At 40.0% G+C, this 126,425-nt stretch overlaps 4 protein-coding genes across 6 annotated transcripts; 2 read left to right on the forward strand and 2 right to left on the reverse strand.

Moving 5' to 3' along the window:
• Window positions 1-3,604: 3,604 nt before the first annotated feature.
• Window positions 3,605-92,823, forward strand: AFF4 (ALF transcription elongation factor 4). The gene is made up of 21 exons (XM_080803367.1): window positions 3,605-3,974; window positions 36,776-36,902; window positions 39,337-40,131; window positions 41,663-41,707; window positions 45,332-45,418; window positions 65,552-65,588; window positions 68,526-68,574; window positions 70,721-70,775; window positions 71,622-71,659; window positions 72,080-72,242; window positions 73,328-74,245; window positions 77,937-78,025; window positions 78,862-79,102; window positions 83,584-83,678; window positions 84,295-84,358; window positions 84,475-84,611; window positions 84,873-84,944; window positions 86,110-86,203; window positions 86,942-86,985; window positions 88,178-88,398; window positions 92,097-92,823. The coding sequence occupies exons 2-21, from the start codon at window positions 36,780-36,782 to the stop codon at window positions 92,222-92,224; spliced, it is 3,495 nt and encodes a 1,164-aa protein (XP_080659493.1). The 5' UTR covers window positions 3,605-3,974; window positions 36,776-36,779; the 3' UTR covers window positions 92,225-92,823.
• Window positions 92,824-98,476: 5,653 nt separating this feature from the next.
• Window positions 98,477-99,685, reverse strand: LEAP2 (liver enriched antimicrobial peptide 2). Its single transcript, XM_080803382.1, has 3 exons — window positions 99,375-99,685; window positions 99,057-99,196; window positions 98,477-98,761 (listed from the first exon to the last, which is right to left on the reverse strand). Exons 1-3 carry the CDS (start codon window positions 99,429-99,431, stop codon window positions 98,725-98,727), a joined length of 234 nt encoding a protein of 77 aa, XP_080659508.1. The 5' UTR covers window positions 99,432-99,685; the 3' UTR covers window positions 98,477-98,724.
• Window positions 99,686-104,841: 5,156 nt separating this feature from the next.
• Window positions 104,842-106,116, reverse strand: UQCRQ (ubiquinol-cytochrome c reductase complex III subunit VII). Of its 2 annotated transcripts, none has more exons than XM_080803381.1 (3): window positions 106,001-106,116; window positions 105,682-105,849; window positions 104,842-105,041 (listed from the first exon to the last, which is right to left on the reverse strand). In XM_080803381.1, exons 2-3 carry the CDS (start codon window positions 105,833-105,835, stop codon window positions 104,947-104,949), a joined length of 249 nt encoding a protein of 82 aa, XP_080659507.1. In that variant the 5' UTR covers window positions 105,836-105,849; window positions 106,001-106,116; the 3' UTR covers window positions 104,842-104,946. The 2 variants fall into 2 exon arrangements, with proteins under 2 accessions (XP_080659507.1, XP_080659506.1); XM_080803380.1 differs by having other exon boundaries at window positions 105,996-106,116.
• A 276-nt stretch (window positions 106,117-106,392) lies between these two features.
• GDF9 (growth differentiation factor 9) lies at window positions 106,393-111,395 on the forward strand. Of its 2 annotated transcripts, XM_080803379.1 has the most exons (3): window positions 106,393-106,478; window positions 108,476-108,671; window positions 110,052-111,395. In XM_080803379.1, the coding sequence occupies exons 2-3, from the start codon at window positions 108,539-108,541 to the stop codon at window positions 111,014-111,016; spliced, it is 1,098 nt and encodes a 365-aa protein (XP_080659505.1). In that variant the 5' UTR covers window positions 106,393-106,478; window positions 108,476-108,538; the 3' UTR covers window positions 111,017-111,395. The 2 variants fall into 2 exon arrangements, with proteins under 2 accessions (XP_080659505.1, XP_080659504.1); XM_080803378.1 differs by lacking the exon at window positions 106,393-106,478 and having other exon boundaries at window positions 108,152-108,671.
• Window positions 111,396-126,425: the final 15,030 nt, after the last annotated feature.

Raw genomic sequence — 126,425 nt, forward strand, 5'->3', positions numbered from 1 at the left:
CAGAACTCATTAAGAAGGATCCATTTTATTGTATGTGAATTATATCTAAAAAAAAGACTTAAAAAAAACAGAACTCCGGGTGCCTGGGCAGCTCAGTTGATTGTCTGACTCTTGATTTTAGCTCAGGTCATGATCTCAGGGTCGTGAGATGGAGCCCCGAGTTGGGCTCTGCGCTGGGGTTGGAGCCTGCTTAAGATTCTCTCTTCCTTTCTCTCTGCCTCTCCCCCTTCTTTCTCCCTTTGCCCCTCCCCCTTCCCTCTTCCTCTGCCCACCCCTCTGAAAGTTTTTAAAAAATAAAAATCTTAAAAACCAGAACTCTACTCAGAACTGCTACAGAACAATACATATTGAATACTTTGTTAAAATCTTATATGTAAATAAAGCAATCATCTATTTCTTTGAGGTTTTTTTCCTCTTACAGCTCTGGTAGGTATTTTCTACTATTTCTCCATTCTGTGAAGTTGACTTACATTCTGGGACATAAAAATAGAGAAAATTCACTGTTAAAATGGATGCATCTGGGGGTGCCTGGGTGGCTCAGTGCGTTAAAGCCTCTGCCTTTGGCTCAGGTCATGATCCCAGGGTCCTGGGATAGAGCCCCACATAGGGCTCTCTGCTCGGCAGGGAGCCTGCTTCCCTTCCTCTCTCTGCCCGCCTCTCTGCCTACTTGTGGTCTGTCTGTCAAATAAATAAATAAAATCTTTTAAAAAATGGATGCATCTGATCAAATAAAATGATAAGAGTTTTAAAATGTTATGTATTGGGGCGCCTGGGTGGCTCAGTGGGTTAAAGCCTCTGCCTTCGGCTCAGGTCATGATTTCAGGGTCCTGGGATCGAGCCCCGCATCAGGCGCTCTGCTCAGCGGGGAGCCTGCTTCCCTCTCTCTCTCTGCCTGCCTCTCTGCCTACTTGTGATCTCTGTCTGTCAAATAAATAAATAAAATTTTTTAAAAAAATAAAATGTTATGTATTGAGAAACAATTCTAGGAATTTTTCTTTCATTGCTGATAGGGAAGAAATTCTTATTTGCAGAATAATGCCAAAGAAAAGCCTCCATTTTTTTTTAAGCCTCCAGTTTTTAAAAAAGATTTTATTTATGTATTTGAGAGAGAGATCGAGAGAACTAGTGGGGGGAGGGGCAGAAGGAGAAGCAGACTCCCCACTGAGCAGGGAGCCAGACATGGGACTCCATCCCAGGACGCTAGGATCATGACCTGAGCCTAAGGCAGACACTTAACTGACTGAGCCACCCAGGCACCGAAAAGTCTTCATTTTCTACTCTCAATCCCTCTTTTCTGTTTTTTAAGTAAGTTGCTCACTTTATAGTGAAAGGTTATCATGATCCTTTATAGGACAAAAAGCATCTCATCATTTGGTTAGCCAATTTATTCCAAAATAAGTAAAGGAACCTTCTTGTAAAGTTTGTTTGATATCAATTTGCATCTTAATACTTAATTATGGTATAAAGTGATAAATAATCTTTCTCTTACCTCTTATCATCCCTACTCCCTCCCAATATAGCCTTGTAAATCTTCCCAGGCAAAATTTGAAAGAAAGCAAATAAAATTGGCACAACTTCTATGGAGAATAATTTTGCAATATCTACCAAAATTAAAAATACCTTTTGATCTAAAGGTTCCAGTCTAAGGATTTATTGGTATAGTTGCCCTTTGTGTGGTGTAATTAGTTATCAGTTGCTGCTTAGTTTGTGATAATATTGGCTTGGCAACAATCTAAATGTCCACCCACAGGGGATTGATTAAATATGATATTTGCATACAATGGAAAATTATACTGCCATATAATGGCAGTTCTTTATGAATGAATGAAGCAGTTCTTTATGCAGTGATATGTGATGATGTATAGATGCAGAAAAATGTTCACCTTTAGCCCAGAAAGGTGACCTATAGCCTCCACAGTTTAGATAAGGATCAAACATGGGCTGATTGCTACATTCTTAAAGGGTCTCATGACTGCCTGTAAAGTTCACTGATAGTTAATATCAGGCTGAACCATAAGCACCAGAGAAATCTTCCAAAACTAGTTTTACCAGTAGAATTTTGAGGAAGACATTTATGATCTAATACTTGCTGCACATCCCCTCCCCCTTGAGCTCTAAGCAGATCACCACTGGCTTCATTCAACAAAAGTGCAGCTCCTTCTGCCCACAGCTCCTGTTCTCATGCTATAATGTAAGCACCTTTTTGCACCAAAAATGTCTCAAGAATTCTGGACCATTTGCTTGTGGCCCCACATCAATAGGGAAGAATATCCAGGCTATTTTAAGAGAAAAAAGGAAGGAACTTAACAGTATATATAGTACATTATCTTTCCTGTAAAAAGAAGTATAACTATTATCATGTTTATTTATAACATCTCTTGGGAGGGATACATTAGGAAATGCTAAATGATTGCCTCCAGGACTATGGTAGTTGAAGGGCAAGGATGGGAGCGGGAATTATTTTTCATTCTATTTCATCATAGTCCTTTTTTGATTTTGAATTAATACACTTGCTCATTTTATAGACATATAGATAAAATCTATACAGATATATACAGTGAAGCTTAAAAAATAATAGGTGGTCAGTTCAAAATTTTTTAAAAAATTATACTTCTATGGATGCTGGTGAATTACCATTTTTTAGGGCTGATAAAAACATTTTCATACGCACATTCCTTCCTCAAAAACCTCGAACCTTATCAAAAGCAATCTTTAAAACGCTTTTCTTAAAGTTAGTAGAAAGTAAACAAAACAACACAGCTTCCTGAGGCTTCTTCACAGAGGGGGAAAAAAAAACAGGTAAGAGGCAGGAGATTATAAAGTGTTTTTCAAATGATGAGCCAGAGGTTGTTTCTCTGAACAGTTACCAAACTGGATTCTGTAAGACCCTTCGAAAATCCTGTCTGGTCTGTAACCATTATTTTACTCTCAATTAAATTACAGCTTGCTCAGACTGGCAGGATGTTAAGAGATGAAGGAAAGTGTTGAAAATTATATTCTGAAGAACAGTATTAGTGGCAGAAAACAGTATTAGTGGCAGAACAAAAAAGGGCTGGTGAGGCTTCACGGGAGAAGTTCAAGGGAGGTTCCTAGCATCCTCCCGCGTGAGTCCTCGGAGACTTCCTTTCTCTGCCGACCTGTTGAGGGCTGCTGGACTCGGGGCATCGACGTCAGCACCGGGAAGCCGGTCTAGGGGGCTCAGGGTTCGGTCAGACCCTGGCCAGGGGCGGACAGCCTGAGCCCCGTCACCTGAGCCCCAGAACCGGTAGATCCGGCTAGGCCCGTCCCCGCCCTTCGGAACCTCGGTAGCGGCTACGTGCACAGGAGGGTGTGATCTGCAGGCCGGGTCCTGCCCGACCGCCCTGCGCCGCGCGGCCACGGGGCCCAGAAACTCGGGCCTAGGCCACCCGGGCCGGTGCTTCTGCCTGTCCTGGGTCGTCCGACCCGACAGCCGCGCAAGTCACCGCCCCGTGTCGCCTCCCGTCACTGCAGGTCCCGCGGCCCCGCAGCCCCCAGCTTTTCTGGCGGGGAGGGGCGCGGCGTCGCCACGTGACGCCTCGCCCCCGCCCGGCCCTGGTCACATGGGTGGCACGGCCGCTGCGTCAGTCACAGTCCTGGCTGCGGGAGCCGAGTCGCCTTCGCCGCCGCCGCCTCCAGCGGACGGGGCGGGGATCCCGGTGCCAGGTCCTCGTCGACCCGCCCCTGCCGCCTCAGTCGGCCGTCCCGGGCTGGGCCCGACCGTCATGGAGCGGGGCGGGACCTCCGCCTGTTCCGTGTGAGGCGCGTCGCCGCCGCCCCCGCCTGCTCCTTTCCAGACCTCCCGAACCTTTGCTGCCGCCCGAAGCCCCTCGCCCTTGGCATCCTGTCGCCGCCCCCCGGGCGGGCTCGAATGCGCGTCCGGTGAAGGTGCAGGCCGGGTGCCGCCGCTGCCGCAGCTAGGAGATGGTTCGGGCCTAGCGGAGCAGGGATTGGAGGTGAGAGGGGCCGACGGAACTGACTGAGGGCCGGGCCTGGTTTGGCCGCCGGGTGGGGGTGGGGAGACGGAGAACCGGGTCCGCCTGGGGGCTCGGGGAGATCTTCCAGGCCCGGGCAGCTCGACCCGGCTTCGCCTCTCTTTTTCCCGTTTCACCGCCCCCCCACCCCCGCCCTCGGACAAAAAAAAATACAAGGCTAACCCATCCTAACAGAAATTCCCAGAAATCCATCTTTTCGCCGTTTCTCCTCTACGCTTTCGTTTCTGAATCCATTCCTTCCCTCAGAAATTCCAGCGACTGATTTGTTACTTTTTAATACCCTCTTCAATGGGAAGTTATTTCTAGTTAAAGAGAAAATAGGCCCAGATTCTAGCTATCATTACCCAACTAGTTCTCGCTTTCCTTCTCGCGATCCTGCGCACGTCTCCCCCCACCCCCACCTTCTCTGCAAAAAAAAAAAAAAAAAGGAAAAAATTTTCCACCTTCGCCTAGGGAAGGGCATTGACTAGAAATGGGAATGTGGGGGGTGTAATACTTGAATACCCCCCATAACTTCGCAGTCTGTCTGTTAGCTAGTTATCCCGATAGCCTGTATTTGGATATTGATGTTTAGGCCTTTCCTCCAGCTGCCTGTGCCCGGGGTTAATCTCGTAATTGACGTCAGTGCTTTGTTCCTTCCACTTTGCTGTTCCTTCCACTCTTTGAGGATGGATCATGGGGTATAGGACTTTGAGGAGTATCTTTATTGCTTTTTCTCTCACAATGGATATCATTTATAGGAAGTTGAAAGTACAAATCTGAAATGCTCGTGTATGGAGTTCAAGTGAGACGAAGAGTTCGATTTAGGGTTCTCGCAGTCAGTTGCAATTCAGAATTGTACGATCTGTTTCCTGATGGCCTTATGGAAATTTTAACCTAAGGCCAGCCCCTTTTCCAGTGACCGGTATTTGTGTTGACGGCATCTAAGCTCCAAGTGTCTGTGAATAAGATGTTTGTAAATGTGACGTCTAAAATACGTGTTGATTTTTAGGACTCAGGTGTTAAAAGCTCAGAGCTTTGTTTCCATATTGATTCTGCAAAGCTTTGTAAAGTGCTTTTTTATTTAACTGTACTTTGACTTATCAAAATTGAAATATTTATGAGAATTTTCTTAATTTGGCATTTGATAAAGAGCCTTTGTGGCCTGCGAATCTGCTTGGAATCATCTTTGGTCCTATGTGCATAAAAAAGTGTTGGCAAGTGGCCACTTGGTTTTTAACAAAGCTGGCTTCTCTAAATTTCTCAGGTTTATTTTCCTTATTCATCACTGCATCCTTAATTCTCTAAATATTAAAAAAAAAAAACCTCAAGAAGTTATTTTTACTTGTCTTTTAGAGTCACTTTACTTGGACGCAATATATATACATATGTATTTTTTAATATCAGCAGTTTCATTCAGTTTGTGGTGGCTTGCATGCTGATAACTTTGGCTTTTTTGTTAGCTATGCAGGAACTGTAGGCAAATTCTACTTTAAGTCAAATTTTGAGTCAAGTGGGGACAAGATAGCAGGTCTGTGAATGACCCAACCTTTACTGCCTGGCTAAAAAAAAAAAAGAGCTTAACTGTGTTAATTGGAAAGTGCTCGACAGTTTTGGGGTGTAAAGATGATTGTACAGTGCTTTGGTGAAACTCTGTTATTAAGAATTACTAAAGATAGAATATTTTCATTTGATTCACTTTTTGCTTGTCAGATGACATAGATTATCTGTGTTCTTGAGTTATTGTATGGCTTTTATAACAGTTGGTATGTTCTCCTTTTGTTTGTTTTTTTTTTTAAAGATTTTATTTATTTATTTGACAGAGATCACAAGTAGGCAGAGAGGCAGGCAGAGGGAGAGGAGGAAGCAGGCTCCCTGTTGAGCAGAGAGCGGGGTGCAGGACTCGATCCCAGGACCCTAGGATCATGACCTGAGCCGAAAACAGAGGCTTTAACCCACTGAGCCACCCAGGTTCCCTATGTTCTCCTTTTGTATTGTAATTTTCTTATAGGTCTTTTGTAGTGTGCTTAGAACAAGAACTATATTTATATTTCTCCTGTCCTCCCCAGTATTTTACACAACTATTAGATTGAATTTGAATATGATACCCAACCTAAGATTTCACAAAAGTGTAATCTAAAGAAAACTGTATGAATAAGTGATCAGTATTTGAAGGGGAAAATGTGACTGTCAGCTGCAGAAGATGACAGAAGATGAAGCCTTCTAAAAGTTCTTTATCTTACCTTTTTGAAGAGTTGAGGTAAATGTCATGGCTTTATGTGTACCTGAGAGGAACAAAGAAAACAGGTATTTCTTCTTTTGTGGCCATCTACTGGTTTGGAATGGAGTCCAAAATGTATAAGGCCTTCTCTTCAAAGTATTTTACATAAAATCAAAGAGGTGTTCTTATAGGTATTGAAGACACACCTGAATAATGATCCAGAAGTGCCATGTGTGTTATAAAAGTTGAAGTTTTATTTTTTATTTTAGCTCTATGCTCTGGGTAGCTTACTATTAAAACTTTCCTTGTGTCAAATATACTAAAAAAATTTTTTTTTTAACTTTCCTATATAATATACAGGTTTCCCAGCTTTTGAACTCCCAGTCCTCATTATATTTACTCATTTTCTTTTTCATTTCCTCTGATAAGTTGAAATGATTATGCTTGATTTCTGGGAGGGTGTGTGCCAGTCTCCATTATTGTGAAATAAGGTGTAGTCAGTGATTAAAGACTGCTTAAAGGCCAACCTCACTTTGCTGCTTTTTCCTTTGCTTTAAGAAAAGCACCTCTACTTGTAGTAAGTTTTTATATTCATCTTGGTTGTTTGAAGTGATACTCTAGTACATGAGGAGGATGTAATAAACATGACAGTTACTGAGTTTTGGCTGATCATCTGCATTCCTGTTTGTCTTGATGTTCGTTTTCACTGGCATCAGATCTGAAGAATTTTAATCGTATTGGCATACAGAAAATATTAGAACCACTGAATTCATTTCCAAAATATTCCAGAAGCATTTTAACATTGAGACTATTTATTGTTTTCTTTTATAGATTTTATTTATTTATTTGACAGAGAGAGAGATCACAAGTAGACAGGCAGGCAGAGAGAGAGGGGGACTCAGGCTCCCCACGGAGCAGGGAGCCTAATGTGGGGCTGGATCCCAGGACCCTGAGATCATGACCTGAGCTGAAGGCAGAGACTTAACCAGGCGCCCCATTAATTCTGGTTTTGAAGGAAAAAGATTTACTTAAAGTCTATCTTCTTCATGTGGCTGAAATTCAAAAGTCAAGTGTTGGTGAGGATGTGGAGAAGGATGAACCCTTGTGTGCTGTTGGTGGGAATGCCAACTGGTACAGCCAGTTAAAAGTAGAACTATCCTACAATCCGGTAATCACACTACTAGGTATTTACCCAAAGAATATGAAAACACTGATTCAAAGAGATACATATACCCCTTTGTTTATTGCAGCATTATTTGCAATAGCCAAACTATGGAAGCAGCCCAAGTATCCATTGATATTCACACACACACACACACACACACACACACACACACGAGTATTACTTGGTCATAAAAAGGAATAAAATCTTGTCATTTGCAACATGGATGGAGCTAGAGAGGATAATGCTAAGCGAAATAAGTCAGAAAAAGACAAACACCATCTGATTTCACTCGTGTGGAAATTAAGAAACGAAACAAAACAAATGTACAAAAGGAAAGGGAAAAAAAAACCAAACCAAAATACAGACTTTTAACTCTGGAGAATAAATAGATGATTACCAGAGGTGGGTTTCAGGAATGGGTAAAATAGGTGAAGGGGATTAGGAATGCGCTTATTTTTGTAAAACATTTTTATTTTAATTCCAGTATAGTTAACATATAGTGCACTTGCACAGTGCACTCTGCAAGAGATGTGCACTTGTCTTGATGAACACCTGAGTGATATATAGAACTGTTTGATCACTTACTGTATACCTGAAACTAATATAACATTGTATATTAACTGCAGTAGAATTAAAAAAAGAAAAAGAACTAGTTGATACAATCAAAAAATTTTAAAAAAAATGAAATCTACCTGCTTCATCAGTTATACTTTATTTAAAAATCTGTAACCTGAGGAATGTTCTGAGGGAAGGCATTTCATGTAACTTTATCTGTGTTGGAGTGCCAAATAGACCATGGTGATGGCTTTTAGGCCAGTAGACAAAGCTTATTATTGGGTATCATTTTAAACTAATTTTTTCAATTATTTCTTAGGATGGGTTAAAGAACCTTATGCAGGGCGCCTGGGTGGCTCAGTCGTTAAGTGTCTGCCTTTGGCTCCAGTCATGATCCCAGTGTCCTGGAATCAAGCCCTGCTTCCAACTTCCTGCTCTGAGGGAAGCCTGCTTCTCCCCCTCCCATTTCTCCTGCCTGATCTCCCCTCTCAATGTCTCTCTCTGTCAAATAAATAAATAAAATCTTAAAAAAAAAAAAAAAAGAAATTGTGCATTGTTTTTCCAAAGTTATGTGTATGTGGCAGGAGAAATCAGTGATTGACATGAATAGAGTGCCCTGGAAAGCCACTATGGTTTCGCTACCAGTTACTGTCATGATCTATCCTGGGACTGTGTTCCTTGTGGCTACTTAAGGGCTGAATGGCTGTCATCATTTTCTTAAGTTAGAGATGCCCAGTGGGTTATGATTTTTCACTTTGACTTTTCCATTTCTTGTCATTTTATGGTAGCACCAGTTTTATGGAGTGGTGAGTGCTCTGTATTGACAGGCCTTCCCACCTCTTTGCAGTTGCTTTCATTTCTTCAATCTGGAATATCACTTTTCCTTTCTTGTTACCTACCTGTTAAAATTTCACTGTTTTTTAAGGCCTAGTGCAGGTACTGTTGCCTTCCTAAAGTTTTGCTTGACTCCTCTTGCTACTCCATTTGGCACCTACCCTCTTTGAATCTCTGCATCACTTTTGTCATCTCTCTTGCTTGTTTTGTTAACTATGGGATTATATAGCCTGCTGGGTGACAGTCAGCACAGTGTCTCAGGGAAAACATCTTAGACTTTTTAATACTACTTCAAAATGTAGTTCTAAAGAATAAGGATTAAAATAATAATCCCACCTTTCACTGAAGAGATTTACACTAATTCCTTAGTCTCATCATGTATCTAGTCAGTGTGCAGATTTCCCTGATTACAGTTTTTGTTTTAAAAGTTTGTGTGAATTAGGATCCAAATGCGATTATATCTTTTTGTTCTTATTCTTGTTTCTATACAATTTGTTTAAGAAGCCACATCTTTGCCCTATGAGAATTCTCACAGTCCAGATTGTGCTGATTGCATCCCTGTAGTTTCATGTAATATGTTCCTCAGTCCCTTTTTTCCTATATATTAGTAGTTACATACAGAAGCTTGATCCGATTGAGGCTTGCATTTTTATTTATTTATTTATTTTAATTTTTATTTTTTTAAAGATATTTATTTATTTGACAGAGGTCACAAGTAGGTAGAGAGGCAGGCAAAGAGAGAGGGGGAAGCAGCCTCTGTGCTGAGCAGAGCCCAATGCAGGGCTCGATCCCAGGACCCTGAGATCATGACCTGAGCCGAAGGCAGAGGCTTAACCCACAGAGCCACCCAGGCGCCCCTGGATTTTTATTTTTAAGTAAACTCTGTGCCCAACCTGGGACTCAACTTCACGACCCTGTTATCAAGAGTCACATGCACTACTAACTGAACCAGCCAGGCTTGAATTTTTTTTTAATGGCAAGAATACTTCATGGGTAGTGTTGTGTACTTCCTCTATACTCTTAAGCCTTCACCCTGGCTTCTCATCCTGCCAGTGAAGTTGCTTATTAAGGCCACCTGTGACTTCTGTGTTTCCAAATTTTATAATCATCACCTACTCCTTTACCTCTTCTCTACTTGCTTTTGTTTTGTTGTAAAGATTTTATTATTTGAGAGAGAGAGAGAAAGAGAGGAGAGAGCACAAGTGGGGGGAGGGGCAGAGGGGGCAGAGAGAGAAGCAGACCCCCACTGAGCAGGGAGCCGGACGATGACGACATGGGTCCTGATCCCCCAGAATCCCAGGATCATGACCTGAGCTAAAGGTAGAAGCTTAACTGACTGAGCCACCCAGGTGCCCTCTACTTGCTTTTGTTAACCATTTTCTCCTTGATACCGTTTTCTTCCTTGACTTTTATGACTCTGTCCCTTTTCTTTCTGCCTACCAGTTGCTTTTTTACAGACTGTTGATTCTGCTAATCCCTTGATAGATCTGGCTTTTAGCCTTGGCATTCTTGTTTTCACTCTTGCGGATGATCTCATCCATTTGTATTGCTTCAGGTACCATCTCTGAGTGTTGTTGTCTTTTTAAAGATTTTATTTATTTATTTGACAGAGATCACAAGTAGGCAGAGAGGCAGGTAGAGAAAGAGAGGGGGAAGCAGGCTCCCCGCTGAGCATGACCTGAGCCGAAGGCAGAGGCTTTACCCACTGAGCCACCCAGGTGCCCCATCTCTTTTTTTTAAAGATTTTATTTATTTGACAGAGAGAGATCACAAATAGGCAGAGAGGCAGGCAGAGAAAGAGGGAGGAAGCAGGCTCCCCACTGAGCAGAGAACCCGATGCGGGGCTCGATCCCAGGACCCTGGGATCATGACCTGAGCCGAAGGCAGAGGCTTAACCCACTGAGCCACCCAGGTGCCCCCAGGTCCCCCATCTCTTAAGTGTTTTGTGGGAACCAGAATGCTTTCATTCAACTGAATACCTCCCTTTAGGTTGCTTAGTAGGGACTTTGTTTTAGTTAGGAGAGTGACATATATAAGTTAAACAGAAAAGAATTTGTTGAGAACATAATCAGATATCCAATGAATTCTAAGAAAGGCAATCAACGCAAAGGAGGACAGCTAGAACTCAGGAACAGGTGGATCCAGGGGCTGCAGAGGTGGTTAGGAATATCTCTTTATTGTTCATTAGATGCTCTTTGTGTGTTCAGTTTTCCCTTGCTACAGACCAGCTTTGACACTTAATGTCTTTTTTGAGTTGTAAATTTTACATCTTCTGCTATCAGAGAATAATTGACTCTCAATCCCAGTTCCAGGAGAAGAACTCATTTGGTTATATGTCCTCCTCTGGAGCATTACTTTGGCTAGGGGGCTACATGGTAGTAACATGCTCTAACGGTAGCATTCCAGAGATGTGTAATAAAAAGCACTCTAAAGCATAGTTGTCATCCTCATTTATTCCATGGCTATTTAGTACACACACAGTCCTACTTTTTCTTATATTTAGTATTTTTATTTTTTATTTTACTTATTTTTAATTTTAAATTTTTTTAAAGATTTCATTTATTTATTTGACAGACAGAGATCACAAGTAGGCAGAGAGGCAGGCAGAGAGAGAGGGGGAAGCAGGCTCCCCGCGGAGCAGAGAGCCTGATGTGGGGCTCGATCTTTGGACCCTGGGATCATGACCTGAGCCGAAGGCCGAGGCTTTAACCCACTGAGCCACCCAGGCGCCCCTATTTAGTATTTTTTTTTTAAAGGTTTTATTTATGTATTTGACAGACAGAGATCACAGGCAGGCAGAGAGGCAGGCAGAAAGAGAGAGGGAGAAGCAGGCTCCCTGCTGAGTAGGGAGCCCGATGCGGGGCTCAATCCCAGGACGCCAAGACCATGACCCGAGCCTAAGGCAGAGGCTTTAACCCACTGAGCCACCCAGGTGCCCCAAGTATTTTTAAAACATAGTTTAACTATCTTTATATACTAGTAAATACACCTAATTTTTCAGTGGAGACAACCCAAATTCTATTTGGCTGACACGTCCAGAGATCATTGTTCTCTGGGTCCAGATTTGAAAGGTGATGTCCTTTATTAGTTGGTTCTAGATATGCCTTGTCAGTGGCTGAAAATTATGGGCTAAATACTAAATTTAATCATCCCTGACATAGCTGATACACAGTTGTGGAAGAAACAACAACAGCAACAACAACAACAAAAGTAAAAATCTTAAGAGGGGATGGGAGGGAAGAGGAAAGTATCATTTTCCCAAAACTTGTACCATATCTTGCTGGGTAGGTACAGTGTAAGGTAAATGATGGCAAAAGCAGCCTGTTACATGGGCCTTCATTTGTTGACCTACTTCCTTCAAATGGAGTGAGTTCTTTGGTAAGCCAAATGAAGATTTTCAGTTCTGTCAACTAGGATTATTTTCCTTGTGTATTGTCTTGAGTTATAACACTGAGGACATCTGGAAGGAGTTTTTTGGGAAGGCAGTTCTGTGTTACCTTAGTGTAAGGATTAGTAAACTATGGTTAGTAGGCCCCGTACACCCTTTTGTATGGCCTGTGAGGTGAAAATGGTTTTTACATTTTTAAATGGTGAGAAAAAATCTCAATATTTTGTGGCCTGTGAAAATTACAGGAAAGTAAGATTTCAGTGTCCATAAATAAAGTTTTATTGGGACACAGGTACCCATTTGTTTCTATATTGTTTGTAGCTCATTTTGTTGCTACCATGACAGAGTGTGGTGACTGTAGGGCCTACAAAGCCTAAAATATTTATAGTGTCGCTTTAAAAAAGTTTGTCAACTCCTGTTTTAGCAGATCTGTGGTGGATACATGGGTTTGAGGACTGTTTTAGGATTGAACATTGAGTTACACAGTCCTTGTTTACCATGGTGGTAGTTAGGGTTTTTTGATTGTAGAGAGAGAGAGAGAGAGTGTGTGTGTGTGTGTGTCTGAAGAGATACAAATAAATTAAATATATACAGAGGGGTGTCTTGGTGGCCCAGTATATTAAGCATCTAACTGTTGATTTCAGCTCAGGTTGTGATCTCAGGATTAGAGGTCGGGCCACATCAGGGTCCTTACTCAGTGGGGTGTCTGTGTGGGATTCTCTCTCTCTCTCTCCCTATGCGCTTTCCCTCTACCCCATGCACTCTGTCTCTCTCAAATAAATAAATAAATCTTTAAAAAATATATATATCTATATGTATAAAGCAGGTGTGGTCTGGGCATTGGCTTAGCTTTAGTTAGGGATTCAGACTTCATTAAATCCTTCAACTGTACCCTGAAGGTAGGGCAAATGGGAAGCAAGAATTTCCAGAAAAGCTGGGGAAGAGGTAAGGCTAGAAGCTGATCAGGTCGTTTCTATATGTGTTCATCATGTACAAATTAACTTTAGTTCTACTATTTCTCAATCCCCTAACCCTCAAATCCACTGCTTCTCCTGCCTTGGGGAACATAGCACTGTCATTGCTTTTTCCGGAAACCTGCAAATTGTCCTTGAATCCTCTGTTTTACTTCTCACATCTGGCTGGCTCCAAGATTCTACTACCTTAACATCTTTGAATCTAAACCCTTTCTCTACAATAACTGCATTCCTAGTATTACTACCTTAATCCAGGCTTTCATTTCTCACCAGGATTGATTATTCCAACAGCCCTCTCGTTTGCTTCCTTACTTCTAGTAAAATAATCTACTCCACCCTGTATCATAGTAGTTTTTTCCTCTAAAATATGAATCTGATTTTGTCACTTGTTTTCTTAAAACTCCTTAGTAGTGTTTGATTTTCTGTAGTCTTCTTCTAACTAGGGATTCTTCCAACATTAATGAGTTTTATGTAACTTCTGAAGCAGTGCTTTGTAGCCAGCTACTCCCTTAGGAGTTTGTTGCTGTGTTTAGATTTTGTTTATGATTGTGTTTGTGCCAAGTTATAATGCATTGTACTGATGATTTTGCAGTGGCTCAGACAAGAAAAGATGGTAAGTGAAACTGGATTATGTCATAGTAGGTTGTTAATACAGGCAGGCCAAACCCAAAAGAACCCTGGCATGTACTTAGCCTCATGTTTTCAGTGTGAAATGTATCTGCTGGATCCCATCTATGTAATTAACCAATCTGAAACAGTCTGTTTCCAGTGTCAGTGTTTTGTTCCAAACCTCAGCAGTGATCATATTAGACACACACTTACTGTAGATTTTAATAAGGTGCTAAACTACAAAAGGATAAGTTTGCCAGAGTTAACAAGTGAAGCTTCTTTAAAATTGATGTTTATGGACTGCAAGCTGGTATGGTAGTATATGGTTGTATTTCCCTAAACTAGGAAATAAACATTTGCAGTTCTTAAATCCATTTAGTATAACATATTTATAAGCATTTTCGGCACTAGTATTATTGAAGTCATGTTATAGAAGTGGTTTAATAATGTAGAACCAGACTTGAGACGGCATATTTCTAGGATTGAATGTATCATTGGTCTAGTTTCTGCAAAACAACATAATCTGTTACAGTAACATTATTTTAAATTTATTGTGTATTTAACTTTTAAAGTTTCAGTTTTACAGTTACATAAGAGCTATAAACATAATGAGTTCATACCTACTTTTATATTTTACTATTATTAACAGAATAAAGTCCTCATTCAAGATCTAGGAAAGTTCATTTTCTTTGAAAAGGTATCTTTATAACTTTCAGATCTGAGAAACAAACCCCACAGGTCTACTCTGATCCCATATGTCTCTCCAGTCTTATCTTTTATTTTGTACTCTCCCAACTCTATTTTCCAACTACACTTGATCTGCCTCTTTTCTCTGTGTGTGCAGTGCTCTCTCTTCTGGCCCGTACACTTGTTCTCTGCTTAGAACCAACCTCCCTCCTTCTATACCCTTCATCATATCTTGCCTTTCTTCTTCCCTCTGGCCATTTTTCTCTAGTCAGGCTAGCTGCAACCAAATCTTGGAGATGAGGGTTACTTTAATTTTTTTTTTATATCCTTGACATTAGCACAGTGTCTGGCACAGTATATATATTGTTAAATAATTGTTGAATGAACTAGAATGTTAACATGTATTTTTACATATAGTATAAGGCCTATACTGAAGAGATAGGTTTTAAAATCAGGATTGTAAAGTTTTCAGAATTCCTTCTGAATTCTGTTTAAATATGTTACAAGTCTGAATTAGAAAATATTTTGAGGGGTGCCTGGGCGGCACAGTTGGTTAAGCATCCAACTGTTGTTTTAAAAATTTTTTCCTGTTTTTTTTTTAAATTATTTTTGCTATCATATAATGTATTATTTGCCCCAGGGGTACAGGTCTGTGAATCATCAGTCTTAACACATTTCACAGCACTTACCATAGCACATACCCTTCCCAGTGTCCATAACCCAGCCACCCCATCCCTACCCCCCAACCTTCCAGCAACCCTCAGTTTGTTTGTGGAATTAAGAGTTTCTTATGGTTTATCTCCCTCCCAGTCCCATCTTGTTTCATTTTTTTCCTTCCCTACCCCTAAGCATCTGACTGTTCAGGTTGTGATCTCAGTGTTGTGAGCTCTCTCTCCCTCTCCTTCTGCCCCTCCCACTGTGTGCATTCTATGTGTCTCTCCCTATCTCTTGAATAAATAAATCTTTATTAAAAACTAGATTTAGGGGAGACTGGGTAGCTCAGTGGGTTAAAGCTTCTGCCTTCAGCTCAGGTCATGCTCCTAGGATCCTGGGATCAAGCCCCACAATGGGCTCTCTGCTCAGCAGGGAGCCTGATTCCTCCTCTCTCTCTGCCTGCTTGTGATCTCTGTCAAATAAAAATAAATTAATTAATTAATAAATAAGTAGATTTACTCTTATCACTCACAATTTGATCTTTCAAAGTAAATATTCTTGGTGCCATAATAAATAACTCATAATTTATGAGTTTCTATTCCAGTGATTAAAGAACAGTCATTTACTTAAATGATTAACCCTTAAATGGCCTTAAAGTTCTTAAAGCAATGTTCCTGTGCATTTTAGTAGAACCTTATTAACAGGATATAGGGTAGTTGGGCCTGGGGCTGATTTAAATTCATAAGCCTTGAGTATTCTGCCTTCAACATTTTTTATAGTATTCTGAGGAACTACATATATTTCAAGAAATCCAGGTACTGGGGCGCCTGGGTGGCTCAGTTGGTTAAGTGATTGCCTTCGGCTCAGCCCCACATTAGGCTACCTGCTCTTCGGGGAACCTGCTTCTCCGTGTCCCTCACCCGTCACTCCCCCTGCTTGTGCTCTCTCTCTGTCAAATAAATAAATAAAATCTTAAAACAAAAAAAAAAAGAAAGAAAAGAAAGAAATCCAGGACTTTGTTACCACCTGTCTTTCAGATGTGTGAATAATAATGAAATTATTGAGGTAATTCCTTTTTATTGTAAACTCTAAGGAACCTTTGCTGTATAGTGTTTTTAAACTTTTGTTTAATGTGCTATCTGCATTTTTAAGTAGAAAAAATGCTTTTATTTTGCAGTTTGGACTTGTATTATTTTCTTTTGGCTTCCTCAGGTACTACAAATCTAAGCAGCCTCATAGTGCTCTGTTGAACAATAATTTCTTTCTGGATGTTGTAGACTGAAACATTCAGTTTTTACACCTCAGTTTGCCAAGTATGATTCTGAGGTTTTACAGTCTAGCACTTAGATTTGGTGAACATTTCAGCGTACAGGGTTTAAGTAAAAATAGAAATTGATCATTTCTGTACATGTGTTTTTTTTTTCTTGAACATATGTTGTTTTCCTTTTAGATAACTCCTGTAGAAAAATTGCTTTAAAAGGAACAGAATTCATTTAGTATCAATATTAATCCTTTTATTGGGTTGATAATATATTGAATGAGGTAAAAAGAAGACCTACTCTTTCCTTGGTACCAGATATAACCAAAGTCTTAGGGAGGAAATGGGAGACTGACTGTGGGTAGAAAACGAGGGGCAACATTATCTTCTGAAACCCAGTGTTTAGTGAGTATTCCCACTGACTCTTTGACTTTTGGGGCAGTAATGCAAGATCACAGTTGTAATCTTTATAAAATTCATCATGTTTTGAATATCTGTTGTATGCCTGCCACTGTGTAAAGCACTGGAGGGGAAACGGTAAGTCTAGTGATATCTATAGTTCTTACTCTCTGGAGGCTTATAATAAGGAGGTGACTAGGGAGGGCAGATAGAATAACAAAAAATAATCCTAATGTAAGGCAAGTGTTAAGTGCCAAATGAGGTACAAAGAAATGCTTTGGGAAGTACATAACTTTAGTGACAGAGGAATCTTGGAGGGCTTTATTTATTTGACAGGCAAAGATCGCAAGCAGCCCAAGGTGGGCGGGGGCGGGGGGTGCGGGAGCAGGCTCCCTGCTGAGCAGAGAGCCTGATGCGGGGCTCAATCCTGGGATCCTGGGATCATGACCTGAGCTGAAGGCAGAGGCTTAACCCACTGAGTCACGTGGGTGCCCCTTGGAGGGCTTCTTGAAGGAAGTGGGATACGTGGTAGACTTTAAACGGTATGTATTTAGAAATGGGGAGAAGGAAGGACATTCTAATTAGAAGGACTAGTTTGAGTAAAGATCTGGATCTGAATGTGTGTAGGTTATTTTCAGGTTCAGGTAAACTCTGAAGGTTTTGTAGAAATGGCTGAGAATTGAACTATGGATAGTTTTAAATACTGGAATGAGAACAATGGACTTATATTTTTCATAGAGGTTGGAGTATTGATGACTTCTAAGCAGAAGAATGTCTTAAGTAGGTCCGTTTTATGAAGATATAAAATTACCAATGCATACGTTACAGAGGTTTCCAATAAGAGACCTTTGTAGGTTTTAGATATTTGCTTGCTTTTAAAGTAAGAAACTGAGTCAAAAGATTGTTTTCTTCTTTATAAAAAGAACTGTAAACTCTCAATTTTAACCATTCTCTCCACCCATGTATTTATCTTCCGAGATAAAAATAGACTTCTCAATTTATTTATCCATATGCCTTTAGAATTTGTGGTAACAATTTTTGAGATAAGTTTAAACTAGTTAAATTTCATTTACATTTATCTCAAATATTAGTAAAAGAACAAGAAGTATATTTTAAAGCTTTTTTTTTTTTTTTAAAGATTTTATTTATTTGACAGACAGATCACAAGTAGGCAGAGAGGCAGGCAGAGAGAGAAGGGAGGAAGCAGACTCCCTGCTGAGCAGAGAGCCCGATGCGGGGCTCGATCCCAGGACGCCGGGATCATGACCTGAGCCGAAGGCAGCGGCTTTAACCCACTGAGCCACCCAGGCGCCCCAAGAAGTATATTTGATTTGGTTTTGATTTTGAAATAGCTACATGGCATGTAAAACTGTGCAGGACTACTGGAAGGAGGAGCATTTAGTAGTATTATTTAGAAACATTTTCTAAAGGGAGGCAGTTGTTTACAAGTAATATGAATACTCATATTCTTATGTTTACCCTTAAGTGTAAGCATATTTGTGTATGTAATAAACATTTATTTTCTTGAATTAAGTCTTAAAATTGTCTAATATTTTTATTTTAAGTAGGTACCACACCCAGCATAGGGCTTAAACCCAGAGCCCTGATATTAAGAGTCATAGTCGCTACCAACTGAGCCAGGGAGGTGCCCCTGTCTAGTGTTTCAAAAAGAATGTTTGTTAGTAATTAGTTTAAAAAATACTGTTTCAAATTAATTGTTGAACAATTGAGTATCTGCTTAAAGACATAGTAAACATTGATCATGGTACTGTTTGGTCCCTAAGGTGAGGAAATAAAGTTTTGCTGTATCAGCAAAAGGTTCAAGAGGAATTGAATTGAGTTATAGTTATAAAATCGGGTTGTATAGCTTGATAGATTAGTAAAGAAATGTGTTTCAATTCTGGTTGATCTAAAATAATGCAGATATGTTAAATGTCTGCTGAATTAAAATTTGTTGCAGATGGTGTCTGATTTTAGTGTAATATGAGTATTGGTTATTCCAATTTTGAAATACTGGTATTTTGTGGTATTAGGTAAAGATTGTCATGATCTTTAGGTATTATTTTGTAGTAAGTGAGATAATTCTTCCTTTCTAACCAGACTGTGAAGTTCATTAGTTTACCTACTGAAGTGATTGTCCACTATGTTATGTTCTAGGTATGTATTGCTGCACAAAACACACATTCCCTGATTTTCATCTAGTGGGAAAGGAAATATAGTAGTTAATTGTGATGAAGTACTATGAAGGAAAAGGGAATTGTCTACATGATTTTCCTGAGGCCGAACACTACAAGTTCAAAGAAGCCAAAAAAAATAAATAAAGAAAAAATAAAGACCCTTGGTGGGAACTAGGAAAGGAGGATAGTAAGATGTAAAATAAATATGATGAGATAGGTGGGAGTCAAATCAAGTAGGAAGTCAGATTGTTGCTTTGTAGGCCATACCGTATCAAGGACTTGAAGTTTATTCAAAGATAAATGGAAAGCTTATTTAAAAAGTTTTTAAGCAGGGGTTGGGTCACAAGATCTGGTTTGTGTTTTAAAAAGATTACTTTGGCTGCTGTATGAAATATGGATTAATGAGATGAAATACGAATTAGCGAGAGGACGGGAACCAAGAATCTAATTAGAAGGCTGTAGCCTTTGTTCAAGCTGTAGGTAAAGTGATGACTTGTTTTGAACAGTGGCTGTGGAGAAAGTAATAAACATATATTTAGTAAATATATATTTAGTAAAAATATATTTAGGGAGGGGACTCCTGGGTGGCTTACTTGGTTAAGCGTCTGCCTTTAGCTCGGGTCATGATCCCAGGTCCTGGGATCAAGTCCCACATGGGGCTCCTTGCTCAGTGGTCCATCTGTTTCCCCCTCTGCCTGCTACTCCTCCTGCTTGTGCTCTCTCTCTCTCTCTCTGGCAAATAAGTAAAATCTTAAAAAAAATTCATATATGTATTTTTTTTCTGGGGAGGGATGAGGCTCTGGTTATGGATTGGATGTGGAGAGAGGTTAAAGGGAAGATTGAACAAAAGCAGTTGGCTTATACGGTGAGGATTACTTTACCAGGAGTTGTTGTCGGTAGGGGAAAACAAATGAGGGAATCAATTTGGGATTTATTCAGATTGAGATCCCTCAAAGAACACGAGCAAACAGATTCTCTATCTCAAAAGAGAAAGTGTGATATGGTCCGTATTTAGGTATTTGTATTAGAGGTATATAGATATTATTTTAAGCCACGAGATTGTAGGGAAAGAATGTGGACTGAATCAGAATAAGACCCATGGCTGAGCATAGAGAAGTACCAACTTCTAAGAAGTCTGGTAGGTAGAATGGGAGGAGACAGAGGTGATGGGATAACTGGGTGGGCTAGAGTTACAAAAGCCAAGAGTATATGAAGGAGGGAGCCTGGGTGTTTACACCCTGCCTTTGATGCTTTGTTATGGTCCAAGTTGAGTGAGCTTCAGAGGTATCCAGAGGAATTCCAGTGTTTGGTGCACTAACCTCATCAGCCCACCAAGAGGGTGAACATTTGACTTCCACTTGAAGTAAATTGGATTTTTTTTTTAAGATTTTATTTATTTATTTGTGAGAGAAGGAGCATGAATGGCGGAGGGAGCAGAGTGAGAAGCAGACTCCCCACTGAGCAGGGAGCACGGTGTGGGGCTGCATCCCAGGACCTTGAGATCATGACCTGAGCCAAAGGCAGACTGTTAACCGACTGAGCCACCCAGGCGCCCCAAAGTAAATTGGATTTTATACATAAGGAATTTGCCATACAAAATTATAGCTGAAGAAATGTATGATATATTTGGGAAATATGGACCTATTCATCACATTTGAGTGGGGAACACACCCAAAACTAGAGGAACAGCTTATGTAGCCTATAAAGATTTCTTTGATGCCAAGAATGTGTGTGATCACCTTTCAGAATTCAATGTTTGTAACAGATACTTGGTGGATTTGTACTATAATGCCAAGGGCAGTTCAGACAATGGACACAAAAAAGAAGGAAGACCAGTTGAAGCTTCTCAAGGAGAAATATGGCATCAACACAAATCCACCAAATTAAATGTCTCCTGCATTTTCATTTCGGACTAAAACCCCATAAATGACCACTATCACCCCTTTTTTTTTTGTTTTTAATTAATACTGAATGTTACGATTTCTTTGAGATTCAGAACAACGTGTGTGATCTTGGCAAAGTGGAGTGTGGGAAGTTGAAAACAAATGTTGGAAAGTTGGAAAAATAGAATGTTGAATAGTGATTGGATACATTTTGGAAAGCAGTTTGTCTATATGTGTTATAATTGCAGATGCTCATATCCTGCACCCTAGTAATTCCACTTGTAGGTGTCTACTCTAGAAAAACTCTAACTCATTGGCATAATGAAAAATGCACAAAAAATGATCATTACAGCACTGTAGTGGCAGAAAAAGGGGAAACTAAGCTAAATATCCATCAACTGGAGAGTGGTTCAGTAAGTTGTATGGATACACAGCAGCGAAAATAAATGAACTATAGCAATAGGTATCAACATGGATGAACCTGGTAATGTAATGCTGAAATTAAAAAGGCTCAGTCTTTAGGATATACCCTTTTGTAAAATAAGCAGAACAGTTCAGTGTCACGTTTAAGGATGCATACATAAATTATAAAAATATAAAGGGATTTATGAGAATGATTATTGCCAAAATCAGAAGAGCCAATACCACCAGCGAGGTGGGAGGAGCACAGAAGATGTGGTCCAGGGAGGGTACGCAGTAGCCTTTCCCTATGTTGGCAGTGCTGTATTTCATAAGGTGGTTCATGGTTACACAAGTGTTGACTGTATTGCTTCAGGTAACTTTTATACGAATTGTTGGAGAGGAAGTAGAGAATCACCAAGAGTCCTTTTGAGAAACTTGACCATGAACGAGAGCAGAGAAGAGAGTGGTATCTGGAGAGAGATACAGGGTTAGGGAAGTCTTTTTATTTTTATAAAGAAGAATATGCTTTTTTTTTTTTTTTTAAGAAGAATATGTTTGAATGCTCCTGGAAAGGATTCACTAGAGAAGCAGAAGTTGAAGTTGCTAGAGAGAAATCAGTAATTGTTAAAGGTCTAGGAGAAGATAGCAAAATGGGCATTCTTGTTCTTTGACAGGAAAGAGGTAAGTTGACTCTCTCTCTCTCTCTTTTTTTTTTTTTTTAAGATTTTACTTGTTTATTTGAGAGAGAGAGAGTGAGAGAGAGACAGTATGAGAGGGGAGAGGTCAGAGGGAGAAGCAGACTCCCCACCGAGCAGGGAGCCTGATGAGGGACTTGATCCTGGGACTCCAGGATCATGATCTGAGGTGAAGGCAGTTGCTTAACTGAGCTACCCAGGTGCCCCTAAGTTCTCTTTTTTAACCAGAGGAAAGAAGAGAATGGATGCAGATACTGGTAGTTCCAGAGTTGATGGTTGATTGCTGAGAGGATTTCTCTCTTCCTTTTTTTTTTTTTTTTAATTGAGAGCGAAGAGGGGAAGGGTAGATGGAGAGGGAGAGAGAGAGAAAAATCTCAAGCAGGCTCCACATTCAGTGTGGAACTTGACGCCGGGCTAAATCCCACAAACCTGTGAGAGCATGACCTGAGCCTGTATCAGGAGTCTGACACTTAACCAACTGCACCACCCAGGCATCCTGCTCTCTTTAATCTTTAATATTCTATTTTTAGTCTTTGTCCAGTAGGACAAGGTCATTTGTGGAATGCAAGTAAGGAGAGAGAGTGCTAGGACTCCATGAAAATATTAGTGAGAAATAGAAAAGAGCATCCATCTGCAAAAGATAGTAAAATTTTGGGAAGCTTTGAGGACCTAGTTGAGAGTGAATTATGAAAAATGATTATGGGAAATTCAGATAAAATATAAAGATACAATGAGGAAAGCACAAGTCATTTGGAATTATCTTTGCTTCCGTGTGTTTCCTGACAGTTTTTTAAACCCAAAGGCTATGAAAGTCTCACTACCGATTTGGGGGCAAAGGTCCTGCTCTGCAAAATAGTTTTGGACCTGATATTTTGTTACTAGTGGCTTTGATCTCTGGTGTAGTATCTTTGTTTCCCTGCCTTTTAGGAATTTACCTCTTCAGATTTGTTGTGATCTTAGTTCAAGTCTCATTTAGACTTTTGGAGTTTAAATTATTTGATAATCTGGTAGTGGAATGGCTCTGTTTGTCAGCAGTACAGTTGTTCTAAGACAGTAATTAAAAAAAAAACACTGTCAGTTCTGAACACCACTTGTAAGAAGCAAGTTAAAGGTCACATTTTACTTTTTAAATTTTTCAAAATAAGAAAATTTAAAGAATGCCTGGGTGGCTTAGTTGGTTAAGTGTCTGACTCTTAATCTCAGCTCAGGTCTTAATCTCAGGGCTATAAACATGGAGGCTACCTAAAACATTAAATTTGGGGTGCCTGGGTGTCTCAGTGTTAAGTGGCTGCCTTTGGCTCCGGTGGGATTGAGCCCCGCATTAGGCTCTCTGCTTAGCGGAGAGCCTGCTTCTCCCTCTCTCTCTGCCTGCTGCTCTGCCTACTTTACTTGTGCTTTCCCTCTCTGTCAGATAAATAAAATCTTTAAAAATTAAAAAAAAAAAAACTTAAAATGCTATAGACTAACACATGTATTTCTTAAGAGATTATAGAAGATGAATTTCTGGTTCATTGGGAATGTACATTAAAATTTTACTGTGTGCTTACTGTAACTTTTGTTGTAAAATATACATAACACAAAATTTATTATTTTTTTTTATTAAAAGATTTTGTTTATTTATTTGACAAAGATCACAAGTAGGCAGAGAGGCAGGCAGAGAGAGGGGGAGAAGCAGGCTCCCTGCTGAGCAGAGAGCCCTATGTGGGGCTTGATCCCATGACCTGAGATCATGACCTGAGCTGAAGGCAGAGGCTTTAACCCACTGAGCCACCCAGGTGCCCCCAAAATTTATTATTTTAATCATTTTAAGTGTACAACACAGTGGCATTAAATATATTCACAGTGTTGTGCAACCATCACCATTGTCTTTTTACAGAAAATTTTCATCATCCCAAACAGAAACTGTATTCCCATTAAACCTAATTCCCCATTTCTTCTTCTTCTTCTTTTTTTTTTTTTTTTAAAGATTTTATTTATTTGACAGAGACCACAAGTAGAGGCAGGAAGAGACAGAGAGAGGGGGAAGCAGGCTCCCCGCTGAGCAGAGCCCGATGCGGGGGCTCGATCCCAGGACCCTGAGATCATGACCTGAGCCAAAGGCTCAGCCAAAGGCTGAGGCTTTAACCCACTGAGCCACCCATTTCTTCTTATACCCAGCTCCTGGCAACCACAACTCTACTTTCTCTGAATTTGCCTTTTCTTTTAACCTCATATAAGTGGGATCCTATAGTATTTATCTTTTTCTGACTGGCTCATTTCACTTTGTGTAATATCCTTAAGGTTTTCCATGTTGCAGCATGTCAAAATGTCATTCTTTTTTTAAGGCTGAATAATGTTCCACATTTTGTTTATCTGTTCATCTTTCAGTGGGTACTTGGGTTACTTCTACCTGTTGACTGTTGCGGATAGTGCTGCTGTGAATATGTGTATACAAATACCTGAGTCCCTGCTTTCAGTTCTTTTGAGTATAGATTTAGGAGTGTGATTGCTGGATCACACGAAATTCTATGGTATACGTTTTGAGTAACCACCAAACCGTTTTTCCACTGCAACTGCACCATTTTACATTCCCACCAGCAATGCACAGGGTTCCAGTTTCTCAACATTCTTACCAACAGTTGTTATTTTTTTAATTTTAATTTTTGAAAATAGCCATCCTAATGGGGGGTTACATGGTAAACTATAGTTGTTTTGATTTAAGTCCTGTGTCCAGTTTTTTATTATCTTGGCACTCCTTTGGAAAATTCATTATAAATGTATGTTTCTGGACTCTCAGTTCTGTTTATTGACTTGTATGTTTGTAGTACGTTTTGAAATTGAGAAGTGTTTGTCTTCCAGCTTGCTCTTGCAGGAGTTGTTTTGTTTTGGCCTTTGAATTCCCATTGAGTTTTAGGATCAGATTGTCAGTTTCTGCAAAGAAGCTGGCTGGGATGATAGAGATTGTGTTGAATCTGTAGATGAGTTTAGGAAATACGTCCATCCTAACAATAAGGAAATCTTCTCTTCCATGAATATGAGATGTCTTTCTAGTTATTTAGGTCTTCTTTTATTTCTTTGATTTTATAGTTTTCAGAGTATGGTTTCTTGTCTTTTGTTAAATTTATTTCTGAGTATTTATTCCTTAAGATAATATCGTACTTGAGAAGAATGTATATTCTGTCATAGTAGAGTGTTGTATATGTATCTGTTAAGACCTGTTGGTTTATTATAGTGTGTTCAAGTTCGATATATCAAATCTTGAGAGACTATAATGTTTGTCTTTATTTATATCCTTTATCTCTTGAGTAACACCAGATTTTTTTTTTTTTTAGATTTTATTTATTTATTTGACAGAGAGAGAGAGAGAGGGAGAGCACAAGCAGGGGGAGTGAGAAGCAGGCTCCCTGCTGAGCAAGGAGCCCGATGAGGGGTCTTGATCCCAGGACCTGGAGAAGGTAGACGCTTATTTGACTGAGCCATCCTGGTGCCCCAACACCAGATTATTTTAATGATATGAGACCTCATTTTTTTCTAATAGGGAGACAGACAGTTTAAGCAGGAGGTAAGGAGCCTGAATTATTTAAGGAAATGCACTGGTCTTCAGCCCATCACTAAGGTCTTGAAGATAGAGTATTTGAATAGTTGACAAATGGTAGTAATCAAGAATCCTTTTCAGGCTGTTAATATTCTTTTATTTTTTCTTAAAAACAGCTTTATAGAGATAAAATTTCATAAAATTCACTTGTTTTTAAGTGTACAGTTGAGCGATTTTTAATCAGTTTATTGAGTATGCAGCTATCATCGCAGTTTATTTTTAGAACATTTTCATCACCCCAGAATGATCTTTGTGCTCATTTGCAGTCACCCTTCATTCTTTGTTTTATAGAATTTTTTTGTAGATTTTTTTTTAAAAGATTTTATTTATTTATTTGACAGAGATCACAAGTAGGCAGAGAGACAGGCAGAGAGAGGAGGAAGCAGGCTTTCTGCTGAGCAGAAAGCCTGATGTGAGGCTTGATCCTAGGACCCTGGGATCATGACCCGAGCCGAAGGCAGAGGCTTTAACCCACTCAGCCACCCACGTGCCCCCATTCCTTGTTTTAATCCTTTAATCTTGTGTAGTGGTAAATACTCAGATACATTCAAATACTTTCATTTAATCATTATCATCAGAGTAGCGTGGATATTTTATAAAAGACAAAACTGAGATTTAGGGACGTTACTTAACCTGAAACATATATCTAGTACCTGATTTTTAGTTCTGGTTATATAATGTATCATTGCTTGTCCCATTTACTAAATTATCATGCCTCAACTCTTTATAATTCAGTTAAAGTTTGGAATTTATATTACTTTATTAATGTATTTAAGGAGTAAATTAAGAAGTAATTGCCTGTGTTGGTTTTTGGTTAGTAGACATTTTATATTTGAGAATATTATTAGCCAGGATATTACTCTACATCTAGATGATCAAATAGTCCTTGATTATAACTAAAGCACCTGAATCACCTATGATTTGAGGTACTATGTGTTAGGAAATAAAGGGTCATCTTGAGAACTGATACCTTAGCCCCTCGATGATAATAACAGAGAAATAAGGGAGGACCTCTCTTTCACCTCCAAATATTCATCCAGTAGGTGGTTACTACACACATATCATATGTTCTGAGTTATTCTTGATACTCTTTTGAGATCGCTATTCTTAATCCCTCTCTCATTGCCTGCCTTTTTTCCCCAAGAGGTCCTAAGGATCTTCAGAGAAATATAAATGGCAGAGAAGTGACCTCTTTCTAATTTTCCTGGTTGCTATAGAATTGGCTGGAGCTGCTAGTAGTGGGTGGATGAGACTTTTGTAATAACAGTAGTGGGTGGCAGGGCCAGCTGTTTCCTTCCTTCAGTACCCCAATCCCCCAATCCCATGTTGTCCCTAGTAGAACTCACTTTTTTTTACTAAATGACTGAGAATTTAAGATACAGATAGCATAGTATCTGTGTTATTGGAATTTACAGTTATTCATTTAGATTAATTACAGTTAGCCCACAGAAATAAAGAATGGAAAACTCCAGAGAGGCTGAGTAGTTGCAGATCAAGGTGAAGGAAGGAAGCAGACAGAAGAAAGAGTTCAACCAACTTGGAGAGAGTATTAACAAATTTCCCCAACTGCAGTACAGTTTATTTACTGTGACGGGGTTGAGGACAGTTTAGGCAGGGCCTGCCAGTAGAGTTTGGAAATGGTCTTCCAGGAGAAGAGGCAGGCAGAAGACTTGAAAACAGGTAGTCAGAGTTGGGATGCACACTTTATTTTATTTTATTTTTTTAAAAAGATTTTATTTATTTATTTGATGAGAGAGATCACAAGTAGGCAGAGAGGCAGGCAAAGAGAGAGAGAAGGAAGTAGGATCCCTGCTGAGCAGAGAGCCCAATGCGGCACTCCATCCCAGGACCCTGAGATCATGACCTGAGCCGAAGGCAGAGGCTTAACCCACTGAGCCACCCAGGCACCCGGGATGCACACTTTAATATAAGATTGAATCCTAACCTGATATTCCTCAGTTAAAATATGTGACGGATTACAAAAGCATAGTTATCACATAATCAAAACACTGTCTCTTTAACAGAGAAATAGACAAAAGGTATGAAGACACAGTTCACAAAAGGAGAAATAGAAGTGGCTAACACACAAAATAGGTGCAATCTAACTATCAGGAAATTCAGTAGAATGCAATTGACTGTGAGGGACTATCTACATGTGATTCTCCATTTTATCCCTAGATCCTAGCATTGTGCCTAGCAACAGTAGATAGGCTCATATATTTGTTGGGTAGATGAAATAAACACATGAAATTAGGTTTTTCCCCTCTTGGATTGGTGGCATAACTTAAGAAGACTCCTAATGCCTAGGATTGAAAATGGCATGATTAAAGGGCAGTCTTGTATTTTGTTGGTGGGTTGTCTATTGAAAGAGTCTTTTTGGAAAGCAGTCTAGTGATACACATTGAAAAGATATAGCATATACTCTTTGACACCACAATTCCACATCTAGGAATAATGTGAAACTAAAATAGTTATATACAAAAGTTCACTATAATGTTTGTAATACTAAAATCTGGACATAACCTAATATCTACCAAGTGCTTTCTGGTTAAATGAATACTATACAGTCAATTAAAGAAGGAAAATTCATATATATTGTTTATTGTTCATATTTATTGTTTATGTATATTTATATGTTCATTGTTTATTAACTGAAATAAGAATTATATGTGTAATAATTTTTGCATGTTTATGACTGTATGTGACTCCTCACAGCATTGTTTATTTCAAGGGAGTGAAATTGTTGGTGACTTTGAATTTCTACTTTATATTAGCCATATTAGAGTTTTTGAGTGATGAGTGTTGCTTTTATAGTTGGAAAAACAAAACCGTTGAGGTTTATCTCTTTTGAAAAATGCATAGGTGGAAGAATACTCCTAATTCACACTTACAGGAATAGCCAAAACATTTACTGAGGGTCAAGAAAGAAGATTCAGCTAAATAGGGAGACATCCTATTTCTCATGAATGAAAACTGCATATTCACATTTCCATTTTCTGGTGTTTAGCTTATGAGAGTTGAGTATTAGTTGTCACATTCTGATGTTAGTTGAGTTAGTTGTATCTAATTCTTATCTATATCCTCAGCACCTCAACAATTCTACTTCTGAATTTACCCCAAAGAAATAGTGAAGTGATCAGTCATATTACAAATGTGTTCCATCTACTTACTCTCATGTTGCAGCAGTGATGGAAATTCCTCCAAGTTCTTTGGCAAAGATCTACCTCATGTGTGTGTTGTTTTTTTTTTTAAGATTTTGTTTATTTATTTGACAGAGAGAGATCACAAGCAGGCGGAGAGGCAGGCAGAGAGAGAGGAAGGGAAGCAGGCTCCCTGCTGAGCAGAGAGCCTGATGCGGGGCTCCATCCCAGGACCCTGGGATCATGACCCCAGAGGCTTTAACCCACTGAGCCATCCAGGCGCCACTACCCCATGTGTTTTAATAAGCTATGGTTTGTTTGTTTGTTTTAAGACTTTCTTTATTAATTTGACAGAGAGAGATCACAAGTAGACAGAGAGGCAGGCGGAGAGAGAGGGGGAAGCAGGCTCCCCATCAAGCAGGCAGCCTGATGTGGGGCTCGATCCCAGGACCATGAGATCATGACCTGAGCCGAAGGCAGAAGCTTAAACACTGAGCCACCCAGGCACCCCAATAAATTATAGTGTTTTTGTTTTTGTTTTTTTAAAGATTTTATTTATTTATTTGACAGAGAGATCACAAGTAGGTAGAGAGGCGGGGTGGGTGGGCTGCGGGAAGCAGGCTCCCTGCTGAGCAGAGAGCCCAATGCCGGGCTCGGTCCCAGGACCCTGAGATCTTGACCTGAGCCAAAGGCAGAGGCCCAACCCACTGAGCCACCCAGGTGCCCCTAAACTATGGTTTTACTACACTATTAACTCTTTTTTTCTATTCTTGGTAATTTGATTATTTTCAATTATTTTACCACTAACAACAGTTTGTCAGTAAACATCTTTGTAGCTTATGGAAATATAAGCCATAAGCTTATAGGGTATAGCCACTTGGCTGCTGGGTTGAAGGGCTTTGGACTTTTTCTGAGTTTGAAACACCACTTCACCATTTTAGTGACTATGTCATTTTAGAGATTTTATTTATTTGAGAGAGAGAGAGCGAACACACAAGCAGCATGAGGGGCAGAGGGAGAAGCAAAGTCCCTGCTGGACATGGAGCCCAGTGCAGGCCTGGATTCCGGGACTCCAGAATCACCACCTGAGCTGAAAGCAGACACTTAACCAACTGAGCCACTCAGGCACCCCAGTGACTATGTCATTTTAGAAAAATACTTGGTTCTTAACTGTTGTTATTAAATAGAACATTTTATTTTATTTATTTTCAAATTATTTTTATTTTTTAAAGTAATTTCTATACCCAGTGTGGGACTCCAGCTCACAACCCTGAGATCAAGAGTTCCCTGCTCCACTGACTGAGCCAGCCAGGTACCCTTAGAACTTTTTTTTTCTTTAGATTTTGTTTATTTATTTGACAGAGATCACAAGTAGACAGAGAGGCAGGCAGAGAGGGGGAAACTGGCTCCCCGCTGAGCAGTGAGCCCAATGCAGGCCTCGATCCCAGGATCCTGGGATCATGAGCTGAGCCGAAGGCAGAAGCTTTAACCCACTGAGCCACCCAGGCACCCCACCCTTAGAACATTTTTTTTAAAAGATTTTAATTTATTTGAGAGAGAGAGAGAGAGATCATGAGCACAGGAGGGTTAGAGGGAGAAGCAGACTCCCCACTAAGCAGGGAACGCCCTGCAGAACTGGATCCCAGGACCCTGGGATTATGACCTGAGCTGAAGGCAGACACTTAACTAACTGAGCCACCTGGGTGCCCACCTCTGGAACTTTTTATATAAAACATTCTTTTCTCATTGAATTTGACTTGTTACCTGTTAAAATCCCATGTATCTTTGATTTATTTCTGGCTTCTAATTTGAAGATCATTTTGTTGATTTCTTGTTGTAGTACCATGTTATTTGGATAATGATGATGGTTTTATAGTAAATATTAATATCTGCTATGACAAATTCTTCTTGTTCTCTCTCCAATACTAAGTATATGATAGGTGCTTATTGCATATTTGTAAAGTTAACAAATGGACTTATTAATAAATATTAAATATTAAATAATAATAAATATTAAATAATAAATAAATAATATTAATATTAATAAATAAATAATATTAAATAATAAATAAATAAATAAATAATATTAAATATTAAATATTAAATCTTTCCTTAGTTAAATTTGGCAAGCCTATTTACTTTAGGGAAGCTGAAGCTTGGCATTTTGCTGGTGTCCCCTGCTAGCCAAGAATGGTATTACACATTTTGAAGTGTAATACACAGTGATGTAGAGGAGGAGTTGAGAATTGGATGATCACTTTAAACATGGAGATAGGGGACGCCTGGGTGGCTCAGTGGGTTAAGCCGCAGCCTTTGGCTCAGGTCATGATCCTGGGGTCCTGGGATCGAGTCCCGCATCAGGTTCTCCGCTCCACAGGGAGCCTGCTTCCTCCTCTCTCTCTCTGCCTGCCTCTCTGCCTACTTGTGACCTCTGTCTGTCAGATAAATAAATAAAAAATATTTAAAAAAAAAAAAAGAAAGAAAAATAAACATGGAGATAGGAAGGGACACATGTTAGACATGACAGAAATACTTTAGGCCCTGAGAAGAGACAGTTTGATAATAAATCCCAAGGCTGAAAAATGCTAGAAAGTACCCGTAGTGCTCTAATATATAACCTTTATAACTCTTTTCCTTCTATCTTTTATTTTAAAAAAACTTCAAACCTATAATACAGTGTATGTCCATTTTCCCTTCACATGGATATACCATTTGTCAATATTTTTGCTGTAATTGTTGCAGCTGCTCCACTGTTCTCTTGTCTGTTTGTCCTCTCCCTGCTTCCTACTCCCCCCACCCTCTCTGCATGCAAGCACACACACATATACTCTTCCTCTCTTTCTATCATTCACTTACTATCTATACATGCTAGATCTGTATTCAGATGGGTGCTGAACCATTTGAGAGTTGAAGATCTGATGATGACATTTCATCCATGTATGTTTTGTACATCCTGAGAACCCAGAACATTCTCCTGTATAACCAAATAGAATTATCATAGTTCAAAAACTAAACATTTAATATGATTATCTGAAATACCGTTCATATTCAGATGTCCCCAAGTTTCCCTATAATACCCTTCACAACCAGTTTTTTCTCCCCAGATCCAGTATGTGCATCATGCATTGCCTTTAGTTGTTGTCTCTCCTTGAATATAGAAGAATATAGAAGTAATCCCTAGTCTCTTTTTTGATTTGTTTTCATACTAGCATTTTTGAAGAGTCCAGGCCAATTTTTGCAGACTTAAGGTTGTCCACTTATTCCTGATTAGATTCATTTTAAATTTTTAGCAGAAAGAATACCTAGGTGGTGATATATCTTTAGTGCATCTCATCAGAAGACATCATGTCATTTTATCCCATTATTGGTAATGTTAAGTCTGATTGCTTGATTAAGGGTATTGTTTACTGCACTTCTCTATTTTAAAGGTTTTTTTTCTAATAGTCTGTGGCCTGATAGTGAAGATTCCATTCCCCCCAACTTTTTGCCCAGTGGTTTTAGCATTTATTGATGATTTTTTTTCTGTTGATGATTCTTGTCTCAATTATTACTTTAATGGTCACAAAAAAAGTGATTTTCTAATTCTTTTATTTCTTCTGCATTTATTAGTTGACATTCTTCTCTAAAGAAGGACATTTACTCCCTGCTTTTTTTCTCTTTTATTTTTTGCTATTATCACTCTGAACTCAGGGATTTGTGTTTTTTGGAGTTTTTGGTTTGTCTGTTTTTTAAGATTGTATTTATTTATTTGAGAGGAAGAAAAAGAGCGTGCATGAGAGAGCGAGCATGTGTGTGCACACCAGAGCACAAGAGCAAGATGAGGGAGAAGTAGACTCCCTGCTGAGCAGGGAGCCCCAAGCGGGGCTCAATCCCAGGATGCTAGTATCTTGACCTGAGCCAGAGGCGGCTGCTTAACCTACTGAACCACCCAGGTGCCCCTGTTTTTTGTTGTTTTTTTTTAAACAAGGCTCCACACCCAACATGGTGCTTGAACTCATGACTCCAAGATCAAGAGTAGCACGCTCTACTGACTGAGGTAGCTAGGGGCCCCTCAGGGACTTTTTTTTACTCATTTGGTTATATTCCATTCTTGTCTTTATTTTGATGCTCATGTTTCCAAATCTGACTGGTGAGAGCACCTTCAGGCTGGTTGGCATGCCCTTTTGATGCTGTCATCTGTTGTGCATTTTCTTGCTATTTTAAGATGTTTTAAGATCTCTTTGTACTTCCTCTGCTGCAGCCTTGGAATGAGCTATTTCTCCAAAAGTCCTATTCCACTTTAGTAGGAAATGATATTAGGAATCAGAATTTGGGTGCTGAGGCTGCTTCCTTCTTCTAGTATTTTGCTGCTCCTAGACTCTTTCATTGTACAGAAATGGAGAGTATGTCTGTGTCTGTCTGTCTTGATCAGTAGACAGATTGATAGGTAGAGATTTTTTTAAAATATAAGCATGTTTTCATAGTACTACTTCTAGGTCCTAATCCCCAAAGGTTCTTTTTCTCCCTATTTCTTTGTATGTTTGTACCTCTCCTCTCTCATAGTAACATGCCTGGATCCCCCAGAATCTCAGTATATTTACTCATTTGCTCCATTTTATAGCAATGAAATTGCTATACCATTATGCTACACCATAGAATGTTCTTAATGTATCAACTTAACATAAGTACTTGATGGGTACTTGAAACAGTTTACCGTAGGTAATTAAAAATTTTTAGGTGGAGAACTCTCCTTTCTACTTGTTAATACTCTTTTAAAAATTATTTTTTTTGGCAGTCCCATGGATTTTGTTTTGATGTAGCAATTAGCTAATTTTAACCAAATTCTTTTTCAGTATTGCAAATGTACTGAGGGAAATGCTGTGAAATAGGTTTGTCTGTACAACAAAGATATACTTCAAACTGGCTTATTTAAATTTTATGTTCATTTTAGGGGAGCTCAAATTGATTACTGGAATTATTACCTTGGGGGAAACTTTATCTTAGGCAGAGATACTGATGTTTAAAGACACGGGAGAAAAATGTGAATCTGATAAATTAGATGTGAAAATAAGGTAGATCAGAAAAAAATTTAGAGAATGAGAGCTACCCACCTGGGATATTAGTTCTTATAAATAGTCATTTAATTTTTTTTAAAGATTTTATTTATTTATTTGACAGAGAGAGAGTGAGAGAGGAAACAAGCAGGGGGCATGGGAGAGGGAGAAGCAGGCTTCCCCCTGAGCAGGGAGCCATACGCAGGGCTTGAACCCAGGACCTTGGATTCCTGATCTGAGCTGAAGGCAGATGCTTAACTGACTGAGCCACCCAGGCGCCCCAGCACTCATTTAATTTTTGTTTTCCTTCTTGGCAGTCCTGTTAAAAGGAAATACTCAGTCAGATGACTCTCATTGTTTAAGAAGAGAAAACACTAGGGGCGCCTGGGTGGCTCAGTGGGTTAAAGCCTCTGCCTTCGGCTCAGGTCATGATCCTAGGGTCCTGGGATCAAGCCCCACATCGGGCTCTCTGCTCGGCACAGAGCCTGCTTCCTCCTCCCTCTCTCTCTGCCTGCCTCTCTGCCTACTTGTGATCTCTGTCTGTCAAATAAATAAATAAAATCTTTAAAAAGAAAAAGAAAAGAAAACACTTTTTTATTGGATTATAGGAGGAATTTTATTGTGGGAATCATATCTTTCTACAATAAACGTACAAGTGTTTCTTGCATGATTATTTTAGTGCTTTAATTAAATCATAGTTTAAGGAAGGTGTTTCTTTTTTTAAGGAATTTAATGTAGGAAATGTAAGGAAATTACATTTCCTTAGTAATTCCTAAGAATTACTCCTTAGACTCTTAGGATACAAATAACTTCATATGTAGCAGCACCATAGTTGTAGAGGTCTATCTGAAACCCGATTGTTAGTGATATACATTTATTAGTTGGTTCAAGTGTACTGGAGGGTTATATATAGGTTCTTTGGTTTTATTCTCTGAATACCAAAGTGTAGATATTTTTTAGTATTTATTAAAGAAGGAATCAATCATACTTTTAAAAAATTTATTTATTTATTTTAGTGAGAGAGAGAGCATGAGTACACAAGTGGGCATGGGGAGGGGAGGGAGGGGCAGAGAATCCCAAGCATAAGTGGGGCAGGTTTCACGAACCTGAGCTTGAATACCCAACCGACTGAGCCACCCAGGTACCCCAAAAGAATCAAATACTTTTTATGCTGCTTTTAAAAATATTTATTTATTTATTTGAGAAAGAGAGCACGAGAAGGGGGAGGGTCAGAGAGAGAAGCAGACTCTCTGCTGAGCAGAGAGCCTGATGCGGGACTCGATCCCAGGACTCCAGGATTCTGACCCAAGCCAAAGGCGGTTGCTTAACTAACTGAGCCACCCAGGCGCCCCACTTTCTGTGCCTCTTTATGGTGCTAAGTACCAGGGAGACCAAAAAAAGCACATACTATTTCAATACCTCAAAATAGCTTATATTCTTGTCTAAGTTTATTAGAATATTATACAAATACAAATACAAAATCTGAATATTCATTTGGAACAATTAGAATATATTTTTTTAAGATTTTATTTATTTATTTGACAGAGATCACAAGTAGGCAGAGAGGCAGGCAGAGAGAGAGAGGAAGGGAAGCAAGGCTCCCTGCTGAGCAGAGAGCCCAATGCAGGGCTCCATCCCATCCATAACCCTGAGATCATGACCTGAGCTAAAGGCTGGGGCTTTAACCCACTGAGCCACCCAGGCACCCCTAGAATATTTTTTAAATACTAAATTGCTTTGATAGTAAATTTTTATTTTTGAATGTTTACTTGCACTGTTCTAACCACATAAAAATTCTCAAGAGTATATTGGTTTTGGTGTCCATTTTTTTTTTTTTTTTAGAAAGAGAGGGTACATGAATGGGGTAGGGGTTAGTGAAGAGGGTCAGAAGGAGAGGAAGAAACAGACTCCCCACTGACCAGGGAGCCTTTACACGGGCCTCAGTCCCAGGATTCTGAGATCAGGACCTGAGCCCAAGGCAGGCCCTTACCTGACTGAGCCACCCAAGAGCCCCTGCAATCCATTCTGACTTTACAATTACAATTTCTTTCCAATCTTGATTTATTTTAACTTTCTGAATAGATTTATGAATCATAAGGCTAGAAATGCTCACCAAGTATAACCTCGTTTTTTCCCTTCGTATCTGACAGAACTCTCCGCATCCCCATTCCCCACACCCCCCTCCCCAAACAAAACCAAGGTAAATGGTCTACTATCTCCAGGGAAGAATGTTGCTGGAGTCCCTGGCAATCCCTTATCCCAGGGTTCAACAGCCTTTTTCATTATTATCTGTTTAACCATAAGTCCCTGCTGCTATAAAGAAACTATCTTCTTTGGTTTGTTCTTAGTGAAAATATGACATGCTGTAATGTTTATAGAAATGACACTCTTATTTTCCCCTCCATTCCAGAAGACTTTCTTTTTCAGTACAATTTCCACTACTATTACTAACCCAAGTTTATTTTAGATTCTATTACTGAAAGCCTCAGTTTTGCCATTTATTGAGGTATTAATCGAAATATTAATGTATTTAGAGCAGAAATGTCGTTTTTTAGGGTATCTAGAGCAACAGCAAAGCTGAGGTCAAACTGCCATAAGGATGGACACCAAGGAAGCTGTGTTTGGGACAAAAAGAAATCAAGATAAGGTAGATGCAAAGTAGAGAAAAAGCACTGGACCCTGGGGGGGTGCGGGGAGGGAGTGGTAGGTGGGAGTGGGTTTGTGCCCCTCTAATGGCAAAGAATAGTTAGATTTCTGAAGAGGAAGCCATGAAAGGCTTATAGGAAATCTTAAGGATTTGGGTTTAAGTACTACCTTCCATCTATCTGAATGTATAAGTTTTAACTCACTTTTAGCCAGCTGAATACTTTAAAAACTGGTAAGGTTAAATGTTTCAATGGGGTGGATCCTTCCTACTACTGTGGGCTAGTGTTTACTATCTCAATCGTTGTGCAAGACACTACTGGTATTAGTTGGTAAAACCATTACCGGTACCCAGCTTCAGCACTAATGTCTGTTACTACTTGGAAGTCGGAAGGGAATCTCCGAATAAAACATTAAACTCACAAAATGAGTACAGAACGTTTAATTTTAACTTTCCTTTTTGTGATACAAATATTGTGTTTCTCTTCTTAGCAACATGAACCGTGAAGACCGAAATGTGCTGCGTATGAAAGAACGGGAAAGGCGGAATCAGGAAATTCAGCAGGGCGAAGACGCCTTCCCACCTAGCTCTCCTCTCTTTGCAGAGCCATACAAAGTTGTAAGTAGTCCTGTGAATGGTTTTTCCCTCAACAGCGTGACATTTTTGCTTTTCAAGTGTTTAAACTTGAATTTTTATAGTAGGAAAGAGTTACTCTCATATATGCGATTTAACATTTTTCCTTTCCTCTAAATAATAATGTACGTTTTGGGGGTAAACTTATCATTAGAGTGTAACATACATACAGAAAAATACACAAAATGTGTGTTTCAGCTGAAAGAATTTTCACAGCATGAACAACCTTATGTAATCAGTTCCCAAATCAAGAAACAGTATTATAAAGCATCCTAAAGTTATCCTCAAACCCAAACTTCCTCCCCTCCCTCTGTTGCTATTTCATATTCTTGAAAATGTAGTCTGGATTAGCTCAGACATCGATCTCTACATCCCAGGCTCTACCACTAACCCTGGGCAGGCATTTCACCTTTCTGAATTAAATTAAAATTTTGTAAATGGGTATGCATTGTGTACTGTTTCCTGGGTTCTTTTGGGTATAAAGTCAATCAAAGACAAATATTTCAGAGATTCTTTTGTTTCTCCCTTATTTCTTGCCATTTGCTTTCTTAGTTTACTAAGTATCAGTGACTACTACTAAATTTGAATAAAATGTATCTTCAGTATCAGTCTGGTTCCTTTTTCTGTTTTATACTAAATTATCTGACTTTCTTTTTATGGGGCTTAATGAACAATATCCAATTTAGAGTAAAAGCTAGTTGTCAGAGATGTTCAATAAAGTGAACCAATTGCTATTTTTGTAACTATCATTGTACTTGATTTGGGATTACATAAAACACTGAATGATAACACTTTTGACAACTAACATGGCTGTAGTGGCCACAAGTGTCTCTGATGTTTGACTTGGCTTTGGATCGTTTGATATTCCCTTACATTTTAAAGGCTTGTACTGTGTATAATGGTATTGCAGCCATAATGGCCATTGTTGGTTACGGTGTGAGACTGAGAGTGCGTTAGACTTTTTCTGATAATATAAATATAGCAGCATATTCTAAGTTTACCCTTATAACATTTGGTGTTTGTAGAGGCTATTTATGAGATCTGTAAAAGCCATTTTTTTAAAAAAATTATTTATTTACTTATTTGAGAGAAAAAGAGAGACAACACAAGTGGAGGGGAGGGGCAGAAGGAGCGGGAAAAGCAGACTCCCCACTGAGCTGGGAGCCCAACGTGGGACTTGATCCCAGGACCCTGGGATTAGGACCTGAGCCAAAGGCAGATACTTAACCCACTGAGCCACCCAGGCACCCCTATTAAAGCCATTTTTAAAAGTTTTTAAGGATTTTCATTTAAAGACAGTTACACTGACATCATTTATATGCATGTAACACCAATCACACAAACCTGGGGTTTGGGATTAGATTAAAGGCATTCCAAAAAAACCCCAGGAGTTTGATCCAGAATGTTTAAGTCATACTACCATTTATTTTATAATTTAATTAGATTTGATTCCTGATCTTGATGTTGTCTATGAATTGCTGTATAATTCCCACTCTTGTTTAATAGGGGTCAAACTGATTTTCAGATAATCTGAAGTCATTAACTGTTCATGTATGTTCAAAATATGTAGTGGTTCTGTCTTGATTTTTTCTTTAATGCAATTAGTAAGCTTACTCTCTTTCATGTTTGTGAACATGAAAGAGTCCTAAAGCTTGTAGATATCTTGAACTTTCTTATTATCCAAGAATGATTTTTTAAACTTACAGTCTGTACCATTAACTTCAAAACTTGGAGTGTTTCTTGGGCAGAGTTAATAGAATGAATATTTGACACTATCAGTGGATTTTCCATTCTTAATTTGTTGTTGACTTTTATTAACTTAATTAGTCACAGTAACAGAAGGAATTAAAATTTTTAAAAAAGTCAATTGGGTATAACATGTTTCATTAAATTTTTGTTTCTCCTTTTAACTATAACATTGAACTCCAAGAATATAATGTTTTCCTGCATTGCCAAAATAATGAGTGTTGGCTAATCTGCTCACCTACAACTTAACTACATAAAGGCACATTACCTTTCCCACTCTTTAAAAGACTTTTACAAAACCTTCAAAAAAAAAGAAGAACCTTCAAAAAAAAAAAAAAGAGTTTTACTACTGTTTCAATATATTTATTGGTGAAATTTGTTTTTTTCTCCCCCTACTGGAATCTTTTGTACATACTTCTCAGTGTCCCATAGGATATTTGTGTTGTTGCATGAATGTTTTTCACTTTCAGTGCATTTTTTTCGCTATAAAAATTATATTTGGAGTTTGCTTTTGAGATTAACCTTAATATATGAGATGAGGCCTCCCTTTGAAAAGCCCCTTTGCATTTGAAGTTTGGAAAGTCCATTTAGAAGCATCTTTTATTTATTTATTTTTTTATCTTTTATTTCTAGTTCTGCTAATTGTATCATTTTATTTTACAATTTTTTATAGACTAGCAAAGAAGATAAGCTATCAAGTCGTATTCAGAGTATGCTTGGAAACTACGATGAAATGAAGGATTTCATAGGAGACAGATCTATACCAAAGCTTGTTGCAATTCCCAAGCCTACAGTACCACCAACAGCAGATGAAAAATCTAACCCAAATTTCTTTGAACAGAGACATGGGACCTCTCATCAGAGTAGCAAGTGGACTCCAGTAGGACCTGCACCCAGTACTTCTCAGTCTCAGAAACGGTCCTCAGGGTTGCAGAGTGGACACAGTAGCCAGCGGACCAGTGCAGGTGGCAGTGGTGGCACCAGTAGTAGTGGCCAGAGGCATGACCGTGACTCATACAGCAGTAGTGGAAGCAGTAGTCGGAAAAAAAGCCAGCATGGATCGGAACACTCCAAATCACGCTCTTCCAGCCCTGGGAAACCACAGGCTGTTTCTTCATTAAGCTCCAATCATTCCAGGTCTCATGGGAATGATCACCATAGCAAGGAACATCAGCGTTCCAAATCACCTCGGGACCCTGATGCAAACTGGGATTCTCCTTCCCGTGTACCTTTTTCAAGTGGGCAGCATTCAAATCAGTCTTTCCCACCTTCATTGATGTCAAAGTCCAGTTCAATGTTACAGAAACCCACTGCCTATGTGCGGCCCATGGATGGACAGGAGTCCATGGAACCAAAGCTGTCCTCTGAGCACTACAGTAGCCAATCCCATGGCAACAGCATGACTGAATTGAAGCCCAGTAGCAAAGCACATCTCACCAAGCTGAAAATACCTTCCCAACCATTGGATGTAAGTTACACATTTAGAGCCTTTAAAAAAAATTTTATCCATTTATTTTAGACAGCAGGAGGAGGGGCAGGGGGAAGGGGAGAGAGAATCTCCTGCCACCCCAGGATCTGGACCTGAGCCAAAATCAGGAATTGGCTGATAAACTGACTTGAGCCACCCAGGAGCCCCTTAGAGCATTTAATATTAAGACTCTGTGAAGCAGTTGAGTGTGAAATTATCATTGAACTTGAATTTTGGTATATATAACTTTTATATATAAGTTTTAAGGTATATATAAGTTTTTAAAAAAGGCTTGTCATTGACTGAAGTGGATCAGTAGACCTGTTCACTTCCCCTCTTGGGCAATAGAGAAAATGTCATTCACTGTTTTGAACTATTCAAATGACTGGTCAGTTAAGAATAAAAGCATGATCTATGAAATCAATACCTTAGATTTCCTTCTTTTGATTTTATGAAGGAATATGTCTTGTATTCTTTTGTTTAAAAAATTAACTTGTATTCTCATTGTGATACCATGAATGTGATGTGGGCTGCGGTTAATTATAGTAAATGTTGGGATTTTGGGGGAGTTCCATCAAGATGGTAAATGTTGTATGGTTTGGATGCCATGAGCTTTTTCTCTATTTACACTTAAAGGTTTGAGACAGCTGCTCTAGATTCATAGTGGTGGTTTGACATTTACAGTATTAATAACTGTGTATCAAAGCATCAGAGTAACTAAAGAAATTGAATATTTGCTGTGAAATAGTTTAAGTTTTATCTTCTAAAATAAAAAAAAATTAAAGGTGTTTGTAACTGAAAATCATAGTTCATAGCTTAAAATGGTGGTGGAAGGGATCAAGAATAGGTGAAATGCTATTTTAAGAACATTTAAACATTTTTCCTGTGGCCTTGGGAAACTCATTGTTCATGGCAGTTGTCATCTAATTACTCCTCTGAGGAGAACAGTGAAGTGATTGTTCTTTCTTCAAACAACTTGATCCTTGGAGGTAGAATTGAGTTCAAACTCTAGCTCTTCAATTCCTGATTGTGCTTTAGCATAAACAACTTTTCTGTGATTCAAGGAAAGCTGTATAAAATGTCCACCATATTCCAGACAAGTATTCTTTCAATAATGTTGGTTTTATTCTCTTTGTTAGTTTATGTGAAACAATGTATTTCAGTATCATGGTATATTTTTGTATCAATAAACTCAAAATTTTGACAAGTTGCTCCACCTACAAAATAACGTTTAAAAATTTATTTCTAATCTAAATATAAGAGAGATAAGATTTTTCAAAACTTTTGATAAATACAAAGTTCTTTAAATCCTTGTATAGTTGGTGACTAAAATTTTTTAGAGCTTGAAAAATTTGCACTTAAGGAAATTTGTCAAAAGATTAATTAATATTGCGGTTTAGAATAGTGAGATCATAATTATGTCCTTAAATTTAATTCATTTTCTAATAGGTTCATTGAATCTGTGTAACAAATGATAAAAATCTAATAATAAATGACCCCAAATCTAATGTGTGTTTCTTTTCCTCTTAAGGCATCTGCTTCCGGTGATGTGAGCTGTGTGGATGAAATTCTTAAAGTAAGTCATTGTTATTGTTTTAATACTTTCTGTCTTTTTTGTTTATGATACTGTGGTATATTCTTGTCCTCTTCCCCCCTGATATTTCTCAAAGGATCTGGGGCAGCAGATTGCTTACATGTGAAATGTCATTATGTCTATAAAAAATAATGGACTCTGTTATGCTTATTTTCATATTTAGTTTCTGAGTCATTGGGTTTGTTTACTACCTGCCCTTTACTACCTTTGTTTGTTTTTCATTTTTAAGTAAATCAAATTCCAGTCATAATAGTTTGCCTTGAAAAGAGGAAGAGAGCAAATACACCAGTACTTTGTAAAGCTTATTAGTAATTACCAGTCAAACAGTTTCATTGAAAATAGCTTGCTTTGTAATTCATTTATATCTACTGGTCAGTTCCTACAATGAAAGACCTCCTCTGAATACTGCTCATTCTGAGTGTTGGACGGAATATGTTTAAAATCGACATAGGACCAAAATGTGTGTTCCTCTTTTGGGAAAAGAGAAAGTTGTCAGCTGTAAAAAGGGAAGGTCTAGTGGATTAGTGAGTGACAGTGACTGCTTTTGGTTCAGTAGAGAAAAACTGTCAGTCACGTATTACTTGTAATTTTTGCCTAAGCTCCTGATTTTTTGTGTCTGTACCTGCATTTCACTGTGGATACTTCTGAAAGACTACTGTGTTGCTACTTCTACTTCATTCTCTCCTTTCTTTCTTCAGCCCAGCAGTCTCTCATTTGTCTCTGTCATTTTGCTGAAGCTATTTCGCTAAGCTCATGATCTCCCTTCACTGAGGGCTTCCTTTGAGTTCTCAGCTCTTTCTACTGTTCTCAAGAATTTTTAGTTTTTCCTTCTAGAAACCTCATTCTTCCTTTCTTGACTATTATTATGCTTCACTGTTTTTATTTCCATCTACCTTTCTTATCTCTCATTCTCTGCCTTTTGGGAACCTTGGCGTCTTCTCTTTTAAATATTGGTCTTTTTTCTAGCTTCTCTGTTTTTTTCTGCTCTGTCTTGATTTTCCTCTATTGTTACAGCTTCACCTGTTAACTCTTCAGTCTTTCTCACCTCTTTGACCTCCTCTGAGTTGTGGTTTATGTCTCTCCCTTGCTGTGTGTCCATTCGCGTATCTCCCTGCTTCTTTAGACTCAACATATCTAAAGGCAGAATTATCAGACCTTCCTCTCTTAGTAGTACTACCAATCTTCTGTGCTTCTCAGTGTAAAATCCTGTTTCCCTCATGTTCTGTTTAATCACAAAACTGCATGTACGGTTTGAATTTTCCTTGAAAATACATTCCTTTATTTCCATTTCTGCCACCTTGAGCTTCAAGAATTGCAATCTGCAGTCCTTGCTTTGCTCATCTGTCTTTTGCATTGCTGGCAGATTCTTTAATCCACTGTCTTCATAAGTTAATTTCTGTTTTCGAAATTTCAGTGGCTCTCTCTCTGAGCCCCATAGAAAATAGAGTGTCCAAGTTCAGCATTCTAGACCTTTCATAGACTGCTTCTACCTCTTTCACTATTAATTCTCCACTTTTGTCAAATTGGTTTCACTAAGCCCTATACTTTCTTGCTGTCGTATCTTTTTAAATAAACTTTCATGAACTATATTTCTCCTTTGCCTTTAGTCATATACAGATTCTGTTTTTTCTTAGAATCCCAATGAAATCTTTCTTTCCCCTATGTCAGACCATCAGATTACAATGATAAGTCTTTCTTTTGAATCTCATATAGCATGCATTTTTCAGTCCCCATGTATATAAAAAGTGTAATGGAGCTTTATCTTTTCTCTTTGAATCCTCAAGGATACATGGCATTGTAATACCTGGAAGAATTTTAGGTATTCTCACATTTAATTATCTCTTTGATGGTACTGACCATTTAGTCTTCATTTTATATATACAGGGCTTGGCACAGGGCCTTGGGTGTAACAGGTGCTCAGTCATTTAATGATGGAGTTAAATAGATTATCTATTGAAAGTACTTTGGTATTTGAGGTGTAAAATGCCAACACTGAAAACCTAGAGTGTCTGAGTTTGTTTCCTTTCCCTGTATACAGTGCATAAGGAACTGCAGGTCCAAATTGCCTTTGCGTTTTCTTGAGATTTGCAGTCATACTATTTCTAGGAACTCCATCATAAACTTAAAGAAGAAAATTTTAATCTAAAAATGGTAACCATTTATTGTAAAAGAGTAGTTCACAGCCTGCCTGTGTCAAGCTCTTTGGATACAGTGGTGATAATGATAGTGTTGCACCCTTTGAGCTGACATTCTTGCTGGATATTGGAAATAATCAACTATTTAATATTATTTCAGAAAGTGAAATGCTGTGAAAAAATAAAGTACTGTAAGTAGGTAAAGAGCAATTACAGTGCAGGTGGCTATTTTACAAAGTTCCCATAGTAGAGACTGTATCAAGTGCCCAGGTCTCTTTCCCCTTCTGTCGTTCTGTTGTCCAGAGGTAGCCAGAGAATTTTTTTCATGCATATTTTTTCATGTAAAGACATTTACTAGGACATAGACTATGATTTCTGTCTATCACTTTATAGTATATTGTGGACAACATTTCATATCAGTAGTTAAATTCCTCATTTTACTGTCTGCTTGGTGTCCCATTGTATGGCTGTCTGGTAATTTATTTAATTATTTTGTGCTGTTGGATATTTAGGTTGTTTCTATTTTTTAAGTGTAGGCCCCTTGAACATGTATCTTTACGTAGCTGTGTGGGTATAGCTAAAGAGTAAATTCCTAAAAGTTAAACTACTTTTAATTTATTGTATTTTCTCAGTCTACCTAATGGCTTACTTTGAACTAAATGCCAGAAATAAAACACTCCTTCTTTACTCTAAATCTGATATCTCTCTTTCCCCTGCTCCTTTAACATAAACATTATGATCTTATCCAAATCTCCACTTGAACATAGTTGGCATGTGATTAAAATTCACTAAATATGTGAATGAAATCATACTTACAGCCTTGCTTGTCTATCTTCCTTCTCATGGGCTTTTGATATCTCTCTTCTGGTTTCCTCCACCTGACTAAAAACTTCTATCAGCCATTGAGCTCTGTAGCCAGACTTCCTGAGATGAAATTTGGTGTCCATTTGTGTCCACAAATGTTTGGCCTTTAATAAATAACTTCTGTGTTTTAGTTTCATCCTACATAGAGTTAGGATAATAATGTTATCTACCTCCTAATATCATTATGAGTATTAAATGAGTAACAGACCTGTAAAACAACACAGTATCTGGCCCATTAAAGGTACACAGTAAATGTCAGCTCCTTTTCTTACTATTACCTGCCCCTCCCGCTCTCATAGCACGCTTTTCTTCAGTAGCATTGTACTGTGTACCTTGTATTTGATTATAGGATGATTTCTGTGGCGATTAACAAGTTTCATCATCTTAGCTCCACGCTCCTTGAAGCCAGGGAGTGTATATTATTTATCTATTTCCTGCCCCGTAGTGCCTAGCACACAGTTGTGCTTAATTAATATTTATTGATTAAATATGTATACTTTTGGAGGACCTATCATGAAACCAGCATTTATAATACAAATCTGGTTTTTAGCTATGTAATTTTTATCCTTGAACTGGTTGAAAACAAACTGTAATAATTACATTTCAGGAGATGACGCATTCATGGCCTCCCCCTCTTACGGCTATTCATACACCATGCAAAACAGAACCTTCCAAATTTCCTTTTCCAACTAAGGTAAGTAAATAACGTGTCTTTGATACTGTTAGAAAACTCTATAAATGGCTTGACTAAAATCACATGAATTCAGAGTCGTCTTGCCATTCCCATTCTAGTGGGAGACAGACAATAAATACATAATTTCAAATAGTGATCATTGCTATGAAGAAAATAAAACAAGATAATGGAATCAAGAGCCACTTGGATTAAGAGGTTCTTGAAAAAGTTTTGAAGGCAATTGGGAAGAGAATTAAAAATGTCAGTGTTTGTTTTGGTGTTCTAGGCTATAGGTGGTAAGGGTTTCTCAAACTCTTATCTGAGGAACCCCTTTCCATTGGTCTTAGCAGTCATACTGATGTGTGTGGAAAGAGGTTCCTCAGACAATGGTTCAGGTTCAGCTATAATCAGCAGATGTGCTTTTTATTTTTTAAACATTAATTTATATTTACATGAATAATAGAAGAATATATTCTTCTTGTGGAAGTTTGACCAGGACCCCTAATAATAGCCTTTCCCAGCGTTGTCTCCTCCATCTCACCTCCATGCATACCTTTGCAAGTCTTTTCACATGCATTTGCAAACATACATATGTGATCATTACATGTAAGCACTCTCTCTTTGACTTTATTTCTGCCCAGATGAATTGTTCTGGATTTTTAATCAGCAACAGGTCTTAGAGACCATTCTATAGTTACTCTGTGTCTTTATTATATATAGATAATAGATTACATATAGACATATTTCATTTCTTTAATATGCATCCATAGTATAAATGTATTTTAGTTGAATTATTTCCCTTTGGTATTTAAGTTGTTGTCAAGTTTTCATTTCCACAAATATTGCTTGTGTGGTTATCTTTTTCATGCCTGTGAGTTTCATTGTCATTAGTTTCATGCATATGAGTTTCTTTTGTGTCAAGTAGGAATGGTTGAGTATTGAGATGGTATATTTAATATATTCTCAAATTCCCTCTTTTATTGGTTGTACCAGTCAGTACTCCCACTTGTATTCCCCCTGATTCCTCACATGCACATCACCATTTGTTATTTGAAGCACCAATTTTCTGAGTGCAGAATGGCGTTTCATTTCTTAGATTGCTAGCTAGGTTTATCATCTTTACACATTTGTCATCCATGTTAGTTCTCTGTAGCTGAGTATACCTGTTTCCTCTGCTCTTGGGGTTGCATCTTTCATCTAATGAGTTTCAGGAGGATTTCTTTTTGTGTTCTTTTGTTTGAGTTCTGGATTCTATTCATTTCTTCTGTATGCTATAAACACATCTCCCAGTTAGAGTCCTTTTAAGTATTATGGTCTAGAAGATTTTAATTTTGATGAATAAGTAGATCGTTCTCTTCTATGAAGCTACTTTTTAATGTCTTTTAAAGAAGCTTTTTCCTTCCCTAGGATCATAAGCATACCCTCTTATTTTTTTACTTTAATGTAATTACAATTTTGTTTTCTGTGATTATCTTTAGTCCAATTTATTTTTGTGAATAATGTGAGGTAGGCATGTAACTTTCTACCTATATGTGTGCCATCACACTCTTATACTTTTAAAATCAACCTATGCACACATAAAAAATGTACAGTTGGAATTTGGTAGGTATATATACCTGTGTAATCACCACCCTAATCAAGAATTAGAATATTTCCTTCACCGCCCAGAAGTCCCCTCGTGGTTCTCTGCAGTCTACCTCACCTCCACCACTGGCCCCTCATAGTTACTAAGTTGTTCTCTGTCAGTATAGATAAGTTGTACTTTCTTTAGAATTTCATGTGAATGGAATCCATACAGTGTGTACTCCATTTGTGTATATGTTTGCCTTCTTTTGCTCAGCATATACTTTTGGAATTCTTCTGTGTTCAGGAATGTATTGGTAATTTGTTCTTTTTTATTGCTGAGTTCCTTTTTATTTGTGTTGTATGAAAATATCAACATTTGTGTACCCAAATACCTGTTGATGAGCATTTGGGATTTTTTCCAGATTTGGGCTAAGAAGAGAGTATCCGTAAATATTCACTAAAAAGCCTTTATGTAAACTTAAGTTTTATTTTTTCAAGGATAAATATTGGGTTATATGGTAAAAAGTAGAATTGCTCAGTCATGCGTTGAATTCGTACTACACTAAAAACTATTTTCCTGAGCTACTCTGTCATACTCCTAGCTCGCTCTGCTCCCATCCCTCAGCAGTATATGATAGTTTGATTTGTTCTGCATCCTTGTGTACATTTGGTATTATCAGTTTTTTTAGTTTTGGCCATTTTCCTGGGCACATAAGGGTATCTCGTACTGCTTTCAGTTTGTGATTCCTTGATGACTAATGACGTTGAACCACTTCTTATGACTTTATTGACCATTCCTCTTTTTGAATATCTGTTCAAATCTTAGGACTTGTGTGGGGGTGGGGGGTGGTGGTGGCGTCAGGATTAGGAGATGTTACTTGTAATTTTCTTGTCTTTGGTTTTGGTATCAGGGTAGCTCTGGCTCTTTAAAAGGAGTAGGGAAATGTTCTCTTCATTTATGTTTCCTAAACTGGTATGTGGAATTTAGTTTCAAATCTTCCTTGAATGTGTTTGTTGGTTTTTTTGTTTTGTTTTGTTTTAAGATTTTGTATTTATTTGAGAGAGCGAGGGACAGCAAGACAGAGCGTGAGTTGGTTGGGAGAGGCAGACTCCTTACCAAGCAGGGAGCATGACACAACAGGGCTCCAACTCCAGACTCTGGGATCATGACCTGAGCCAAAGGCAGATGCTTAACCCATTGAGCCACCCAGGCACCCTTTGAATGTTTTAATATACTTCAACAGTGATGCCATCTGGGCCCGTAGTGTTCTCTGTGGAAAGTATTTGATTATAAATTCAATTTTTTCAGTACATATAGAGCTATTCAGATTTTCTGTTCCTTGTGTCAGTCTTGTAATTTGTTCATTTCATCTAAGTAGTCAAGTTTATTGATATAGAGTTATTTATAAAATAAATACTTAATTCTTTTTTTTTTAAAGATTTTATTTATGTATTTGACAGAGAGAGAGAGAGATCACAAGTAGGAAGAGAGGCAGGCAGAGAGAGAGGAGGAAGCAGGCTCCCCGCTGAGCAGAGAGCCCGATGCCAGGACCCTGGGACCATGACCAGAGCCGAAGGCAGAGGCTTTAACCCGCCGAGCCACCCAGGCGCCCCAATAAATACTTATTCTTTTAATGTCTATAGGATCTCTAGTAAAGTCATTTTCCCCCCGAAATTGGTAATTTGTATTTTCTCTCTTCATTTTCTTAGATTAATCTAACTAGAGTTTTGTCAGTTTTATTGATCATTTCCAATAATTACCTTTTAATTTTTTCAGTTTTCTATTTCCTTGGTTTTTCCTTTATTGTGGTTGTTGTCTTTTTTCTACTTATTGTGGGTTTCATTTACTTTTCTTTTTTTTTTTTTATTAAAGATTTTATTTATTTATTTGACAGACAGATCGCAAGTAGGTAGAGAGGCAGGCAGAGAGAGAAGGGAGGAAGCAGGCTCCCCGCTGAGCAGAGAGCCCGATGCGGGGCTCGATCCCAGGACGCTGGGATCATGACCTGAGCCGAAGGCAGCGGCTTTAACCCACTGAGCCACCCAGGCGCCCCTCATTTACTTTTCTTTTAACTTCTGAGATGGAGACTTAGGTCATTAATCATAAACATTTCTTGTTTTCTGTATTTAAAACTGTCAGCTTCCCTCTGAGCCCTACTTTAGGTGTATCTGACAGATTGTGATATATTGTGATTTTATTACCACTTAGTGTATGATATTTCTTTATTCCCTAGGTGACTTCTTCCTTGATCCATGGAAGCACGTGGTTTCATTTTCAAATATTTGAGGATTTTCCATTCTATTACTGATTCTAATTTATTTATGTTCTTGTTTGAGAATATAAGCTGTATAATTTGTTTTTAAAATTTTAATGTTTTATGACCAGTTTCCATGTATGCTAAATAGAATATGTTCTGTTCTTTTTTTTTTTTTTAAGATTTTATTTATTTAATAGAGACAGAGAGTGAGTGAATGAGCACAAGCAGGGAGGAGGGGCAGAGGGAGAGGAAGAAGATCTTGACTGGATCTTTTGTATCTAGCATGATGTTTTAAAGTTTCATTCATGTTATGTTACCAGTATTTTCCATTTTATAGCTAAATATATTCCATTTTATGATTATATCACATTTTGTTTATCTATTTACCAGTTCATTGACATTTGGGTTGTTTTCAGTTTGAGGCTGTTATGAAAATTGCTCCTGTAACATTAGTATAGAGATGTGTTTTTGGTTCTCTTGGTTATTCCACCTAGGAGTGGAATTCTTGGGTCATATAGTAACTGTTTGATCTTTTGAGGAACTGCCTGATGGTTTCCCACAGTGTTTGCTACATTTTATATTCCCACCAGCAGTGTATGAGAGCTCCAGTTTCTTCAAATCCTGGTCAAGTTGTTGTTATCCTTCTTTTTGAATAAAGATATTTTAGTGTCTGTGAAGTGGTTTATCATTGTAGTTTTGGTATTAATTTCTCTGATGGCTAATGATGTTGACAGTATTTTCATGGGTTTATGGGCCTTTGTATATCTTATTTAGAGAGAGATCTATTCAGATATTTTGCTGACTTTTAAATTGGGTTGTCTTTTTATCATGAAGTTATAGTGTTTGTATATCTCAGAGTACCTTATCAGATGAACAATTTGCAAAATTTTTTTCCCATACTTTGAGTGGTCTTTTTTGCCTTTTTTTTTTTTTTTTAAGATTCTATTTATTTGAGAGAGTGTGTTTGTGTGCACAAGGCAGGAGAGGGGCAGAGAGAGAGAGGGCCAAGCCGACTCACTGCTGAGCAGGAAGCCGGACATGGGGCTTGATCCTTCTCTCCCTATCTTCACTTGTTCTTTTTTTTTTCTCTCTCTCTGTCAAGTAAATAAAATCTTAAATTTTTTTTTTTAAGATTTTATTTATTGACAGAGATCACAAGTAGGCAGAGAGAAAGGAAGGGAAGCAGGCTCCCCACTGAGCGGAGAGCCCTATGTGGGGCTCGATCCCAGGACGCTGGGATCATGACCTGAGCTGAAGGCAGGGGGTTTAACCAACTGAGCCACCCAGGCGCCCTAAATCTTAAATTTAAAAAAAAAAAATTCCAGTGTAATTAACATAGTGTGCTGTATTAGTTTCAGGTATACAGTATAGGGATTCAGCAGTTCTGTACGTTACTCAGTGCTCGTCATAAGTGTACATACTCTAAAACCCTTTCACCTATTTTACCAACCCCCCCCTCCTCTGGTAACCATCTGTTCTCTATATTTCAGAGTCTCAGTCTTTTTATTTGTCCCCTTTTTCCTTGTTCGTTTGTTTTCTTAAATTCTACATAATGGGTGAAATCATATAGTACTTTGTCTTTCTCAGACTGACTTACTTCATCTAGCATTATACTCTAGATCCATCCATGTTGCAAATGGCAAGATTTTATTATTTTTTATGGCTGAGTAGTATTTTATTGTGTGTGTGTGTGTGTGTGTGTGTCTGTGTCTGTGTGTATCTGTGTGTCTGTGTATGCATATCACATCTTATTCCTCCGTTCATCTGTTGATGGACACTTGGGTTGCTTCTGTAATTTGGCTACTGCAAATAATCCTGTAGTACACATAGGGGTGCTTGTATCTTTTTGAACTAGTATTTTCATATTCTTTGGGTGAATACCTAATAGTGCAATTACCAGTACATAGGGTAGTTCTATTATTAATTTTTGGAGGAAACTCCATAATGTTTTCCACAGTGGCGGCACCAGCTTGTGTTCCCACCAACAGCGTATGAGGGTATTTTTTCTCTGTATCCTCGCCAACACTTGTTGTTTCTTGTGTTTTTTATTTTAGTCATTCTGAGAGGTGTGAGGTGAGATCTCATTGTGGTTTTGATTTGCATTTCCCCGATGATGAGTGATGTTGAGCATCTTTTCATGTGTCTGTGGGCGAACTGTATGTCTTCTTTGAATAAATGTATGTTCTTGTCTTTTGTCCACTTTTTAAATTAGGTTATTTGCTTTTTTGGTGTTATGTTGTATAAGTTTTTTATATATTTTAGATACTTACACTTTTTGGATATATCATTTACACATATCTTCTCCCATTCATTAGGTTGTCTTTTTGTTTTATTGTTTTCTTTGCTGTGCAGAAGCTTTTTATTTTGATATAATCCTAACAGTTTATTTTTACTTTTGTTTTCCTTGCCTTAAGAGACATTTAGAAAAATGTTGCTGTAGCCAGAGAAATTACTGCCTATGCTCTCTTCTAGGATTTTTATGGCTTCAGGTCTCACGTTTAAGGCTTTAATCAATTTTGAGTTTATTTTTGTGTATAAAATGAAACTGGGGTGAAAGTGGTTTGTTTCATTCTTTTGCATGTAGCTGTCTAGTTTTCCCGACACCATTTGTTGGCAAGACTTTTTTCCCATTGGATATTCTTTTTTTTTTTTTTTTTAAAGATTTACTTATTTATTCTAGAGAAAGAAAACGTTTGTAGGAGTAGGGGGAGGGGAAAGAATCTCAAGCAGACTCCCTGCTCAATGCAAAGCCTGATGTGGGACACAGCCTCACAACCCATGAGATCATGACCTTAGCTGAAACCAAGACACCCAACTGACAGAGCCACCCAGGCGCCCCCCTCTCATGCACCCTTTGTTGTAGATTAATTGACCATATAATCATGGGTTTGTTTTTGCATTCTCTGTTCTCTTCCCTTGATCTATGTATCTTTTTTTGTGCCAGTGCCAAATTGTTTTGATTACTACAGCTTTATGTAGCATATCTTGAAATCTGGGATTTTGATACCTCCAGTTTTGTTCTTTTTTTTTTTAAAGATTTATTTATTTGACAGACAAAGATCACAAGTAGGCAGAGAGGCAGGCAGAGAGAGGAGGAAGCAGGCTCCTGAGGAGCAGAGAGCCCGATGCAGGGCTTGATCCCAGGACCCTAAGATCATGACCTGAGCCGAAGGCAGAGGCTTTAACCCACTGAGCCATCCAGGCACCCCAGTTTTGTTCTTTTTTAAGATTGCTTTTCAGGGCCATTTGTAGTTCCATACACATTTTAGATTATTTGTTTTAGTTCTGTGAAAAATGGGGTTGGTATTTTGATAGGGATTGCATTAAATCTGTAGATTGTTTTCCATAGTGTGGACATTTTAACAATATTTGTTCCCTAATTCATGAGCATGGAGTTTCGTTCCATTTGTTGGTATTGTCCTCAGTTTCCTTCATCAGCATTTTGTAGTTTTCAGAGTAAAGATCTTTCACTTCCTTGGTTAAATATATTCCAGGTATTTTACTATTTTTGGTGTAATTATAAAGGGGATTATTTTCTTAATTTTTCTTTCTGCTACTTCATTTTTAGTGTGTAGAAATGCAACAGATTTCTGTTTCTTAATTTTGTATCCTGTGATCTTACTGAATTCATATATTAGTCCTAGTTTTTTGGTGAAATCTTCGACAATTTTCTATATATAGTATCATGTCATCTGCAAATAGTGAAAGTTTGACTTCTTCCTTAGCAATTTGGTTATCTCTTATATCTTTTTTTTTCTGTCTGATTGCTGTGGCTAGGACTTGTAGTATACTGTGTTGAATAAAAGTGGTAAGAGTAGACATCCTTATCTCGTTCATGATCCTAGGAGGAAAGCTTTTAGTTTTTCCCATTGAGGATGATGTTCACTGTGTGTTTTCCATATAGGGCCTTTATTATGTTGAGGTATGTTCCCCCTAAACCTACTTTGTTGAGGATTTTTTATCATAAATGAATGTTGTAATTTGTCAGATGCTTTTTCTGCACCTTTTGAAATGTTCATATGGTTTTTATCTTTCCTCTTATTAATGTACCCCAAATGTTTCCTTATGATCTTTATAATGTTCTCTTCCTATGGTCTCTGCCCTTCCCATCCCTAGGCAACCGCTAATCTGATTTCTGTCACTATATATTAGTTTGCATTTTTGAGAATTGCGTGTAAATAGAATGATAATACATGTATTCTTTTTGTTTTGTTTCTTTCACTTAGCACCATTACTATTTTTTCTTAATATTTTATTAATTGGGGCACCTGGGTGGCTCAGTGGGTTAAGCCTCTGCCTTCGGCTCAGGTCATGATCTTAGGGTTCTGGGATCGAGCCCAGCATTGGGCTCTCTGCTCAGCAGGGAGCCTGCTTTCCCCCCTCTCTTTCTGCCTGCCTCTCTACCTACTTGTGATCTCTCTGTCAAATAAGTAAATAAAATCTTTTTTAAAAAAAAGATTTTTTTTTTTAATTTATTTGAGAAAGAGAGCATGAGCTATGGGGAGGGGCGAAGGGAGAGGGGAAGCAGACTCCCTCCTGAGCACGGAGCCCCACATGGGGTTAGATCCCAGGACCCTGAGGTCATGATCTGAGCCGAAGCCAGATGCTCAGCCGACTGAGCCACATGGGCGCCTCTCACTCAGCACAATTATTTTGAGATTCATCTATATTGTCAAATGTATAAATCATTCTTTCTTACTGCTAAGTATTAGTCAATTTCATAGTTATAGCACAGTTTATTTAGCCATTCACCTACTGATGAACATTTGGGCTCTTTCTGGTTTTTAGTTAAATAAAGCTACTATGAATATTTGTGTACAAGATGGGGTACCTGGGTGGCTCAGTGGGTTAAGTCTCTGCCTTTGGCTGAGGTCGTGGTCCCGGGGTCCTGGAGTCGAACCCCACATCGGGCTCTCTGCGAAGCAGGGAGCCTCCTTCCCTTCCTCTCTCTGCCTGCCTCTCTGCCTACTTGTGATCTCTGTCTGTCAAATAAATAAATAAAATCTTTAAAAAAATAAATTTCTAAATATTTGTCAAGTCTTTGTATGGGCACATGCTTTTATTTCTCATAAGTAAATACCTTCATAGGGTAGATATACATTTAACTTCTAGGAAAATCTCATACTGTTTTCCAAAATGATTGAACCATTATATATTCCTACGATAGATGAGATTATCAGTTGCTCCACATGCTTATTAGAGTTTGGCATGGTCAGTCTTATTTATTTATTTATAAAAGATTTTATGTATTTGACAGAGATCACAGGTAGGCAGAGAGAGAGAGAGGAGGAAGCAGACTCCTCACTGAGCAGGGAGCCAGATGCAGGGAACAATCCCATGACCCTGGGATCATTACCTGAGCCGAAGGCAGAGGCTTTAACGCACTGAGCCACCCAGGTGCCCCATGGTCAGTCTTTTTAAAATTTAGACCTTTCAGCAGTTGTGTAGGAGTGCTCCATTTGTTTTTAATTGACATTTCTCTATGACAGTTGATGTTGAAAACCTTTTAATGTACTTGGCATTTGTGTATCTTCTTTGGTACACTATTTAAATCTTTTGCCCGTCTCTTACCGGATTATTGACCTCTCCATTTTTTTATAAAAGATTTTATTTATTTGAGAGAGTACAAGGAGAGGGAGCAGCGGAGGGAAAAGGAGAAGCAGCAGGCTCCCCACCGAGCAGGGAGCCCAACATGGGGCTCGATCCCAAGACCTCAGAATCATGACCAGAGCCAAAGGCAGATGCTCAACTGATTGAGCTACCCAGGCTCCCCTGTTGTCCTCTTCTTATTGAGTTTGAGAATTTATATTTTCAGGATGTAGGTCCATTATCAGATATAAGATTTGCACATTTTCCCCCTAGTAAAGTAGCTACCCTTTTATTATCTCAACTATCTTTTGAAGATGAGAAGCTGCTAATATTGATGAAACTAATTCATCAGGGGTTTTTTTGGTTTACAGATCATGTTTTTGGTATCTGCAAAATTTTGCCCTACCCTCGTTCTCCTCTTTTTTTTTTTAAAGACTTTTTATAGTTTTAGGCTTTACATTTAGGTCTGTGATCCATTTCAAGGTAATTTTTGTATATGGTGACAAGATATGGATCACAGTTTATTTTTTGTATACAGATATCCATTTCCATCATCATTTGTTTAAAAAGCTTATCTCTGGGGGGTCCTGAGTGGCCCACTTGGTTAAGTGTCTGACTCTTGATTTTTGACTCAGGTCATTAACTCAGGGCCTTGAGATCAAACCCTGCCTCCCCCACACTGCCGGGCTTCTTGCTGGGTGTGGTGCCTGCTTGAGATTCTCTCCCTCTCCCTTGGCCTCCCTCCCCCGCCTCTTAAAAAAAAGTTTTTTCTGCATGGAATTGCTTTAGCAATTGCAGTTGATCATATATGTGGTGCGTTTCTTTGCATTTCTTTTTTTTGTTTTTTAAAGATTTATTTATTTTTAGAGAGTGAGGAAGGGGCAGAGGGAGAGGGAGAGAATCTCAAGCAGACTACCCCATAGAGCACAGAGCCTGACAATGTGGCGCTCGATCTCATGACCTGAGCCAAAATCAGGAGTTGGACTGAACCACCCAGGTGCCCCTTGAATTTTTCACTTTTATTGATCTTCTAAAAAACTGCTTTTTCTTCTCCTTTGTTTTGGGGGTTTTGTTACATTGGTTTCCACTGCTTTCATTTGGCTTAATTGATACTTCTTTGTTTTTTTAAAATATTTTATTTATTTATTTGTCAGAGAGAGTGAGCACAGGCAGACAGAGTGGCAGGCAGAGGCAGAGGGAGAAGCAGGCTCCCCGCTGAGCAAAGAGCCCGACGCGGGACTCGATCCCAGTACCCCGGGATCATGACCCGAGCCGAAGGCAGCCGCCCAATCAACTGAGCCACCCAGGCATCCCAAATTTATACTTCTTTTGAAAAAAAAATTCTATTTAAATTCTTTTTTTTCTTGGTTTAATTTACATTGCTTTTTAAAATTTTATTTTGTTTATTATTTTTTTGACAGAGAGAGAGAGAGCGCGCACAAGCAATGCAGAGAGGCAGGCAGAGAGAGAGGGAAGCAGGCTCCCAGCCAAGCAGAGAGCCTGATGCGGGGCTCAATTCCAGGACCCTGAGATCATGACCTGAGCCGAAGGCAGAGGCTCAACCCACTGACCCATTCAGGCACCCCTACATTTCTTTTTTAAAAAATTCAATTTTTTTTTTAAGATTTTATTTGAGTGGCTCAGTGAGTTAAGCCTCTGCCTTCAGCTCAGGTCATGATCTCAGGGTCCTGGGATCGAGCCCTATATTGGGCTCTCTGCTCAGGAGGGAGCCTACTCCCCCTTTCTCTCTGCCTGCCTCTCTACCTACTTGTGATCTCTCCCTCTGTCAAATAAATAAAATCTTAAAAAAAAAAAAGAGAGAGAGCCAGAGAGAGAAGGCATGAGGGGAGGGGAGGGGCAGGGCAGAGGGAGAAGCAGACTCTTCACTGAGCAGAGAGCAGATGTGGAGCTTTACCCCAGGACTCTGGGATCATGACCTGAGCTGAAGGCAGAGGCTTAACCAACTGAACCACCCAGGTGCCCTTAAAAAAAAATTTTTTTTTTAAAGAGGAAGCTAAGGTCATTGATTTGAGATCTTTCTTACTTTCTCATACAGGCTGTTAGTGCTATAAACAATTAAGTAATATTTTATTTGCATTCCATAAATTCTGAAATGTGTTGTGTTTACTGACGATACACTCTAGTTAGAAAACTGAGGGCAAAAGAATGATTACAGGGCACATGGGTGGCTCAGTTGGTTGGACAATTGTCTTTTGCTTAGATTGTGATCCCGGGGTCCTGGGATCGAGTCCCACATCAGGCTGCCTCTGCTGTGCAAGGCGTCTTCTTCTCCCTCTCCCTCTGCCTGCCACTCCCCCTGCTGGTGTGCACAGTCGCACTCTCTCTGTCAAATAAATAAATAAAATCTTCCCAAAAAAATGTATATATAAAAAATGATTACAGAGGCACAAAACACTGGAGACAGTGAGCATGTAAAAGAAGATTTTCTTTTGAGGCATTATCTGCTAAAAGGAACAGAGAAATGTGATGGTGCCAAGAAGGGTATAGTGATGTTTCAGGTGAGTATTTTTATAAGATGAGAATATTTTATCATATATATATTTAATTAATTTATTTAAATATAATTATACTTTCACATATGTATTTATTTGTTACATAGTATGTATATCATATATATGTGTGTGTGTATATATATATAACATATTAAACATTATGATCGGTATTATGTGTGTGTGTGTATATATATACACACACATGTGTATGTGTATATATATATATATATACACACACATGTGTGTGTGTATATATATATATATATACACACACACACACACACACTGATCATAATGTTTTAATAAGAAGGAAAAGCGTATGCTGCCTGGGAAAGACAAGAGGGTGCCCTTAGGAAATCTCCACAGGAGAGCTTGAGATTCAGGGCTCAAGTACAGGATATTGACTTTATGAGCTCATTTCTTGTCATAGGAGGGAAAGCAGATGAGGTGGGTATAGTTGGAGGTAGGCTAGTAGATTTTCCAGTGATAGTTTGAAGCATACTAAAGCTTTTGACTGCCCTTGAACATAATTCAGTATATGTTTGCAACAACTCCTGGCAGTGTTCTAGGTGCTTCAGAGGTGTGACACTGAATCATTTGCATGTTACCCTTTTCTGAGATTGGTATTTAAAAAAGCAATTAGAATAATCTGTGCCAGTGCCTAGAATAGTTCCTGGCACCTATGGCTGTTTAGTAAATGTTTGTTTATTGAATTTGGATATAAATACTTGGGTAATGTGTTTAGATTTTTGGTTTTTCTGAAACACTTCAGTTAGCTACTTAGTGATCATTGATTTGGTTGGGTTGCTTTTACAAGTTAGGTTTTGGTTTTTTATAGCTCATCTCATTCTCTGTCTTTTCAGTGAGTACACCTTCTTGTGTAATATAGTTTAAAGCTTTATACGAAGCTTCAATAGGTATTTATTCTCTGTGTGTGCTAACCATATGAACTAGGTCCACTGAGAGGACAGAGAAGGAAGAAAATTTTGATACTTAGGGAATTTGGAGATGACATCCTAAAGATGATGACAGTAACTGGGCTTAGAAGGAGAAGTAAAGCAGTGCCAGAAGCACAAGGGAAGGTAAAAAGCCCAATAGGAAGGATTTCACACTCATTAGCAAGTCTGAAACACAGTTCACATGTGGCTCGTGGTGGATGAGAAGTTGAGTTTAGGAATATGTTTGGAGAGCTGGTTTAGTGAATCCATATCATTGGCCTAAACGACCTTGATCTGACCCATTTAAAAACGACACAATACATACGTATATACAACAAAGCAAATCCCTCTGTTCCATGTGATTCTTCGCCAGTCCTCCTCCTTGGAGTTGAACTTCCTTAGAGTGGTTCATATTTGAGATCTGTTCTTCTTTACTCAGGCACTCCTCACGCTAGTCTAATTGATCTTGCTTCACATGATACCTCACCAAAACCATTTTCATTATGACCACTATTGGCCCATTTTGTAGATCCAGTTTACAAAATCTAGAGTTACCCTGCTTTTCTGACTTCTCCTTTTTCTCTTCTATCTTTGCCTCTACCAATTAATGTGAGTTTTCTAGGCATTGTGCTCGGCGCTATAAAAGAATACAAATGAAGAAATATGTTTTGCCTCAGTCTGCCCAGCGTTTGGTTGTGGAAATAAAATAATACAAAAGTGGGGCGCCTGGGTGGCTCAATGGTTAAGCCGCTGCCTTCGGCTCAGGTCATGATCTCAGGGTCCTGGGATCGAGTCCCGCATCAGGCTCTCTGCTCAGCGGGGAGCCTGCTTCCTCCTCTCTCTCTGCCTGCCTCTCTGCCTACTTGTGATCTCTGTCAAATAAACAAATAAAATCTTTTAAAAAAAATACAAAAGAATGAAAAAAATTACATATTAGTGTTTACATGGATGCGTAGTTCTATACACCGTGCTTAGACCTAGAATTGTCTTCTCTTTATATCCTGTTCCTCTTTACATAGGTGTTCTACAAATTTTTCTCTTAATAAAAATGTTTATCTTAATTCCAGATACATACATCCAGCTGCATAGTTGACACTTCTTAGATAATGAGTTTTAGGTGACTTTGAGACATCTTCCAGGGAGAACTTGTGATTCTCTCTGCTAGTTCCCAACCAAAAAGCAAGAGAAAACAAGAATGATCCTCTTTTACTATTTCCTGTCTTAATGAATCCAGAAAAACCTTTTTGGAATTATCTTTGGTACCTCCCTCTCTGTCATACCCAATAAACTGTCACCAAGTCCTAATGATTTTTATCTCCTGTAATGTGTTTTAATTCCATTCCTTTATCTCCATCTTTATTCTTACCTTTATGGGAAGTCATTAGCCTCCAAAGTGGAAAGCATATGTATACTCCAGTGTTGTGTGTATTGGATTGGGGGCGGGGGAGAAGCGGGATGAAAACTTTATTCTTAATTTTTTAATTTGAAAAATTCTCCATTCTTATGTCTAAGAAAACAAAATCAGTGTAGTATTGCTTCACTTGATCTGAATGGCAGATCATCACATTTTATTTCTGTGGTATTCCAGGAGAAGTTTAGGTCTTTTCATTATGGAAAAGTTGGGAGAATTGCTCTCATTCATTTGTTCTTAGTGGCTCTGGCATATTACAGTTTTAAATTGGCTCAGTTAAGATGATTTACAGATTATATTAACTGGTTTTAATTAAACTAATCTTCACTAGTGGACAAGCAACTTAAAAGATATACCTGCCATGAAACTACTGAGTGAAAATAACACTAAAATGCGTTTTTGAGCAAATAAGAAAACGACAGAGCTGAGATTTTTCCTCTTCTGGTATGAGCTCTTAACTGTCACTACAAAGTAGAAACAAGGGTGACCTAAAATAAAAAAAGAAGAAAACAGGGGCGCATGGGTGACTCAGTGGGTTAAAGCCTCTGCCTTTGGCTCAGGTCATGGTCTCAGGGTCCTGGGATCGAGCCCCGCATCGGGCTCTCTGCTCAGCAGGAAGCCTGCTTCCTCCTCTCTCTCTGCCTGCCTCTCCGCCTACTTGTGCTCTCTGTCAAATAAATAAATAAAATCTTAAAAAAAAAAAAAAGAAAGAAGAAAACATTCAGATTATCAACGGTAGTTTGAATATGCATTTATGTCATTAATCTTGCTTTTAGTTTAAAATGTATCTTGAGATACTAATGAAACTATGACAGTGTCATGTTTCATACTCTTTGATATTTTGAGTTGTGTGATAATTCAATCCAGTCCTTAAATATACAGGCTTAGTAAATTGTATTAAAAATATGTTTTGAGAGTTCTCCCAGTGTTCTATACCTTTGTCCAGAAACTTGGTCTTCCTGCTCTACTTAAAAATTAGTAAAATCCAGTAAACAGAGAATATACTAAAATGCATTTCTTTGTCGGGAAATACTTTTGAGGCAGGGTTAGAAAACATAGCTGAAGATTCAAAAATCAAATATTAGAATAAATCATTCATTGTACAAAATTAGCTATATTGAGGTAGATGAAAGTACAGGTGCTTTAGTTATCTCAATTTACGATTTTTTAAAAGGATTTATTTATTTATTTTGGGGGGTGCGGGTGCACAGTAGGAGGGGAGGAGAGAGAGGGAAAGAGAATTTCAAGCAGACTCTGCACTGAGAGCTTGGAGCCTGAGGTGGGGCTGAATGCTGGGATCCTGAGATCATGACCTGAGCCAAAGGCAGAGGCTTAACCAGCTGAGCCACCCAGGCACCCCGCAATATATTATTTTTGTTAGAAGTTCAGATCTTTTACATTAACGTAGAAGTTCACTGTTTGTTTCGTGACATGTTATCTCATGTAAAAATGAATTATACCTCCTCCCCAACCCCCTTCTTTTTTGTCCCTCCTGCAAATCTCAAATTGTACTAAACCGATGTGGTTGTGTATGTGTGTTCTTTAATATAACCTATAAAGTCTGCATGCTTTATGATCCACCTTTTGAGGTCTTGGGTCTCATTTCTCACCACCCTTCCTTCTGTACCTTTTGTGCCCATGAACTGCCTTTAAAACCTTTATACGAAATGTTCTCCTGTCTTCCTGCCTTTACATATGCTGTTCTCTGTACCCTGAACACTTACCTTTCCCAGTTTACTTGCTACCTACATTTTAGGTCTTAACCTGAATGGTGCTTGCTCTGGGAAGTCTTTGCTCATCTTCCTGGCTAGGTCTGTCCATCTTTCTCCCTCTCTCCCCCTCTCCCTCCCTCTCTCACTCTCACTAACTCACCCATTCCCTCACATGCTCATGCACACACAATTGTCAGCTCTTATATAATATTGTGTGTGTATTTGCCTTTCGTTGTACTTATCACAGGTAACCATTTTACCTTTATGTGCGTGAACAGTTGCAGAGATAGTCATTGACATTATACAGATGAGTGTTAAGTTCCATGATTATAAGCTCCTTGTTTTTATTTATCATTCTGTTTTTCCAGTACTTAGATATATGAATGGATATCATGTCAGGGAGTTTGGCTTTCATTCCTAGGAAAAACAAAGAGCCATTGAAGGCTCCATAAAAGTAGTAGTAATGACTCATACTAGAATTTGGGCTTTAGGAAGATTAACTCAAGACTATAGTTGAGTGAAGGAGAATTGAGTGAAGATTAGAGCCAGAAAGATCCATTAGATGGCCCTTGTAAATTGAAAAATGTGAGGACCTGAAGTCTTTGCAGTGTAGATGGAGAAGAGATGTTGCATTTGGTAAATGTTTTAGAGACAGAATCCACTAGCATTTGGAAACCAGCAGACTGACTTGTCAGAGGTGAGGACAAGGAGAGATGACTTGAAGTATAGGCTATTAACTTTTAGGTCATTTACCAGGTAAATAAGTATAAGATAATTGGCATTTCAAGGGGGTGGAGGATTATTTGCATCTTAAAACAATTCACAGGCTGGAGCACCTGGGTGGCTCAGTGGGTTAAAGCCTCTGTCTTCGGCTCAGGTCATGATCCCAGGGTCCTGGGATCGAGCCCCGCATCGGGCTCTCTGCTCAGCAGGGAGCCTGCTTCCCCCTCTCTCTCTGTCTGCCTCTCTGCCTACTTGTGATCTCTGTCAAATAAATAAATAAATAAATAAATAAAAAACAATTCACAGGCATGACCTTGGCCACTGCTCTATAGTTTTTTTAATACCTTTATTGAAATACAATGCACATACCATGCCTTCTGCCCATTTCAAGTGTACAATTACGTGGTTTTGAGTATATTTATAGACATGTGCAGCTGTCACAACAGTGAATTTTAGAGCATTTTTATCACCTCAAAGAGAAACTCCCTCTTCTTCATCTATTACCCACTTTCCCTCTCCCTCCCAGCTATTTAAAACCACTCACCTTGGGGTGCCTGGGTGGCTCAGTGGGTTAAAGCCTCTGCCTTCTGCTCAGGTCATGATCTCAGGGTCTTGGGATTGAGCCCCGCATCACGCTCTCTGCTTGGCAGGGAGCCTGCTTCCCCCTCTCTCTCTGCCTGCCTCTCTGCCTACTTGTGATCTGTCAAATAAATAAAAAAGTAATAAAAATAATAAATAAAACCACTCACCTATTCTTTTTCTCTGTAGATTTCCTTTTCTGGACATTTTATGTAAATAGAATCTTAACCATATATGGCCTTTTGCAACTGTATTCTTTCACTTAGCATAATGTTTCCAAGGTTATGCCAAGTTGTAGCAGGTATCAGGACTTCATTTCTTTTTGTGGCCAAATAAGATTCCATTGTATGGATATATATCACATTTTGTTTATACATTCATCAGCTGATGGACATTCAAGTTGTTTTGAGCTTTGGTCTATTGTGAAGTAATGCTGCTATAAACATTTGTGTACAAATTCTTGTGTGGACATAATGTTTTTGTTTCACTTGGTTATGTACTTATGAGTAGAATTGCAAGGTCATACAGTAACTATATGTTTAACCATTTGAGGAACTTCAGAATGTTTCCCAAAGCTAGTTATACCACTTTACGTTCCTGCTGGGCTTTCATTTTCTGTGCATCCCTGTCAACACTTGCTGTTATCTGTGTTTTTTATCCTAGTCATCCTAGTAGGTGTGAAGTGGTGTCTCATTGTGGGTTTGATTTGCATTGTCCTCATAACAAATGGTGTGGAACAACATCTTTTCATGTGCTTATTGACCATTTGTGTATCTTACTGACCATTTGTAGAAATATCTTCTCAGATCCTTTGCTCATTTTTTCATTGCTTGTCTTTTTATCATTGAGTTGTAAGAGCTCTTTATGTATTGTAGATAGCCATCTCTTAAAAGATCCATGATTTGCAGATAAATTTTCCCATTCTTTGGGTTGTCTTTTCACTTTCTTGATGGTGTCCTTTGAAGCACAGAAGTTCTTAATTCTGCTCAAGTCCATTTTATCTATTTGTTTCTTTTGTGTTTTATACTTTTGGTGTCATATGTAAGAATTCTTTGCCAAATCCAAGATCATTAAAGTTTGACTGTAAGTTTTCTTCTAAGAGTTTTGTAGTTTTAGCTCTTACATTTGGTCTTTGATCCATTTTGAGTTATTTTTTTAATACCGTCTGAGGTAAGCATCCAGCTTCATTCTTTTGCATATGGCTGTTCAGTTGTTCCAGCACCATTTGTTAAGAAGCATATTCTTTCCCTGTTGGGTGCTCTTGGCACACTTGTTGAAATCATTTGACCACAGATGTTTTTTACAGTGTTTTGTGGGGTTTTTTTTTGAAGATTTTATTAATTTATTTGACAGAGACAGACACAGCGAGAAAGGGAACACAAGCAGGGGGAGTGCAAGGGGGAAAAGCAGATTTCCCGCTGAGCAGGGAGCCCAATATGGGGCTCGGTACAAGGCTCAGTCCCAGGACCCTGGGATGATGACCTGAGCCCAAGGCAGATGCTCAACGACTGAGCCACCCAGGCGCCCGTACAGTGTTTTTTTAAACAGTGACACTATATTTTAAAAAATTCATACTATGAGGATTTCTCTTTTGCAGATGTTTCTGTCATTAAAGATTGTGCTTATTTTTTTTTTTTAAGATTTTATTTATTTATTTATTTGTCAGAGAGAGAGAGAGAGAGAGAGGGAGGGTGCACAAGCAGGGAGTTGCAGGCAGAGACAGAGGAAGAAGCAGACTCACTGCTGATCAGGGAGCCCAATGTGGGGCTTGGTCTCAGAACCCTGGGATTGCGACCTGAGCTGAAGGCAGATGCTTAACTGATAGCCACCCAGGCTCCCAGATGGTGCTTGTTTTTAAGTAGGCTTTTAGGGATGTTTGTATAATTTTAATACTACACTGTATACTACAGACTCAAGCTAGAAAAATGCATAATTTGCCCATGTGAAACGGGTTGTGATCATGAAAGATGAGTTTGGAAAGCCGTGTTTCTTTCCCTGAGAGTGACATTTTGGCTTCATTTTTTATCGGTGCTTCCTGCGTGCTAGACACTGAACTCTAGTATACAGCTTACAGCTTAAAAAGAGTGTATGATAATCTTTTCCTCGACTTGCTAATTGTTTGTAAGATACTGGGAATGGGAAAAGGAAGGTAATAAAATGATGTGTGAATACCATGTGAGGTTTTTAGTTCATAAAGGTGGTATCTTTTGAGTCCATATAGGTTGTACAGCTTTTTTTACTCTAGTATAGGTTGGTTGGTTGGTTGGTTGTTTTAGAGAGAGAGCATATGCCTCAAACTGGACGTAGGGCTCCCCCCACCCCCAAGGAGAGGGAGAGAATCTTAAACAGGCTCCACATCCAGTGCAGAGCCTGACACAGGGCTCAGTCTCCCAACCCTGAGATCAGGACCTCAGCCGAAATCAAGAGTCAGACACTTAACCAGCTGAGCTTCCCAGGTGCCCCTAGTATTACTATTATTATTATTATTTTGTTGTTGTTGTTGTTAAACATTTTCTTAAGATCAAGAATCTTAAATTGAAGTCATTTGCTTTCCCAGGGCTCTAAATTAGTATATGAGTACTATGGATGCTGCTGAAAAGAAATGAATAATAAAGAGGAACTATTAGGTAGCTTGATGCTTTTTGTAGTGAGTTTTGGGAAAGTTCATTATTGACCACATGATTACTGAGGCCCATCATATGTGATCATTAAATTTTTTCAGTGTTTTTTTCTTTTCTGTATTCCTAGGAACTCAACAGATCTTTCATTGAATTAGCTGGAATTGAATAGTTTAATTTGAAGCATTTGTCACTACGAACCTTTCTCTTAATGCCACTATATAATTTTCTGTCCCCTTTTTCTTAGGAATCTCAGCAGTCCAGTTTTGGCCCCGGAGAACAAAGTAAGTATATCTTTTCCTCTTAGTTCTCAAGTTAAGCTTTTTATTGAGCATTCATTTCTCATGGTCTTATTGTACATTGCTTTTACAATTCCTTCACATGTCTTATCCCAGTTTTTATTATCTGTTGATTAGTAATGAGTTAAACCAAATCTTGGTTTAAATTAAATTTAAAAATGAAGAATTATAGATTGATGGTGATCAAAATTAACTATTTTTATTAAATATTTGAAGTTCAGAGTTCATGAATTCAGTTTGATGGGTACCTCATAAACCCAAGAACCATTCTTTTGTCTTCCTTGTCTCCTTTGTGAAGGTAATTGGTTCTGTGAGAGTTAAATTATAAGCAGGAAAGGGTTGTAGCTTACTGTACCTCTTCTCTTTCTGTGTCTGTATTTAGTTATTCTTTTCTTTTACTGTGTTAGGTTAGTAACCATACAATACATCATTAATTTTTGATGTAGTGTTCCATGATCATTGTTTGCATATAACACCACCTAGTGCTCCATGCAGTCCATGTCCTCCTTAATACCCATCACCAGGCTTACCCATCTCCCCACCTCTCTCCCTTCTAAAACCCTAAGTTTGTTTCCAGGAGTCCATTGTCTCTCATGGTTCGTCTCCCACTCCCATTTCTCCCCCTTCATTTTTCCCTTCTCCTAATGTCCTCCCTGCTATTTCTTATGTTCCACAAATAAGTGAAACCATGTGATAACTGACTTTCTCTTTTTGACTTACTTGACTCAGCATAACCTCCTCCAGTCCCATCCATGTTGATGCAAAAGTTGGGTATTCATCCTTTCTGATGGCTAACAGACACATGAAAAAGTGTTCATCGTTAGCCATCAGGGAAATTCAAATCAAAACCCTATAGAGATACCACCTTATACCAGTTAGAATGGCAAAAATCGACAAGGCAAGAAACAACAAATGTTGGAGAGGATGTGGAGAAAGGGGAGCCCTATTACATTGTTGGTGGAAATCCAAATTGGTGCAGCCACTATGGAAAACAGTGTGGAGGTTCCTCAAAAAATTAAAAATAGAGCTACCGTATGACCCAGTAATTGCACTACTGGGTATTTATCCCAAAGATACAGATATAGTGAAAAGAAGGGCCATATGCACCTCAGTGTTCATAGCAGCAATGTCCACAATAGCCAATATGTGGAAGGAGCCAAGATGCTCTTCAGCAGACAAATGGATAAAGAAGATGTGGTCCATGTGTTTATTTTTGCTGGGTCTTTAGGTCTGGGAAGAAAGTCTGCTGTTGTAGAACCCCCTTTCACCCCCTGTCTTAGTTTCTGAGAAGAACTTGAGGGAATAATAGCCTTAGGGAATTTTTTTTTAAAGATTTTATTTATTTTAGGAGTGTCTGAGTGGCTCAGTGGGTAAAGCTTCTGCCTTTGGCTCAGGTCATGATCTCAGGGTCCTGGGATTGAGCCTCACGTCAGACTCTCTGCTCAGCAGAGAGCCTGCTTCCCCCTTTCTCTCTGCCTGCCTCTCTGCCTACTTGTGATCTCTGTCAAATAAATAAAATCTTCTAAAAAAAGATTTTATTTATTTTGCAGAGAGAGGGCACAAGCAGGGGGGAGCGGAGGGCAGAGGGAGAGGGCGAAGCAGGCTCTCCATGGAGCAGGGCGCCTGAGGCGGGGCTCCATCCCAGGACCCTGGGATCATGACCGGAGCCATCCAGGCACCCCAGCCTTAGGGAATTTAAGTCTGGTCCCAAGAGATGTTGGCTGTGTGAATTGATAGTGATAAGGTCAGGAACCTTGGAAATGTCTAGGCTTCCCCATATAGCTCTACAACAAAATAAATGGTCTTTTTGCCAAGAACAGTTAACTTCTTTAGTAAATAGATCTATACTGGTTCTGCCCTAAAGCTATAGTTGTAGGAAAAAGGGACCCACCATTGTTGATATGTAGAAAATAGCTATAGGCCAGAAAGTTTGGTGTGGTTTTTTTTTTTTTTTAAGATTTTATTTATTTATTTGACAGACAGAGATCACAAGTAGGCAGAGAGGCAGGCAGGCTCCCCATTGAGCAGAGAGCCCGATGGCGGGGCTCGATCCCAGGACTCTGGGATCATGACCTGAGCTGAAGGCAGAGGCTTTAACCCACTGAGCCACCCAGGTGCCCCCAAAAGTTTATATTTTCTATGTTAAAATGTTCTAAGAATGTCTCATCTTGGGGCACCTGAGTGGCTCAGTTGTTAAGCATCTGCTGAGCAGGGAGCCTGCTTCTCCCTTTCCCACTCCCTGTGCTTGTGTTCCCTCTCTCATGCTCTCTCTGTCAAATAAATAAATAAAATCTTTAAAAAAAAAAAAAAAGAATGTCTCCTCTTTAGTTCTGTCGTCCTCCCCCCATAACTAACTATTGGCAAATGGGATCATAAGCTTCTCCTACTCTTCATTACTGTGTTTTTCACTTAACTATGTCTGTGTCAGTGTAAAAATTCTAGCTCATTCTTTCTAACATGAAAATTGTGATATATTGTGTGAATATACCATAATTTCTTTAACTAGATCCCTCTTGATAGACATTTGTTTCTAGTTTTTGCTGTTACAAATCATACTATGATAAACATCTGTGTGTGAGTGTGTGTTTATGTATTTTTCCAGATATACCTGTAAGGTAAATTTTTTTTCATCATAATTGCTGCATCAGTGGATACGTGCATTTCCAGTATCAGTAAGATAATATTACCAGATTGCCTGCCAAAGAGATTGTATGAATTTATAATCCTACAGACAGCTTCTGAGCATGCCTATTTCCACCAGTATCTTGTATTTATTGGACTTTGAAGTGTTGCCAATTTGATGGAGGGACAAATTCCATCTTGTGTTGATTTACATTTCTTTGAAGGTATACTGATATATATTTTATGATCTAAATGGCCATACTGTAGTTGTTAATTTCTGCATTCTTTCTTTTGTTCTAGAAAGATATAATCCTTCTTCTAAAACTTCAAATGGACACCAGTCTAAATCGTAAGTTTATTGCTTAATAAGTTTGTCTGTTTTGTTAAGAGTTTGTCTGTAGTGTGTATATATTAGCCCAGCACTTAAATATGTTTATTTAATCTTTTAAGGAAGGAGTAAGCAAACTTAAGTAAAAGGCCAGACAGTGAAATAGTTTAGGCCTTAGGGGCTTAGATGGTTTTTGTCCCAACTAGGCAGGCAGTTCTGCCCTTGCGGTATGAAAGCAAATATAGACTGTGGGTGCAGTTGTGTTCCAATAAAACTTTAACTTTTTAACTTGCCTTAATTTGCTTACACCTCCTCTGAGATTACAGTTTTTCTCATCTCTTAGAGTGTTTGTGGGTAGGTTGATACTTCGTTTTTAATAAAGAAGACCGAACCATACAGGATTCTTAGTAAGCCCTCCATTTAACTGCTTTGTGTAGAATATTAAGTCAGCATAGTTTGTACTGTCTTTAAGTTTTCCTCCTTCTGTAGGTAGAACCAGGAATATATATCAAAATGTAATCAGGCTAATATGTTGGATAATAATAAATTCCAGCTCAGGAAATGGACTCCTCAATTCCTAAGACAAGTTAACTCAGTGATTAAAACAAAATTCTGAAGAAGCTGTGGCCACAGTGCTGGCATTCGAAGCTATAACCTGTAATCTGTACTGAAAACCTTAGCCTCTTACGCTGAACAAAGGAAAAACTGAGAATGAAGTTATGTGAATGCAAGAAATCCTCCCCCCACTGCTACAGAATTGAAATTATATTCATATTTATCATATTTATTTGTATGCAAAGAACTGGTAAAAGCCTACCATATATGTGCGAATCACTTTGGTTGCTGAGGGAACAAAAACATGCAGGACCTTGAGCAGTCTGGTAAAAGCTTTGACATCTCCATGTGTGTGAACAGGTTCATTGAGCTGCCATTATTAAATCATAAGGGCTGAGAGAATTCAGAGTAAGTACATATCCTTGCAGGGTATCAGTCATAGAGATGCACTAAGCCCTTGTCCAAAAGAAAACTCTTTTTTTCTGTCCTGCTTAACTGGGCCAGCCTTAAAACACTATTCATAGTTCTGTAATCATCCGGTTACTTTGTTTCAAGGTGATCTTTTAGGGGATAATCTGAATTTGGGGTCAGATATAGACACTCAGGGTAAGCTTTGAGGGGAAAGTATCAGTAGTTATTGGAGTGAAAGAAGATTTCCTTTCCACTGATTGGAGACTGTCATGAGATTTTAAGAAGAAAGGTAATACAACTACTAGTAATGAGAAATTAAGCATTTTTCTAGTGGTTTTCCCTAAGCTTTGTATTAATTTTTGTTCTCCTGTAAAAAAGCAAGGAATATTTTATGGGCCATTACTCAGATTATTTATTTTAATGTGGATTTTATGACCTTAAGGAAAATTTAAATCTGTAATTTTACTTTGAAAAATGAATTTCAGAAACTCAGTTTACAGAATTTATTTGCGTGTTTTTTTTTTAAATTTATCTGAACTTTAATCAAGGAAGATTTAGAACCTGGAGTTTATTTTTAGTTCATACGTGGTCATTTCTATTTTATAGCTAAGTTTCTTACCCCAGATTGTTACTTCTCCAGAGAGCAGTCGTCTTTCATACCAAGGCGTTTATGAACTAGTGCTTGGATTTTGTGTTCTGGTTTTCACAATTACGAAGTTGTATGAATCTCTTCGTGGAGCATGAGGGACAATGAAAGAGAATTGCTGATACTTTCATTTTATCTTCCTTCTTTTTAGGAGTTTTATCTCTAGTGGACTGTTGGGTATGAGTATGATCATTTGTTTTAATATGAATGAGTAGTTATGGATGCAATTAGAAAAATAGAGATAACAAAATAAGAGTTTGCAGAAGGTGGCTTATTTAATTAGAAAAGAAGGTTACATGTTTTACTTACGGAAAAGTGAGAGCTTTTGAAATGTTCACTTCCTCCTTTCTCAGTTTTTACCCTGCCTGTGAAGCACACCAGAGTAAGACTTACTGGTTCTTTTCTTCGTTTTTTTTGTTGTTGTTGTTGTTTTTTAAATTAAATCTTTGTCTACCACCATGATTATTTCTAGAATGATTCGTAGCTATTTAATACTCTGGTGTGCCATGGTACACTGTTAGAAAATTACTAACTCTTTCTGCCTTTTCCCTCTAGCATGTTAAAAGATGACTTAAAACTAAGCAGCAGTGAAGACAGCGATGGGGAGCAGGTGTGTCTACTGCTTTATGAATTTTCAGTTTCATATGGTATTGGTTTGCATTGTATTTTTTTTTAAGATTTTATCCATTTATTTGACAGAGCGACATCACAAGTAGGCAGACCCACAGGCAAAAGAGAGACGGGGAAGCAGGCTCCCCGCCAAGCAGAGAGCCCGATGCTCGGCTCTATCCCAGGACCCTGAGCCAAAGATAGAGGCTTAACCCACTGAGCCACCCAGGCACCCCTGCATTGTATTTTATAAATATTAGAATCGAATGATACATACATGATTCATTTATTTAAAATAAGTTCCTTACTGCTTTCTGACAGTGAAATGTTGTTATGTTCTGCTCTGTCTTTAAACCTTTTTTTATTTTTAAATTGGCTTTTCCTTACTACTTAATCATGGATCAGAATATTCTCATGAAACGTGAGATTGTTGGCAAGAAGAACTTTTAACAAAGCTTTTCATCTTAGCTTGGCAGTTATTCTTTAGGTAACAACAGTGTGTCCTAAGTGTTATAGGTAAACATTGAGGCTACATTAGAGCTGCTAGTGTTCTATTAAGAATTCAAATATTGGGTGTCTGGGTGGCTCAGTGGGTTAAGCCTCTGCCTTCGATTGAGGTCATGATCTCAGAGTCCTGGGATCGAGTCCACATCGGGCTCTCTGCTCAGCAGGGAGCCTGCTTCCCTTGCTCGCTCTCTCTGCCTGCCTCTCTCCTGCTTGTGATCTCTGTCAAATAAATATATAAAATCTTAAAAAAATTTTTAATAAAAAAATTCAAATATTATTCACATTAAGCAGATAGAGTACTATTTATTCATTTGCATTCCCTCTCATGTTTTACTTTTAGGATTGTGATAAGACAATGCCAAGAAGTACACCAGGAAGGTATGCATCCTTTTATTTCTTGTTTTACTTGGAGGGGTGGGTATCACCTGATAGCATTATAGTAATATTATAATCGACCTTATAAAGTAAATATTATTGTAGTGGCGATTGTACAACCTTGTAAATTAATTTAAGATCATTGAATTGTACACTTAACATGGGTGAATTTCTGTGGTATATAAATTATACCTCAGTAGAAATCTTTTTAAAAGGTAAGAGCTAATGGCTGAGCAGCATATTAGAAACTTTTTAAGAAAGTATTTCATTTATAAATGACATTCTGGATTCATAGACCTGTAACAGCATAACAAATAGTAAACATTTTAATAAAGTTGGTTGTCAGATTTGGGTGTTTTCCTGCTGTCACTGTTAAAAAAAAAAAAAATCTTCTGGTCATTTATATGTTTTTTCTCTTTTTAGTAACTCTGAACCTTCACACCATAATAGTGAAGGAGCTGATAACTCCAGGGATGATTCTAGCAGCCACAGTGGATCTGAAAGCAGCTCTGGATCTGACTCAGAGAGTGAAAGTAGCTCCAGTGACAGTGAGGCAAATGAGCCGTCCCAGAGTGCATCTCCTGAGGTGAGAGGGAGGCAGGGTGTCTTCCGTAGGCCTACCATGGCCCCTGGTGAGGGCCACTTAAGACCTATTCCAAATATAAAAGGTGAAGGGAAAGAAGGTTAAGAAATTGAACTGGGTATCTTAGAGGAAGCTTAGACACTTAGTTTCGTTGTTACTTGAACAAACACTCAGTCTAGATTAGGAATTACTTGTCATATTTTTGGGTCCCTAAAATACTGGATTGGTTTAGTTTAGGCTTTCTTTTTATATCTCAGCATAGTAATTCATGTTATGTAGTTATTGTGAATAAAAGGAGTCTTATATTTTATAATTTTACTATAGGTTGATAAAATAAGGTTAAAAATCTCTATCAGTAGCTACATCATTTGTTTACTTTTTGGAATTAAGTATATCCTGTGGTCATTTGTAATTTTACCTTTGAAGTTATGTTCCTGATAGGAATCTTTAATGTATGTCTGTTTGTTTATTTATTTGTTTATTTATTAAGATTTATTTATTTATTTGACAGACAGAGATCACAAGTAGGCAGAGAGGCAGGCAGAGGGAGAGAGGGGGAAGCAGCTCCCCGCTGAGCAGAGAGCCCGACGCGGGTCTCGATCCCAGGACCCTGAGATCATGACCTGAGCCGAAGGCAGAGGCTTTAACCTACCGAGCCACCTAGACGCCACCTGTTTGTTTATTTTTAAAGATTTTATTTATTTATTTGGCAGAGAGAGACACAGCAAGAGAGGGAACACAAGCAGGGGAGTTTAGCAGGCTTCCCACCAAGCAGGGAGACCGATGCAGGGCCTGATCTCAGGACCCTGGGATCATGACCGGAGCCAAAGGTAGATGCTTAACGACTGCGCCACCCAGGTGCCCCATCTTTAATGTTTAAGGACCCTATGTAATATCAGGCTTACCTTCTCATTCAAGTGATGAGAGCTCTGACAGTCAATATTCAGCCCTTTGCTTTAGTTCAATCAGAACTGTGAATAGCAAATGCCTTTGTGGTCTTAAACGTGCTTTTTCCTCTTCCTTGAGATCGTTGAGGAGGGAAAAACCTTCATTATTGACAAAAGCATATTTATTTCTCTGTTTTTCAGCCTGAGCCACCACCAACAAACAAATGGCAACTTGATAATTGGTTGAATAAGGTGAACCCACATAAAGTGTCACCAGCTTCTTCTGTGGATAGTAACATCCCATCATCTCAAGGCTATAAAAAGGAAGGTCGAGAACAGGGCACTGGGAATAGCTACCCTGATCCGAGTGGACCTAAAGAAACGAGTTCTGCTACTCCTGGACGAGACTCCAAAACTGTACAAAAGGGATCAGAAAGTGGGCGAGGGAGGCAGAAGTCCCCTGCACAGAGTGACAGCACAACACAGAGGAGAACTGTAGGCAAAAAACAACCCAAAAAGGCTGAGAAGGCAGCTGCTGAAGAGCCCCGGGGAGGCCTGAAGATAGAAAGCGAAACCCCTGTAGACATGGCTACCAGCATGCCCTCCAGCAGACATAAAGCAGCCACCAAAGGCTCAAGGAAACCCAATATTAAAAAGGAGTCCAAATCTTCCCCTCGACCGTCTGCAGAGAAAAAGAAATACAAGTCAACGAGTAAATCTTCCCAGAAATCAAGGGAAATCATAGAAACAGATACCTCATCCTCAGATTCAGATGAAAGCGAGAGCCTTCCGCCTTCCTCACAAACTCCTAAGTACCCTGAGAGTAACAGGACTCCCGTGAAACCCTCCTCAGTGGAGGAAGAAGATAGTTTTTTTCGGCAACGAATGTTCTCTCCTATGGAAGAGAAGGAACTTCTTTCACCCCTTAGTGAGCCTGATGACAGGTATCCACTTATTGTGAAGATTGACCTGAATCTCTTGACCAGAATACCAGGAAAGCCTTATAAAGAAACAGAGCCACCCAAGGGGGAAAAGAAAAATGTGCCAGAAAAGCACACAAGAGAGGCTCAGAAACAAGCCTCAGAAAAAGTTTCCAACAAAGGCAAGAGGAAACATAAGGTTTGTAAAGAGTTTTTGTTGTTTTGTTTTTAAACATCGGAATCTGAAATGCAGTGGAAATCTCAGTAAGCCAGAAAATACCTGGTTGAGTCATAGCTAGGAGAGAAAATAGAGGTTGAGCCTGAGACCCTGGGAAGGCTCCAGACCGAACCATCCCTTGAGGACCAATGAGCCTCTGCCTGTCTCCTTTAGTTTCTCATCCAGTAAGAAATGAGCCAGTGCTTCTGTTTAGCGAATGTGGTAGCCAGGGTGGAGGTGAGAGTAAAGCAGGGATTGCAAACTGGCCTTCACAACATTCTTAACGTTTTGATTTTAAATATCTTTAGTTGGGATGTATATTTTCCAGGTTGTGACAACCTTTAACATTCCCTTCTCTTTTATGCCCAGACTAAGTCACACCTTTTTTTTTTTTTTTAAGATTTTATTCATTTATTTGTCAGAGAGTGAGCACAGGCAGACAGAGAGGCAGGCAGAGGCAGAGGGAGAAGCAGGCTCCCTGCTGAGCAAGGAGCCCGATGTGGGACTCGATCCCAGGATGCTGGGATCATGACCTGAGCCAAAGGCAGCCGCTTAACCAACTGAGCCACCCAGGCGTCCCCAAGTCACACCTTTTAAACTGCTAATTCCAGCTTCCAGATTGATTCACCAATTTGGACACATCCTTAGGAACTTACAGTCCTCTGTACATATCTGTGCTCCAGCTTATTTCCCTTTTCGAACACCCATGTCTACAAGTTCAGGACTAAACACATTTGCTCTCACATGGCCAGCTCTTGTCCTAGATTTATCTGGGGTAATTTGGATTTAGAGGTGAAGCTTGGTATATGTTGAAGGTCAGCCTTTTTAGACCCAGGAGATGTGAAAACCCACATGTCTATGATTGGAAGATAAGGGACATATAATGAAAAGAGCTGAATAACTTTCATGTATAGACAGGGGTTCTTTGGGAAAAAGAGTTTGATCTTTCAGCTCTACTGAGAAATTTTTAGAGGAAAGTAAATTTTAATGATTTATGTTGAAGAATAATATGACACGTATGTGTGAATATGATCATATAATACCAAAGAGGTGAGCAGATGGACAGATAGGTACCAGAATAGTTGTACCAGGTAGACTCAGAGCAAAACCCCAATCCCAGCTGACCTTGAGAGTCTCACATGAGAGGATAGGAATAATAAAGCATTTTCTTAAAATGAAGTGAGCTGGAGGTCTTTCCTCTTTTTCTTAAGACCACAGTACATTGTGCAGATGATGAAGTATATTTGAACAAACTAGAATAATACCCTTTTTTCTTAGACTTTTCAAAAATTGAAGATATTTAAAAATTTGGATTTATAGAAAACTGAAGCTTACTACTTTGGGTGATATACCTAATGAGTTTCCATTATTGTAGTATAGGGAAGTTTTTTCCTGGTAAGTTTAGGCTGCTGGCCCCTCTAGAGCTACCACCTCAAGTTGCTGGACGTTGTTGCAGGATTTAATTCATAGACTTACATGAAGTAAGAGCTTAGAAACGATGGACTATGCTCTTTAGAAAACTAAGGAGCTTAATGGAATTAAGAATTGGTCCTCTGGTGCTTGAAAAGTATTACATATCCTTTATAAGATTTTATAAAATATAAATAAAGTCTTAAAAAAAGATTTTATAAAATATAGAAATACAATATAGAATGCCTTTTTTATTCTTTTGTTTAAAATTCTATAGTATATAACTTAAAATGGAAAATCCCCTTCTAAAAGAATTGCACCATACTCTTTCCCTTCCCCACATCTCATTGGCATGTTTTATTCTTCCCATCCTTTTTATGTCAACACTTGTAAGTTGGATTTTGATTTTATAAAATCAGGATCAAGTCTGGAAACTTGGTAATGATTTTTGAAATTTATGGGCTTTGGTAAAATTAAGTGTCAGGGACAGTTCTTGAAGATAAAACAGATGGTACTGAGAGAGGAATCTCAGCCAACGGTAATGAAGGATGTAGATTCTTTTGTATCGTGTTTTTATGTGTCCACTTTCAATCATTGGTGTAAAGAACAGATTCTTTTGTTATGGCAGAATGTTTTGGATTCTTGAGGTCTGATATTTAAAGCAATAGGAAAACTTAGACTCAGTAAGGAAGGTAGCTTTGGCAGTTATACATGGTCTCACAGCTTTTGTTTCAGCAAAAAGAATTTTTCACAATCGTTAGGCTTGGCTATAATAAAAAATAATGGACAGTAACAAGTAATGGCAAAGATGTGGAAGAGTTAGAATTTTCTTACAGTGCTGTGGGAATATAAAATGATAGGTGGCTGCTTTGGAACAGTTTTGGCAGTCTTTAAAAAGTTAAACACAAGGACACCTAGGTGGCTCAGTTGGTTGAGCAGCTGCCTTTGGCTCGGGTCATGATCCCAGTGTCCTGGAATCGAGTCCCACATCGGGCTCCTTGCTTGGCAGGGAGCCTGCTTCTCTCTCTGTCTCTGCCTGCCACTCTGTCTGCCTGTGCTCGCTTGCTCTCTCTCTCTCTCTGACAAATAAATAAATAAAATCTTTTTAAAAAAAAAAAAAAGTTAAACACAGTGTTACTTTATGACCCAGCAGTTCCACTCCATTCCACTTAGGTACATACCCGAGAGAAGTGAAAATAACGTCTACACAAAGACTTAAAGCAGTATTAGTTATATTAGTCAAAAAGTGGAGACAGCCCATATGGTCATTAACTGATAAATGGATAAAGAAGTGTGATACGTGCATAAAATGGAATATATACAGGTATAACCACAAATGAAATCTTGATACATGCTACAGCATCAATGAACCTGAAAAATATTCTACTAAGTTAAAGGAACCAGACACAAAAGGCTGCAAATGTGATTCCATTTATATGAATGTCTAGAATAGGCAGTTCCATAAAAACAAATATATAGGTTAGTGATTACTAGAGTCTGGGGTCGAGGGAATGGGGGGAATGCCTGCTGAAGGGCACAGGTTGTCTATTAGATGATGAAAATGTTCTAGAATTGTTTGCAGTAATGGTAGTACACCTCTGTGAATATACTAAAAGTCACTGAATTGTGAACTTCTAAAGAGTGGATTTTATGGTATATGAATTATATCTTAATTATAATTTTACACACACACACCCCAAATCATTAGGATGAAAGATGTCACCTAAAAGACTGTAGGAAATGTGTTTCAGTGTTTGGGCTCTGTTTATCTAAAATAGGAGACTTCTTCTCAGCCTTGAAATTCAGTTTACTGAGTCTTTTTTTTTTTTTTTTAAAGATTTTCTCCTTTCTTTTTTTTTTTTTTAAAGATTTTATTTATTTATTTGAGAGAGAGGCAATGAGAGAGAGCATGAGCGAGGAGAAGGTCAGAGGGAGAAGCAGACTCCCCATGGAGCTGGGAGCCCGATGCGGGACTCGATCCCAGGACTCCAGGATCATGACCTGAGCCGAAGGCAGTCGTCCAACCAACTGAGCCACCCAGGTGTCCCATACTGAGCCTTATTTAAATGAATTCTTTCATTTCATATTTATCTTCTTTCTGGAACTTATCAGGGATAAATTATTTGAAGGTGACTCCTGCCGGAAACTGAAATTAGATGAATAAAAATCAAATATAGTAGTTGCGCCCTCAGGTTCCATAGTGTAGTGGTTAGCACATCTGCCTTACAAATATAGTAGTTGCTTTTCTCTGTTTTTCATCCAGAATGAAGATGATACCCGAACCAATGACAGCAAGAAACCCAAAACAGAGGACAAGAATTCAGCAGGTCACAAGCCATCCAGCAACAGAGAGTATGTCCCCAAAACATGTCACGTGTGTTAATATGTGTATGTCATTTGCCATTGGGTACTTTGTAATGTGCTCTATATGTCGTGTCCATCTAAATGTTGTACATATACCAACCAGTAGTAGAGGAGGGAGCTGTTAGCTAATTGCTGTTAGCTAATTGCAATGGAAAGTTTTTTTTTTTTTTTTTTTTTTTTTTTTTTTTTATTTTTTTTAAAGATTTTATTTATTTATTTGACAGACAGAGATCACAAGTAGTCAGAGAGGCAGGCAGGAGAGAGAGGAGGAAGCAGGCTCCCTGCTGAGCAGAGAGCCCGATGTGGGGCTCGATCCCAGGACCCTGGAATCATGACCTGAGCCGAAGGCAGAGGCTTTAACCCACTGAGCCACCCAGGCGCCCCGCAATGGAAAGTTTTTTAAGATTCAGTCTCTTCTTCCTTTCTTCTTTCTGTAGTGGAATGAGGTTGAGTACAAGATAAGAATTAAAGTAAAGTTTTACCACTTTCTGGCTAGATGATAAGCTTATCTGGATCTGTCAAGAGACCAGTTTCTAACTTAGGAACTTGGTATCTTCATCATTCATCTTCTCATTTATGTAACCAGTATTTATTGAATACTTGTGTGGCAGGCCAACATTTAGGCACTGGGTATACATACAGCCAGGGAAAACAGGTAAGATGCCTGTCCTCATGAAATGTACACTCATGATAAATCATATGTCCTAATACTTAAATAGGGAGAAATAAATTTGTCTTGAAAGCAGGCAGAGAGAAATAGAAAAAAATCCATCACCCCCATATGATGGTGTTAGAGAAATGAAGGCTTTTGTTTGATTTGGCAGGTCATCTAAACAAAGTTCTGCGAAAGAAAAGGATTTGTTGCCGTCTCCCACGGGGCCTATTCCTTCAAAAGATCCAAAAACAGAGCATGGCTCTCGGAAGAGGACTATTAGTCAGTCATCTTCTTTAAAGTCAAGTAATAATAGCAACAAGGAGAATAGTGGCAGCAGCAAAAACAGTTCCTCCACATCAAAGCAGAAGAAGACTGAAGGGAAGACTTCCAGTAGCTCGAAGGAGGTCAAGGTAAGGCATTGGGAGTGTGAGCCTTTTGAAAAGCAATCTCATTGCCTTAGGAATTCTCTGAGGTGGCATTGTGCTTTGACGATCTTGTAAATTTCTCATTAAATTTATAGGCCTGTGCATTTTTACTCTCAAAATGTCATAATCTTGATCACTAACGTATGCGGTTGACCTGAGACTGTGAAAGCAGTACTTCACCTGGCTACGTGCATATTAAGACAGAAACCCATAATTGGAAAAGTTGATTTTGGAAGAAACTAGTCGATTATGATCTAATTATAAATTGCTCCAGTTCTTATGATTGAGTTGTCTGTGATTTGAAGTTGGCTTTGGATTTTTTAGAATTAGATTTTACAAGCAAGTGTATAACCTAAAGTGATAAAGTAGCCAATCTGGCTTTGATTCATGGAGACAAAATTCTTCAGCTGAGCTAGTACTGGAACTATTCCTGGAGCATGATCTTAATATAGGGGATTGTTCTTCATGTTTCATGGGTGGAGAAGTGGATCATAGAAGTTCTTTCAAGGCTGTACTTTATTAGACTTTCACCTTCACTTTATCTACCAGGTTATTTACATTACTGTCTAAACCGATCAGGAGCAAACTCTGACAAAATTAAGAAAACACCTAGATTTTTAAGGATATAATTCACTGGATTGTTATTTGTGACTTGAGTAAGCAAAGGTTTGAGAGTTGAAAAAATTGACCATTAAAGATAGTTACTTGTGCTTATTAAATGTGGCAGTTTAATGAAGTCTTTAAAATTGAGGTGATTTTAACTGTGAACAACGGCTCAAACTGAGATATACAGATGGCTTTTTCTCCACATGGACACCCTTACATAGTAGTTCAGAGGGTTAGTCCTAGTGTCCTTAAGGAATCTGAGTGTCCTCTTAGCCTCCTTCACCGTCCCAGTTCTGTGTCTACCTGCTAACTGGCTCTTTCTCCATTTTCCATACTTCACCTATGGGATTTGAGGCCTGAATGCTTATTTCTTAAAACTTCATACCATTCTCTCTCTTTTTAAAAGATTGATTTATTTGTGGGCATCTGGGTGACTCAGATGGTTAAGCACCTGCCTTCAGCTCAGGTCGTGATCCCAGGGTTCTGGGATCAAGCCCCTTATCAGGCTCCCTGCTCAGCGGGGGGCCTGCTTCTCCCTCTGCCTCTCCTCTGCCTGCCATTCCCCAGACTTGCATGCTCTCTCTCTGTGTCAAATAAGTAAATAAAATCTTTTTTAAAAATATATTTATTTGAAAAAAAAAATATATATATATATATATTTATTTGAGACAGAGGGAGTGTGTGCCTAAGTTGGGCCAGGGGAGAATTTCAGGCAGACTCCCTGTTGAGCAGAGCCCAATGTGGGGCTGAATCCCACGACCCCAGGATCATGACCTGAGTTGAAATCAAGAGTCAGAGGCCTAACTGAGCCACCCATGCGTAACCCCCTTCTCTCTTTAAATACATTCTTTAAGTTCGTTTGGTTTTTTGCTCTCATAGGTAAAACTGTGTCTCCTCTTTATTGGTTTGTCAGGTCCTTGAAAGCAGGGATTTGTATCTTGTTTTGTGTTTTCTCCATTGCTGCTTAGCTTATTGGGTAATCAGGAAATATTTGTTGGATCAAATGTAGTTATTTGGTACTCTGTTGTTATTGACAGAATATAAAATATAAGCCCTGACCACTTTGTTTTCAAGATCTTAGGGCTTTTAACAATTACTAAAATCATTAATGTTAGTCTTGGCAATTTCCAGTTTAGGCAATTATAAATGGGTTTATTTTTTTTTTTTTTTTAATTTTATTTATTTGTCAGAGAGAGAGTGGGAGAGAGAGCGAGCGAGCATAGGCAGAGGCAGAGGGAGAAGCAGGCTCCCTGCCAAGCAAGGAGCCCGATGTGGGACTCGATCCCAGGACGCTGGGATCATGACCTGAGCCGAAGGCAGCTGCCCAACCAACTGAGCCACCCAGGCGTCCCTATAAATGGGTTTATTAAAGAGAATCTGTAATTTAGTTGGAAAATATGCTTTTTCTTATTTTAGCTAAAGGAAAATTACATATAATGGAAAACCAAAATTAACATATAATTTTTATTTTGTTTTTTCTGCATATTTGCTCATATTATCAGATATCTGAAATATGTTTCCATAAAGTTGTTCATTACAGTCACTTACTATGCTTTTGGTATCTCTAACATCTCTACTTCAGTTCCCCTTTTGTTCTTAGTATTAGTTCTCTGTGCCATTTCCCTTTTTCCTTGATCAGTCTCATCAGAGGCTTATTAGTTTTACTTGTCTTTTCGGAAAATAGCCTCTGTTTTACATGTTGATTCTTTGCAGTTTATTTTTGTTTTCTATTTCATTAACTTATAATCTTTATGATTTCCTTTCTTTTTTTTTTTTTTAAGATTTTATTTTTATTTATTTGACAGAGATCACAAGTAGGCAGAGAGGCAGGCGGGGGGGGGGGGGAGCAGGCTCCTTGTTGAGCAGAGAGCCTGATGTGGGGCTCGATCCTAGGACCCTGGGATCATGACCTGAGCCAAAGGCAGAAGCTTTAACCCACTGAGCCACCCAGGTGCCCCTATGATTTCCTTTCTTCTTTCTTTTTGCTTTGCTATTCTGTTTACTGACTTTTAAAGATGGATACGTAGCTCATTAATCTTTAAATTAGTTTTAAGCCTTTTTTTCTTTCTCTAATATAAGCAGTTAGGCTGTATTATTTCCTCTAAATACTACTTACATGCATCCTAGAAGATTTGGTGTGTTTTTATAACTCCGTTTAAAATCTTTTCAAATTTCCAGGGTGATTTTATCTTTGACCCATGGGTTATTAAAAGCATGTTAGTCAAAAAAAAAAAAAAAAACATGTTAGTCAATTTCCAAACAAACTGAGATTTGCTAGTAGTCTTCTGATTCATGTTGCTACCTTAATTGCATTGGGGCTTGAAAGTAATCTTCATAGTAACAGTCTTTTGAAATTTGTTAATAAGATTTGCTTTATGAGTGTATGGTATATGGTAGATTTTTGTAATGTTTTGTTAGCAAAGAAATGTGTATTCTGCATATATTGCAGACACGGAATCTATGTAATTCAGTTAGACTAATCATCTTTTCAAACCTTCTTTATGCTGCTATTTTTGGTGACTTTGTCCTTTTGTTCATTTTTCCACAAACATACAAGATTTGTCTTTTTTTCCTCTCTTAGTTCTGCCAGTTCTTTTTAACTGAGATATATTTGATACATAACACATTATTTTCAGGTGCACACCATGATCCAATATATGATAAATTGTGAAATGCCCACTATGGTAATTTTAGTTAACCTCCTTAACCACACAGTGATTTTACAAATCCCATGCATATAATTTTTATATAAGAAAAGTGTGTTAAAATACATAGACAATTTCTGAACGTAATTTTAGTGATTTCAGTTTTCCTTCAGCATAATTAGGCAATTTTGGAAGTACTTAGAAAACATAGAGGAAAAACTGGCCTACTAATGTTACATTCCATCATAATATGCAGGAAGCCATTTCAGAAACATGGGAACTTTACTCTAGAGAGCACAGTATTTTCTCAAATCCCAAGGCTTTTATTTTCATTCCTTGAGGTAAGCTGTATTGGGTAGAACTGAAAAGCTGTTATCATTTAAGAAAAGAAATGGTTTATGGTTCCTTTTCAGTAGATTTTTGAGCACAAGCAGTAAAATTATATATTAATTGGGTTTTTTAATGTTGAAACATGCATTCATAGGATACATTCTGCTTACTTGTATTTTGTTGTGGAAAATGTAAGTAGGGAAGCAGTTGAAAAGACAGGCTCTCAGTACCCACATAAAGGGCTATGTTGATAGGAGGAGCAATAAAGTTTAAGAAAGTGTCTAACCTTTTAAAATGTGACAGATCTGGATTTAAAGTCCAAATTCCAGGAATGCCACTTAAAAGCTGTTCGAATTTGGGTGAGTTACCCTCCTTGACATTGCTTTTTATTTTGTCCCCAAAGCAGTATACCTTCCATAAGGTTGTGGAAGGATTAATGACTGTGCTAAGTACCTAGTTAACTTAGTGCCTGGTAAGTAGTAAGTACATAGTAAGTGTTAGATCTTATTATTGCTGTTTTCATTGACCAGTAATTATCAGTAAATTTTGTCTTAAGCAGTACTCCTGTTCTCAGAGTAGGTTGTATCCTCCTTAGGTTTTACCTAGTGTCTAGTTCATTGCCTGGTACATAGTAGACCTCTGCTATTAGAATGAATATTTTTGGTTATATAAACTGGACCTGTTCTGTAAAAAGGGCTTTTATATATTCTGAAATTCAAAAATTTTATAACAAGGAAATTAATTACTAAAGGCAGTGGAATTTTGTTCCCTTTCTACTAGTGGCTCAAAAAATACTTTCAGTTTAATTTTAATCACCTCAGAATTTTCAACATGCATACTTTTCCAACATTATGTATTTTCAACATTATATGTGTTTTTGGTCAGGAAAAGGCTCCAAATAGCTCCTCTAACTGTCCTTCATCTACACCAACTCCTGATGCTTCTAAGCCTCGGAGAACAAAGCTTGCCTTTGATGACAGGTGAGAGAAAGTTTTTTTTCTGCATTGGAGAAATCATTCCAGTCAGCATATAAGAAACTGGTATAAATTCCTGTCAGTGACCAGAAGAATTCATACTTGTGGTGTGCTCCATAGAACATTTAGATTTTAATTGAAAGGCACTCTACTACTCCAGGTACAATTCCTTTTTACTGAGCTCTATGACTCCTAGGGGATGCGAGTAAGGTGCCTTCAAGTAGAACCTGACTGCTGCTGGTACCCTGTTTAACGTGGGAGCTTTCTTAAATAAGTAGAGAAGTGTTGGGGTTTTTCATCCATTTTGTTAAAAGGTTATTTCTCTTACCCACATTCCTTTTATTCCAAATCTTTCAAATAACTTGGGAAAATTAGCATTTAATACTAAGGAGCTTGATCTCTATTTTCCTAAGTAGAAAATTTGTCATGAGTTGGCCAACACAAATTGTGCTCTTAACCCAATAAAAACATTTGTCAGAAAACCTGGAACTGAATGTTTAGTAATGGGTTATTTTCTTTACTTGAAGACACGAAAACTGAGGGATGCTAGAGAGGAAAATGAACAAGTAATATCTTATGAAAACATTTACTATTTTATTTACTATAAAAATTTACATTGCAGAAATTATTCAGCAGACCATTATTTACAAGAAGCAAAAAAGCTAAAGCACAATGCCGATGCATTGGTATGTAAACATTCTGACATTTATTTATTTAATCAAATTAACTTAAATTTTCATTTATTGTTTGTTCTCATAGTACCTCAGTGTATCTCTCATTACCCTTATTCTCCTTTCTTCAGTCTGATAGGTTTGAGAAAGCTGTATACTATCTTGATGCTGTGGTATCTTTCATTGAATGTGGGAATGCATTAGAGAAAAATGCTCAGGAATCCAAATCCCCATTCCCTATGTATTCAGAGACAGTGGAGCTCATCAAGTAAGTGGGAAAACTTGGCTGCCACATCATTGGCACTATTACTTCTTTGGCTCATCTAGGAAGGGGCTGATACAGCTGTATACAGTAAAGCTGTGAAGGATCTTAATCCTTTATTGTCCTGGGATAAGGAGAATTAGATATTTCAATGGGTATTTATGCCTTTGTTTAGGTTGGGTTCTAATGTTCTGAGGACTAAGGAAGTCCTAAGATCAAGGTGAAGTACTATGTTTTGTGTAATTTGTTTGTTGCTTTAACTCACAGATACACTATGAAGCTAAAGAATTACTTAGCCCCTGATGCTACAGCTGCAGATAAAAGGCTCACGGTACTTTGGTAAGTGTTGTGTTCCAGCCTCTGCTAGATGACAGGCTGTTCCCTAAGAAATTGTGCTGTTTATGCCCTTCTGAATGTTATCCTTGATTCGGCCTTTCATAACCCAGACATAAATCTAATCTTGATGGGTAAAGTAGAAAATAAGTCAAAATTCCTACTGAAAGACTTTTAGTTGTTGTCAGTCTCTGATCCATTGCACTCATGGCAAAGCCTTGGTAGGGTAGGACTGACAGTAGAACTCCCCATGTCTCCCATGGTCCCTTTTTCAGGCTCTTCTTTCAGTATCCTCTCTCCTTACTCACATATCCTGTGCCTTCCCGTAGGGAGCAAATGTTTAGCTTATTCAGAATAACGAATGTGGCTTGTTGGCTTAGTCCCAGGGCGATATTATCAGATCGTTTTATGAAAGTATTTACTTTACCTGGCACTGGCTTTAACAGCTAGGAATGTAGCTGTGGATAAACTGACAGGGTCTTTTTTGTCATGGAGTCTAGTATCTAGTGTGAGGAGATAAAAATTAATCAAATCGTCACACAAGTATATGCATTCAGCACTTTGAAAGAAAAGTATAATAACTGTAAAAGAGTAGAGTATAGAGACACTTGGTCTTCAAATAGAGGGGATATGTGCAAGGGCTGGATGGTGGAAAGAAACTGGCAACTATCAAGGAACTAAAGGAACTACACATAAAGACCAAGAAGAAGTGAAAGTGACTGGAGAGATAGGCAGTGGTGAACGTGCAAAGCTTTTGCAAGCCATTGTAAGGTTCCCATATGTTGCCTCAGAGTTGTACTATACATAGTTGAGTTTCCTAGTTTTTATTGTTGAATTTTAGATATTTATAATTTGATCTAGAGATTCTGCTCCTCAGTGATTTCTTTGAACGCATATGTTATAATGACATGTTGGTGTCTTATGGGTGAGGTTTTGATTTTTGATGGTCAACAAATAGGAGACTAGTCCTAAGGCTCTTCCCCTCCTTTTGGTATGTACTGTAATCAGAACATGGCTTCCAGTTTTGCCTGAGAATTAGTGTCATTGACCTTATGTCGTGGTCTGTTCACATGAGCCAGTCCTGTGCTCTTGGACAATACAGAAGTTGTCCGTGCATATGTGGTCAGAGTCCACTGTGCTGGTAAATAAGCTACCCTTTTCCATTGGCTAGCCTGCGATGCCAGTCTTTGCTGTACCTGAGGCTGTTCAAACTGAAGAAGGAAAATGCTCTGAAGTACTCAAAGACACTGACGGAGCACCTGAAGGTAAGTGTAGAAACAAGGAGGGTCCCTGTCCTAGGGGACAAGATTTGTTGGTGAACTTTCAAATAGGTTGAAACTTCCTGGAAAGTTTTTAAATGTACATGCATCTGATTGTAGAATCTTTGTAGCCATATGCAGTAGCTCTTCCTAGTATTTCAGTGGATGGAGCCTCTTTCTCTCATGAGACCTAGTTTCTAATTCGCAGATGGCCTTCTGTTTTTACTACCACGCTTCCTCAGACTGTTCAGTTAGTTTCCTGAAATGTCTATGTATTTTCCTCACACCCCCACATCAGTCTTCTTAAAATCCTGTCCTGGTTCTCAGTTCAGACTCTTCAGTAGCTTACTGTTGCTTGCCAGGTCGGGTCTGAGCTTCTTTCCCGGACCTCAAGTCGTTGAGGTCTCTTTCTCCTGTTCTTACCTAAACCTCTGCTCCCGGGAAACTGTATGGGTCACATCCGTCCACAGCCTTTGCACAAAGTATGACTCACCTCTTGTCTGTCTGTCCCTTATTCTCTGTCCTTCCATTTAAGTTTTCCAGAACCCCCAGCTCTCACCTAAATAAGGTCTTCCTGTTGCACATTTACACACACACACATTCTCTTGCTCTCGTGCTTATATTTTGGGTTCTTAAATTTGCAAAGCATCTTAAGTAGCAATTCTGGCCCCCTATATTCTTGAATATATTTAATACTTCAGAAGTAGTATTTTTTTAATTACGTACATCTTATTTTTTCCACAGAATTCTTATAATAATTCTCAAGCACCATCACCTGGCTTGGGAAGGTAGGTAAATTTTAGTCTATAAAATATTTTTTGTGACAAAATGATTTATTTTTGTGTAAAAGCTGGATGGGTAGGGTCCAATTTCCAGAAATGAAAAGATGACAATTAAAAAAAATTAAAACCATCTCTAATAAAGTATTTTTTAAAGTCTTCGTTTTTCCTCTTTATTTTTTACTAAGTTGAAAATACAATGAACACAGGAGTAGGCAGGGGACATTTCACCTGTAGAAAACTGAATTTTTTGACAGCACCTCAGTCCTTCTCAGAGTTTAATTTATACAACTAGTTGGCTTTTTATCATTGAGCTTATCTTTATTTTACTCAGGTCTCAATACTGACAGAAATTAGTAACAGTGGCATGATTGTGGTTTCTCCTCCATCCCAAATCACCCCGCAAAAGGAGGACAATTACCACGACAGCTTTTGTTTTGTAATTTTTTCTGTTCAGTTATTATTTTTATGTTAAATGACTTTGTCTTTGCCCTTGTGTATTTTCCGAACCAAATTTATAGTGCTGAAAGAGAAGGTAAAAAAAATTCACAACAAATCGCTTTTGTTCCCCCAACTTTTGTTTCATTTTCTTTTTTTTTTTATGGTCTTGGGCACTTCCACAAATTTTAGTATTGCTGAAATGAACTTCCCTGATTTCAGCATGTGTTTCCTAAGAATATTTAATGGACAGGAAGACTGAGATAATTGCAGTTGAATGAAAAAGCTGAACCTCTTTGTCAGCTTTGAATAACTTGGTTAAACTAGGAAAGTACCAGAAATAATGGAGTTCAAAATAAGACGTCCCTGTGTACTACCACAATTTTCTTGTGTTAAGATGCAAATTCCTTCCAACTTTTTACAAAACAACTTGAAAAGTACCTAATTACCTGCCAGAATAGATGGAAAGTGTGTCCAGCTGGGAGTGAGGTGAATTGCTGCTCTCAAGGTGTGTGACTTCCTCAGTTCTTTGCTGTCTTTTGTTCTGTTGCCATTCATTAAAACAAAGAGTCCAGATGCGATGATTCACCATGGGCTTTAGTGAGCTAAATACTTAGAAGAGATTGTACTTCTGTGCGGGCTCTTCTAGTTTAAAAAAGTCTTTAAATTTTAAAAGCCTTCATGGATGAAGAGCCAGTAGAACATGGGTTTCATCATGTTCACCACATTCACATGAATAAGTTTCCTGTTTATCTCTGTGTAGCAAAGCTGTTGGGATGCCTTCCCCTGTTTCTCCAAAGCTGTCGCCCGGCAATTCCGGAAATTACTCTTCTGGGGCCAGTAGTGCTACAGCAAGTGGTTCTTCAGTGACCATTCCACAGAGGATCCACCAGATGGCAGCCAGCTATGTTCAGGTTACATCCAACTTCCTCTATGCCACTGAAATTTGGGACCAAGCTGAGCAGCTTTCCAAAGAGCAAAAAGGTAGGAAGTTCTCTGGAGAAACTTTGAAGGATGAAATTGTTGAAAGAGCTTTTATGATCTAATTAAGTGTCTGATCTGCATTTAGTTTATTAGGTAGTCTAGAGTTGACAGTAAAGCGTTTCCTAATCACCATTGCTTACCAGTCATACCAAATGTATGGAGTTTGGTCAGAAATACCTCTCACTGTACCAGTGATGCACACAAAACTAAAAACAGCTTTTGCTCTAGGACATATGTGCCTTTGTTCTTGGCAAATTAAGTGCAGCTTCAATTATAAAAATAATAAAATACCCGTTCTATTTTAGGGTGGTTAACAGTCCTTGGCTTAGGCATACAATTACATGCAGACATCTTGTACATATGAGATGTTTAATATATAAGAAATCACATTCAGGGGCACCTGGCTGGCTCAGTTGCAGGAACATGTGACTCTTGGTCTTGGGGTCATGAGTTTTGAGTCCCATGCTGGGTGTAGAGATTACTTTAAAAAAAAAAAAAATTCATGCTGGAAAATTGGAAAACTTGTGTGATAAAGGAGACAATAAAATAAATCAGTTTCTAGCATTCTTCAATATTAGGTTATATGACGCTTTTGTACCTTAAGTTTGTTATCTCCCAAACTAAGAACATTGATAATTATAAAGTATTTAAAGGTCCCAGAGAAGAATCACTATATTGTACACCTGAAATAAATGTAACACCATATGTTACCTATACTGGATTTTATTTTATTTATTTTTTTAAGGAGCGTGCACGCATGTGAAGCGTCTCGGTGATGGGGAGAGAGGCAGAGGGAGGAGAAAGAGAATTCCAAGCAGGCTACACACCCAATGCGGAGCCCCAAGTGGGGCTTAAACTCATGACCCTGAGATCATGACCTGAGCCAAAATCAAGAGTCAGACGTTTGACCGACTGAGTCACCAGGGCGCCCCAACTATACTAGATTTTATTTTATTATTATTTTTAAGATTTTATTTATCTGTTAGAGAGAGAGAGAGAGAGAGAGGCAGTGAGAAAGGGAATATAGGCACAGAGAGTTGGGTGGGGAGAAGCAGGCTTCCCTCTGAGCAGGAAGCCCGATGTGGGGCTCCATCCCAGGACCCTGGGATCATGACATGAGCCAAAGGCAGATGCTTAACTGACTGAGCCACCCAGACCCCTATATTGGATTTTAAATTAAAAAATAAGTAAGGGTGCCTGGGTGGCTCAGTGGGTTGGGCTGCTGCCTTCGGCTCAGGTCATGATCTCAGGGTCCTGGGATCGAGTCCCGCATCGGGCTCTCTGCTCAGCGGGGAGCCTGGTTCCCTCTCTCTCTCTCTGCTATAAACACCATCTTATTTTCATAGTTGTTATTAGCAAATGTGTGTGTGTGGCAGCTATTCAGGTAGACCCTTTGTAGAGGAACACTACGCTGGTCAATCAAGTGTCCTTTTTTCACAGAGTGTATTTAAATATGTGTAATATAAACAGGTAATGAGATGAAGATGAAGATTCTTATCCCTAAGGAATGATAATGGTGGGAGAAAGGTAGAAGAGGAACCCAGCATCTAACATAAAATTGTGTCCCTGAAAACCTAATTCTTTCCTAAAATTTTAAATATTGTCACTATTGCTCAGGAAAGGTTACAAAAGCAGGAATTCTTATTAAATCACTCCTGCTTTACTTTCCATTTTTCTTCCTGATGCCAGTTTTCTAGCCTTGTTTTTCTTTGTCCTTTCATTCTCTTTGTCCTTTCACTTTTACTTTTTGTGTGGTACTTTTCAAATGTTGACTAAAGGAAAGATAATGGCATAATGATCCCTGTGCATCTTTCATTCAACACATTTTCCTAATCTTGTTTCACCTCGCCCTCTCTCTGAATCATACTTTTCTTGCCCCACTGGAGTATTTAAAGCAATTCCCCTGAACATACTTAGGTGTATGCATCCTTGGGTGATACGGCTTTTTCAAGAACATGATCATCATGACTTTTTTTTTTTTTTAAGATTTTATTTATTTGACAGACAAAGATCACAAGTAGGCAGAGAGGCAGGCAGAGAGAGGGGGAAGCAGACTCCCTGCTGAGCAGAGAGCCCGATGTGGTGTGGGGCTCTATCCCAGGACCCTGGGATCATGACCTGAGCCAAAGGCAGAGGCTTTAACCCACTGAGCCACCCAGGCCCCCGATCGTCATGCCTTTAACACAATCACCAAAATTAACAGAAATTCCTTTCTATCACCTAATACCTAGTCTATCATCCAATTTTCCTGTTATTGCAAATATGTCTTTTTTTTTCTTTACTGTTTGTTTTTAACAAGATCCAAACATTCCTTCATCAGTGTCCGAAGTCTGTCTCCTTCTTCCAGTTTTTGGTGTTTGGAGGAATGGGGCACTGTGCCATTTATGTTGAGGAGGAAATGAGTCCTATTATGGATTTGACTGATTGCTTCCTCTTGGTATCGTTTAGCTTGCTCCTCTGTCCCCCTTATTTCTTTAATACTGATAGTTACATTTTGAGACTTAATTAGATTCAGGTTTTTGACATTTCATGGGTGCTGCTCTAGATCTATTATATGATATTATTGAGGCATTTAATTAATGGTTATCTCTTGTTTAGTGATACTTGCATTTGGCCATTGACACAATCCAGGTGGTTTCAGCCTGACCCAGTTTGATGTAAGATTCCCTATTAAACTTTAACTTAGGTTATTACTTACTTCCATTGCTTACATCCATTATTGCACTAGGAAATAGGAATTTTCAGGGCACCTGGGTGGCTCAGTCGATTAAGTGTCTGGCTCTCAATCTCAGCTCAGGTCATGATCTCAGGGTCATGAGTCCAGGTCCCACATTGGATCCTACTTTAAAAACAAACAAAAAAAGGAAACAGGAATTTTCTATTCTGATATTGCACCTGCATTTATTATCTGGAATTCTATAAAGAAGACCCTTTTCTCCTCCTCTTTGATTGCTTCTATTTGAATAGGCCCAGGTGTTTATCGTGAGAATGATCCCTTTTTCTCTGCATTTATAAAAAACTCTCCTTTCTGAGTCCTACACCCCTCTCCTTTCTCCCAAAATTGCATTGGGATCAAATGTTAGGACACTGTCCTTCCTTCCTCCTCTCTGCACCCACATCACATGCAGATCAGCCTTTATTTGGTCACACAGGAAGAATCCTTTCATTTCCATCCTTTGCATTTTTAAACTATACTGTCTAAAACATGGGATAATTTATCAGTGTTGCATGGCATATGATTACAGCAAAAAGTTTGTCATAAATGTCTAATCTCACAGGAGCTCTTATGGGGAACCGTTCAAAGAACTTTTTGTATCACTTGCTTCTTACACAAAAACAGTATATACAGACTGTTTCGAGTAATAGTACAATGAAGTACATTGTCTCCATTTTAGTAATGTGTACTCCATATTAGCAATTGATAATTTCCATCAGTGGAATTCTGCTTTTATGTATAACACTTAATTCCTAACCATACAATCTGTTTGAAAAGTTTCATGACTTAGGCAAAATACTAGAACTTGAAAGACAGATTATGGGTTGGTTTGTTCTAAAGCATGAATGGTCATCATTGTAGTGTAGGAGGGAGTGTTTTTTTTACTTCATTTGACTACTATTTTAGAATCTAGCCTAAAACTTTTAAAGCAGCATTTCAGGAGACTGTGTACACCATTTAATGACTGTTTCTGGTTTTCTAGAATTCTTTGCTGAACTGGATAAAGCGATGGGCCCTCTCATCTTTAATGCGAGCATCATGACAGACCTCGTTCGATACACCCGCCAGGGACTGCACTGGCTTCGCCAGGATGCCAAGCTGATATCTTGAACTGAACACATTCTCGTTGCCTCTGATTTTTCTCCACAACACTGTGTCACATCACAAAGGAAAACTGCCATAACATGCCACCTAGTCGACACTAAGAATGAGGAATGGTTTTCTCCTCCCTGGTTCATGTGTTGTTGTTATTTATAACCCAAAGCCACGATGTCAGTTGACCCCTTTAATATTCCCAATATGAAAAGTTACTTAAATGTTTTTAAATCTGCAGCACATTGATAAGATGGTTTCAGTGATCTGTAATAAGATTGAAATTCCAATTGCAATTCATAACTAATCAATTGAAATCCTATTTATTTTATTTTTTTAAGTTCCCAGATTGGGGCTAGTATAAAACTTAGTTATTTCTGCCTATAAATTTACTTTGTTGAACATTAAGTGTAAATTTAAGGTAGGCATTTTTTATTTATATACTTGGGGAGCTTTGTTACCTAATGTCTTTTTGTGGTAGCTCTTCTAAGAGTAAGAGTTGGTTCATCTAAAATATGGACATGTTCTTTCTGTATCTACTACCTGATATTATTTTAAATCTTAACTACAGTTTTATTGCAGAATTTATGCTTAGTATTAAGGATATTCTACACATGAAAAATCATTTAAATATGAGAAGATGGCATTCTACAGATAGAAGATGAAATGCGTCTGAGTTGGTATGCATTATGTCAAGAACTGTGAATGTGTTAATAACACTATAGCAATCACAAGGTGACTGTAGGTTGCATTTAATGCATTACAAAAGAGGGCAGGCAAACTTTCTAGGAGAAGGATATCATGTGAAGGGTTTCATAAAAGGACAATCTTGAACTTCATGGATTGTATTAAAACCATGTGTTCTTTTTTATTGCTAATAATTTGACAGTTAATTGAAAAAGAGTAAGTTACTATGGAACAAAGGATGATTCCCCCTCCTGAGGGTTGCTACTTATGTCTCTTTCAGTGATCATGTTTGGAGGGTTGACTCTCTCTTCAGAATTCTTATTTGTAAACTGTTTTTGCCACACTAGATCATGATGCTCTTATGGGAGCATGCAGTGACTGATGCAGGCGTGGGCTGGAGCTTTGCTGCGCGTGCTTTTGCTATACAATTTAAGGTATAATGCCCGAGCTAGAGATGAAGTTCTCCTTTTAAACTTGTCTTGTACTGACTCCCTTTGTATTATGAAGGCCCTCACCTATGATTTATGTTTCTGATGGGATGAGAAAATTCACACTAGAAAAGTTCCTAATTTGGTCCAGTGTTAGCTCTCTTGGGAAGGGAAGGGGAGGGGAGCAAGGGTAGCGCTTAAAGCCAGCTCTGTAAGAGTTGTATATCAAAGTACCTTTCCCTGTAAGGTGCATATCGGAGTCAAAGGTGAGAAATGTACCCTCTGTCATGCCCCTGTCATGTGCCCCTATCATGTCTGGTGTGCCTTAAATCTTACCTTTGAATGAAAACTCTATGGATTGTTTACAGATATTTTACACTAGGACCAGATCACCCAGTATGGTCGGTCTTTGGCAGTAGTAATGTTCAGTTCTCTTTCTTTTTTAATCTTCCTTTAGGGTCACATAAAGGTGAATTAGTTTAGAAAAGCTAATGCCTTGGTACATGACTTAGTCTGATTGGGTAATGGCTGCTCCAAAAAAATTGTTTGTCTTTCTCCCTATTCCAAAAATGAATTCATCCAATGAGAAAAGAAGATTGCCCTACTGTTTATAGATGATTGCTAAGGTTTGAAGTGGGAAAGAAAGGATAGAACATCTCCCAAATCCAGTGGTGCAGTGAATCCTCTGTATATGAGTCTTTTTTACACTTATTTCTGAAGCTAATGAACCTTCGTTGTCCTGTGGCTTCATATTTACAGAACTTTTTAACTGCCCTGTACCTCAGGTGATTTTTGCATGTCGCTGGGGATTAGAATCCAGAAATTATGCTGAAATTAATCTTTTTCTCTTGGAGACATTGCCTCTGAAATCTTGATCTAACTTATTAGTATGTTTTAGGAATAGTTTTCCTTAAGAGGACAACTTCTCAGTGATTAGGGTAGTTATTCGAGGAGAGACTTGACCCTGTTGATCAAGTAGCTGTATGTCCTGTCCTCTCTGATTGCTCTTACTCTGATTCCTTACTTTGCAGTGATGTCTTAGAAGTGGATAAAGCTTTCAGCCACAGCAGCCAGCAGGGCACCTCTGAGTTCCAGTGTATTCTAATCTCTTGTGTGTCCTGAAAGGCAGCAGGAGTGTTTCTGGGGTCACACTGATATTTTGTTAAAACATAGTTTCCTGCATGTTTTATGGTGCTGTTCTAAGTTAATTCTCTCTCTGGAACTGTGTTAATTCTTTGGGAATGAATTTTTCAAGCTTTTCATTGTGGAGGGATTTTCCCACCAGGTGGTAACGGGCAGTGGATCAAAATCCTGTCCTAAATAATTGAATTTTCAATGTCATAGTCCATGGAAACACCACTCCCTTTCCTCTGTGTCCATCTCCTCAAAAGTTTTCTGTGTCTTCATCTGCTCCAGTGCATACTTTGGACTCCCTTTGTAGGCCACCATTCCTCCTTCCTCAATAGGTGTCTTCACTGTTCTCTGACCATTTAAAACTGAATTTGACAAGTGGCTAAAAACTTACTTCGTCTGAGACTTGTACTTAATATATAGTTAATTATAGAAATAGCAGCTATTTAAAAAATCACTCTGTTGACTGCTTTTTAAGACCACACTTGTATGCCAGGAGGCAGCAGCCTACGCCCCTGGACTCTTCACAGGCAGCCGGTGAACAGTGGATGAAGTGCCCAGCCTGGGCTGGGTTGTGGGGAGCACTCCCCTCCAGGTGATCCACCCGCCACAGTCCAGCCTGGGTCCAGTCTTGCTGGGAGCGTTCAGCCCGTTTCTTGCCTCAGTGCCACGTTTTCCTGGGCAAGTAGCCAAGAACTAACTTTAAAAGCGATGAGTACTCCAGATAAATCTTCAGCTATAGTTGCTGAAGAGTGGAGAAGGTTGACCATCTCCTGATTTAATTCTACAGTGAAAAGGTGGTGTAGAGTAATGTGTGCATGTGCCCAACATGCCTGTGCTCTGGCTAGCTCTCCCACTGGCGGGTCCATAGGCATCTGGGCCGCATTTTGCATTCACTTGTGGCTTTATTAGATTCACTGTTGTTGTTTTTTTTTTTTAATTGTTGTTCGTTTCTTTTTATTAAAGAAAGGTTTAATCAGCTAAATCAGACAAGCATCATTTTGTATTTAATGACAGAAACTTTGGGAACTTACTTCATTGAGTGAGCTTGCATTGTGAAGCAAGAGCCTACAGAAGGCACCTGATCTAAATGAAAGTTCCGGTTCTGGAGGCTGGCAGCACCCTGGAGTTTCAGAGCAGCCAGTGGTCGCTCCAGTCAGTGATGCCTGATTGTGTAGAGGAGAGGTACACTGTGCACTCTTCTAGGTGTGAGGGTATGCAGCTTTGGATTTTAAAATTATGTACACATACACACTTTATATATATGTATGTATGTATGAAAACATGAAATTAGTTTGTCAACAATGTGTGTGTTTAGTATTTTAGCTTAGTGCAACTATTTCCACATTATTTATTAAATTGATCTAAGACACTTTCTTGTTGACACCTTGAATATTAATGTTCAGGGGTGCAATGTGTATTCCTTTTAGATTGTTAAAGCTTAATTACTATGATTTGTAGTAAATTAACTTTTAAAATATATTTGAGCCCTTCTGTAGTATAATAGGGCTCTTACAGGGTGGGAAGGATTTTAATTTTCCAGTTGCTAATTGAATAAAATGGCCTCATTATGTATTTTGAATTTTAGGAGTTTGCCTCTGGGTCCCAGGAACATCTAATGGGAATGACAGTTTTAGGCAGATTGTGATGATTTTTTTCTTTAAGTAAGTTGGGAAGCAAAGCATTTCACATCCATGTAGACTCCTATCACCCATATTTCCTAATTATGTGGAGCACAGATTTCATTTTGATTTTACATATCAATGTGTTGAGAGAGGCAGACATTTTTCCAGAAACAAATAACACTGCACTTCTAGGGTTGCTATTCAGTAAAATAAAGAGAAAATTGTCAAATGATTTGGAATATGTAGAGGAAGAGGCCAAGTTGGTCATGTCTTTTGCGTGCTTATCTTTCACATACTCCGTGATGGAGAAATTCAGTTTAGACTTCTAGACCTTAGAATCAAGCTGGCAAGTGACCAGAAGTAAGTTATTACTAGTAGGTAAAGTACATGCTGATTCTCTTCATTTGAACCGCGTGGTTAGTTTTCTCTAGAAAAGCAATGGAAAAATCTCTCCACCTCTTCCTTTTGATGGAATCTGGTCACAGAATAAGGCATTATAGTTAAGTCTATACTGAGTCTTCTCGATGTTTAAGTATCCTGAAATAGCAGCCTAAAAGCAATCATTATGTAATGAAGTTGACTTTCGGAATGTCAGCATTGACCTCTCTGTGCCACCATTGCTCAGCTAAGCATAAATTGCCATCCTTAAAAAAGAAACAAAAAAGCTCTCTAAATGTGCATGGGGAAGAAAAGCTCCCACCCAGAAATTCTAGTAATCTGCAGTTTTGACCTGTTACCGCTTACACGTGGGGTTTCTTTTCAGCTTTTAACCACTGGAATTTTCTACCTGCTATGTTCCTCCCTGGAAAATATGTTTGGAAATGCTGCCTTTCACATCTCTGCCATGGTTATCCATACTGTTGAGTTTGTTGTTGCTGTTCAAGAAGTGTCTCCATTTTATAACTTTATGCACACACCTGGCAAATCATTGACATGAGCGTTCAACAGTACTGGGTTTGGGGTGAGGCAGGGCGGGGCTCACCACCAGAGCTGGCCCAATTGGCAGTGCCTGAAAAGGCACTACTTTGGAGGACCGGAGGACCAGATGTGAGATTGGTTAGCATGGTTATGAAAATTTCTATCTAGCCTCCGTTTTGAATGGTTTTACGAAATTTTGTATATGGAGGATGGAAATGCTTATATATTTATTGAATCCTTTTATCTTGTTTGAAATTAAAATTATTTGGTGAATAACGGTTTGATATTTGGGGAGGGTTTTGGAGGGGAAGTAATGCCGCTGATAAATTAAAAAGCCTTGTTGATTTTGCAGAAAGGTACTGTTAGTGTCTGATAGGATGCCTTTGTTTTTGTACATGATCCAGATCTTTGTTTTACATTTCTTTTATCCAAAATATTTAGGCATCTGACATTTTCAACCAAAATTTCAATTATATACTGTGATTTTTATTTGTTGCAATACATTAAAATTTCAGAGGTACTTTGGGGCTCAAAAGCTAGGATTTCTAAGTATGTGCATTTCACATAATAAAGCTGTTAATGGTGAGCAAAGTATTATATACTAACTAGATTTTTCCACATCTGTATAGTATATTATATGTATTTTGTGGTATTGAGATTATAGAAAGTTTAGAGTGTCAAACATGCGTTTAATGTGTATTTTTAAACAAATTTATGGCAATTAAAATATTTGGAGACAAGGGTATCACATTTCAATTTGTAAAGATCTTTTTAACTCTACTGTGTCATTAAGATGCTTTGTATAATGCCAAACCATAGCTGGAGAAACTAAGTTTAATAAATATCAAATAGATTTTCTGTATTAAAGTTTATAAACACTGTGCTCTTTAAACTTCTTCAACTCTTACTTTGCCTTTTCAATGTAATTTCTGTTTTGTACCTTAGTGTCCACTGCTACTCTGCCTGAAAAATCTGGACCCCCAGTCCAGCTCTCATTTCCTGATTACAGAAATTCTGAACTTGATGGCCATGCATCCTTTTGCATAGATCACAGTTCGCCCTCCTTCAGCAGAAATCCAAAAAAGTCTTTTCTGCTGTTCTTGGGGTCTTGGGTTTTTATTGTTTTATTAAACTAGATTCTTCTTCCAGTTCTGCCTTCTGTTAAGTCCTAGACAGATGTGGGCACATCATCAGGTCACAAGTGCCAGTCCATCTCTGACAACTCACTGAAGAGTTCTGACACGGAGTGAAGGACTAGGATCAGGGCCAGGGCCACAGCATGTGAACTTGCCAAGGCTAAACACGTGGCTGTTAGGAAACTGGTCTTTCAGCCTCTCATCGTGTTCTTTGTTTCTTAAATGTTCACTTTCACTGTGCTTTTACAGACTGCGAAGTCTGCTCTTAGGCAATGCTGGGTTTTTTTCTGTAGCATACAAAATGAATTCTTTTCAAACCCTCAAAAGTTTGAATTCCAGACTGCAAAAATTTTGAGACATTTAATAGTATACATAGAAAAATAAACTCTAAATTGACAAGTTTAGTAATGGTTATCTACATAACATTCTAAGAAGAAACGGAGACCAGTTTAAAGCGTACATCTGTCTTTAAATATTAAAAATACAAGACTGCTTCACTTAAGTGTCTCCAGCCAAAATGCAGTTAATCAATATTCCATAGAACGGAGCATTGTTGTGGGTGAGCGCTGTCCTCTTTTCCCCTGGTTTGTACATCATTCCTGGGCCACACTTAGGGAACAGCGTCTTTTTCTAAAGGAAAAGAAAGGGTGGTTTTTAAGACAAAGGTCTAGCAGTGCCCAGAGCCAGCCACCTCTTCGCATTTCCTTGCTCTGCTGGCTCTATCTAGCCAACCTTGGGGTAAACTGCAGAAAGCAAAGGAACCACTCTCTCGTGGTACCCGTGTGGAGCTGTTCTTGGTTCTTGAATCCCAAGGGATTCACCAGGGAGCTCCAGGCTGCAACCCAGGCAATCGCCTGTTCCACTTTTATTCTTAGGTAAGTGTGTGTGTGCTGATCCTCGGCCTGCGCTCAAGTTTGTGGAATACCTGCATAGCCTTGTGATACACTCGGAATCGTCCCGGCAAGAGGATCCAATGGGCCTGAGGGAGACCCCTCTCCAAAACGGGGTCATTCTCCGTGACCTTCTCTTTGTTGAACTCAGTTCCAGTACTGGGGAGCCATCTGCCTGTAGGGCAAAGACAAATTAACCTCAGGTATGGAAGCGCTGACACCCATCTGCACACCTTGGGCGAATGATACTGTAGACTCCAGAGCAGAGGGCCCCTTCCTCAGGGCTGAGTCCCATTCTCAAGGTCTGCTTACAATTTCCCCACCAGCACAGTCCCTGCACGTCCACTTCCTACCTGGTTCAACAGCAGCAAGCAGATCATGAGCACTGCAAAGAGCTTGAGGTGCCGCATCTTGCCGGAGGGAGGTTGTTGGAGCCCGGAATCCAGCGACAGTTCCCACTTGCTTTTATAGACTGAAATTCACCTCTTTTATGGTTGCCAGGTGAGATGGGGGCAAAGTTTATATTTGCAGTCAGGGTCGATTTAATAAGTTAATGTCTACCAGAGGAATGTGCTCAAGGCCTGCCTTTCAGGCACGTTGTATTTACTGATCCCTCATCTGGACTTTGATTATGTTTCTGGCTTGGACCCTTTTACCAAAAGTCAGCACCACCCCCTCCTTCCCTTTGAAAGCCACGTGAAGCCACTGAGGGAAACCAGGCACCTAGCCACATTTTGATTCCAAAATAGCTCAGTGAGATCACTGTAATCAAAATAGAAGTCTCATAATGAGGTCTTCGTGTTGACGCCTTTCAACCTTGTCTGGGAAAGAAGCACCAATCTGGTGTTACAGGCAATTGGATAAGGCCCTTATCTCCCTTCTGTGGGAAGTTGCTTCAGCAAGTGTGACCCAACAGTGCCCCAGATCCCCCTTCTTCATAGATGATTTGTCCTAGTTTCCTGCTCCAGATCATCTCCCTAGAAGAATAGACCGAGCTGTGGCAAGTTCAAAGTCTAGCCTACCTGCCTTCTCCCAGGGCAAAGGCAATCAAGACTGATGCAGGACTTAAACTGTGGTTGAATAGAATGGAATATAGGTTTTTTGTTTTGTTTTTAAATGTGTGAATGAAGAGTTAGCAGGGGCTCATAAGCCAGTGGGATTGCCTGATGGTGGTGACAAATCACACTGCAATCTTTGAATTAATGGGTTTTCCTCACAGTAGTTGACTAGGTCCTTCTGCAGAGCATAGCCTTCCAGCAGCTTCAGGGGAATAGACCGAGCACTGAGATGTCGCTAGAGCCCAAAACATCCATCAACTTAAGTGGGAACTATTGCAGATCGCTAGAACAAGAAAGGGCATGTGCCTAAGTTATGAGGTATTGTGGGTAATCATTAAAATGACCTGGGCATTTTAATAAATTTGGGGGAATAGTGTAACTTTTGAGTATGAATTATAGGACTTAAGAGCTTCCTATGACTGGAAGGATGAGCCAACAAGATGAAGGTAACAAGATTATTTCTCTGACTGGTGTCTCTGTAAAAAGGTGACTGATACCTCTTGCCAAGGCCTGTATCATGTTCAGGGGTTGATATTTGGTTTGAGCCTGCCTGTTCCACAAGTTAGAGTGGAGGAGATGAGGCTCAGCTGAAGGTGGAACAGGATGGTCGCCAATCCTCTTGTCAAGGGAGAAGAGAGTGATAAGGTGAACCTCAGAACTGGGACAGGGGAAGATGGGGGTGTGACTCCACAGATCTGTCTGTCCTGGTTCTGGTCAATTAAGGACCATGGAGCCAAGCCGAGAGGGAGACACCACTGCTTGCACTTAAGGAACGTGGAGAAGCAGACTAGTCAGCTGCTCCTTCCCTTTACCCCTGTGCTTGGATATTGAATCACCCCAGGTAGGGGCTTAACTAGGAACCTCTGTGGGGTGGGGAAGAAGCTATGTGATGACCTAGTGAACATTGGGTAAGAAACCTGATTAGATAAGCAAGAGACTGAACAACGTGATGTCCTAGAGACAGTTAGGTCTGGTGTGGCCTCGGTGCCAGCCTGTTCTTAAGAGAGGGATATGCCAAATGGGATTTGGAAACTGCTAGTTCCAAACACGGGTACTTTCTCCTAATCCTCCACTTCTGCCTTCCACTACCGCAAGCAAAAATCAAATTAGCCTTTTGTGTTAATTTATTATACAGCCAGTACCCCAGCCAAGGAAAGGGCCTGAGGCTCCAGTGTGCATAGGGGAAAAGAAGAAACCATTCATCAACATGAATGTGACAACAGAAGCCTTTAGGGTTTGAGCCTCTAATTTTGTATGCCACTCCTCCTCCCTAAAGAAAAAAGCCCATTAGTTACTGCCCATGGAAGGGACCACTGCTAGGAAAAATATTTATTTTTTTGTTGTTGCTGTTGTTAGATACAGAGAGAGAACAAGCAGGAGGAGCGGCAGGCAGAGGGAGAGGCAGGCTCCCTGCTGAGCAGGGAGCCAGACACAGAACTCAATCCCAGGACCCTGAGACCACGACCTGAGCTGAAGGCAGATGCTTCACCGACTGAACCACCCACCCAGGCATCTCAGGAAAAGTATTTCAACATATGTCTACATTACCTCTGTCACTGTTTTAAATCAGCCATGGAGCAAAAATCAGCTTTGAAAGCGAAGTGGCATCCAGACAGCATTAGCTGAGGTGACAGCAATTGTCCACAGCCATCCCACAGCCCTTGAATAGTTGTGAAATCCTACTCCTGAAATTAATAATTTTAAAAAATTCATGGGCTCTCTACAGTCAAGTATTTCGCTGAATGAATAAACACACAACTCCATATTCCTTCTTCCAGCAAAAAGGTCTAAGCAGCGTTTACTAATTTGAGCCATAGAGAGAACACTTGGCTGGGAGGCAGGAGCAGGGGTTCTACATTAACTAACCACAAGCCAACCCTTTCCCTTAGAGCTTTATTCTTTTGTTCTCCCAATGAGATGGCTGAGGCCTCTCAGCCACTGACATTTGGGGGTTCAAATGATTAATTTACAGGAAGAAAATGAGAAGCATGTTTGATAGCTGATTGCTTGGTAACAACTCCCAGGGATTTGCCGCCGCTGAGGTTAAGTGCGGAGGATGAAATGGGAGAAAGTGGGTGTAGCTCCGTGAGCAGTTTGAAACACGTTCCAGGAGGAGAGGAGACCATGAAGGCTCGGCGGTAACTGGAGACTTTTCTGCTGTCCCTGAGTAGGATGTGCCTAATAAAAAATGAAAGACTGAAATGGAGAAACTTCCAGGTAAAACTGCAAGGGTCAAAGTGTATTTGCTTTTCTGCTGGCTGGACCTGGCACCGACTTCACAGCCTACACTAGATAGGCCTGCATCTCTGGGACTTGGTTGGCAACCTGGAGTCCACTTTGCCACATTGTACAGCGCAGAGATAAAAGTCCTGGTGGGGGCAGGGCCCTGCTGAGGACAGCAGAGTGAAATGAGTGGCTGTGCCCTGGAAGCAGAGGAAGGCGCCACACCCAGGGCTGGAGGCTCCACGTGGATGGTTACAGGCATTGCGGCCCACAGCAGTAGTCCCTTTCTTCCTTGAGGGATTTCACTCATGTTTTCCTTTTCTTTGTAGATTTCGGCAGACAGAATGGTCCCTAAAATCATCCCAGATCCCGTGTCACATACAGGAGCACTGAGCAATACAACTCACCACGTTCCAGCCTCCCCACCTACCTCAGCACCCTGCTACACAGGGCTCTGTGCCCCCCAGCTTAGAGAAGCAAGCCCTTTGGGGAGAGACAGGCTTACAGCAGATTTTCATAATTTTTCTTCAAAGGCAGAAGCTCAGCAGGTAACAGGGCTTACAGCAGGGTCTTCTCAGAGCGCTCCTCGGATAGAAAGGATTCAGACCCATACTTGGTGCCTGGTCACCTGACCTGAGCTGAGAAAGGGTACATTTGCTTTTCAGCTGTTATATCCAAAGGAGCCAAGGAACCAGGAAGAAATAAAGTCTTGAGGTAAAATGAAGCCAAGAAGATGGGAGAGGGTAGCCATCTCCTCAAAGCTCGGGGCTCGCCAGATTGAGAAAGACAGATCAAAGGCCTGTCAAGGAAGTAGCTTTCGCTGGTGCTGTTCAAACTATGTAGTTGGTTAAGTGCCTGCCTTTGGCTCAGGACATGATCCCAGAGTCCCAGGACAGAGTCCCATGTCGGATTCCCTGCTCAGCAGGAAGTGTGCTTCTCCCTCTGATCCTCGCCACTGGGCTCCAGCCCCCTACCCTGTACTCTCCCTCTCAAATAAGTAAAATCTTAAAAACAAAAACAAAAGCTATGTAGAATGAAGGATGGGTGGAACATTTACATCTTCAGGTCCACAGCTTCATCGGATCCTCAACAGTCTACGATCCAAACATGTAACAGACCCTGAGAACAAATAGAGAGCCCAGGAAAATTGGACCATGCTGGGTGAGGCAGGAGTTTTCATTGTAGTTGTTCTCTGTTAAGCCTGCCAGACTCCCACAGATCACTCATTCCACCATTACCACAACCCTATGGTTTTGTATTAATACATCGTCTTACCAACAAAAAGGTCAAAGCTCAGGAACACAGGTTTCTTTCTTGTATCATACAGTTGAAGCAGCACAGGTTAAGGGTATGGGCCTAAGTTCACCAGACTCAGGTTCTTTATCTTGCCTCCCAATCAATGCAATTTATATTACCTTTTTTTTGTTTGTTTTGAAGTATTTTAACTTCAGTTCCTAACAGATGAGAATAATCATTAGAATAAGAAAAAAATTACAGCCAGAAGCTGAACTACACTGTGAAAGTTACTGCTCTGGACAAGCAGCAAGTATCCTTAGAAGTGAGGAAATTTCTGAAAATGGAGCAGCGAACCAGAAGCATAAAACTACCAACACCTACCTCAACCATCTCCGGGTGGAGGAAGGGTATCTTTCTACTAAAAAGATAATTTAAAGGCTCTAAAACAAGGATAAACTTTTCAGTAAAGGGCCAGAGAGTAAACATTTTAAGCATTATGGCCCACTATTACCAACCTGGTACAAACACAGGCAGTTTAGCTCTAGAGGCCAAGGGGTGACCTCACCCCCTTTTTTTTTTTTAAGTATTTATTTATTTGACAAAGAGATCACAAGTAGGCAGAGAGGCAGGCACAGAGAGAGGAAGGGAAGCAGACTCCCCTCTGAGCAGAGAGCCTGATGTGGGGCTCCATCCCAGGACCCTGGGATCATGACCTGAGCCAAAGGCAGAGACCTTAACCCACTGAGCCACCCAGGCGCCCCTCACCCCCTCCTCTTATAGCTGACTTCCTTCCCCTCAGGCTAAGGCAGGCCTGTCTTAGCAGGAAAGGCAGTCTAGTATAGCTTTAAGAGCAAAAACTTTAGTGCCAGACTCCACCATTGATTAGCTGAGTCATTTTGGTCGAAATTACTTACTCTCACTGTGCTCCCGGGTCCTCATGTGCAAAATGACTGCAATAACGATACCTAATTCAAAGGCAGTTGTGAAGTTTACAAGTACTTATTTGTGTAAAGGGCTAAGTACCTGAAACACAGTAATTATAGTTACCAAAATCTTATTGTTACTATGGGAGGAGACCACTGGGAACCAACCCCAAAGTTCATCCCACACACAAGTGAAAAGCTGCAGGAGTGGATGCCGCTAATTTCTTGTAGATTATAGAACAAGCACCGAGTCCAGATCCTTTACCAGACTCGCAGACCAGCCAAACTGTTCAGGACTCAGGCTAGGAAGGGGAGGTCATGAACTTAAGCATCAGCAGTCACACCAGGGACTTGCTCACAAAAATACAAAATCACAACAGTGCAGTCCATAAGAAGTTTATTACGTCTTCAAGACACTACAGTGTAGACTCCTCTCCCAGAGAAGTGTCCCTCATACACCGGTAATCACTATTCAGATGAATGGATCACTTGTCGTTTTCATAGGCAGCTGGATTCTTCCTCTTGGATTTCTCAAACTCCTGGGTCCCCCAAGTGTAGACAAGATAAAATGCTACAAACGCTTTAAAAATAAAAAGTGAGAGTAAGTAGCAAGCCCATGGAAGACACCAGGGTCCCCAGTCTTCTTTTCTGACTCACTGCAGGCTCCGCCCTACTGTCTCTAGTTTCCAAGAAGCCACTTTTAAACCAGATGATCAAGGAAGGTTGCACCACACTCCCACTTTACAGGTGACCAAAAGGATGGCCCATTCCAGGAAAATCCATCACCAAAACTTTCCTCTCTCCCCAGATGCACATTTAAAAAAATATTAGTAAGACAGATGAGATGTAATGCACGTAACATATACTTCACCCTTTAACACGCCAGTGCACACTTCTTTGGGGTTTTGGCCAATTCATAATGCTCTGTTACTATCATCACTATCTGCTACCCATTTCACACAGAACATTCATCGCTACGAAGTGGGTAAAGATGACCTCTGAGGGAGACGCCGGAATCACCCAAGTGACCTTGGGCCCGCTGTTCGTGACTCGGTTTGCTCCTCTGTGAGATGGGGAGGATACACTTGTGCAAGGGCTTTCAGGAACACTGAAATAATGGAAAATGTGTGTGTGGCAAGCAGAGGGAGCTCAATGAGGGGGCCCGCTGTCACTCAGTGTCTAACCGGAGTCCAGCCCCGCAACCGGGCCAAGGCACTCACGGGGCACGACTCGAAGGGCGCACGCCCGCGTGCGGCGCAGCACGTTGGGGATGCCCTTGCTGAAGTAGTGCGGAAAGGCGCGCTGCTCGAACGGCGACAAGCTGTAGGTGATCACATGCCGCATGCGGGTCAGATTCCCAAACGTGCGGCCCATGGTCGCGGCGGCGTCTGCAAGACCGAGGGTGGACGGGCGCTTGCCTCAGTCCCGGGACGCGCCGTCCTGGACCCAAGACGCCCTCCCCAGAGCTCCTCACCTTCCCCGCCCAGGCGGCGCCCCCACCCTCCCACGGACTCCCACTACCGCACGCCCGGACCTTACTCCCGCGCGGGGGTCACCTCGCCCTCCACAGTCGCGGGAACCACCGGCCTCCGTCCGTCACTTCCGCTAGGTTTGGAAGCCGCTCCAGGAAGCCGTGAAGTCACTTCCGGGGAGTACCATTTTTCCGGCCGTCTCCAGGGGGAGGCGCCGTTGCTCCCCCTTCTGCAGGGAAGTGCCCCGGCCGGTAGTCGTGGCCCAACCCGAGGCTCCGAGTGCTCAATGGGATTTGCGGCCTCGGGCCGCCGCGCGAGGCTCTCCTGCTTTCTTTCAGCCTCCTTCCCGGCTGCGGAGCCGCAGGAAGCGGCCGGGGCTGGGAGGCACAGAGAGGTGTAGAGAGAGGGGCCAGCCGGCGTCGAGGGCGCGTTGTCCCGGCCGGGCCCTGAGGGCCTGCGAGTCCAGCGCCTGTGAAGAGCACCTTGAGGCTGGAGGAGGGGCCGCCGCTCGCAGCCTTCTGCGCTCTGGTCCGAGCGCTAAAGGGGTCGGTTCTTCTCAGAACATCAGCCCAGTACCAGGATCAGGGACGTGCATCTGGGGCTTCTCTCGGCCGCCGCGGTCCGAGAATACACTGGCGGGGCTTAGACTTTCCCCGGGTAGAATAAAAGCGTTTCCTCAAGTTGTGCCCCAGGAAGAGTCCCCAAGGAACGGGCAAACATTTGATAACCGGCCGTGGGTGGCGGTAGGAGAAACGAGGCGACCACCACGGTCGCTGGCTTGCCACCACCTCCCACCCAGGTCTGGCCGGGGGCAGGCTGCGGTGCCGGGTGGGGCGTGTCTGCCGCCCACGCTTCTCCACTGCCGCGGGGGCGTTCTCTGCGTTTCCGAAAGCACTTTCTACGGAAGGATGCTGCGGGCCTGGCCTTTCTGCCTGACGCAGAGCGTCTGTAAATGTTTTGTTCATGGAATTGCCAGCCATATGTGATGTTGGTATAAGCTGTCATTCAACAGTCTGCGTGTGTTTTATGGAACCCTGCCTCCTAGCTGGGGGCCAGAGAGTTTTGGCAGGCAATGAGCTTAAAATGTGCAAAACGTCCCTCAGTTTCATCAACGTAGGTACTGCACTGACTGCTTCTGAATCTTGTACTATGAGTGTGGGTTGACTTCCGTCCAGCATGGTCTCCTCACGGGTGCACTGGCTATGCCCTCATTTCAGTCTTTCATGGTGCACCTCGTTTTCCGAAAACATCATCTCTAGCTTTGTCTCAGCTCCATGAGCATAAGTCCTACACCAAGGACAAAAACACCCTAGCGAATTAAATTTTTAAAAAACCGTGAAACCCTGCAAACATCTCTAAACCTTTCAGCCAAAATATATACAGATAAATGTGCAGACCAAAGCACAGGATCAAGATATTATATTTAAAAATGAGTCAAGGTTCAAAGCAATGTCCTGTTTAAAGAATATTCCAGTATTCCAAGTACATATTCTATAGGAAGCTCCCTGAGAACTGGGCAACCCAACAGTTCTCTGCTCTCTGGAATTTCAATGCCAATTGTGACTTTTTCTCACTCTCCAAATCAGCATGCAACAAGTAATTATTCTAAGCACCTGGAAGCCAGAGAGGTGATGAGGATGAAAGGAGAGGAAGAGTGAATCCAATACACTGCATATCAACAGATCTTCCTATTATCATGAACAGCTTTCCCATTTGCTTTGGAAGTTTCAGCAAGCGCCTAAGGAACATTTTAAGAATCTTAATCTCAAAAAATGGGTGATTTTGAGATCATTTCTCAATTCTCTTGGCCTTTTGCCTTGCATAACTAGTCCATTGGCGTAACAATAACTTAAAGAGTTTTAAATAAATGCCTCTTTAAAGGGGGGAGGGGTTGCCTGGGTGGCTCAGTGGGTTAAAGCCTCTGTCTTCTGCTCAGGTCATGGTCCCAGGGTCCTGGGATGGAGCCCCACATCTCTGCTCAGCAGGAAGCCTGCCTCCCTCTCTTTCTCTGCCTGCCTCTTTGCCTACTTGTGATCTCTGTCTGTCAAATAAATAAATAAAATCTTTAAAAATAAAATAAAAGGGGGGGAGAAGAAAGAAATAACCAGAATGCATCCATATCTAATGAGGACAAATTGGATAAATAAGACGTTATCAGCAGTTAGATGCACAGCTGACAAAAATTATCTTCAGCTAGGCATCCTTGAGGTCTGATTACAGAAGTGACCCTAGCCTACCTACACACCTAAAATTTATTTAAAAGACCGACCTAGGCCCTTCCTGGCTTTTTAGCAAGAAGACTGGTAGGGGGAAATGTATCCCTTGCTAGTTCTTCCAGACCATGGCGCTTCTCAGCAACTTCTTCCTTTGGCTTTTCTGCTTTTCCTGGCTGTGTTTTCCTACTAGGCTTGGTTCTCAGGCTTCTAGAGGAGAAACTCAGATTGCAGCTGGTGCTGAGTTGGAGTCTGAGGCTGAGCCTTGGTCCTTGCTGCGGCCTCTAGATGAAAGAGACAGATCTGGCTTCCTTTCTCCTGTTTTCAAGGTTCTGTATGATGGGCAAGGTGGCACCCCTAGGCTGCAGCCAGACTCCAGAGCTTTGCGCTACATGAAGAGGCTCTATAAGGCCTATGCTACCAGGGAGGGAATCCCTAAATCCAACAGAAGTCCTTTCTACAACACTGTTCGGCTCTTCACATCCTGTGCCCAGCGCAAGCAGGCTCCTGGGGACCAGGCAACAGGTATGTAGAAGCAGATTGGTTAATGGGTGGTGGGAAGATGATACAGTTGTCTGTGTTTCAGTTACAGAATGGAGCTGGGCCTTGCTCCTTGAATTACTTCTTATTTTGCATGATTACTTTTTATTTTGCATGAATACTTTTTATTTTGCGTGATACTCAGTATCCACACTGAAATCTGGTAGTTGACCTTACTGTTTCTTTTTCATGCCCTCATGGATTAACGTGGGCTCATATGGTAGAAGTTTATCTTTTTTTTTTTTTATATTTTATGTATTTGAGAGAAGGGGAGAGAGAGAAGATGACAGGGGAGAGAGAGGGAGAAGCAGGCTCCCCACTGAGGGACTTGATCCTTACACTCCTGGATCATGACCTGAGCTGAAGGCAGGCGCTTAACCAACTGAGCCACACAGGCGCCCCCATATGGTAGAACTTTAGAGCTAGAAGAGACTTACTGGCTCTAAAGACTTAGCAGTGTTGCCGGAGGTCAACATCTTCTCCAAGGTCACAAAATCAAGACTGGAAACCAGATATTTTAACCTCTGTTTTCTTATTCTCATTCTATCCATGCTGACCTGGAAATATGTCTAAAACGTCTCCTAGCTACCGGTATATTGTGTTAAATAGGATGTTTTCCCCTTGTTTGTTGCTTTCTGTGTAAGGAAAGCGGAAGACCGCATTTGTAACAGTAGGTCCTCCCAAGAACAAAGTGTTAGTCATCAATCTGACCCAGGACCTTGAAGTCCTGTGTGTGTGAGAAAGGAGCGGTGCTTTAAAACAAACAAACCTGGATTCACTAGCTCATGACCAAAACCGTTCTAATTCAGTGGGTCAACTGTGGCTGTTTAAAGCCTTCCCATCTTCCTTGAGGTCTTATTCTACTAGAGTGGTTTTAAAGCCTCCATTTGTTGTCAATCTCAAGTGTTCCAAATTAGACCATTAAGTTCTTCATTGACTCTGTTCATTAGGTCTTAGAAAGTTTTCTTAACAAGGCTGGTAAATGTGTTTATTACAGTTACCTTCTAGAGACTCTCCAAGAGAAAAATAGAATTTACTAGCTTCTTCTATGTTTGGAGCCAATGACTGAGCTTGGGAAACCAGATACTGGGAAATGTAATGATTCTCCATTGTTTTTGTTCACCACCAAAAACTGTTGTGAATTTCTGGTGGTAAAATAGCCAGTCATACTCACTGGCAGTTAGTTATGATGTCTGTGCCCTGCATTTTCTCTACAACTGACCCCCCCCCCCCCACTCCCTTTCTTAAGGCTGGAGGAAGTGGGAAAAGAGAAGGGAGAAAAGGCATGATGGACACATGCCTTGATATGACTTGCTGTTCGGTTTTTGTATTAAAGCACTGCTGGTGGGTTGTTTTTCTTCTCAGGATCCATTCCATCAGTGGATCTGCTGTTTAACCTGGATCGTGTTACTGCCGTTGAAAACTTACTGAAGTCAGTCTTGCTCTATACTTTCAGCAACTCCATTTCTTTTCCCTCTACTGTTAAATGTGTGTGCAACCTGGTGATCAAAGAGCCAGAGTTTTCTAGCAGGACCCCCCGTAGAGCTCAGTCCTCATTTAACTTTAACTTACAGTTTGAATTTAAAAAGAAATACAGATGGTTTGAGGTTGATGTGACCACTCCTCTTCGGCCTCTAGTGGCCTCCAACAAGAGAAGTATTCACATGTCTGTCAGTTTAACCTGCGAGAGAGGCCAGCGGCAGGATTCTTCAGCCCAGGACAAGCCATTTAACGTGACTCTTCTGGTGCCCCCCTCACTGCTTTTATATCTGAATGACACAAGTGCTCAGGCTTATCACGGGTGGTATTCCCTTCGCTACCAACGGAGGCCTTCACAGCGTGCTGACCAGAACGGTGGTCTGTCTGTCTGCTCCAAGGGAGAAGGGTCGGCTGAGAGTGTAAGATCTTCCCGTCACCGGAGAGGTCGGGAAACTGTCAGCTTGGCACTGAACAAGCCTCTGGTTCCAGCTTCTTTGAATCTGAGTGAGTACTTTAAACAGTTTATTTTTCCCCAACACGAGTGCGAGCTCCATGACTTCAGGCTTAGCTTCAGCCAGCTGAAATGGGACAACTGGATCGTGGCCCCGCACAGATACAACCCTCGATACTGCAAAGGGGAGTGTCCCAGGGCAGTTGGATATCGGTATGGCTCACCAGTTCACACCATGGTGCAAAACATCATCCATGAGAAGCTCGACTCCTCGGTACCAAGACCGTCATGTGTTCCTGCTAAATACAGCCCTCTCAGTGTTCTGACCATTGAGCCAGATGGCTCAATCGCTTACAAAGAATATGAAGACATGATAGCCACTCAGTGCACCTGTCGTTAACATATGGTTCTGTAAGCTAAAACCTTGAGCCTTTTCTGCAAAGGACACATTGTGTGCCTCTCTGTGCCTTCGAGGGAGAGCGCTGTGTCAATTGGCAATAACCCACTCTGTGATGCCTAAGGACATTGTGAGCACATCCTGGGGCCTCCATCAGTGTAAAGTAGTAACATCTGCCTTTATTTTCAAATGTAAAAGAAATTTCTTTGGAGGGCTTTAAATTTTTGTTCCTGAGTGATTTTTTTTTCTTTGCATTGGAGTCTTGTTTTTGATATAAGAAAAAAATCTTAATGTAAATCTTGGTTGGAATTGCAGCTCTAAATGAACAGTTCAGAGGGCTATAGTTTTATTTAATGGAAGAATAAATCCTTCTCAGTGGCATTAATTGACCATGTGTGTGCTTTTTTTTTTTCTTTTTAAAGATTGCTTTTAAATGGTCTTTGGGGAGGGAGAAGAAGTATAATCTGTAAGCTAGACTTGGCATAACTTTTTAGTTAAGAGAGGTTAGCTTTTCTACCTAAAACCTGGTGAAGGACATTAACTGGGACTGGAAGCATGTAACCTATTGTATTAGTGTGATAGGCTAATTCAGCTCTTCAGGTGGCATGTAGAAATAGCGTGGCTCACATCAAACAAAATAACATTTGTCCCATTTATTTAATGGAAATTGCCTTGCAGATTTTTACAAGAAGATTTTTTGAATATTTTCTCCTTTATGTATTTAAAACCTCTGACCCTACGGAAGGAAGTCAGGGAACATTTTCTTCCTCTTTTCATTTTTGTTTGTTTTTGCAGATTTCCCTCAGCTCCCATCACTCCGCCCCCACAAATTTTTTCCAGGTGGATTTGGGAGTGTTGCCATTAAAGGAACCTGGCAATGATTAAGTTACATTACAGAACAGGCCTGGTTTGTATATCAGGGCTTACATGCGAGTTTTCAATAAATCCTACCTTGGGAGAGTCTTAGAGGCCAGAGTTAGGACTAATGCAGTGTTGCTCGTTACAGGTTCATAACACCCTAATCTATAAAGTAACTCCTAAATGCAAGATGCAAGATGTACTGTTAATTTTTTTTAAGGTTTTTTTACTTGAGTAGCCTCTTCGCCCAACATGGGGCTTGAACTCAGAACTGTAAGATCCAGAGTCACTCGCTCTTCCAAATGAGCCAACCAGGCACCCCATAATCTTCACTTTTTTTTTTTCTTTCAAAGATTTTCTTTATGTGACACAGAGAGAGAAAGAGAGAGCACACAAGCAGGGAGAGCTGGGATGGAGAGGGAGAAGCAGGGAGCCTGATGCAGGGTTCAATCCCAGGACCCTGGGATCATGACCTGAGCCGGAAGGTAGATGCTTAACCGACTGAGCCCCCCAGGTGACCCTTCTCATTCTTGTAAATCATCTTTTCTTAGTGGTTAGTGCTTACTGTCTGAGGAAGCCAGCTGGGACTTTGATCAGGATTGTTTTGAATCTGTAGATCAGTTTGGGAAGTATTGGCATTTTAACAATGTTAAATCTTGTAATCCATGAGCATGGGAAGTTTTCCCCTAGACTGAGGTTGTCTTTGATTGCTCCCAACAATGTTCTGTACTTTTCGAGTATCAGTTTTGCACTTTTCATTATTCAATTCTAAGTATTTTATTCTTGATGTGACTGAGAATAGAATTCTTAATTTCCTTTTCAGTTGTTTCCTGTTGTGGTGCTAACTTACATACAGGTCACAAGCCTGCACATACTGACAAAAATGCTCTCTTAGCTGCTCAAAAACATTTTTAAGAAAAATTAGCCTGGAGGTGTCTAGGTGGCTCAGTAGGTTAAGCATCTGCCTTCATCTCAGGTCAAGGTTCAGGGTCCTGGGATGGAGCCCCACATCAGGCTCCCTGCTCCTCAGGGAGTCTGCTTCTCTCTCCCTCTGGCCACCCCCCACCACTTGTGCTCATGCTCATGCTTGGTCTCTCTTGCTCTCAAAATCTTTTCTTTTTTTAAATTCCTTTTTTCATGCTAAGTCTTCAAGATCTAGAATGCCTTTTTTTTTTTTTTAATATTTTCTTTATTGGGGCGCCTGAGTGGCTCAGTCGGTTAAGCCTCTGACTCAAGCTCAGTCATGATCCTGGAGTCTCTGGATTGAGCCCCATGTCGGGATCCCTGCTTCTCCCTCTGCCCCTCCCTCCTCTCTTGCTCTCTCTCTCACTCTCTCAAATAAATAAAATCTTTTTAAAAAAATATCTTATTTATTCATTTGACAGAGAGAGATCACAAGTAGGCAGAAAGGCAGGCAGAGAGAGAGGGGGAAGCAGGCTCCCCATTGAGCAGAGACCCCAATGCGGTGCTCGATTCCAGGACCCTGAGAACATGACCTGAGCTGAAGGCAGAGGCTTAACCCACTGAGCCACCCAGGCACCCCAAATAAATAAAATCTGTTAAAAAAATTTTATTAATTAGAGAGAGCACAAGCAGGGGGAGGGGCAGAGGGAAAGGGAGAAGCAGGTTCCCCACTGAGCTGGGGCTCTGGGCATGGGGCTCCATTCCACAACCTTGAGATCTTGACTTAAGCAAAAGGCAGATGCTTAAACATTGGAGCCACTCAGGCACCCCTCAAAATCTTATTTTTTTTTTTTTTTAACAAAGGTAGTTTTAGATGGCCCAGTTTCCAAGTAACTTTGCCATCTTGTTGTTTAACCTGAAGCAGTCTTTATTCTGTTGTGAATGAGGCTGCCAGTCTAAAAGATGGTGTTTCAAGGGTTTTTGTCTCATCTTCTGTCATTCTTCAGGGTAAAAAAATAACTGGCCTGGAAAGGGCATAAGTAACAGTGGCGATGTGCAATTGAACTTACTTGAAGGTAAGTCTCCCTTAAAGATGACTGTTTTCAGGGTGCCTAGATGACTCAGTCATTAGGCAGCTGCCTACAGCTCAGGTCATGATCCCAGAGTCCTAGGTTGAAACCCTGCATCAGGCTTCCTGCTCAGCAGGGGAACCTGTAATCCCTTTGTAATCTGCAAATATGTTCTCTGTTTGATGGCTTCCCTGAACTTCTCCATCTAATCCTCGAGGTGACCATCAGGTCAGTTTTAGTTAAGGAAAGTAGACCTACTACTTTTTTTTTTTTTTAATTTTTAAATGTTTTTAATTTTAATTTTAATTTTAATTAATTTTTTTTAGCAGACCTACTTCTAAGGCAGGAGAACATCCACTATTATGATGGCATGCCGTATTTAAGATGAAAAAAAAAATACCTCATTAGATAGTATTAAATAAAGCCCAGCTTACTTGCCAATAAGCAATTGGAAGTTTTGCCTCAATGTAGAAAAGCTGAGTTCAGTTGTACCTTTAAAAAGGGAAAACGGGGTGCCTGGATATCTCAGTCGTAAAGCATCTGCCTTAAGTTCAGGTCATGATCCCAGGATTCTGGGATCGAGCCCGCATTGGGAAGCCTGCTTCTCCCTCTCCCACTCCCCCTGCTTGTGTTCCCTCTCCCGCTGTGTATCTCTCTGTCAAATAAGTAAAATCTTTTTTAAAAAAGAAGAAAAGAAAAAAGATGGCTGTTTTCAAATGGACCACATGAAATACATATTAAGTTAAAGTATTCCTTGTAATTCCACTAAACCGAAAGTTTTCTCCCGCAAAACAGGAGTTTGTTTTACTTTTTTTCATGGCCTAGTTCTGGTTGAGTATGGATATGGTCTGCAGTCTGAAGGTTTAGAAAAGAAGAAAAGGAGTTGTTCGGATGGAAGTTAAGTATTAGGGTCAATGCCAAAATTAGAGGCAGAAGGAGAGTTCATCTTTACAGGTAATTTCTAAAGTTGACTTGTGACTAGTACTGAGAGCCTGTAGTTGTGTAGTGACAACATGAAGAACTGTTAAGTTTGGCTTCCTTGTTATTTTGGTAGGTTGTTTTTTTTTTCTCTTTAAGCTTTACTTGTTAATCTAGTTTCTTCAATCATAGGATAGTGTTAATATTAAGAGACTATATATTTGCTAAATTTAAACTCCAGAGATTCTTTTCTGCACAACAGAGGAGGCTATACGAGTCTCTCAACTGCCTCCTCCAAATGAAACCTGTTTTTCTTTGGTGACTCTTAGAAATGCTGCCACTTTAGAAAAGAAATGAGAAAGAACAATGGTGATACAAATCTGGAAATTCAAGGATGAGGCTACATGTGCCTTAAAGAGATGCATTCAGCTTTGGTATTTAGTTCAGATGAGATAGGAGGTCAGCTAATGGGATGACCATTTAGTATGCCAAGGAACAATGGGGGCACATCAAGAGCTGGTTTTACCTTCAGCTCTGAGTTTCCTGCTCCTTATCTGTTTAAATCAACTCCTGTGTTAAATTGAATACTTAGTATTCAGTTGAACTCACCAGGTTCAAGGACAGCAGCCACTGGACTTGGTTTAGAGCTCAGTTTGGACAGTCTGTGGGGAAATGTGAGGTAAAGGAGGAAGTGTTCATGGTTACATAAGTGATCAAAGAAAAACGCCCAGAGCTTGATATAAGTCACCAATTTTAATTTGTAACTTTAGGATTGTAAGTGATAAAATGATAAGTGAAATTAAAATACTTCAGATACTCTTTTAGAGGATGTTAGTCCCCCAAACATTTCTTAATATGTCATTGGCTGAAGGGATTGATAAAATAGAAAAGCATTCTGTTTTATCCATCAACTGTTCTCTAAATAGAAGGAAAAAATCGACACAACCAGGAGATTGACACTTCATCCTTGACCAGAATTGATAAGTAGGTACTCTTTGTGTAATTACTTCCTGATGCAGTTGTCCTTCCCAAACCACAAATTTACTAGTTAATGTTTGGAAAGGGCCCTAATATGTTAGACCAGGGCTATTTCAGTAATTAAAGAATAGGATTTTTTAAGTGATCTGACAGTATTTCTTTGTCCTACCTTTTTTTTAAAGATTTAATCTATTTATTTGACAGAGATCACAAGTAGGCAGAGAGGCAGGCAGAGAGAGGGGAAGCAGGCTTCCCGCAGAGCAGAGAGCCCAACGCAGGGCTCAATCCCAGGACCCTGAGATCATGACCTGAGCTGAAGGCAGAGGCTCAATCCACTGAGCCACCCAGCCGCCCCTCTGTCCTACTTTAGTGTGTAGTGCAATTTGTAGGGAACAATTGAGTAATATATGTGGGTAAGGGTCGGGTCAACTGTGCATTTTGGGCATTTTGTTGCTTAAGCATAGTGTTATGTGAACAGTTTAGAGTTGGTGTCTTTCCCTGTTGGAATGTTGTGACAGGCAGTGTTAGGAGTTCACAGCCTGTGCCTTGGTCACTTTGGCTTTCTCAGAAATAATTAGCTCACTGAATAAATATTTATTGAACACTGACTATGGACCAGGTGCTATGTGTGGTTAAGAATGGAGTCTGATGTCCTGAGCTGCAAGAAAAATATATCACATACGGGAAACAGAGACTTCCTTTATTACTCTAAATTCCAAGAGTGAGCTTTTATCACCAGAGAATATTCATCAGATGAATACATTTTGGGGTGGTACTACAGAAGCAGGCTGAATGAATAGTATCTTTAGATTAGAATTTTTAAAAATAAACTTTAGGGGCGCCTGGGTGGCTCAGTGGGTTAAAGCCTCTGCTTTCGGCTCAGGTCATGATCTCAGGGTCCTGGGATCGAGCCCCACATCGGGCTCTCTGCTCAGCAGGGAGCCTGCTTCCTCCTCTCTCTCTGCCTGCCTCTCTGCCTGCTTGTGATCTCTGTCTGTCAAATAAATAAAATATTAAAAAAAATAAATAAACTTTATTTTAGGGTAGTTGTAGATTAATATGAAATAGTAAGAAATACCAGAGAGATCATATTTATCTTCTGTCCAGTTTTTGCAATGATAATACCTTACAAACCTGTAGCATACTATCATAATTAGGATACTGTCATTGATAGAATAGATTTTTTTTTTTTTTTTTTAACACTGAAACCTCCTTGGTCAAGGGAAATGTTAATCCTAATGTCAATAAAGTTTTGCTAGGGGCGCCTGGGTGGCTCAGTGGGTTAAAGCCTCTGCCTTCTGCTCAGGTCATGATCCCAGGGTCCTGGGATAGAGCCCTGCATCGGGCTCTCTGCTCTGCAGGGAGCCTGCTTCCTCCTCTCTCTCTGCCTACTTGTGATCTCTGTCTCTCAAATAAATAAATAAAATCTTTTTTTTTTTTTAAGTTTTGCTAGACCCTGGTGCTTTGATAAATTAATATTTTGATATTTTTTAAGGGTTTAATATTTTTTCATCTTCTACCATTTCACCCTACCCTTAAAACTTTGAACCCTTTACACTATAGTTTTATTAATTCAGTCAGTACCTCTTGGGCGTATACCACACATTAGATACTCTTGTAAGTGGTGTAACAGCAGTAAATAAGAGAAACATGGTACTTGTTCTCATGGAGCTTTATATCAGTGAGGGAAGACGGACAATATACAAATACCATGAGCAGCCAAATCCAGGAGCCTCTAGGCAGAACAGAGGTGAGAATGAACTTGTGTTCTAAGAACAGAAAGAACTGGGTGTGATTGGCAAGTAGGAAACAAGGAGTAGGGGGTGGAGTGCCAAGTAGAGTAGGAGGACAAGAGCTGGAAGAAGCTGACAGACCAAGACAGATGGTAAAAGACCTTGTTAGGCCAGCACAAGGGAATTGGCTAAGAAGCCATGGAGAATGTTAAATCAGGGATTGGAAATGGCTGGATTCATTTTTTTTCTTAAATATCTCTAAATATTACATGTAGAGTTATTTGGCAGGAATTAGTCTGGGGGTGTCTGGGTGGCTCAGTTTGTTAAGCATCTGCCTTCTGCTCAGGTCATGATCCCAGGATTGAACCCTGTGTTGGGCTTCCTGCTCAGCAGGGAGTCTGCTCCCACCCCCCCCTTCCCTCCCTCAGTCTCCCTCTGCCCCTCCCTACTGCTCCTGTGAGTGTTTTCTCTCTCTCTCTCCTTCTCTCTTTCTCTCTCTCTAATAAGTCTGAACCCTGAAGACCCTCTGGATTCTACAGGGCTGTTGTCAGGGTCCGAGGGAAAGATGCTGACTTGGATTATGTCAGTGGAGATGGGGATGCAGAGAGGTGAAGAACTTGACTTGTATTTTCATGGGTTCTTGGTTTTGTTACTCAGCAGATCTCTGAGGTTGTAGGATGGCAACCTTTCAGACAGTAGAAACTCTGGTCCACATAAACTGCCCCTGAATTACAGTTTTTCTTTGTTCTGTTTGTTTTCTTCTTGAAAATTTCCTAGGAGTTTAATTTGTGTGGGGGTGCCTGTGTGGCTAAGTTGATTAAAAGTCTGCCTTCTGCTCAGGTCATGATCTCGGGGTCTTGGCATGGAGCCCCAGTCCGGCTCCCTGCTCTGTGGGGAGTCTGCCAAACTTCTCCCTCTGCCTCTCCCCCACTACTCAGGCATATGTACACTCTCTCTCTCAAATAAAATCTTTTTTTTTTCCTTAAAGATTTTATTTATTTATTTGACAGAGACAGTGAGAGAGGGAACACAAGCAGGGGAAGTGGGAGAGGGAGAAGCAGGCTTCCCACTGAGCGGGGAGCCCCATGGAGGCCTAGATTCTAGGACCCTAGGATCATGACCTGAGTGGAAGGCAGATGCTTAATGACTAAGCCACCCATGCTACCCTCAAATAAAATCTTTAAAAAGAAAAAAGTTTTTTAAAAGTTTGGTTTTGGTCTTTGTCTTTTATGTTAGAGGCATTTCAAAACAAAACAAAAAACTCCTGTTGTGCATCTGTAAGTGTATGGCCCTAGAAAACAGAGACAATGTCTTCTGCATGAGAGGGCCAGAGGTGTTAATAGGTTCTTGGGTTTGAGACTTCTTCTTCTTCTTTTTTTTTTTCTTAAAGATTTTATTTATTTATTTGACAGAGAGAGAGAGAGATCACAAATAGGCAGAGAGGCAGACAGAAAGAGAGGGAAGCACACTCCCCGCCAAGCAGAGAGCCCGATGTGGGACTCAATCCCAGGACCCTGAGATCATGACCCGAGCTGAAGACAGAGGCTTTAACCCACTGAGCCACCCAGGTGCCTGGGTTTGAGGCTTCTAACAGATGCTACAGGTTTCTGCACAGAACAATTACTGTTACCTTTTTTTTTTTTTTTTCAAGATTTTATTTATTTATTTGACAGAGAGAGACACAGCGAGAGAGGGAACACAAGCAGGGCGAGTCGGAGTGGCAGAAGTAGGCTCCCTGCTGAGCAGGGAGACCAATATGGGCCTGGATCCCAGGACCCTGGGATCATGACCTGAGCCAAAGGCAGATGCGTAAGGACTGAGCCACCCAGGTGCCCAATTACTGTATCTTTTGGTGGGAGGAAGAGGGAACAAAATACAGACTTAGCAGCTGGTGGTTTTAGACCCCAGTAATGCAAGAGGCTATGAGCTTTCACCGAATCTTGTTATCCCAATATATCGGCTTCTTCCAATCTCTACCACACCTGCAGTTGAGTGCTCTGGAGCCTCTTTGATTCTGTACTTCCACAGAATTCATCCTCCTTCTCCTCTATTGGGGCAGAGTTGGTCACCTAGCTGTTTGGGATGGAGACAGTGTACATGGGGTCTAATTATTGTATCTACAGACTCTGTCAATACTCACTTAGGATCCTAGGGGACACCATCGCCTTCCATGGTACATGGACTCTTCATTTCCTGAGGTTTTCCTGGCTTCTGTGTGCTCCTCAGGTAGCTTCTTGTTGATAAGCTCACCTATAGCAGCTTTAGGTTTCCTTTTTCATGAGCTCTGCTCACACTTGAGGCCAGTTTCCACCTCCCAAAAATTTGTTTACACTCATCTGCTAAACTCTCCTGACCTACTCTTTGCCTTTAGGGCGTGTATTTGATAATCACTTGTTCTAATGGCAGTGGGAGGAAGTAGAGATGAAGGCATGTGTTCAATGGCCGACATCAAGAAGAGGTACTTCTTCAATGTGTACATCTTTTTGCTTTTAGACATTAACACTTAAAATATCAGAGTGGTTAGAGTGCTTGGAGGTTATCTCTTGTTCTGTATATGAAGACCTTGGGTGGGGAAGAATTGGCAGTGTCAGCAACAACTGTTAACTGTGTGTATATGTGTATATCTATACATACACATACAGAGAAAAGTTCACATGCCATAAAATTCAGCATTTCAAACTGTGTATTTAGTGATTTTTAGTCTGCTCACAAGATTATGTAACTATCACCACTATCTAATTTCAGAATGTTTCCATCATTTTCCCCAAAAACTTCATACAAAATAATACTTACTTCCCATTCCTCCTCCTCCCAACCTCTAGCAACCTACTAATCTGCTTTCTGTCTTTGTGGATTTGTCTATTCTGGACATTTCCTATAAATAAAATCACAATATGTGGTGTTTTTGTCTGGCTTTTTCCATTTGGCATAATCTTGTCAAGGTTCATTCATGTTGTAGCATGTATCAGTACTTAATTTCTTTTTATGGCTGAATAATAATCCATAGTCTGGAAATACAACATTGTTTATACATCTCTTGAAGGCCATTTGGGTTCTTGGTACTTTTTGGTTATTATGAGTGATGCTGTTATAACCATGTGCAAGTTTCCATACGAACCTGTTTTCAGTTCTGTTGGTTATATACCTAAGAGTAGGCTTGCCAAGTCACAGGGTAACTGTTTAATTGTTGGATAAACTGTTTCCAAAGCAGCTGCATCATTTTACATTCCTACCAGCAGTGCGTGAAGATTCAGATTTCTCTATGTTCTTGCCAACATTTGATGAACATCTTTTTGATTCTAGTCATCTTAGTGGGTGCTCAGTGGTACTTCATTGTGGTTTTGATTTGTATTTGATATTGAGCATCTTTTCATGTGCTTATTGGCCCATTATATATCTTCTTGGGAGAAATGTCTATGCAAATCCCTTGCCCACTAACAAAAAGCTGGATTATTTGTCTTATTATTGACTTGTGAGCCGTTAAGCGTATTAAGGTAAATGTAATTTAGATAAAGCACTCAGTGCTCCAGGAAGACCAGATGGCTGCAGTTTGGCTTTATCTTTAATTCTTTGCAGGCACGTGTTAAGTTTTTGAAAACACTATTGTTTTGAGGTTTTTCTTCTTCTTCTTCTTCTTTTTAAGATTTTTATTTGTGTATTTGAGAAAGAGCACACACTCACATGCTCATTACTGCATCCTGGAGGCCAAGGCCATACTTGGGACAGGGAGGGAGAAGCAAACTCCCTGCGGAGCTCAGAGCCCAATGCAGGGATCCTGAGATCATGACCTGAGCTGAAGTCAGATGATTAACCAACTGAGCCACCCAGACACCTAAAAACAACCCTTGTATAGAGATTATCTGTGAAATAACACCTACTGCCATCACTAATAAAGATTATTAATTTAAATCCTAAGAACCAACACAAAGCCTTTGGAAACGCTATTGAACACTCTTGGAAATCCTTGATTCCATCCTTAGCAGCAACTCCCCAGACTTTTGGTTGTGGCCAAGCAAGAAACTGAAGGAACTCCTCTGAAAAGACAGTAGTCCCTTCTAGTATGGTAAGTCACATCTTTTTGTTAAAACTATCAAAAGAAGAAAGGCAATAATGGTAGAGACCTGAAGGAAGTGACCAGTCCAGGATCACATGTTGCTTTAAAGTTTGTTCCCCCAGAGAGCAGAGAGATGATACAAGACCCTGTTGGCCAGCCCAAGGGGAATGGCTAGGAGTCCAACCCTCACTGGACACTCCCTCACAACCCCCCCCCCCCAAAGCACACACACACTCATTACTGCATCCTGCAGGTCAAGGCCATACTTGAGATGTTGCTGCCAGCTGTGAACTCCCAGAATGGAGGAATGGCACAGCTGTTTACCCAGGATCAGGTCTCCCAGAGGCATTCATTCAACAAGCACTGGTCATAGTTCTGAATCTGGTAGGCCAGACATCCTTTGTTTCAAGAGCTCAAAATCTGTCTAATGGGGCAGACAAATGACTATTCTACAATGTAACATTAGATGGGGCAGGGAACAACGAACTCTGCCTAGATTTTTTTTTTTTTTTAATTTATTTGACAGACAGAGACCACAAGTAGGCAGAGAGGCAGGCAGAGAGAAGAGGAAGCAGGCTCCCTGCTGAGCAGGGAGCCCGACTGGGGGCTCAATCCCAGGATGCTGAGATCATGACCGAAGGCAGAAGCTTCAACCCAACGAGCCACCCAGGCGCCCCTGAACTCTGCCTAGAGATACCAGAGGATGCTTGGTTCAGTGGCTGTTTAACTCACTGTCAAGATGGGTCCTTACTGGGTCATTTGCTAGTGGGGGAGGGAGAAAAAGAAGAAACTTCAGCATATGCCCAGCCCTCTGTAGGAGGTAGCTATGTGATGGGAGCCTACGCTTCTGGGACTCAAGACAGGCCCACCTTGGCCTGACATCTGCTTTGACCTTTGGTCCATGCTGGTGTGAAGAAACAGGTGGAATTCAGGTCAACCCTCCTTAGTGTAGGAATAGGAAAAAGAAACTGATTGCGATTTTCCTGTCTTTGATTTTATGTTTGTTAAGGGAAATCTTGTTTGCGTTTTTATAGCAAATGTTTGTGACTTTGAACCAGGAACTTGCCTGCCTTGTGTTTCTCTTGCGCTGCTTTATCTTGCTTCCTGAGTTGGTAGTTTTGAGGTTGTGTAAGACCTGCTCAAGGGTCTCCAGCCACATCAAAGGGATGGGACAGCAAGCAGCCCCTTAACCCCAGGGCAGCTGTGTGAGATCTCTCTTGCTCTGTGCCTAGTAGTTAATTCTTCCAGGGATAGAGAAGATTTCAATACCCAAGTCTGGCTATATTTCTTCCTGGCTGATGTTGGAATCCCAGTGTTGAAGAGGTCTTGGCTCTATATCAGAAACTTGTTAATTTCAAGCAACAGCAACCAGTGATGCCTGACTTGCTCAACAAAAGGAATGTATTGGAAGGAAGTACGGTAGTTCATAGAATTGACTAGAAAGCAGGAGGACCAGACTATGAAAATAGACAAGAACCAGAAGAGACCGGGCGGCAAGAGCAGGAGACAGGTGGTTCTGACCTCCACTGTTCACTGTACCCCCCAGACTTTTGGTAGTTTCTCTCCTGTCCTTGTGTCTATTTTTTTTTTTTTTTTAAGATTTTATCTATTCATTTGACAGACAGAGATCACAAGTAGGCAGAGAGGCAGGCAGAGACAGAGAGGGGGAAGCAGGCTCCCCGCTGAGCAGAGAGCCCGATGCGGGGCTCGATCCCAGGACCCCGGGATCATGACCTGAGCCGAAGGCAGAGGCCCCAACCCACTGAGCCACCCAGGCGCCCCTCTCCTGTCCTTGTGTCTTTCTGTCACTCACATGAGAGTCTTGGCAGGGGCATCAGATTGGTCAAGCCTGAGTCTCAGACCTAATCTGTGGCTGTTTGGCTTTCAGAATGGGAGGAGGGGACCTGCCTCTCTAACACAACATGAGATTCCTCCCAAGAAGAAAGTGTTTGGAGGTCCACAGCAGCCCTGTTTGGGGGCATAGTAAGCAAGGTTGAGTAGTAAGCTACCAACAGCGTGACTGCCACCCATAGGAAATCTCTGGTGTATAAACCAACCCTTAGAGATAAAATTTGAGGCTGGGAGGGATGCCTGGGCGTCTCAGTTGGTTAAGCATCTGCCTTCGGCTCAGGTCATGATCCCAGGGTCCTGGGATAGAGCCCCATCTCAGACTTCCTGCTCAGCGGGGAGCCTGCTTCTTCCCTCTGCCTGCCATACTCTCCCCCTTTCTCCCTCTCTGACAAATAAATAAATAATAAGATCTTTTAAAAAAATGAGGGGTAGGGAGTGGGTGGTTGGGTTATGGACGTTGGGGAAGGTATGTGCTATGGTAAATGCTGTGAAGTGTGTAAAACTGGCGATTCACAGACCTGTACCCCTGGGGCTAATAATACATTATATGTTAATAAAAATTTTTTAAAAAATTGAGGCTGGGATTTAGGGGAGATTGTACTCCCCACAGGGGAGGCTGAAGTGAGGAATAATAGCCTGCCATGGAATATGTGTGATGAAATCTCATGTCCTCTCTACCTGGCAAATCCGTAGTCCTTTCCCAGTTCTACAGATGAGGAAATTGAGGTCCAGGAAGGTTGGGGTTTCTCCGGGGTCCTACCGTGACTGGCATTCACACATACTCTGCCAGGCTCTTCTTCCCACTGCGTTGCTTTTCCTATACCTGGGACACGTGAATTGGAGAACACATCCCTATTCTGTGGTGACAAGTCATAGGGTGGCCACAGGCCTGTCTCTGAATCCACATCTGCTTCCTCTAGGCAATTACTGTTGTTATTGAACCCCAGAATTCCTTTGGTGTCACCCAGTAAATAGGTACCTTCCCCCTTGATCTTGTTAGCTGATTGGCTAGGAAAGTCAAAAGTAACTTCTATACCTTGGTTTTTCTTTCCTTTTCTCTATTTTTTTTCCTAACTTGATCCTTCTCTGGAAGCACAGAGAGCAGCCAACTAGAGAGTATGTGTCACCCCTGGCAGGTCCTGAAAATGCAGGGACTGTGATGGATGCTGGACATGGGCGCCCACAAGTTTTAGGGCGAAGTCTCCTTTGTGTGAGTAACTGAGGTACATCAGTTAAAATCAATATTTCCTACCTGAATGTCAAGTACCTGCATGATTTGCTTTCAGAGCCAACCACCACCACAATTCACCCCACATGCACATAGCATGCTCTGACCTGGGCCTGCCCCCAGGCCAGCACGCGGCTTTTGTGTGCAGTTCTGGGCCCAGAGCTCTAGAATTGGATTGCTCTCCCCTTAAAAATGCTGACCAGGTGACTTCTTGGCAAGCAGAGACCTGGGAGATTGAGCTCACACAGAAGGCACTTTTAAGAGAGGGCCTTTTGGAGAGTATCTCATTACTCTGTTAGGGCCCGAGCACAGAAGAGGCAGTTTGGCCATTCCTGGGCTTGAACCAGCTGTCACCCTTTCTGGGCATTGACTTTGGGGGTCTTATTCAGAGTATGAGTTTATATTCTTTAAAACCAACATGAAGTTTAGCTGACAATTCTCATCTGGGTCCCAGGAGGCCAGAAGAGCAAAAGAGAAATTCTCATTTCACCACCACTTACTTCTCCTGGGTCCCCAGGGTAGAAAAAGAAGACAGGCTTCTGTCCATCTATCTTATTTAACCTCTCTTGTCCAAGGATATGTAGGTAACAGCTGAACGAAGGTAGACTAGGAAGATGGAGTGGTCCTAGGCCTGAGGCTTGGGGCCAGGCTAGAAGAGAAAATCTGAATTATTTTGGTTATAGCAAACAGAGGTTGAGATATTTCCCTACTGTCTGTAGGGAAAAGGTGATATACGTGTATTTGATAGGAATGTGACAGCCCAACATTCCTTCCCAAGGACTGCTGATCTGAAAGGGAACTTCTGTTTCATCCCATGACAGCCAGTCCCTATCCAGCCTTGTCCCCGCAGGAGGGAGTGAGCTCCATTATCTATTTGCTTGATTCTCATGGCCGTCTTCCTGTGAAGTCCAATCTTTAAACAAGTGTGACGAATTCAGTGTAGAATTAGAAAGCAAACAAATTGCTTAACTTAAGTAGAGATTTGTTTATAAGCAATGACTCCTGTTTTGTTGGATTTCTAAACATAGACAACATGATTTTGTTGAAAGCTTTCTAGCCTCTACTACTCTATGACTATCTCTGAATTATTATGACACCTATGTAGCTGCTGTCTAAAAGAAAGATAAATCTTTTGATTCAGCCAAGGATTATAGATTTATTGCCACCACAAATTCAAAAGACACAACCTTGGGAAAGTATTTGCCAAACATAAGAAAAAAATTAATTGCCTTAATATATAAAGAGATCTTAAAAATAAGAAAAGACCAATAATCAATAGTAAAATGGTAAATAGTAAAATAGTAAAATGGGCAAAGGGAATTGACAGGTTGCCAAAGTGAATACAAATGGCTTTTAAATGGACAAAATGATGTGCAATTTCACTTATTAAAAATGTAAATTAGGGGCACCTGGGTGGCTTGGTGGGTTGAGCCTCTGCCTTTGGCTCTGGTCATGATATCGGGGTCCTGGGATCAAGCCCTGCGTTGCATCGGGCTCCTGCTCAGTGGGGAGCCTGCTTCCCCCTCACTCTCTCTGCCTGCCTCTCTGCCTGCTTGTGATCTCTGTCTGTCAAATAAATAAAATCTTTAAAAAATGTAAATTAAAGCTGTGAGATACTATTCTTGCCTTTCAGATTGCAGGCATCAAATTTTGATAATACTCTGTATTAGTAAGGATGTAGGAAAACGGTCACTTTCCTACATTGATAGAAATGTAAATTGGTACAACTTGGTTGTACCAATTTCTTGGTAAGAAATTTAGCAATATCAACCAAAATTGAAGACTTACTTACCTTGTTAAATTTATCTATTATGGTGTA

The sequence above is a fragment of the Martes martes genome (genome assembly GCF_963455335.1).
Source record: "Martes martes genome assembly, chromosome: 5".
Lineage (NCBI taxonomy): Eukaryota > Metazoa > Chordata > Mammalia > Carnivora > Mustelidae > Martes > Martes martes.

Excerpts from the sequence above, each read along its gene's own strand:
- GDF9 (XM_080803378.1), top strand. The coding sequence starts at position 108,275 with ATGGCGCTTCTCAGCAACTTCTTCCTTTGGCTTTTCTGCTTTTCCTGG. Across the intron at positions 108,672-110,051 it reads TCCTGGGGACCAGGCAACAG|GATCCATTCCATCAGTGGAT; the intron begins GTATGTAGAAGC and ends TTTTCTTCTCAG.
- AFF4 (XM_080803367.1), top strand. The coding sequence starts at position 36,780 with ATGAACCGTGAAGACCGAAATGTGCTGCGTATGAAAGAACGGGAAAGG. Across the intron at positions 65,589-68,525 it reads TTTTGGCCCCGGAGAACAAA|AAAGATATAATCCTTCTTCT; the intron begins GTAAGTATATCT and ends CTTTTGTTCTAG. Across the intron at positions 74,246-77,936 it reads AAGGCAAGAGGAAACATAAG|AATGAAGATGATACCCGAAC; the intron begins GTTTGTAAAGAG and ends TTTTTCATCCAG.
- UQCRQ (XM_080803381.1), bottom strand. The coding sequence starts at position 105,835 with ATGGGCCGCACGTTTGGGAATCTGACCCGCATGCGGCATGTGATCACC. Across the intron at positions 105,042-105,681 it reads CGCCCTTCGAGTCGTGCCCC|CGTTTGTAGCATTTTATCTT; the intron begins GTGAGTGCCTTG and ends TTATTTTTAAAG.
- LEAP2 (XM_080803382.1), bottom strand. The coding sequence starts at position 99,431 with ATGCGGCACCTCAAGCTCTTTGCAGTGCTCATGATCTGCTTGCTGCTG. Across the intron at positions 99,197-99,374 it reads GCTTGCTGCTGTTGAACCAG|GCAGATGGCTCCCCAGTACT; the intron begins GTAGGAAGTGGA and ends TTTGCCCTACAG. Across the intron at positions 98,762-99,056 it reads TGTATCACAAGGCTATGCAG|AAAAAGACGCTGTTCCCTAA; the intron begins GTATTCCACAAA and ends CTTTTCCTTTAG.